The sequence below is a fragment of the Phocoena phocoena genome, chromosome 2 (assembly GCF_963924675.1).
Source record: "Phocoena phocoena chromosome 2, mPhoPho1.1, whole genome shotgun sequence".
Classification (NCBI taxonomy): domain Eukaryota; kingdom Metazoa; phylum Chordata; class Mammalia; order Artiodactyla; family Phocoenidae; genus Phocoena; species Phocoena phocoena.
This window is the reverse complement of record NC_089220.1, coordinates 84,424,201-84,568,379: the sequence shown is the minus strand read 5'-3', so window position 1 is coordinate 84,568,379 and position 144,179 is coordinate 84,424,201. Positions and strand designations below refer to the sequence as shown.

General features: G+C 40.4%; 4 protein-coding genes, 1 non-coding gene and 1 pseudogene across 11 annotated transcripts in view; 4 read left to right on the top strand and 2 right to left on the bottom strand.

Annotated features, from left to right (window-relative positions):
• NUSAP1 (nucleolar and spindle associated protein 1) overlaps positions 1-25,240 on the bottom strand; it is a 32,188-nt gene extending 6,948 nt beyond the window's left edge. Inside the window, exons 1-8 of one of the 5 annotated variants that reach the window (XM_065871602.1) lie at positions 25,073-25,240; positions 18,085-18,153; positions 14,023-14,166; positions 12,858-13,011; positions 8,055-8,156; positions 6,860-6,969; positions 3,195-3,376; positions 1,023-1,180 (exon numbers count right to left, since the gene is read on the bottom strand). In XM_065871602.1, the coding sequence (XP_065727674.1) occupies positions 1,023-1,180; positions 3,195-3,376; positions 6,860-6,969; positions 8,055-8,156; positions 12,858-13,011; positions 14,023-14,166; positions 18,085-18,153; positions 25,073-25,165 (1,012 nt within the window). In that variant the 5' untranslated portion in view covers positions 25,166-25,240. Of the gene's footprint in view, positions 1-1,022; positions 1,181-3,194; positions 3,377-6,859; positions 6,970-8,054; positions 8,157-12,857; positions 13,015-14,022; positions 14,167-18,084; positions 18,154-25,072 lie in introns of those variants that run through there. The other 4 variants (XM_065871603.1, XM_065871604.1, XM_065871605.1 and 1 more) reach the window with 4 other exon arrangements.
• Positions 25,241-25,546: 306 nt separating this feature from the next.
• Positions 25,547-38,463, top strand: OIP5 (Opa interacting protein 5). Of its 2 annotated transcripts, XM_065872736.1 has the most exons (5): positions 25,547-25,865; positions 26,096-26,162; positions 30,622-30,744; positions 34,210-34,291; positions 38,368-38,463. In XM_065872736.1, the coding sequence occupies exons 1-5, from the start codon at positions 25,547-25,549 to the stop codon at positions 38,461-38,463; spliced, it is 687 nt and encodes a 228-aa protein (XP_065728808.1). The 2 variants fall into 2 exon arrangements, with proteins under 2 accessions (XP_065728808.1, XP_065728809.1); XM_065872737.1 differs by lacking the exon at positions 30,622-30,744.
• Positions 38,464-53,122: 14,659 nt separating this feature from the next.
• On the top strand, positions 53,123-53,230 carry LOC136119480 (U6 spliceosomal RNA). The gene has a single exon (XR_010655482.1). It is a non-coding gene; the product is annotated as a U6 spliceosomal RNA (small nuclear RNA).
• Positions 53,231-64,251: 11,021 nt separating this feature from the next.
• LOC136118442 (poly(rC)-binding protein 2 pseudogene) lies at positions 64,252-65,438 on the top strand (annotated as a pseudogene).
• Positions 65,439-71,204: 5,766 nt separating this feature from the next.
• Positions 71,205-109,240, bottom strand: CHP1 (calcineurin like EF-hand protein 1). Its single transcript, XM_065872258.1, has 7 exons — positions 108,884-109,240; positions 101,004-101,076; positions 90,306-90,386; positions 86,626-86,753; positions 77,538-77,599; positions 73,312-73,434; positions 71,205-73,167 (listed from the first exon to the last, which is right to left on the bottom strand). The coding sequence occupies exons 1-7, from the start codon at positions 108,948-108,950 to the stop codon at positions 73,114-73,116; spliced, it is 588 nt and encodes a 195-aa protein (XP_065728330.1). The 5' UTR covers positions 108,951-109,240; the 3' UTR covers positions 71,205-73,113.
• Positions 109,241-112,671: 3,431 nt separating this feature from the next.
• EXD1 (exonuclease 3'-5' domain containing 1) lies at positions 112,672-141,828 on the top strand. Of its 2 annotated transcripts, XM_065872636.1 has the most exons (11): positions 112,672-112,804; positions 116,136-116,204; positions 119,125-119,182; positions 119,453-119,580; positions 123,247-123,305; positions 126,080-126,166; positions 132,873-132,977; positions 133,060-133,140; positions 135,303-135,446; positions 136,136-136,327; positions 141,169-141,828. In XM_065872636.1, the coding sequence occupies exons 1-11, from the start codon at positions 112,672-112,674 to the stop codon at positions 141,826-141,828; spliced, it is 1,716 nt and encodes a 571-aa protein (XP_065728708.1). The 2 variants fall into 2 exon arrangements, with proteins under 2 accessions (XP_065728708.1, XP_065728709.1); XM_065872637.1 differs by lacking the exon at positions 116,136-116,204.
• Positions 141,829-144,179: the final 2,351 nt, after the last annotated feature.

Genomic DNA, 144,179 nt, shown 5'->3' with positions numbered 1-144,179 from the left:
GTATTAGGCAGGTGGCTGCTGCTCAGTGACCCCTGCTCCATGTAAAATGACACAGTCACATCTTAGGCAAGTCCACTCTTCATTTTTTAGCCCTGCTCTCTGCCCAAGCCCCTTTCTTCCCCTATTACAGGATGATTTAGAATGCTTTGTGGAATGTTTCCTTGCTGATATAGAAACGATTAAGCGTGGGTAGGAATGAGAGAGGTCATCTAGAGGAAGAATCATAAATTTTCTGATCCCACCTCTGTACTCTCTCTTGAAATTTAGTTGTCAGTCCCACTATTCAATCTTTAATTTAGGTGTCAAAGGCATGAAAAAATCCTGAGTCTCCACGCTGATTATTACCAACAATAATACTCTCTTCTTGTTTAAACTCTTGCTGGATTGCTCTAGTCTCAGGGAATCTGGCAGTCCTTCCTGTGTAATCAAGGCTCTTGCCTGACATTCAGTAGGACTCTTGAGAGAATTTTGATATACTCAGTTCTAATACAGGCCTTAACCTGTTGGTGATACTCTTTTAAACCTTCACACTGCTATTGCAGTGTTCTTTTGAAAACCACTTGGTCTTTGTAGGTGATGATTAAGTAGACAGTGTGTAGAAGATTATCTATATGGCTTATTCTGGCTTATACAATCTACTAGTAGTCAATAGTGTGGCATTTATTCCATGAACTCTGGGTCCTGTTAGTTTCAGAGTCTGGCAGAACCATTCAGAGGCTGTAATGAATACTGTAATCCCCCTCCTAATCGCTGAGGAGGGGCTGAATGTTCTTCATTCAGGACAGGATGGAGTCTTCTGGCAGATATGTCAGTTTTTTTTGTCTGTGTCTCTGGCACTTCCCTTGCCAGTATAAATGAAAACTATGCTAGACAAATTTTTGCTTTTGATTCTATAGATAATGGAGACACTTTAAAGAAACAGACAATCATATTAGGAAGCTACATGGTTTAAAGATAAACCAGAACTTTGGGGGGTGGGAGGGAGGTTGTTTTGTTTTGTTCTGTTTTTTTTTTTTTTTTACCAGCAGCAGATTCAGCCCTTGTGGTCTTTAACTTGTGTGTCTCGAGCACAGCCTGGCCTTTTGGGGTACTCCCAGATGTGGTCACATGTGGAGACTTTCTGGCTGGAGTCTTGGTCAGTGAACGCTTATGCTCATTATCTTTAGTAGCAGCTGAAAACCTAAATAGGACAGTGGAGTATAAGACATGAGTACTTGGGTCAAGCTTCTAAACAAAACCACCTACCCATCACCAAGCACTGAAAGGGCCTCAATAAATACTTGTTATACAAATGAACCTCTTTCACAGAATAGACATGTCCTTAAACAATGATGCTAGAGCAAATCATTTATCAACTTCCGTTATTTGTAAAATATGGTTTTATATTCTCTGCTCTCCCTGCCTTGGCCAATGACAGTATAAGGCAGAGCTCAAAGGAGATGCCTATGGGCCTCAAGTTATAGGTTAGGAGGTATTTTAAAAAGTTCCCCTTCTTTCTCCTCCTCCTAGTGAGGGCAAGTCCAAGGGAACAGGAGATTGCTATGCCAAATGAGTGATGGGAGCATTTCTTCCATCTTCCTAGAAGAATGTCATTCATTTGAGTGGTACGTAAGTCCTTCTCTACTCAGAGCAAATTGTCATAAATGTTTTTTATTGATCCTCTGATGCAGAGTTTTTCTACATTTTAACATCTCTGAAATTAGAATGTGTTTTACAATTGGTAACACATCAAAGTAGTCAGCAGTGCTTTTTCTTAGTGGTTCATAAAATAATGGTGAGTCTTCAGTGGATGGTATCTTAGATTCAATGAAAATCCAGTAATGACAGACATAAATACACATAGGGTTGGTGGTGGTGGGTTAACAGAAGGGAACTTCTGGACTTATAACTAAAGATTTGATGGTGATCCTGAATCAACATCTAAAATTATTACCCAAGACTCTACAATAGAGTTAAGAAAATTAGATGTGGTAGGAAAAGTGCTACTAATTCCAGGCTGTTCTGTACCCTGCATGAAGCAAGGACTAGCCCCTAACCATGGTGTTCTTAACTATTAATAAATACAGTCAGAACTGCCAAGTATAGGTACCTCATGTTCCAGGCTAACTCAATAAGAATTCCAAATTCAAGGGCATTTTTCAGTTTTTAAAAACTATGTCAGATAATTGCACGTGTTGGGAAAGTGTTACCATGCACCAGTTCTGTTAGATGCCGCAAATGCCCTTAAAAAAGGAGAGAAACAAAGTTCGGTATTAAGAGAAAGGAGCCTGAAGATCTTCATCTGTGGGGACAGTCACAGTTGAGGGCTCACCTGATGTCAGGAAAGGCACAAGCAAAGAAAACAGGGATCAATGAGCATGAGATGGCTATGCTACTGCAGTACCCAGTGGGTTACAATGTTCATAGTTTAGGATGAGTCAATTCTTTAGCTCACTACATTGGGAGATTAGGAATTTAGCTTCAACTTTAGACTTACGTCAACAGAAAAATTTCTATTTACACATCTTTGCAGACATACATTAAATTAATAAGGTAAAATATCCATATAGATCTTATTTTCTATCTTTACTTATGAATCAAACGTGCGCTTAGGGGGACTTCTCTGGTGGCGCAGTGGTTAAGAATCCGCCTGCCAATGCAGGGGACACGGGTTCGAGCCCTGGGCCGGGAAGATCCCACATGCCACAGAGCAACTAAGCCCGTGCGCCACAGCTACTAAGGCTGTGCAATGGGGCCCATGAGCCACAACTGTTGAGCCTGTGTGCCACAACTACTGAAGCCCATGCACCTAAAGTCCGTGCTCCGGAACAATAGAAGCCACTGCAACGAGAAGCCCGCGCACCACAAGAAGAGTAGCCCCCGCTCGCCACAACTAGAGAAAGCCCGGGGGCAGCAATGAAGACCCAATGCAGCCAAAAAATAAATAAATTAAAAAACCAAAACAAAACGAATAAAAAGGTAATGTTTTTAAAAAAAACGCGCGAGCTTAGGGAAGGTGGACAAAACAAGAAAAACACAAATTTAAGGGAAAAAAGTAACATAAATAAAAACTGTTTGCTGATCTTTCTCTCTATTCCGATCCTTTCTCCTTTTTCATCAACACTAAAACATCTGTTGTAGTCCGCCTGAAATGTATTAGAAGCAGTAAAACTTTGAGCCCTCGCCCTTGGTTCCATTTTGGAGCTCTTCTTTACCTGACGTTCATCTTAGTTGCTGAGAGCGCGGAGCGCTTGGCCAGCCCCTTCACACACAAGGTGCTACGGCCTGCGTGGGGCCGGCCTTGTGAGCCCCGTTGGCTGGCGGGGGTACGAGCCACAGAGAGTCTTTCTCGGGGAGGAACTGGAGTTGCCACCACTCCCTTAGTGCCGGGCTGCTTCTGAAGAAAGGGAAACGCACCACATTAAAGCTGGCCTCTGAGACAGTATTGTCTGGGCAAAGTGCAGGAGAGTGCCCCCATTTATCCCGTTTCATCGCCACTTTTAACCCTGTCATTCTTCCTTCCCCACTACCTCACCCTACCCTACCTGCCTGGCAGGCTGAGCAGTTCCCTGCACCTGTGTTGCTATGGTGACTCTGATTTAAGAGAAACTTCTGGTTGTGCTGAGTAACGTGTTACAGAAAGCCTTTCCCAGCTACCATGTCCCCAGGTATTTTCTAACTAGAGAAAGCAGGTGGCTAAACAGTCCCCCATGGCCAGAAAGGGAGGATAAATTGGTTTTCTTGGAAAGATGGTTCCTTTGAGAGCATGATATGCAGTTTATTAAATACAAACTCAAAGAGAAACCTACTATGTAAAAAGCTTATGGAATCTACAAATAATTCCTCCCCTACCCACCCCTGGCTCTCCAATAGCTTTTTTAAGTTCTTTTTAAAAAACCTAAAGAAAAGAAAGAAGGGAGGAAGGGAAATGCTCTCTTTGAAATGGCAGGGAAGGGTTCCACTTATGTTATCTTTTTCTAGATACTGTCAAAGCACAAAGAATGACTGAATGTTTTACTATCATTAGTCTAAACTCTGCTGCAAGCAGAAGAAATCTAACTTCACTGACAGCAGAGATAGGACTATTAAAATTGACAATGTAAAGCCAAAAGACATAAAAATTCTGATTATATCCTATGAAATAATACAAGAAACTAGAGAATTATGTTAACTTCTCATTTCAACATACGAGCAGAAGAGATTCTCATGTTGTGAGACAAATTTAAAACCAAAGTATTTGGTAGATACATATCTTTACTATAAGCTGAAAACTCAGGTTAGATGTATTAAGTATGCTGTTATATTTAACCACCCCTTTTATGCCTTCTTCTGACTTTCCCCTAAAATTCCCACTTTCCAGTATACCTGGTGATAGAATCACCAACTCTATACCTTTGCTTGAGCAACTTATGTTTAAATGATTCTACTCGCACTGAATACCAATCTTTCTGACTTTTCAGGTAGAATATTATGCCACAGACTCTAGTAGCACTAATTTATTTTGTTTGCAGTGTATCTAACCAATTCCTTCCTTTCTTTTAGCAAAAAAAAAATCCTGGTTTAACAAAGCAAAGAGCTCAATCATACCATACATAAAAATTAAAATGTGGGTTAAGGAGTAAACATAGGGAAAAATAATAAAAGCAGTAAAAATAAATATAAGAGCATATTTTTATGATCTTGGGACAGGGAGAGCAAGACAAAACCCTCAGTTTTAGAAGGAAAAGCTGGATAGTTGGATAAAACAATACAACCTTCCACAAGGTAAGACACCGTTAAGACAAACTGTGGGAAAGTATTTAGAACATATAATACATAATATATGTACATAATTATATGTATTATTATATATATGTCATTAATATAGATAAGTGGCTCATAAATCAGCAAAAATTAAGAAAAAGCAAATTCACAGCAAAATCATCAATGAACACATAAATATTTGTAACATAAACATGTAACATGTAATGATCAGAGAACTGCAAATTCAATTGGGATTTTGTCATATACTGTCAAAGATCAAAAAATTTGATCATTCCTACTGTTAGCAAAGTAAACAGGCAACTCAGGGCACAAGGTTTCAGATCATTGCAGAGGGGAGCCATTTGGCAACTAACTCAATCAGGTTTCCATCCTCTAATCATGAAAGGAGAGATTGGTCACAGCCAGGATGATTCTCTCTAGATCTCTGCTCATTTCTTATTGTCCATCACTCTCCAAATGACCAATCCCCAAACAAGTCAACCGTCAAGAAATCCATATTAGCTATGGTGAAGTCACTGTAATTGTTTTTTATTCTCTAGTCTCCAAACAGATCATACCAAATAACCCATTTGATTAGCCAATTCCTTCAACAGTGGCGCTGGGGTGGGATTTTAGAACTCATTCAGATGGGGCTATCAACTAAAAACCAACATAAGCTACTCATTTATTCAACACATCTTCAAGGCTACACTCAAGTTTATGGTTGAAGCAGTTGTTCTACCCTTAACTTTTACCTGGAAATTAATTCATCCATATTAAGTAGTACAGAAAGCTTGACTTTCAATCAAGTACTTAAGTAGGCTCAGCTTCATGGTAAGGAGAACGAGTGGCCCTCCTTACAGGCATATTTGCAGCTAGCTCATGCCTATGCAGAAAAAGAAGCTAACTGTCTACTTTCTGTAAAGCATCAGCAGGACACCCTCCCCCGCTCCGCCAGGATGGGCCTCTTGTCCCAATACTCAGCTGTCAATGTTGTGATACTTAGCCCTTGCTAATAGTTAAGAGTCTTCTTATGGACATACTGAATATCTCTTCCCTGGATTATCCACCCATGTTGTTAGATCACTATGAAGGAATGGAGATATTTAATGCCAAGACTGTGTGCTAGAAGGTTGTTAACAGTGTCTTCAACTGTGGTAACAGTGGTTTTATAAATGTTCAAATGACCATTTATTATCCAAGAGTAAGCTTCTAAGAACCGTATGGTTTTTTGTTAATTATGGTTTTTTGGTTAATTATTTAGAACTTATTACCCAGTGCATTTCCCCATTGGCACTGATATCAGAAAACTCAAAACTCAACTGAGTGACTGATATATTAGTCACTGTACCTGTTAACAGTGCTCATTTTCTGCCCCTTTTAAACCAGATTTATACTGTTTTGTGTTGTGTGTAATACCACAAACTGCCTCAAATTCTTTGAGAAATAGGCAGGTTATTATGTATTATTAAATTCAAAAATGTTTCCCATCCATCTTTGTGGTACCCCTTTAACACCAGATACCATGTAAGACAGGAACATCAACTTCCTAGGATGTTATTTACTCACTACTCTGCTGCTAACTCAGCCTCGGGGTTGACTTCACCTTCTCTTACTCAAAGCTGCTTGAGTCCAGCAGGACCTGGCCTGAAGGCCCCCACCCAGGGAGCTCAGTTATGATAGGAAGCCTTTAAATTAGCAACTGCTAGTCACTCCTTTTCCCTTTAGGTCAGAGACAGGGAGAGATGGCTTCAGCCATATATCAGTCCTTCCCCAACAAAAGTGATAGGCACAGTGTCTGAATGTGGAAAACAGAACAACTTATTGGTACTTTGGAGTTCTTCCTTTTTTTTACTGTTTACTTTAAAAAATTTTTTTACAAATTTTTTTTAAATGTTTTATTTTTTTAACTTTATTTTTTACAGAATTCTTTTTCATAGTGAAGATTCACTGCTTTATCTGGAGGGTTTTGAAAATTCTCAAAAACAAATTTAAAATAATAAAAATACATCAGACTCAAACAAATCCATTCCACTAGTAGAATAATAGCTAATTGTATTAACCATTGTATATACACAGTATCAACATTAAAAACAAACAGCTTAGTGGCATTAAGAACATAATTTTATCAGCATACCTTCAGTTCATTAAATGAATTGTGTTCTTCAAAATGTTTCTTTTTTCTCTCAACATATTGATCAATGGACTCCATTTCCTTAAAACGAGCCTCATGAAGCTTCTTAAAATCTAGAATATTTCCCCAAATATGACAATTAACAAGACAAAGTCCATTTATTCACCTTCCCTATGTTTTTCTGTTAACACTTGTTCTTGTCTTGGCATCCCTGACATTCAACTTCAGCATCATCTTTGCTAAAATTTTAATTTCAAAACATTTAGGTTTTAGAAAGTCAGGGGCAAAGCATATTCACCTTATAAACTATCGAACACTGACCATCTCTCCATTGTCCATTTCACTGCTAACATCTTCGTTTAGTCCAGAGGATAAGAAAAGATTAACAGATTTGTCCTCTCCCCTCACCAATTAATTAATGGCCTTTACTTAATCATAAATTTGACATTTAATAATGCTAAGAAAGCTCTATGCAAAGGATTGGCAAACTTTCTGTAAACGGGCAGACAGTAAATATTTTAGGCTTGGCGGTCACATACACTGTGGTCTCTGTCTCATATTCTTTCTTATATACAACACTTTACAAATGTAGAAACCATTCTTAGCTCAAGGGCTATAAGACAGGCCAAGATGGGCAATAGTTTGCTGACTCCTGCTCTGTACTATTCTAACTAATTATATTCTTATTAAGTATAATTGTTAGAATTTGTCAAATATGCTAACCAGCATTTTAAGTACTCTAAATATATAGCACAAGCAACATTCTATGTGCCAGGCAACAGAGAAAGAGAATTACATGTCCAGAAATGGAGTCCCTTAGACTTATTACTAAAAATAATTTTTTACAAGATAGACATTGTGCCAAGTACTTGATACACATTAATTCTCAGATATTTCTTGAATACTTGCTACAGGTTAGCTGCCCTGCTAGGTAATCAGAAGTGGAAAACAGTCTTAATTAATCCATATATTAACCTGATGAAATAGGTAGTTTAACTATTCCCACTTTAAACTGAGGACGTGGGTTTACTGGGGATAAATAAGTTTCCCAAGGTCTCACAGGCAGAAAATGAGGGAACGAGGGCGCAAACCCCAACGCCAGTGTCTGGGCCTTCGGCTGTCACAGTGCACTGCCTCTCCAGCGTCAGCCTGAAGGGGGCCAACCACCATTTTATATTTCTTTGTGTGCAAAACTTACTTGGAGTAGTGCTTGCAGTTCTTTTATTTTTTCCACGTTTGGAAAACCCATCTGTGTAGAGAGACTTCTTTCTTTCTGAAGGTATCTTTGGACCTTCATTACCTGAATCCAAGGATACAGAACTAATGAAAGATTTCCAAAAATTATTCCCATTAAGAAATGTAAGTTAACGTGGAGCATATTCATGTGATAGGCCTCTGCCAAGCTATGGGAGAGACGGCACAAGGAGCACAAAGCATTAGTTACAGCATCACCACAATTTTAGCTCATATTTCAAGTAGACAGAAATTTTATGCTTCTTGTATAGATGTTTTTAAATTTCTGTATGTTTATAAAACTCTTTTCCAGAACTTTTGCTTGAACATGTCTAATTGTTTTAACAAGGATGATAAAAGTCACACAATCCCACCAGCCTAAGAAACACTATTATCATTTTGGCTATTATTATGTTTATTATATTTTTTCAGGTCCTTTGCTTCTATACTTGTTTTGCTTTTGTTCTTTAAATCCAGTTAAAGCCATCATGTATATAAGGGTTGCTATTTCCCCCTACTTATCTCCCACATTCTAGTATCTTTTTCAGCTTAAGGCAATCTACTAAAAACTGTGCAAGTGGGTTTTCAAGAAATGCTACTTATAAAGTCACTCATCCTTAAGGTTTCCCAATGCATCCATAAAACAAGGCAAAAGAATGACTGGATAGAGCAGAGGGGTTATAGGGCTTTTGCTTGGACCTTGGCCATGAAATAGGATATTTAAGGAGTCACAGTCATTCCTCACAAGATACTTATTACAAATGGAAATATAATAACTATTACAAAGGAGCAACCTAGCAGACACCACCATAACCAGGTGATGCAAGTTGACAAGACTAGTCATAGAACAAACCAACATCTGAGCCCTCTGGGGTGCTGAATGAGGAGGACACAGCCCTAGTTTGCGGGATTCCTGCCAATAGTGCATGATCTGAATCTAACCATCAGCAACATTAGACAAACCAAGTCAGAGGACCCAAGAAACTGTATTTAAAAAAGGTCAATGCGGTAGAAGACAAAGGAAGGCTGAGGAACTGTTCCAGATTAAAGTAGCTTAAAGAGACATGGCAGGACTTCCCTGGTGGTGCAGTGGTTAAGAATCTGCCTGCCAATGCAGGAGACACGGGTTCGAGCCCTGGTCTGGGAAGATCCCAAATGCTGCGGAGCAACTAAGCCCATGTGCCACAACTACTGAGCCTGTGCTCTAGAGCCTGTGAGCCACAACTACTGAGCCTGTGTGCCACAACTACTGAAGCCCATGCGCCTAGAGCCTGTGCTCCTCAACGAGAAGCCACCACAATGAGAAGCCTGCGCACGGCAACAAAGAGTAGCCCGTGCTCGCCGCAACTAGAGAAAGCCCGTGTGCAGCAACAAAGACCCCACGCAGTCAAAAATTTAAAAATGTATAAATAAATAAATTTATTCAAAAAAAAGAGAGACATGGCAATGAAATGCAAAGGATGAGTTGAGATTTGCCTTTGTTTTAAGGGACATTGCTGGGATGAAATCTAGATAAGGTCTGTCTACAGGTTAGTTAGCAGGTCTCACACTTTCTAGCCTCAGGATCCCTTTGTACTCTCAAAAGTTACTGAGGACCCCAAAGAATTTTTGTTCATGTACGTTATATCAATATGTGCCATATTAGATATTAAAACTAAGACATTAAAAAATAATTGATTCACTAAAAATATACCCACTATACGTTAACATAAATAATTTATGAAAACGGCTAAAATTTCTAAATCAAAAAAGTGAGTAGAGTGTTTGTTGTTTTTCTTTTACAATTTCTTTAACATCTGACAATAAAAGGCAGCTGGATTCTCCTTTCTTCTGTATACATATGTTGTGATATACTGTTTTGATTGAAGTAATATATGAAAATGAATTTTGTCATATACAGCTATATGGTTGAAAGTGAAGAGTATTTTAATAGCCTTTTCAGATAATTGTGGATATTCTTCTTTGATACTATACCAAACCTTGACAAGTGGTTGTTTCTGAGGTTAGTTGTAATGCAGAATATGAAGAAGCCCTATCAGTGAACTTTCTGCTCTCTGTACATTTGTGAGAAAAAGTCCTGATGTTTTAAGAAACACAAATATTTAGGGGTAAAGGGGAACATATCTGAAACACTCTCAAACACCTCAGGAAAAAAATGTATATAACACATATACATACGTAGATATGTATATAAATATAAATAGGAGGATAAAGCAAATATGTCAAAATATTAACATTTGAGAAATCTAGGTGAACGATATATAGGAACTCTTGGTACTATTCTTACAACTTTAAGTCTGGAATTATGTCAAAGTTTAAAAAATTCCTCTCACCAGAAACTGATTTTTCTCCTTCAAACTGCCTGTGTGCTTCATTGGGCAAACCTGACTTAAAGGGTCCACCCTCATTTTTCCCATGCCTTCAAAACTGGGTCCTAGAAGTAAGTCTTCTTGACAACAAGATTGGTGAAATAATAGATATTTTAAATTTCACCCCCACTTCTGACTCTGTCATATTTCTTTACATTCCCCTCGTCTCAGGATTTCAAAATGTGTTTATAAGGCATATGCATCAAAATTACCTGGGGTACTTATTAAATCTGCACAATTCCAGGCTCACCTCAGACCTACAAATCAGAACATCTACCTTCTTTAACTTTCTAGATTTAGTAAGACATTCAAAATTCTGGGGTAACTGGGAGGGCTCAGCATTAGAAATTCTGCATTAAACTGCTTGGTGGACATGAGTGGATCATCTTCTCTCCCAATCCCCTCAGGCAAGCCTCAGGTCCCAGATAGATGTGCTGGGGGAAATGAACACTGAGACACTGTTGCAACTGGCAGGCTTCCCGAGGGATGAAATCAGAAAGCACCAAGTCCTGTTAGCCATAGGGGAACTGAAGTTTTCTGGCCTTATTGAAACAAATTTTTAGTCGAGCAAGTTTAGGGAAGAGGTTTTTAGGAGGTTAGAGACTAAGTAAAATATACATTTATCATAATAAAATGGCCACCCCCCTGGGAAGGTAGATTCTGCAGATCCTTTTTTTTTTTTTTTTTTGCAGTACGCAGGCCTCTCACTGTTGTGGCCTCTCCTGTTGCGGAGCACAGGCTCCAGGGCCATAGTACACCGGCCTAGCCGCTCTGCGGCATGTGGGATCTTCCCAGACTGGGGCACGAACCCACGTCCCCTGCATCGGCAGGCGGACTCTCAACCACTGCGCCACCAGGGAAGCCTACAGATCCTTTTTAACTGTCCTACTTGAAGGGGCTAACAGGTCTTTGTACCTGTCTCTGGAGCAGGCCAGAAGGAGCTAATTGGCAGAATGAGCCAGGCTCTCTCCTCATCCTGCCTTAAGATCAACTGCCTTAAACTTTCCAGATACCACTCATATTCTGCTTTCTACACGGTTATTAAAGGTGACCTGATGGCCTACTGTATTTGGTTCTAACTTTTGCTTTCATTGCTGAACACTTAGAAGTTCTACATAATGGTGTTACGGGCTGAACTGTTTCCCCAAAAGAGATATGATGAATGAAGTCTTAACCTCTAATAATTGTGATCTGACCTTATTTGGAAAGGGTCTTTGTAGACATAATCAACTTAAACCAAGGTCATTAGGATGGACCTAATCCAATATAACTGGTGTCCTTTTAAGAAAAGGATGTAAAGAAAAAGACACACAGGAACTTCCCTGGTGGTCCAGTGGTTAAGAATCCGCCTTCCAATGCAGGGGACTTGGGTTTGATCCCTGATCAGGCAACTAAGATCCCATATGCCATGGGGCAACTAAGCCTGTGTGCTGCAACTACTGAGCCCATGAGCTCTAGAGCACGCATACCACAACTAGAGAGCCCGTGTGCCACAACTAGAGAGCCCACGTGCCACAACTAGAGAGCCCATGTGCTACAACTAGAGAGAAGCCCACACACTGCAACAAAGATCCCACGTGCCACAACTAAGACTGGACACAGCCAAATAAATAAATAAATAGGAACTTCCCTGGTGGTGAAGTGGTTAAGAACCTGCCTGCCAATGCAGGGGACACGGGTTCGAGCCCTGGTCTGGGAAGATTCCACATGCTGCGGAGCAACTAAGCCTGTGCGCCACAACTACTGAGCCTCCGCTCTAGAACCCACGAGCCACAACTACTGAGCCCACAAGCCAGAACAACTGAGGCCCATGGGCCTAGAGCCATGCTCCACAGCAAGAGAAGCCACTGTAACGAGAAGCACACACACCCCCAGGAAGAGTAGCCCCTGCTCGCCGCAACAAAGACCCAATGCAGCCATAAATAAATAAATGAATGAATGAATATTAAAAAAAAAGAAAGAAAGAAAGAAAGAAAAAGACACACAGAGAGACTGCCACATGATGAGGAGGCAGAGATTCAGCTGCAAGCCCAGGTCTACAGCCACCACCGAAGGTATGAAGTGGCCAGGAAAGATTCTCCCCAGAATCTTGGAGGAAGATGGCCCTACTGACACCCTGATGTTAGACTCCAGCCTCCAGAACTGTGAGAGAATAAATTTGTGTGTTTTTTTTTTGGCCGTACCGTGCAGCTTTCAGGATTTTAGTTCCCTGACCAGGGACCGAACTCGTGTCCCAGCAGTGAAAGCGCCAAATCCTAACCACTGGACTGCCAGGGAATTCCCAAATTTCTGTTGTTTTAAGTTGCCCAGTTTATGGCACTTTGCTATGGCAGTCCTAGGAAATTAATGCACATGGTTACCCTAGCAATTTTGGATTTTTAAAAAGTTACTTGGCATACCATTTATTCCACTTTTTCCTGAGGGCACTGCATTCTCATCTTGACTCTTGTTTGGTAGAGAAGGAGCTTCTACAACAGTTCTGAGAGCCTGGTTTTCATGCTTTTCTTGATTCTGGAATTCAGGAGGATCACATACTTTTATCTCTGAATGATCCTGCTACAGATTTTAAAAGAAAATAAATGATTTCAATAACAAATAAGAAGGAATCACATTTGAAAATTGCTAAGAGTAGATCTGAAAAGTTCTCATCACAAGAAAAAAACTAACTACATGAGGTGTTAACTAGACTTATTGTATATATATTGTGAAATGATCGCCACAAATATTGAATCATTACATTGTAAACCTGAAACTGATAGGATGTTACATGTGAATTATATCTCAATTTAAAAACGTATCATTAAAAACATTGCTTATATTCAGACATAAAGAAAGAAAAAAGTAATCACTGCCTTCTAAAGATAGGTACCAAATTGAGGAGGAAAATGAATTAAAGAAAGAAATGTAGAAGACCAAGATTTTTGAGTGGCAGATTTGGTTCTCTGCCTCACCAAATGTCATGAGAACATGCATCTGGGAATAGTAGAGACTAGGGACCACTGGAAGGCATACAAGGCAGAGGTTGCTCTCCTAGGGAGAAGAAACTAACTAGACAAGCTAGTGACTAAGGGACTACACAAAGCTAGAAAATAAAAATTAGGACCATCTTGTAAAAGTTACATTTGAATGAAAGGATAATAAAATCAGAGTCCTCTCAGAGCAAGTGGGAGAAGCCCCCAGAATCACATGACCACACTGTTCAAAGACTAAGCTCAGCTGATCATCAGGCCCGGGACAAGATAAGAAGGAGGAAAAAAAAAAAAAATCATATTTGATGTTGGTATCTCTTTCCTTCTTACTTACTATACCTCACTTAAGAAAACACTCAATGAATGTTCATATTATTCAGCAAACATTTAATTTGTGCTTAATACTTACTAAGTGCTTCCCGAGTGCCAATGCCCGGGGTGTGATGAGGCCAGACGCAGGTTTGCGCTTTCATGGAGCTCACAGCAGTGTTTGCCACCACCCGATATCATAAGGGAATTAAGAGAAGGCTCCCTAATAATATACCAGTTTGGGCACAGGTGGTAGCTTATTTTTAGTTTGCACATTTCTATTCACCTGGGAGTCAGGGCTCCTGTAGACAGTCCTGCGCCTTCTCCTTGTTTTGGTGACATGGCCCACTGGCTCCCTCTCAGCTTGCTCCTGGCTGCTGAGCTGTACCTCAATCTCATCACAAGAAGATGCAGAAGTTTGAATTTCATCCTGAAAAAGAGAGACATTAATCTGCCATGTCCAATGTATAGAGTTACAATGCTCAGGAAGAATCAGAATTTAAACTGAATAAAAAATATGTATTACATATGCAAGAGATAATTTTAAAACCCTCCAGCACTAAATTATAGGCAAGAACAAGAATGATAGAGTATTCAGAAAGAAACACTTAACAACCCAAGCTAAAAAACTAGGCTTGCAAAGCATTCAAAGGTATCTTAGTGTGTGTAAATAAGCCAATTATTTTTTTGGGGGGGGGGGGCACACCACATGGTTTGTGGGATCTTAGTTCCCTGAACAGGTATTGAACCCAGGCCCATGGCAGAGAAAGTGCCAGGGAATTCCCACAAATTATTAAAAGTATGTTAATTTACTGAATATACACTATATGCTAGGCAGTATGCTATAACTAATAACAATTACAGCTAATATCATAACTGCACTGGGCTAAGTATTCTCATGGATTATCTCATTTATTCCTCAAAGCCTATGAGACAAGTATTAACATTATCTGCAGTTCACAGGTAGGGAAACTGAGGCTCAGAGAGCCCAAAGTAACTTGTTAAAGGTCAACATAAGGGAGTAAGGGAAGAAGGGCATGTGCATTATCATAAACTAGAAGTAAAGAGCTTTGTCATCAAAACAGCATGGCACAGGTACCAGAATGTCCTGAACAGAACTGCTTCCAGAAGAAATCATCGTATGACAATGGCTGCCCCTCACATTAGTGGGGGATGGTTGGATTCATTATTCAACACATGATGCAGGGAAAACATTGACTATGTTTTTGGTGAGGGGGTGGGCAATGAAACATGATCATTTTCTCACACCAAAATGAAATCTGGATGGATTAAAGATTTAAATGTAAAATATGAAACTATAAAAGCTCTAGGGAAAAATAGGTGAATTATATCCTCATCGAGTGTGAGGAAGGCATTAAGCATGTTATCCTACCTAGAGACGATAAAGGAGAGGCTTGATTTGTTTTTGGTGTTTTTGTAGCTTTTTAAACATAAATTCTAATTTTTTGAAATAAACTAATACATACATATAGTTAGAATAATAAAATACTAAAGAGAGTATAATGAAAAGTAAGTCATTCTCTGCCCTACCCTTCGTATTTCTGGGGTTTGATGTTAAGTGGTTACTTACATATCACTAATGATTTGCTGATGGGATATTCATTTGTATTTTCAATAACTATTTTCAGTGCCTCATGTACTAAGATTTACTTCATTTGTACCACTCTCATCTCCCCATCTTCTTCCTAATAGACTTATACCACTTACTCACTCTATTACCTTTGCAGCTTTTAACATTCTTAAACCTTTATTTCTTGTTCCATGACTGCAGACACATATCCTGTAAACTGCAGATATTAGCATCCTTATACTTTCCTTCACCTCCTGTCCTTATCTCAACTTCTGTCATCTATTCTTTAAGTTGTTAACATTTATAGCTTGTTATGTAACCTTAATTGAATCGTCTGTGTAGCTTGATTCCAGGAGTTGATAATTCAATAGGTTATTGTAAGACATTTTTCAAGGCTTTCATTTGTTTTCTGTATCATGTTTCCTTTAGGGTCATCTTCTTCCTTACAGAGAAACCTTCCAGCATTTTAGACGGTAGTAGACAACTGGTACTCTGCACGTGGAAGTAGGGAATAAGAGGGCTTTGCATCCTGACTTGTCAGTCCATTTCAGTATGGTGACTGGACCCTACCCTCTGAGAGTTAATTTAGTTACCTGGGATTTGGTGAGGCCTAAATATCAGTGTTTTTAAAAAGCTCCACAAATGATTCTCCCACACATCCTGGGTTGAGAACCACAATATAAAATAAATGTTTTGGTTGTAAAAGAATAAGGAGGCTTAAAAAATGGAAGGTTTTTAGACGGAGGTGAAATATTACAGAAGAATAATAGTTCTAAGTGATCTAAGATCCAAGGTATACCCAAAGAAGGGGATGGCTAATGAAGAGTGGAAAAGAAAGTCACAGGACTTAAGGAACAGGGAGGCAAGGGTAGTAAGGGACATCCAGGTGGACCTTTGAATTCACCCAAAGTAAGGTCAGGACAGGAGATGATGAGCCAGGCAATGAGACAGTGAACACTGGAAAGCAACAAGGAAGTCAACAGATGAGAGATGAGAATTGGTGAGCCTGAACTCAAAGGAGCAGGGATATTTACGTGAGAGTAGAAAGACACTATCTGAATCCTACTTTCCAACTCCCTGGATAGTCATGAAGAAGAAGAGAGGAAAAAGAAACTGTTCTCACTACAGAAGTGTAACCCTCAGGTTACACATATTGCTGGAGTACAGACACACTTTAAAAGTACTTATTGCCCTCTTACCCCCATTAACACAGTACAGAAGAGGTTCTATAACTGGTTTAGAAATCTATTAACATGACTCCCAGAGATGTCTTGTTTTAACCCCACACACCTTAACCAGGGTATGTTAGTTTGGGAGGCCAGCAGTGATCAGGTAGCATATGTTCATTCCTGAACGCACCATGATGTAACTGTAAAGACTTGTATAAGCCCAAGACTGAAGTGGCACAGCTGGTTCGGCAAGTCCCCAGCACACAGTCAGACTAACCTACATACAGAGCTGCTCCAACTCATATAGTTAAGGCTAATCTATAGAGGGAGAACAAGGCATCCAGAAGGTCATGCTCCTTAGATGTGACCCACACCTGTGCACTTCCCGAGGTGACGATTTGGAGGTCTGGAAGTTTACCCATCTGTCTGTCCTTGATAATATTACTGATCTCTTTGCCATGTATTTGGACTGTGCTGACTCCTGCAGCTTTAGATAAACTGTCTATGTCAGTTCCTTCCACCAACCTAAGCTCACTATTGACAGATTCACCACTTAGGAATTCTATAGCTGACCAAATTTTGATTATCATCCTGCTCTTGTGAAAGTTTTTCAAAATGGAATGGCTCTTGAGATGCTGAATTTGAAACATGATAGATCATTTTAAATTTAGCCCATCAATTACCACCCAAAGTAAAATCCTGATTTCAGATGGCACTACGATATGTATCCTTAACCATGAAAAACTTTTAAATTAAAATATCTATATTGATTTAGTTGATATAGAAACTTAAAGGAATCCAAAATCAATTTTGTTGTCTATTTTATATTAATTAAACCTGGAATCAAAAAGAATTTTGAGCATTTAAAGTTTTTAAATGTTTATAACCTGGAATACAGAGAATTACGGAGTCTATAAAGACAGAGAGAAGGAATTCAGATGCTCAGTTCATGTTTACATTTACCTTCATTTCAAGATATATAATGGATGCCCTCCAAAGCCCAGTTCCTTCAGGCCTTTCAACATTTTCCTGTATTTCAAGTTAAGAATGAAGCATTCATTGATCATTTAGGTGTTGAGACTTGTCAGAACTCTTTGGGGTGGGTCTGAAGCAGCCATGACAACTGCTCCCTCCCATCAGCAGTGGTTTAGTTTCCCACAAGTCACTTCCACAGTCCCTACTTCATGTGATTCTCACAACTCTCAATTCAGCAGAAAATATGTTATTTCCATTTCAAAGACCAGGAAACTAAGAATAAATGATTTGAGTTTTCCAAGGTCACACATACAAAAAAGACAGAGCTGCTACTTAACTGGGTTTTTCTGACCTCAAATCCAGTTCCCTCCCTATTCACACCATTTGGCATACATGTGGCAACTAGTAATTAATCTTTGCCTTTGTATGAGAACATCTTATTCAATAGATTACAGAGGCAGCTTTGTCATTTATAAGAATTATGAAAGGATTTACAATTACCAATGACAATCTCTTTGGTAACAAACAGCATGTCTTAAGTCATAACCAACTGTGTTTATCATTTATTAACTGATTGTTTTGCTATTTAATAGGTGATGAAAATGTTACTTACCTGATTCTCATTTTCTTTTCTAGCTTCATTTTTAAGGTGGGCTTTTAAGGCTCTTAACAACTTGTCTGCCTGCAGAAAAGTTTAAAGACCTTATCAGTAGAGCCAAAAATCAAATAAGCACAAAAGATTCACTAAACATTTTCTCCTGTTCTTGTACTCATCAAATGTCATCCGGGCAGGCTAGGAGTAGGGTAACCAAGATAGAAGGGGTCCCTGTCCGCACAGATTTCACGGCAGAAGCCAGAGAGGAAAGTGGCAATTATAGCACAGTGGGGTAAATGCCCATATGAGGAAGCTCAGGTGTCATGTGAGAACACAGGTGGGCTGGGCCACCAAAGCCTGGACCGCTAGGGTAGACTTCAGTAGGTAAGTGGACATGCCAGTCCTAAGACAAAGATGTGAGGTCACTAGCTGCTGAGGCTGAAGGACAAATAGGAGAGAGTGGGACATAGGGAAAAGGGTAAAGAAATAGCATGGGAAGGTAAATGTGTGGAGTTTGAAGAACTAAAGTTTAGTGTGGGCTGAAGCAGGGAGCTGTTGGAGGGGATGGTGAGAGAGAATTGGGAAAGTGGGCCTGATCCTGCTAGGCCTACTAAGCCTCTAAAGAGTATGAACTTTACCCTCGGGGCAAAGGCAGTCTGCAGAGTTTGCAGCAGGGCAGTGGGTGACCAGTTTTGCATTACTCAGGATGATTACTCTGGCTGTATAATGTGCAGAATGCATTTGGTGAGGGCAAGATGGAAGACAGGGCAAGGGCCAGGAGGCTGTTGTAGGAAGCCAGAGACGACTTCGGCCTGAGCTGGAACGGGACTGAGGCCACATGGATGAATTAAAAACTTTCCTAGGAAGTAGAATCAGTGTGAATGTGAGGGTTGAGGAACAGGGAAATTTATCATGCCTACGTTTCTGGCTTGGGCAGCTGGTGAAGCACGTGTGGAGGCGTGAGGGGGTCCTAAGATGGGGAAGGCCAAAGGCGCTGCCTTAGGAGGATGGCTACAGGTCCCCGGGGGAAGGGAACTCCTAGCTCCTCCTTCCACCACAGGAGAACTGCCCTTTCCGTTCTTTCCTGAAAGAATACTAATCTGATGGGTTATGTTTTCCTGTGCTTTCAAAGCTCAAGCACATGGCTGGGTTCTCATTCCCTCCTCTTCCACCAGCCATACAGTTGAGAGCCAGAGAGTTTCTTCTCAAGGGGGGCCCAGCCACCAGGCTCGTCTCTTCTCTGCTCCTACCATTTACCATCAGCCACATGTTCAGATGAGAATGGCAGAGATCCCGATTTGGTTTGGGCTTCAGGGCACAGGAGATGCTGTGCTCAGGCTGTGAGTTTTACCAGAACACTGTGCATCAAGATATCAGGCACCACACCGGCTAGTAGTAATAAAGGAGAGACCTATTTTCTACTTGCTGTTGTTTCTGGAACCTCTCTTCGGGTCTTCTCTGGGAAGTGAGTGATTGGCAGGGCAGAATTTAGGCATTCTTGGTTCTTCTTTTTTTCTCCCTCAATCACTTTACAGAGGTATGACTGACATACAAACAGCTGTCGATATTTAATACATATAAATTGATATGCTGGGAGATCAATATACACTTGTGAACCCATCATCACTGCCTTAAATGTATCACCTCCAAGTTTCCTACTGCCCCCTTTGGATTTTTTTTTGGTAGTAAGAGCCTTTAACATAAGATCTAACCTCTTAGCAAATTTTAAAGTATTGTTAATCATAGGCTCTATGTTGTACAGATTTCTAGAACATCTTAAAATGCCATGAAAACCTCAAATATGCAACAGTGATGAAATGAAGGGCCTGTGGCAGAGCCAGGTGAGGGCATACAGCAGGAGGAATGATGGGGGGTGATGTTTGGGGGAGCTGAGCTGGAGGTGCCGATGTTAGCATCAGCACATTTTCATGCACTACCTCAACAACCTATTCCAGGCACTGGAGAGACAGTGGTGAGCAAAACAGACAAGGTCTCTGCCCGCCAGGAACCTCTAAAGGTAGGCTACTGGGGAAACACCCTATTAACCAAGTAAGCAAAAATAAATGGTATGACATTAGGTGCTAGGAAGCAAAAACAAAACTGGAGGCTCAGGGTAGAGGCAGGGGAGGACAACCTGCGTTAGGATGGTCAGGAAAGGCCTCTCAGAGTTGGTGACTTTTGAGCTGAGATGTGAATGAGGCAGTAGGTGAAGATGCAGGGGAAGAGCATTCCCAGCAGAGGGAACACAAAGCCCAGAGATGGGCTGGTGAATTTGAAGGACAGAGAGAAGCCAGTGTGGGGAGCACAGTGAACACTGGGGTGAGTGGAGGGCAGGGAGACCAAAGAGGTGACCTGGGTCAAGAAGAGGGTTACCAGCCACAGCACGCAGTGTAGATTTCTTCCTTCTAACTAAAATTTTATTATAAAAATGTCGAGTCTATAAAAAGGCAAAATAGTCTAGTAAACACTGATACTCCTCATGTAGATTCAGCAACCCTTAATATCGTCTCATATTTGCTCTCTTTCTCATTCATAGGTATTTCTTGCCAGGCTGGTTGAAAATAAGTTCCAGACATCATGATACTTTACCACTAAATACCTCAGCCATATCTCCTAAAAATAAGGGGATATTTTCCTATATAACCTCTAATGCATTACCTAGGAAAAGTAATAATTTTCTAATATCCTTTGATACATAGCCTAAAATCAAATTTCCTCAATTGTCTCCAGTTTTAGCTTAAAAAAATTTTTCCCTCCAAATCAGGATCAACCCAAGATTCTCACATTACATTTGGAGAAGTTTGGATTTTATTTTAGGTGTGAGGAAAATTTGACGAGAACTGAGCAGAAAAATGACATATTCTAAGTTTCAACTATCACCCAACTACCAAGAGAATACTATTTTTTTTTTTTTTTTTTTTTTGAGGTATGCGGGCCTCTCACTGCGGTGGCCTCTCCCGTTGCGGAGCACAGGCTCCGGACGCGCAGGCCCAGCGGCCATGGCCCACGGGCCCAGCCGCTCCGCGGCATGCGGGATCCTCCCGGACCGGGGCACGAACCCGTGTCCCCTGCATTGGCAGGCAGACTCTCAACCACTGCGCCACCAGGGAAGCCCGAGAATACTATTTTAAGGCAAGAGTAGAGGCAGGGAGACCAGCAGACAGCCTGAAGCAGTGGTCAAGAAAGGAGGGTGTCATGGCCCAGGTTTACAGCACTGGAGATGGCACAAAGGCCAGATTGCAGGTGTATTGATACTTGGGAGGAAGAGCTCACCAGGATGGATGGGTGTGGGCAGTGAAGGGGGGAATCAATCATTTACCGACACGGGGAATAGATCTTCATTGTTTTGACCTGATCATGCTGTTTACGATGCACTTAAATGCACAAGTCAGCAGATGAGAGGTCTTACTGAAGGTTTGGATTTGGGGGTCATTAGTTCCAGGTGAATCTAAAGTTCTGAAAATGAATAAGATCACCAAGGGAGAAGCACAATTAGAGAAAAGAAGGCCCAAGAGAGAACCCTGGGATACGCCACATTTAGAGATTTAGCAGAGGAGGAACTAGCAAAGGAGACTGGAAAGAAGTGCTAGCAAGGCAGGAGAAAACCAAATATCAAAGAAGTCTAGAAAAGGGAGTGGTCTGAGCAGAAGGGAGGGTTCAATCACGCCAAATGCTGCTGATGGCAGGTGAAGATAGAGATGGACCACAAGCTTTGCAAGGTGCAGGGCATGGTGGCCTCAAAAACATCAATTTCAGTAGAAAAGAACAGAGAAATTGGGCAGTAGATAAAAGACGTGGGTCAGGAGAGGGGTTTTGTTTCTTTTTTAAAAGATGGATGACATTAAGATTTGATTGGGCGCATTATGGAAATGAGCCAGCAGAGTGAGGGAAACTAATGCAGCGGAGAGGAATAACTGCAGGAGTGTAGCCTCAGAGCGGGGAATGGGATCTCCAGCACAAACAGCAAGGCTGCCCTTAGGCACAGCCTTTTACCATAACATATAACAGGTGGAAGGCAAAGGATACGGGGACAGGTGGGTCTGGTAATGGAAAGATGAGGTAATTCTCAGTTTAATTGCATCTATGTTTCTATGACCTATGAGGCAAAGTCATCAAGTGATGGAAGGGCGCCAATCTAAGGTGAGAAGGTATGAAATAACTGTCCTCAATAATGGGAAAATTAATGACTACCAAGGAAGTGTAGGAGAATCAAATAAATCATAAATTAAATTTATGGTCACATTTAAATTAAGTTCAGTCAACAAAGTTAGGGGATTTTCTCCAGCCAGGGTCAGCTGGTTAGTACAGGCAAGGATTAAGCACATAGCCTGTTTAATCAGGTGTGGAGTTTTGCCAGGTGAGGGAAGGGAGCTGCAAGAAGGTAGAAATAGTGGTAGTTTTATAATTGAAGCTTGCAAGAGTGAGAAAAGGACCCTGGTCGTACAATAAATCTTAGTAACTGACTCCTTCATTTTGCCTTACCATTAAGAGTAGTGTCTCACTATTATATATAGAATGGATAAACAACAAGGTCCTACTGTATAGCACAGGGAACTATGTTCAGTATCCTATGATAAACTATAATGAAAAAGAATATGAAAAAGAATATATATATATGTATAACTGAGTCACTTTGCTATACAGCAGAAATTGACACAACATTGTAAATCAACTATACTTCAATAAAATATTTTTTTAAAAAGAGTAGTGTCTCAAAAGAAAGTTAATATTTTCTCTTCTAAATTTATTTTGAATTTTGTCATACTGGTGAAATTTACTTAAATCTTATTCTGTTCAGTTTTTTAAAAAATCAAATTTTGATAATTTCTTAGAGCAATTTATTCAATTTTTTTGCTATGCACTTAGAATTTTAAAAAGGCAATTGATTTAACGAGCTCTTAAGCTGTACCAACTGTAACTTAAAACATTTTAATTATGGAAGATTTCAAATGTGTACAATGAACTCCCATGTATCTATCACCCAGTTTCAACAGTTATCAACATTGTGCTGTTCTTACTTCATCTAGTTCCCCCTCTTTTTCCTGGAGTATTTTATAGCAGATCCCAGGCATCATAACATTCTACCTGTAAATATTTGGCTAAGAGGTAAGGACTTTAAAAAAAAAAAAGAAGCATAACCACAATACCACCATCATATGCAACAAAATTAACAATACCTTAATATAATTTAATACCTAGTCCAAGTTTAATTTTCTCCCATCATCTCAAAGGTGTCTTTTTGTAGTTGGTTATTAGAATGCCTCGTATAGTCAAATTTGTCTGGGAAAGAGCACCTCTAACAGATATCTGTTGACACCTACTATGCACCAGATGCTGTATGCCAGGCAAGCAATGAGGTCTGCAGTGACACAAAATACTGTACTATACCACTTATATGAAAACAGGTGATTAAATGGCTACCCCAATCAGGTTCCTCAAGAGACAATGATAGGTGGGACTTTCAGAAGAAGATAGAAGTTGCAACAGTTCTTCAGAGATCTAAAAGGTTGTGGGGCCTTCATGTTAGACGGAGTGCCGAACTCAAGTAGGAAACCTCCATAGTAACTCTTCACAAAGGAGTTACCCTCTGGTGCATTGTTCCAGTGCTCCCAAGAAGCAGTTGTAAATAGTAGCTCTGAATAAGTATCCAACGCCTCCCAAATAAAATGTACTGCACTTAGTGCTGTAAAGACTTCCAAGGTGGATGGATGAGATCCCTGTTCAAGGAACTTAACTTTTAGTAGAGAACGTATCTACACAAATAACCACAGTGCCAGGTGGAAGCCTGCAAGTGCTCAGAAAAACTACTTGAAATTATACTGCCTTAAAGGCGCAGAGGGTTCCTAGGATCACTCGGGTGGTGGACCTGTGACCAAGGGAATGAAGAGGAGGGAACGAGGTGCCAGGTCAGTGATGACATTTCAGTTGGACTATGATGAGTAATTGGAAATTATTCATGCAGATAAAGAAGAGGGAGAGAGAAGGGGATTTGAGGCCAAACGATTAAAATTAGCAAAGGCAGAAAGATGGACAAAGGTGCCAAGTGTTAAGGCACCAGGATAGTCTGGATGCTGCACTGGATAAAAGATTCCAGCCAGATTGCAAAAAAAAATTTAAGAGATTTAAACCAAGGAATTAAGATTTTGTTTATGAAGTATTGAGGAGCCATTAAATACTATAGCTCAGAAATATCTCCAAAGATAGCCCTTTATCATTCAGCCCCAACAGGTGCATGGGCCCTGATTATTTTGTTTAAACCACTTAAAAACATCTGTGAGGACTGATTTAGGTATTCACTCCGTGTAAATACCACAGCTTGCAGAACAAAACTCCAGGGTACACGTTAATATGATGTGGGAAAATAAAATATAGAGAACCCCAATCCTGAATTGAACCCTTACATTTTCCCCCAAACGTTCTGAAGTCTCAAAGACCTCACCGGTTTTGAATAGAACACTACCACAATAGTGATCAATAGAGGAACGATCCGACTAAATCAGGGCTGAGTTGTAAAAACTTATCCACGGGGGAGGTCCCCTAAAAGTCATCCTTTCTTCCAGGTCCCCCATTTAAGTAGATTTGGGGCGCTGTTACAATTTGCAGAAGTGTTAGCTGTTTGGAGTTTTCCAAAAGCCAAGGCAATTATTTCTGCGACTGCCTAACAATTAAGCGGCATTTAGATGCAGCATTCCTTTAGCTCTCTGGGCCTGCGTTTCCTAACTGATGCCCTGGTATAAGTATAACTGAGTACTTCCAATAAAACGAAACCAAACAAACCCTTTTGGAGTCGGTGTCTTTGTGAGTCCCCAGGAAAGTCAGCCTCAACATAAGGTGAAAACTATGGCTCCCTGTCGGTTTTGCAGAGTTAGTGGGACCCTTCTGTGAACCAAATCTACCGCCCCACGGCCGGGACAGCAGCCTCAGCCTTTGGAATTCCCGCTCGGTCCCCTCCCACCGCGTCTCGTAGAGGCCGCTCGTCCTACCCCACCCGCCACTTGCCTCGTACCCTCAGGTTAGCCCGGAGGCCCAGACTCTTGGCCAAGTTCTGCAGGTCACTGTACTTGAAGGAGTCCAGCTCCTCCAGGGAGGGGACGGTCATGGCGAACTGCAATCCAGGCGACCACGCAGAGGGTCGGTCCTCCACTCCCAAAAACGCCGTTCAAAACTCTGGCGCCGCTCTAAGCGTTGACCAAACCGAATGTTACAGAGTTTAAATTTAGAAAGCTGCACTTCCATTGGTTAAAAATGCCTCAAAGGCGGGGTCTCCTGGTGTTGACCAATAGAAAGGCTGACTTCCCCTCCACCAGACGCACGTTCTTCACCATCCCCCCTCACCAACACGAAGGCGCCAAACGGCGTGTCCAGGCAACGAGTGCGCGGCAGCGCCCCACCCGGCTCACGTTGTCCAATGAGGACCCAGGAACCAAGTTTGGGGCGGGGCATGGTGCGTCTTTGAAACTGAGGCGCCAGCTGCAGGAAGATGGCGGCTAGGCCGCGGAGGCATCGCTCGCGCTTCGCAAAGCAGCCGCGGGGTGACTTTTGTGATGGCGCTAAGAAGACGATTGATGAACCTTCTCTTACGACGTCCATGGAGTGGGACACGCAGGTGGTGAAAGGGTCTTCGCCACTCGGCCTCGCCGGGCTGGGGCCGGAGGAGCCGTCCGGCCCGCGGCTGCCATGGTGGCTCCAGCCCGAGAGATGCGCTGTGTTCCAGTGTGCGCAGTGCCACGCCGTGCTCGCTGACTCTGTGCACCTCGCCTGGGACCTGTCGCGGTCCCTTGCAGCCGTGGTCTTCTCCAGTGAGTGGGCACGGCGTCTGGGAAGCGTTGCCGCTTTCTTACTGGGTGGCTGGGAGCCGGCTGGGAGGAAAGCGGGATGAAAATTTGGAAGGAAATTAACTCCATTGCCAGGGGTCGGGGGCGAATCACTTTTCATGATTTTTGTGGCCATGATGAGTCTTTCTGGAGGGGAGAGTTTTTCCCTTCAATGCCTCACAGGTAGTCTTTCTGACCCGTGTTTGTCTTCCTAGGAGTCACAAATAATGTAGTTTTGGAGACTCCCTTCCTAGTTGGCATTGACGGTTCGCTCAAAGGCAGGTACGTACTAAGAATTGCAGATAGATCTCTAGTCATTCCCTGACTTAATGAGACTGAGGAGCGTGGAACCGACTTGTACGAGGAGAAAACAGTTTATTCCTATCTTGCACTAGAATAAAAGTCTGTTCCATCCATACAGTGTATTGGAAGGATGCTCCCTTTACCTGACTGAGTCTTGTACGAACTTGATGTATTAATGAAATGGAAAAGATATTTGCATGAGGGTTTTAAGGTCTTTCTGAGGGCCACATCTCCCTAGTGGGTTGTGCAAGTGAAGTGAGTTTAAGAAAGTTATGTCTAGTAGGGGAAAAAGAAGAAAATTACCTTTAAGTGTATAGTGAGAATCACTTACCATAAACTACAATCCTTTGACATAACTAGGAATTACAAGTTTTCATTTAACCTGGAATTTGTAATAAGTTATGGCAGGACTAATTCTGCTGTAACCCGGGGAAAAACACAGGTGGAAAGTTCCTTGAATATTGCCTGGTAAACTTTGCATCTTGACTGTAGTGTGATTTACAAGTAACAACAAAGTACTCAGTTGAATTCAGTAGTACAAAGCTACTCAATTTTCAGTGTTGGTTTTAACAGCAAGACAATTCATTCTGACCACAGTTTGGTTCAATTTTAATGTTAAACAGAGTTCGTATAGGAATTCTTAGTTGCTGTACTCAGTAATCAGGAAGAGTTCTGCAGCTCCTCTTTCCTAACTGAAAGACACTCCCTATCCTTGCAGGAGTGTCCTCTTCCCACCCAAAGGAAACAGAGAGGGAAGGAGTGATGGCCTGCTTGGAACTGGTTCATTTGGGGCCAGAGGCAGAAACTCTCTGAATATCTTCTTAGAGGGAAGCACATCTAGATAGAACTGTGCTGTCCAGTACTGTAGCCACTAGCCACATGGTGGCTATTGAGCACTTAAAAGGTGGCCATTCTGAATTGAAGTATGCTGTGAGTGCAAAATACACACCAGATTTTGAAAACTTGGCCCAAAACATTGAATAGTTTAAAAGTACTGATTTTTTTTTTTTTTTTTTTTTTTGGTTTTTGGCCATGCCGCACAGCTGTGGGAATCTTAGTTCCCAGACCAGGGATCAAACCCAGGCCCAGGGCAGTGAAAGTGCTGAGTCTTAACCACTGGACCCTCAGGGAATTCCCTTGATGACGATGTTTTTGAATGTTGGGTAGCATAAAATATATTAAAACTAATTTTACCTGTTTCTTTTACTTTTTTTTTGAAGCTAAACTAATAGAAGATGTAAAATTACTTATGTGGCTTGCATTCTTAATAGACAGTACAGATCTAGATGGTTTATAAAACACTGAACAGAAAGTTCCATGTGTTTGGAATAAGGAGAGCCGTGGGACTCAGCAGGAAGAGATTTATTGTCAGGAATTGGCTCACTAGATTATGGAGGATGAGAAGTCCCAAGAGACAAGGTTGATAAGCTGGAGACACAGGAGAGCCAGAGGTTTAGTTCTAGTCCAAGTCCACAGGCCTGAGATCCATGAGCCAAAGGTGTAACTTCCAGTACAAAAGCCAACAGGCTTCAGACCCAGGAAGAGCTGAACGTTTCAGTTCAAGTTCAAAGGCAGGGAAAAAAGATCAGTGTTGCAACTCAAGGCAGTCAGGCAAGAGGAGTTCCCCTTTTTCATGAGAGGGCCAGCCTTTTTGTTCTGTTCAGGTCTTCAACTGATTAGATGAGGGTCACCCACGATAAGGAGGGCAAACTGCTTTACTCAGTCTACTGATTCAAATATTACTCTCATTCAAAAACATCCCCATAAACACATTCAGAATAACATTTGACCAAATAACTGGGCACCCTTTGGCTCAGTCAAGCTGACACACAAATTTAATCATTACGTGTTAACCTGGCATCCACATGCATCTCCTAAACCCATACTTAATCTCCAAATAAAGACAATAACAAGGTTGTAATTCTTCCTAACATGTTACAGCTATCTTGCATACAACTAAAAACGCACTAAACCCTCCTCCAGAAAAGGAGATAAAGTCCTTAAGTGATACTTACTTTTCTCCTTGTAATTCTTCCTAACATGTTACAGCTATCTTGCATACAACTAAAAACGCACTAAACCCTCCTCCAGAAAAGGAGATAAAGTCCTTAAGTGATACTTACTTTTCTCCTTGATATCTCATGGCTTAAATACTATGATGTAAAATTAATACTTAAATACTATAATAAAAAGTCAGTACATCTTATGTTACATAAGGGAAAAGAAAGGGAAGAAAACATAAACACACATATACATGTAAACCTATTCATAACAAAATAAGGAGATATTCATGACAATTACATTCCTGTAACTGGTTACATGGTCATAGCTGGTATTTATAACTACCCTCTTCCACTACCCATTCTGTATTCCTTTTGCCTTCATCAGGCACTCAGATGATCATAGTTCTTTACCTGGTGTGATGCAAACTTTCATTCCTGGGCCATTAGCAGACTAATATTCAATGAAATATTTGTTATATGTTACATGCTAAGCATAATTTTGGGATCTCTTTACATTTTGCTCTGTGCCATTTTTTTTTTAAAGACACTTTTAAAATTATTTATTTATTGTCTGCATTGGGTCTTGGTTGCTGCGTGTGGGCTTTCTCTAGTAGCGATGAGCAGGGGCTACTCTTTGTTGCAGTGCACGGGCTTCTCATTGTGGTGGTTTCTCTTTGTTGCAGAGCACAGGCTCTAGGCATGCGGGCTTCAGTAGTTGTGGCATGCGCGCTCAGTAGTTGTAGCTTGCAGGCTCTAGAGTGCAGGCTCAGTAGTTGTGGCGCATGGGCTTAGTTGCTCCGCGGCATGTGGGATCTTCCCGGACCAGGGAACAAACCTGTGTCCCCTACATTGGCAGGCAGGTTCTTAACCACTGCGCCACCAGGGAAGTCCCAGCTCTGTGCCATTTATTAGTTTCTACAGACATTTGTCTATAGGTACTGTGGTTGTCTGATATAATTAATTCCTACTTAGGAATTAATAAAAATGCAACTTTATTTCATGGCTTGCTTCTTGGTAATGTAGTCACAAAAATACAATACTGAATGTGTGGTGTGGGACTTCATTTACCAGTAAATTTATATTTTGTTGCTTGGTCTTTAGTGTCCATTGACATGAATCTATTTTTAGCCATGCAATTATTATACTTTATTAGTACTCATTTACTGCATATAGTATGTTTATACAGATAATTTTTTTCCCTTACTAAACCACTCTAAATTGCTTTCAGTACATGAATGATGAGACAGTTAATTTTTTCTTAAATATTTTTTATAATATTTGGATTTGTCTTATATACCAGCAAATAAGGTAAGTGACTTACCTACATGGTGTAACTAGAACTAAAATCCATGTTTCCTGATTCCTCATCCAGAAATCTTTCAAAGGATAAAGGAAAATAAAATAGCTTGCTAGGACAATATGATTTATTTTCTTTCTTTTGCATTTTATCTGGGTAATTTTTTAATTTTTTGTTATATCTGCAAATACAAAACAAAACCTGATTTGAATTCTATTAATAAATTGCTTAATAAGCCCTAATCGATTTGATTGTTTTACTTTAACTGGAAATTGGCTTAATGGTAGCTAATTTATATGGTCATGTGTAGTTTTATATGTTTAAATGTTTTTTTGTTTAAATAAATTTATTTATTTATGGCTGCATTGGGTCTTCATTGCTGCCCGCGGGCTTTCTCTAGTTGTGGCGAGCGGGGGCTACCCTTCACTGCTAGGCACAGGCTTTTCAGTGAGGTTGCTTCTCTTTGTTGCAGAGCACAGGCTCTAGGCGCGCGGGCTTCAGTAGTCGCAGCACGCAAGCTCAGTAGTTGTGGCTTACGGGCTTAGTTGCTCCGCGGTATGTGGGATCTTCCCGGACCAGGGTTCGAACCTGTGTCCCCTGCATTGGCAGGTGGATTCTTAACCACTGTGCCACCAGGGAGGTCCCTGTTTAAATGTTAATCTGATTTGTTAGCTCTTTTTCTGCTTTCACATATAAATTACTTCAGTGAAATGACAGTTATATGATTGCTTTTGTGGCCAGAATCCACAAGGGTATCTATAATCTCTGAGTTAACCTTTCTTTTTTTTTTTTTTTTTTTTTTTTTGTGGTACGCGGGCCTCTTACTGTTGTGGCCTCTCCCGTTGCGGAGCACAGGCTCCGGACGCGCAGGCTCAGCGGCCATGGCTCACGGGCCCAGCCGCTCCACGGCATGTGGGATCTTCCCGTACCGGGGCACGAACCCGTGTCCCCTGCATTGGCAGGCGGACTCTCAACCACTGCGCCACCAGGGAAGCCCTTGAGTTAACTTTTCTTGAGGAAAAGAAAGGGAATGAGTCCATAACATGAGTTATTTTGTATTTGTTTTTGTTTTTGTTCTCTGATTTGTATTTGTTCTCTGATTTTCTTTCTTAACCCAAATCCTGTTTTTTCCTCCCAGCACGTACAACCTTTTATTCTGTAGTTCCTGTGAGATTCCCATTGGTTTCCATCTGTATTCTACTCATGCTGCCCTTGCTGCCTTGAGAAGTCACTTCTGCCTTTCCACTGACAAAATGGTGTGGTAAGTAGACTTAGATATTCTTTATCAAATAAATTTTAAAACATCTTCCAGAAAAGGCAGAATGTTTGTACCAGAGAAGATGCTAAAGCCAGGTACTGTTTCTTACAAAAAAGATGGCAATGGGACCAAAACATAGTCTTATAACATTATGATCATTTTGGATGTCTCATAATCATACCATGTGTTAATAATCATACCATGGAATAACTGAGAGGATATTCTTTCATTCCAAGAACTTTTGGAAGGTAAGTTTTTGCAAAATAATGCTGTAGTAGACACTTTTGGGGTTTGTGCCTAGCCCCTGTCTCCCTCCCATAGTGTGGGACTTTGTGGCCATATTTGTTATCCTGTGTGATACCACCCCCAGGTGATGGGATCAGGAATAGACCTGACCTAAGCTAAGCCAATCAGGCTTTTTACCCTAAGAATTTGAAATAAAGACCCAGAGACATTGGTCATCTGTAGATGGAACTGGTGCTGAAGTTGGGAAGTGAAAGCTCTAGGTTTAGGGTAGATATTTTCTATGTCATGCATGTAAATGCAGAGAAATTTTGTCTACAGAAAAAGAAGAATGAAGCAGATACACAAAGAAAAGTAAAAAGTAATGACCATGTGGCCTCATAAAGTCAGAAAAAGTTCCCTATTGTTTGTTCCTTCTCATGAATTACTTTGGATATTTCTTATCTTTCTAAATATAAATTCTACTTTTTACTTAAGCTTTTCTGTTATTGCAACAAACTGAAACATCCATCAAAGTCTCTTCTTGGTTATTAGAAACAAAAACAGCCATTGATGACCTAGTTTGTGTCAGGTATTGTACTATGCTTACCTCACTGAGTTTTTTTTTTTTTTTTCCCTTACTGAGTTCTTAATGTAAGAAAACTGGGGCTTGGAGATGTGGAGGAGCTGAGAATTGAGTCCATGTCTTAACTCCAAAGCTTAATTTCCATTCATAAAACAGAAAGTTTCATTCTCCTCATTTAATGCACTTAGATGGGTGTTTCTAGCTGAGCTATGGACAATAAGAGCAATAAAACTTATAAATAGGGGGGACTTACCTGGTGGTCCAGTGGTTAAGAATCCACCTTCCAGTGCAGGGGACGCAGGTTCGATTCCTGGTCAGGGAGCTAAGATCCCACATGCCACGGGGCAAGTAAGCCTGCGTGCCGCAACTACTGAGACCATGCACTCTGGAGTCCAAGTGCCACAACTAGAGAGAAGCCTGCGTGCTGCAACAAAGAGCTCACGTGTCGCAACTAAGACCCAACGCAGCCACATAAATATTTTTTTTAAAAAAAACTTATAAATAGGGGACTTCCCTGATGGTCCAGTGGTTAAGACTCTGTAAAAACAACCTTAAAAATAAAGCCCATCCTTTGCCATGAGGTTGTTCAGTGCGCATTAGGTACACTTTGTTCTTCGATGCCAATTTTCTTTTTTTTTTTTAACATTTATTTATTTATTTGGCTAAACTTGGTCTTAGTTGCAGCACACGTGTGGATGGTTGTGGCATGCAGGATCTTTAGTTGCGGCGTGCGGGATTTAGTTCCCTGACCAGGGATTGAACCACGGGCCCCCTGCATTGGGAGTGTGGAGTCTTAACCGGGGACCACCAGGGAAGTCCCTCGATGCTGATTTTCAACAGGATATGTGTACTTGAGATGGATTGATATTTTACTTTCAATTTCTAGTTCATTCTTAAATAATTTCTATTTAGAATTAAGTTTAAAGACACAGGGAAAAGTATCTCTAAATGTGTGCTATTCGTAACCTCGAATCTTTTTTAGAAACAGTTTTAAGTAATTATTCCAGCCAACCTGTAATTGAGTTTTTGCTTAGGGAAATAAGCTTTTAGTAACAAAAATTTTTAATATAAATTTGAAAAGCATTATGAGATTTTTAAGTAATTTCTTAATCAAAATGAGGAGCTGGACTCAAAGGTCAGTATATTCTTTCTGATTAAGTAGAAATTAGGGAACTTCCCTGGTGGCGCAGTGGTTAAGAATCCACCTGCCAATGTAGGCGATATAGGTTTGAGCGCTGGTCCGAGAAGATCCCACATGCCGCAGAGCAACTAAGCCGGTGCACCTAGAGCCTGTGCTCCGCAACAAGAGAAGCTACTGTAATGAGAAGCCCATGCACCACAATGAAGAGTAGTCCCCACTTGCCACAACTAGAGAAAGCCCCGCACGCAGCAACGAAGACCCAAGTCAGTCAATAAATAAAATTAAATTTTTTTAAAAAAAAGGGAAAGTATAGGTAGCATGAGTCTGGGAATATGATAAATCTATGTCTGTGTGTATCAGAATGAATTTGGTTGCTAGTTACAGAAAACCAAAGAGTGGCTTTAACAAGTACAGGGTGGGGCAGTTGGCCACTCCAGGATTGTTCTAGTCGCTCAGCCATGACAGGGCTCTGGGTCAGCATCTCTGGTCCTCTTGGCCTTTTCCTCTTGGATGCTGCAAGTATAAGCATTACATCCATAAATAGTAGCATCCAAAACTGGAAGAAAAAGGATATGGTTAAGTGTGGGAACACAGGGAATGGTCTCTTTTTATCAGCAAAAATTTCCTTATCATTGGCAGAACTATGTCACGTGGTTGCCTTAAGCTGGGAAAGCAAATATGTGACAGTAGGGAGTAAGATTGCCACAGTTGGCCCAGAACAGTTATGATTCATCTTTTAGGACTGGACACACTGCTGCCCTAAACAAAATCTGGGTTCTGTTAGCAACAAAAACTTGAGGAATGGCTCTGGGGTAGGCAACCAACAGTATTTGTCACAATCGTGGTTACTTTTCTTCTGTGCTACACCATCTACTGGTAGAGTTATGAGGCTTATACTTAACACAGTTATTCATATGACCCTGGTTTTTTGTCTTTAGTTTGTCCTAGGATAATTTTAAATCATGTATTCTGGGCTGGCAAGGGGTGAGATGAGGCACAGGGTCTCTCTGATGACTTATTATTTTTTTAATATGTAAAAAATTATATATTTTTTTGCATTATTTCTGGCCGCGTTGGGTCTTCGTTGCTGCACGCGGGCTTTCTCTAGTTGCGGCCAGCGGGGTCTTCTTATTGCAATGGCTTCTCTCTGTTGTGGAGCATGGGCTCCAGTAGTTGTGGCACATGGGCTCAGTAGTTGTGGCTCGCAGGCTCTAGAGTGCAGGCTCAGTAGTTGTGGTGCACGGGCTTAGTTGCTCTGAGGCATGTGGGATCTTCTCAGACCAGGGATCGAACCCGTCTCCCTTGCATTGGCAGGCGGATTCTTAACCACTGTGCCACCAGGGAAGTCCCTCTGATGACTTATTAATTGAGAATATTTTTCCTACAAAATACATTATGAATCTTGAAATGGAAATAAGCAATAAGGCAATCTTTGCTTGACAGATATTGCAAGTTTGGTTCCTTGATAATTATAACTGTGGTATGGTACTAATATTTTCTCTCTATATTTTCTATTTAGCTACCTCTTAAAAACAAAAGCCATAGTAAACGCATCTGAGATGGATATTCACAACATATCTCTACCAGAAAAAGTTGCAGAGGTAAAATTTCATGATGGTTGTGTGTTTCCTTTAATATAGGCAATTCCTAATTATCTGTACCCGTGAATTTAGGGGCAGTGAAATGGTGAATACACCAGTAATTCTTTATACCTGGTTTGGCATTCCTTATTGAATTTGTAACACAAAGCAAAATAGTAAAGCCATATTGTCAAGTCTGGTTCAGGAGGAGGTGGAGAGCTACTGAGCTCCACATTCCTATTCCTCCTCTCTGCTGGGTATGGACACCATCATCCTTCATAGGTCTCTCCTCTTTGCAAGCACCTCATGCTTAGATAGCTTGGAGGAGAAAGAGTGCTGAAACCATCACTAAGAATTCTTACTTAAATGGGCTTTACTAGCATTTCATGGTTTCCAGTTGAAGAAAGAAACTTTGTTTCAGTAGCTTGCTGGCTTATTCTTAGTGGAAATTTGGCTATAACTTTACTACCGTGGGAAGAACAACCTTAGAATTTACTGTTGGTTTTGTTTTTAGCACTGTTAATAGTTTATTCCTCGGTAATTACACATTTAGTAACCAGGGCATTTACTTTTCAAAGTTTAAGTAACTTTTAGGACAGGGGAACAGTGATTTTTTTTTTTCTTTTTTTGCATAATTAAGTAAGCTCATGAAACCATGTTCTAAGCCAGGAATTGGCAAACTTTTTCTGTAAAGGACCAGATGACAAATGTCTTAAGCTAGACCATTCAGTCTCTACTATTCATCTCTGCTCTTGTAGTGCAAAAGCAGCCATAGACGGTATATAAACACATGGATATAGCTTTGTAGCAATAAAACATTATTAAAACAAATGGGCAGCAGGCTATCCTGCAGTCCATAGTTCGCCTACCCTTGTTCTGAGCAACTAAGTTGATGAGCAGGGTCAGTAAATACTGTGGTTAGAAATAATTTGTATGGGAGATAACTTCTAGAATGGTGGCCCGAGGAGCTGCATGGACCCCTCCCCAACAAAACAGCCATAACCAAAGAAAATTATAAAGAAAACAGCCATCTTAAGTCTGTGAAAATTTTCCTCAAGGCTTAAAGCAAATGAAGATATTTATTGAAGAAAATCTACTAAACCTTGGTAGGAGCAGTGAAAACCTGTGGCATTTGAGCCACAACCTACTCCCTCCCTCCCTTGCCCCTCCAGCTCAGAGGGAGGGAGGCTCCATCTGGGCGAATGCAGCCAAGAGCACAGGGGTCCTTTTCCCCTAGCTCTCAGTTTAGGGCTGTGGTATCTTCCCAGGAGGGGCAGGCTACCAGCATTTCTCATCAGAAGCCTTATTCTAGGCAAGAACAGCCATTTGTAGTGTGCAAGTTCTACCACTGGCACAACAGGCTAAGAGTACTAGGAACCCAGTCACTTTTGTCCCAGATTGCTTGTAGGGCAGAGGCTTCATGCTGACAGATGCAAGCAGAGAAGACCAGAAGCTACTGCCTCTGCCCAGCACCCTGCTGGTAAAGCAGGGGTGTTACTCTGAGAGACACTACCTCACCCCAGCTTGGGAGCCCATATTAAGAGGTAGATTGTAAAAAAAAGAGCTCTGAAGCTTTCCTAAGGGAACTAACTTTATTTGGAACAGGGTGTGGGGATATTCAAGTCTAAGGATTCTACCCAAAACAATGGAGATTTTGGTGGTGAGCAATTAAGAGGAAGCTAATAGTCCATATAAACAGTAAGCTAAACCATGGACAAGTTAGAAATTTATAAGAGAAAATCAGGGAAACAGACAGCTAAAATAAGAGCCCTCCTGGGGTTGGAACAAAAGAAGACTGGCCTTAAAGTCTACCCCTGTATAAATGGGTCTGATTTTAATTGGATTAGACTGTGGAGCAATTTATGTCCCAGGGCACTGTCAAAACAGAGCAGTCAGCCAGAAATTAGTGAAGGCTAATAGCTGGGTGTGATTATCAACAAAGGCATCCAGTTTACACAGAGCTCAGGGAAAAAGAGTCAAAGAAGGCCCTGCTAAATCCACTGTCATCCCAGGGTGACTGCACATTTCCAAGGCTGTGTCCTCCGAAGAGTGACATCAGAAGCTGCACACTGTGAAGGAAATAGACATCAGTGAAATAGTCAAGCCAACTACTAAACAGATAAGCAAAAAATAACCACTACAAGCCAGGACATGGGGTGGAGGTAGGGGGATGTTTAATATCCCAAGTTGCTTTAATATGTTATCTAAAATGTCTGGTTTTCAATAAAAATTAGGAGATATACAAAGAAAAGTATGACCCATACACAGGATAAAATACAGGCATCAGAAACTGTTTGAAAAGGCCCAGATGTTGGGACTTAGCAGACACAGCCTTCAAAGCAGCAATTAAAAGTATTTGCAAAAGGGGCTTCCCTATTGGTGCAGTGGTTAAGAATCTGCCTGCCAATGCAGGGGACACGAGTTTGAACCCTGGTCCAGGAAGATCCCACATGCTGCGGAGCAACTAAGCCCGTGTGCCACAACTATTGAGCCTGTGCTCTAGAGCCCGTGAGCCACGACTGCTGAAGCCCATGTGCCTAGAGCCCATGCTCTGCAACGAGAAACCACCGGAGTGAGAAGCCTGCGCACTGCAACAAAGAGTAGCCCCCGCTCACCGCAACTAGTGAAAGCCCGCATGCACAGCAACGAAGACCCAACGCAGCCAAAGATTAAAAAATAGTAATAAATTTTTTTAAAAGGGCTTAAAAAACAAACAACACCTAAATGGAAATCCTGGAGTTGAAATACAATCAACAAGAGAACATATGCACAGCAAGGGGGGAAAGTGGCGGCGGCGGGTGATGATGGTGGTGTGATGAATTGGGAGATTGGGATTGAAGTGTATACACTGATGTGTATAAAATTGATGACTAATAAGACCTGCTGTATAAAAAAATAAGTAAAATAAAAAAAAACCAAAAGTACAATCAACAACTGAAATGAAAAATTCACCAGAGAGGCTTAACAGCAGATCTGAATTGGGCAAAGAATCAGCGAACTTGCAGATAGACTGATGAGATTTGCAATCTGAAGAAGAAAGAAAAAAAAAAGAATGAAGAAAAATTAACTGAGTCTAAGAGACCTGTTGGACACCATCAAGCACACCTAAATATGCTTTGGTAATGGGAGTACAAAAGGGAAAGATAAAGTAGAAAAAATGTTCAAGGAAATAATGGTTGAAAACTTCCCAAATCTGATGAAAGACAATCTACATGTCTATAAGCTCAACAAGCACAGGTAGGATAAATGCAGAGAGAACTGTACCCCAACACACGGTAAAAATGTTGAACGCTAAAGACTGAAGAAAAATCTTTAAGAAAAATGATTCACTGTGTCCAAGAGCACCCAAATAAGATTAATGGGCTCTAGAGTGACCTGTTCAAGCAAAATTTCCTGATGAATTTTGTGTATTCTTGTATCTTGGATCATAAAAAGTAGATTTTGTGCTATGCAAATTATGGCAGAAATATCTTTTCTTTTTTTTTACTTCAACAGAAGACTTATCCATGATAACTTTGTGAGTCTGAGTACAGGTTGTATTCTGAGTAACACTAAGTTTGGTTCTAGGTTTGGCTATTCTAAGCTGAAAAAACTATTGAAAATTAGCTACCACAAACATCTGTTCTAAATCTGACAACCAGAGCTACTCTTGAAGGTGATTAGCAGAATATTAAAGACAGACATTTGTTACTGTGAACAAAGAATTAGAAAAAAAAAAAATTCTTGCTACTGGAAAATAAAGGGAAAAGCCTGATTAATGCTTCTGTTTTAAACTTTCTTATCCCCCTTTATTCTTGTCTTCCTCCCCAGGTTTTGGAGTTATCACCAAACTGGTGATAAGGGCTAGGAAGGATGGAGACTAGAAGCAGTGATGCTCAGCAGTGGCTGGTCTTTTTCCACATGAAACTTTTTATCTGTCACCTTATTGTTCTCTAGGTTTGTTGTATAAAGTTCTTTCAGAAATAGAACAGATGTCCTTTTGAAATGTGTTGCAGTATTGCCAGCTCCCAATCACTAACTTAAGTCTGAAGTGGCTTCTAGAACCAGCAGATTAAGAGTTTAAGATTCCCTGATAATCTATATATTTCTCTTCCCAGATGAAAGAGAAGATAATGTTAACGCATACTCGCTTAAATTCACTCATCAAGATTCTGAAGGAGGGGACTCCTGACCAGTCCAAGCCAACAAACTGATCCAGAATCAAAGCTTGAGTATCATGTTCAGGCCTTATTGCTGTGTTCAACAACAGGTGCTGTTTGATCACTTCTCAAGAAAGTTCAGTTTCAAGGATGAATGGGAAATGTGGTTTATTGTTTACCTCTAGACTGATTTTCCAGGTGATTTGTGAAGCTGTTTCTGGAAGATGAGAAACTAAGGAGACTTCTGTCCAGGTTTCATAGTTATCTGTCTTAACAATTTATTTTAGCTTCTTATCAATTTCATAATATTTATTTCGGAAAACATTTTGACTGCAAATTTAGGGATTAAGAGGCAATGTCCCATGAGTGCTCTGATCTAAAGATGCATGTTTGGCCTGAAAATAGCGTTGTACTTATGTTGACTATTATTTCTACATGGAGCAACTGTCATAAATACTGAGAAATCATTTTTTTCTTATGTGAAATACGGGTACATACATTTTCTGTAGGTTATGTTCAGTAAGTTAACTGCATAATATATATCTTTCCCTTTTCTGTTGTAAACTGAGCTTAACAGGATGATAATGAAAGGAATGATAAAAACATCAAACATTTACCAAAATGCTTTCTTTTATTTTGCTTTATGTAGCACTGTGGCTCAGTAGCTCATCATATTATTCATTTAATAAATATTTATAAAGTATTATGCTAGCTGCTGGGGATGAAAGATAAGCAAAAACAGCTACTCTGTATTCTGTTTATAATCTAGTCAAGAGATGGGACACTCAAATAACCACATGAAGACATTTAAAATTACAACTGTAGTAAGGGTTCTGAAGAAAAGGGACATAGAGATATAAGCACATATAGCAAGTAACTGACCTGGTTTGGGGGTCAGGTAAGGCCTCTCTGTGGGAGTAATGTTTCAGCAGTGGTCTGAAAGATGAGTAGGCATTTAATAAGCTGACGAAGAGAACAGTCTATACAAAGGCCCTTAAAAAGACCTGTAGGAGTTACAACGGTGTCCAGAAACCTGCGGATGCAAGGTCTTATCGGCCTTCTGAAGGATGTTTGTTTTTATCCCAACAACCTTGAAGAATTTTAAAGGAGGCCTAAGACAGGATCAAATTTTCGTTTTCAGAACCTCATTAGGGTTGTCCTATGGAGAATGGGTGGGAGGGCGGCAAGCAGACCACTAAGGAGGGGCTGGCACTAGAACAATCAAGGGACGATAGCCTAGTGGTGGTGCACAGAGAAGTTAATGTGGTTCTGGTGTGGCTAGCAGATGTTTTTTTTGCTGCGCTGCGCAGCATGTGGGATCTTAGTTCCCTGACCGGGGATCGAACCCACACCCCCTGTATTGGAAGCGCAGTCTTAACCACTGGACCACCAGGGGAGTCCCAGTGGCTAGCAGATTTAATAGCAGATTCTTTCCATTTTAGACTGCATATAGGATATTTTCCTTTAAAACTATTTGAAAGAGAAAATTCTGGCTCGCTTTATGCTTTTGAGTTGCAAAATTTGGTTAAGTAAGGGCGAAGCCTCTGGCAACAACCAGTACCAGAAAAGCTCTTTCTACTCCTAAAGAATGAGACCTAATACTAATACTACATTGAATCATCCTGGGATTCTTATTGTGTATGGGTATGTCTGCCTCAACGTATTTCCTTTCTTTAAAAAGCTGTTCTTACGTAGCTATTTTCCTTAACCTCTGGATTTGCTGTTTTGGTAGACTTTCAATAGAAAATTAAATGCTTGAACTTGACATCAAATTAAGCTGGCTAGTTTTAAATATTTTTTTTTCTCTCAAATACAAATTACATGTTTACGCTAGAAAAAAATTCAGATATAGATGTGTGACAAAGGAAAGGGTAAAAGTATACTTCCCCTTACATTTCTGAGAGGCACAATGTAGCATGCTGGGAGCCAAATGATTTAGATTCAGATTGTGGCTTGGTTACTTATTAGCCATGAACTTGAAGAATTAAACTCTTCTTGTAAGATAGGGATTAAAAACTAACTAGGGCTCTAGTGAGGATTAAATGAGTTAATGAATACATCTAATGTAAATAAGAGTAATGCTTAATATTAAGTGCTTAATAAATGCTAAGCTATTATAACCTTCATGCGTGTGGACACATAGACATAAAAGGCAATTATATTTTTCACATTATTCTGCAACCTGCTTCTCAAATAATACATGTCACAGACAGCTTTCTATACCAGGCCTCACAAAATACTTAACACCTGCATATGATTCAATAATCAATACATCAGACTTTAACCATTGTTTTATTGGATCCTTGTCATGTCTTTGCGTATCTGTCCTGGTATTTCTGTAGGAGTGATTCCTAACGTGGAACAGAATCAAAGGGCATGTGCATTTACAATTTTGATATTATGCCTTCCATAAATGTTGTACCAATTGTACTAATACTCTCACTAATGGCTGACTTTTTTAAACAAGGCCTTAGTGGTATAAAAGCTCCTCTGGAAGTCTATAACATCAATAATGACTGGCTGATATTAACAGATTCTAAGGCTAGTTATCATTTAGCACTGTATGTATATTGAATAAAAGTGTTTTCAAAATTCCATGTATTTATGAGAACAAAAAAATTGCATATATAAAGTCCCCAAGTTGTACACTTTTGAGCTCCTTAATTAATGGCAGAAACCATCTCAATTTTTATAACTCCAGCATCTAGCACAGTACCTGGGAGTGGAGTACATCAGTGTGTGTTAAATGAATAGTCTCATAAATCAAAGGAAGGAACTATTACATTAGTTGTCACATCACAAAAACCACATAACTTTTGTTCATTTGACAATAGCCAATCCCAAGGAAGTTTGTAACAGCTTTCTTAAAACTGAAAAAACTCCTTTCCTTTCCCCTGAATCTAGGAGGATCTCTTCTTAATTAGCGTTGAAACGTCTTTAGTTAACTTTTTAAAATTAAATATAAAAGCTTCTTAATTACCGGCAGTAATTGTATCATTATTTCCTTACCAGAAACTAAACATTTGCTCCTAGACCTAGCATAAGGTTGGCCCTAAAGGTAAAACAGGGGATGGCATAAGGGCATAGTTTAAATAAGGTGCCTCTTTATTCATATGGTTGCCTGTTTTTCCCTTGAACTACAACAGAAACTGCCACAACCTGGCATCAAGAAACCCAGGTCCTTTGTCTTCTTTATTTGACATCTGGCGCCTACCTAAGCACAGGTCTGTGGATAGGCTCCTTCTTCCATCTCCATAATTTACTGCATTATTAGAATTACCCATTCCAAATAACAACACAGTGAAATTTCTGAGCATTCTCAGCCCATGCTGCTTTATTGCCAAAATATATATGTACACAGGCGCAGAGTTTCCAACTTTTACAGCAGTTCCTTTTTACAGCAAAGAATATTTCTTCTAATATCCCAAAGATGCATAGATTAGAAAGCAAGCTGCCTTTTGTAAAACTTCAAACATTCAATGAATTCTTTTAACATTATCTTATATACCAATGAGGCAATGAAGCAGATCTGAACAAGTAAAAACAAAAGCTACTGAAGTAAAACTCTATGCAAAGGTTATTGTAACATGAATCTTTTAAATTACCAGCGACAGGTGGTTTTAAGGTAAGCGCCAAGACTATTACTGTTGTTTACAGACTGATGATAATGTATTGCCAGAATATTTATCCCTGGGAGAAAATTATACTTTAATCTATGGCATGGCATACCATCATCAGGGGAGACAAAATCTTTTGAAAATTCTAACCTTAAGATATCTACTCTTGACTTTAAAAGTTTACGAGTATGGGGCTTCCCTGGTGGCGCAGTGGTTGAGAGTCCGCCTGCCGATGCAGTGGACATGGGTTCGTGCCCCGGTCCGGGAAGATTCCCACATGCTGCGGAGCGGCTGGGCCCGTGAGCCATGGCTGCTGAGCCTGCGCGTCCAGAGCCTGTGCTCCGCAGCGGGAGAGGCCACAACAGTGAGAGGTCCGCGTACCAGGAAAAAAAAAAAAAAAGTTTACGAGTATGGGTTCCTGGAGAAATCTGTGATGTCTGGGCTTCTAACATTAACATTTTAATATGGCCTAGTGGAAATAATAGGAACAGAGATTAGAGAAACTCTGTCCTTAAATCTTTACTGGTTTCATTGTTTGGCAGACATTTTATTGATAAGTACCAAACTGAAACTTTACATATGGGATATGACATTTCACTTCCTGAACTGGGTAAAAGGACTATAAGTTATTCATTAGGAACTACTGGAAAGTTACCATTCCACTTAAACATTCCTAAAGGTATTCAAAGTGAAATCCCACAGTGAAGATTAAAATGAGGTTGAAATAATTTTGGAAAAATTATTTTTCAATCATAGAACGTGAAACCTGGAAGGGGCCTAGTGAAAATCATCCAGTCTAATCTTGAATTCTCTTCTACTTAGGTCTCTTTCAATAATGAATCACATTTGTACAATGCTTGTCATGATCACATGTACTTACGTGAGTTATTTCAAAGTCAGGAATCATCTCAAAAAATTTTAAGCTATTACAATGAACTGATCTATTTTCTTCATCAAGTAAAATTAACAGCAAGGTTTTTTTTTTTTTACAAAACAGGAAAACTTGCTCCTGTCTACCTGGCATCAAAAGCTTTAGGCAACAAATTATGAAGTCTAACCAAAACATCAAGGATAAAACTCTGGCTATAAAAAAATTTCTTTAAAAACTTAAATACAGTAACAACAGAAAAACCAAACCACAGATGTATCTATATTTTAAGGACTATTTCCATAAAATGGAATGGGCTCCTTTGCTGGAAGGATCTTTTATGGTTGGGTAATACCAGTACCATCCAAAGAGTCACCTAGTTACCTGAAAATCCTGGAACATCTGAAATATGTCCATGTTGCCTCTATTCACTTCCAAGATTCTAGTCTTAAGAGATCCAAACTTAAGCCACATAAATTGTATCAGACAAACCCCATCCCTAGTTACTCTACATCTTCCACACTGGTATTCCATACTCTTTCTGAAACTCTGCACCTTTCTATTATAGCCATAGCAGCTTCTTTATTTATTTGAACATGCTTAGTTTGTGCCTTTTGTTTTTAAACATGCTTGGGGACTAATGGAACCAGGCAAGAGGTTAGAGGGTGAGCACTGTTATGCTCTATTCCTGACAGTTTGAATGTCTTATGGTTGCCCCTGTTTATCTTCTAGCTTCCATTTTCAATGGAAGTAAGATAATCTTAGAAAATGAAAATAATCCAAACAATAAATTCAAGCTAGTGGTTTAAGTCTCTATTGCTTCATTATTAATAAATGCATATATCTAATTACTAGTAGCCACATAACATTGGACATTTTCAACCATGCATTAGAATATTATACTCTAAAATAAGAGTTATGGGCCTGCCACTATTGCTTGCACTTCCATCCAGACCCACTTTTAATAAACATGCAGAGTAAACCCCTTGACTCAGAGGAAGTAGAGGAAATTACATGCAAAGTTTCAACTGAAAATGTGGGTTAATAAAGTGATTGCTTAGAAATGTAGGCAGGTGCTCCACATCTATCACAATGCTGCTTCAGAACAGAGGTACAAAAGTCACACAAAAAGGTTAAAATTAGGACCACTATTCAGTTATAAAAGGATTAATTGCAACTTCTGGTCCTTTTGGGTAGAGAATGATGTACAAAATTTGGGAAAATAGAGTACTGAGAGATGTCCTCTGGAGCAGTGAGTTTTCTTGGCCATTTACTGACAGTGATGGCATAGAAGAGCATAGGTGGTATAGAGATGATGAAGATGCTCTTAGGCAGAATAGTTTGATTCACATTAATAAGCATTACCTGCACAGCTCCCTGGGGAAAAGGAGTTCATGAACAGCAGAGCTAATACAATGTAAACTCAAAAATCAATGCCCTGAAGTTTAGCATAGCCCTCTGCTTTTGAAAACTATTGGCCAAGGAATCCTTCCAAACATGGTATAATTAACAGCCAAGCAATGTCCTGAATAAACTAGAAGCAATTTGCTTGCACCAGCAGCACCATGAGAATGTAAACTCCTGGAGGCCAAGGGTCTCTTCATATTTTGCATATCACAGGTACACAAAGAGTAAACATGAGACCAAAACAACATTGAAAAGTATCAACCATACTTTGAGACTACAAAAACTTGTAGCACATTTGAGCATTTAAAACTATGAATGTTGCTATTAAGGGTAATCTTTAATTGTTCTAAGTAACTAAACTGTTACTGACATCACTGTAATATGCAGTGGTGTCCTCATGATCGTGCAGATGTTTGAATATTGCTTGGTTATTCCAATGTCTCTAACACAAAACTGAAGACATAGGACATTTAAAGAGGAGCTATAATCAATTTAATATAGCCTTCTCTCTATCCTTTGGAGTTGCCATTTAAGAATCTAATATTCAAGAGGCACTATTTTCTTAGATCCACTCATCTTTCAGTTTTTTCCCCTGGGAAAACAAGGGAACACAGACACAATTTTTTCAGGGATCTTCAAGGTGCTAAATGGCCAAGATGAACATGAGGTAAAAGGGAGTAAGAAGTCACCCTCATTCCGTTATTACATCCTGATGTGAGATCTGTATGATTCAGATCAAGAAACTAGTTTGCTGGGTTCTTGTTAAAATAAGCAGTCACAGGCCACAGGCCTTGGCACATCTACATTAGACAGTGTACTGTCTCTGGCCATTCCCTTCAGTCCTTTTGCTTTATACCTTTAAATCCTAACGTCCCTACACTAACAGGCATGAGGAAAAGCCAGCTATCCAAGTTCTTAGTCTGTTTTTTTAAACTCTAAATATATACACACAGCAAACTTTTCTCTCTCTTTAAAAAATGTACCCAGGAAACTTATTGGAGAAAGATGAGGTGACAAAGCAAAAAGTATGCCATTTTATAAATGCCTGTTGTTAAAAGAAACATCATAAGCAAAATCCCCACACGATGAGCTTCAGTGGGGTTACTCAGTAGGAGTACGTTTCCAGGTTAAGCATCAGAAAAGCTTAAATGGCTCTAACCCTCTGCTCTAGCAAACAAGTAGGGTCTTTAACCTTTAACTTGCACAAACGTTGCTATTTCTCACATAATGATATATTCATATACATTCATAGTTTTATTTTTTTTAAGTACCTTTTACATACTCTTTACCTACAGCATCTTTTTCCTTTCATGGAATTCTGTTATCACAGAGCCTCAAACTCAAGTAGTATTCTACTGTACAACCCTGCTAATGCAACTTAGTATACATGCAAAACTGTTATTGCTACTGAAATTCTACCTCTTGAAAATTATTTTATGGCTTTTTTTTTTGCAATAGGAAATATTCTTTCCTATATACTGTGCTATTTTGCATTCATTACCTTTTCAGAGGTATTTTTTTAAATGTTTAAACGCTTTTCAGAAGTGGATTCTCCCAGGCACTCAACTAATTGAACCAGGAGTACAACTACTTTAAGTACACTATAAGAATCTAAACCTGGGTCCCTCGAGATTTGCTGCCCAAGAGTCAATTTCTTTAAGCCTGCTTCTGCACACAAGACACACCACATTAAAAAAGTTTTGCATTTCCTATCATACTAACTATAGAATCTGTGGCAATAAATCCTGGACTCTCCTAATACTGAGATTTAAAAATCACCCCAGAAAACTGCCATTTCCAAGTTCTCAAGAAAGCTTTTAGAGGTAGGAATTTCTTTTCTACAGAAAGCTATGCTTTCAGAACAAAACAACTTTTCTTTCTACAAGGAAAAGAGAAAAGAGTGAAAGCTGTCTGAGGCAATTTACTATAACCAAGCAGGGAGTTAGTTAATATTAATACATGGCAACCTAGGTAGCCTCCATTTAGCTACCTTGCCAATTCTCATGAAAAGGTCTGGAATCTCATCAATACACAATTCAGCAAATTTGGAAACAGGAAAAGCCCAAGAGAAATTAATCTAGGACACTCAACTACTGACCAGTGTTCTTCTGTTAACATGTAGCATACTGCAGATAGGAAACATAAATGGTCTTCAGATTAGAAAAGCACTCACTTGAGCAATTAACATAGCATCTCAGTAAGACATGCAAAATGTAAAATAATCTGATGCAAAAAGAGTGGGAAACAATAAACCTACAAGACATACAATGTGAAAACAGTGTAAGAACAGTCTCACCTCAAAGAGAGCAAAGCAGAATCATGAAATGGGGCCTCATTTTGATATAAGGTTTCATAACACACAAAGGCAACTTGGTTTCCTACCTCATGGAAAGCTTAAAAATCCTCAAAGACAGTATCTCACCTTGTGACCCCATATTTCTATTCATAAATGAGTCGTTTTGGCCTTAATCTCTTTTCCCCAGGGAGAATATCACGGATTCAGATATTTATGAGAAAAGAAAAGGTCTAGATTTTCCACTCTTTTTACACTATTAGTTATTATCAATAATTCATCCTGAAGTTTAAATTATTACTAGGCTCATGCACTAACCCCTAACATGGCACTACAATATGCTACCAAGCACTAATGCTTACAAAACTATACACATCTCAAAATGGAAGACATTGGTGATTTTGTTGTTCTTAAACAACTTGTAACATCTGTCCACAAGTATTAAAATATACATATATATATTTCTATTGCACATATCCCATTTTTGTTCAACTTTTTAAAAGAAAAACTGCCAGCTAACATGGATGAGCAAAGGAAAGGAAGTAGGCACAGCTACAGATTGAGGCATAGTCCTGCCTAAAATTATAGCTTTTGCCATCATGAAGTGGACCAAAATAGACCAGGAAAAACAATGTAGATGTATTAAGTAAACACTGGGCAAATACAACTGGAATATACCCATTTTGTTAAATGCCATCTGGTGAAAATCATGGAAGATGCAGATGCAGAAACAACCTGAAAGCATTAAACAGTGGTTCTCTTAGCTTTGAAATGAAAATATGTAAAGCAACTGGAGAAGATGAGTCTGATACACACACAATTATTCAAACAAGTGGGCCAGAGATGGTCTCACTGGTGCTGACAGTAGAGGGTCTCTATCCCCTGCCAAACAATCCTACCCAAAAAGTTGCCCAAAAAAACATGGGGAGGATGGGTAACAGACAACTGAAGATACAAATTCTCCATATGATATTCCCAGCATACCAACGGGACTCATGTATATAGGTTCCATTCTGTCTTTATCAATTCCAAAATACTGATAGAAAACATCAGGAAGTGGCTGAGAAGTCAGAGAAAAATTTAAGTTACCTTTATCCAAGTTACTTCTACTATGCTTTACCACTCAGTAATTGCCCCCAATTAAAGGAAATTATATTTTATCTATATTATGTAATTATTTTACTAAAACGCTTCCATATGCCAATTCAAATTGGTTGACCAATTTAATCATTAAGAGTGCTCAATATTTCCAATTTTTGGCTATTTTTATCACTCTCAAATTCTGGTAAATCTGCCCCAAGATTTCAGCAGCACAACATGCATGGCCCTGGGCAAACATTCCCTGTATCACAGAGATGATCTAAGATGATTTGTTCTCAATTTCATCTAACCAGCTGTAAATTCTTTCTCTACTTACAAAAACTTATAAAGGTTTCATTCTTATGTAAACACCTGGCAATTCATACAATGGTCCTCTGTTGATTTGGAAGCAAGGACGGCTTTACCCTGTAGTCTGTTCATCAGATAGTTATAAGTTTTAACAGAAAGAAAGGAAATTCATTATTTCTTACTAGAACTATTTTTCTTGTTTGAGTTTTTTCAGACCCTGGATTTCTTCTAAATCTAAACTGACCCAACCACAGTCTGGGAACATTTCTTCTGAGGCCCATTCTCTCATGAGAAAGTTCAGTTCCAACTGGGGAAAGTTACCTCAGTCCCAGCCTTTTCAGCCAAACATACACCTATTGCCTAGAAAAATAAATCAAATACCCAAGAACCCATCTTGGATCAAAGGGAAAAAGTTACTTATCCTTTTACAAAAAACAAAGCTATAGAATGTGAAACGCCATAAAGTCAGATGGAGCTGCATGAAGCATTTTCACTTCTTTTTCTTAGGAGAAAGGAGTAATATGGAAACTTTCCTCGTTTTTTTCTCCACTCCTGTATGTCCAAAGGTGAAGGCAGGTCATACTGTAGGGTCCATCCCAAGATCTTCTGAACAGAAAAACCACTTTTGCCACTTTTCTTCCAGCCTTAGCAGCATGTAAAACCAAGTCTCAAGTGCTATATAAATAAGACTGCACGAAAAAGAATGAACTACTTTTAATACAGTAGCTTCTCATCCTAGGGTGGTGAAGAGGGTTCCATCCCTGGACTCAAAACTGTTTAGTTCCCTTTTACCAACTTTTCACTAAACCCAAGCATGCATTCATAGGGTTAGCATCTGCACAATGTGGTTATTCCTTAGAAGAATGAAAAAACATTTAAAACTACCATATATCCAAAGACTTTTGAGAAAGAAGTCCACCACAGCTTCCTTCTCCAGGAGAAACATCCCTCTTATCATCCAAAAATGTGGACTTACACATGTAAAAATGTGTATTTATAGAGTTGTGATAATGTACTCACATATGCAACTAACCTTGTGATATCTTGTCTTTATGCTTCTTTATCACATCAAAGGTTTTACTGCAAAATTGGACCTTTGTTCTTATCCAGTAAATCTATGCCAAAAGATGAGCCAGGTATTAGAAATATATGTAATTTTTTAAGCATCTCTTTCACTTCAAATTAGAACACATACTTGGAATTTACTGCTGCAAGTCTCAACTGTGCTTATCACAACAGTGGCTAAAACTGGAAGACGTTAAAAAAAAACACCCTGATGTCACGCATGCTTGCTATTTCGTCTTCTTGTCTGGAACAAAAGGTAAAGAATTCACAAATATCACCATCTAAGCACCTGTTTCAAATGATATCAGCCTTCAGCTTGTAAAATTATTTGTGATTAAGCAAATTGCAGCAGAAGATGCATGTCAGTTGCTTCTTTCTTCCTAGAGAAGTTAGCAGGATGACTGCATCCCAGGGGCTTCTCTTCTTTGAATCTGAGAGGTGGAACAAAAAGAAGAGCAGCCTTTTCCAGTCCAAATCATGGAGGTAAAGTTTAGAGAAGAGATATCCACATTTCAAGAATAGGGAAGGTGGCCTGATAAAAGCAGGACAACCCCACTCCAGGAGACAACATAGAAATACCTGGAAATACAAAATAAATTGAAAACAGGAAGATTAAGATAGGTACTTCTATATGAGCTTACTTTTTAAAAATAGTATTTTAAAACACACAGAAAAAAAATTTTTTGGATTACATATTGTTTAAAAGAAAATGTCCAACCACACCACCAAATTCAGTATTATCACTGGAAAAGGAGAAGCAGGGGAGCTTCCCTGGTCGCGCAGTGGTTAAGAATCTACCTGCCAATGCAAGGGCCATGGGTTCAAGCCCTGGTCCGGGAAGACCCGACATGCCGCAGAGCAACTAAGCCCGTGCGCCACAACTACTGAGCCTGAGCTCTAGCGCCCACAAGCCACAACTACTAAACCTGTGCACCTAGAGCCCGTGCTCCACAACAAGAGAAGCCACCACAATGAGAAGCCCATGCACTGCAAAGAAGAGTAGCCCCCACTCACTACAACTACAGAAAGCCCGTGCGCAGCAACGAAGACCCAACACAGCCAAACATAAAAAATAAAATTAAAAAAAAAAAAAAAAGAAAAAGGAAAGAAAAGAAAGAAAGAAAAGCAGAAGCAGGGACTTCCCCAGCGGTCCTGTGGTTAAGACTCCACCTTTCAATGCAGGGGACAAGGGTTCAATCCCTGGTCGGGGAACTAAGATCCCACATGCGTAAGGGTGCGGCCAAAAAAATAAATATATAAAAAATAAGAACTAACAAATAAAAAGAAAGAAAGAAAAGCAGAAGCAGTAGCCAAGAAACTTATGTAAGTATGATACAAAAAGCTAGAATTATATAAAAACTTGCATTATATAAAATGAGACACACACGTTAATTTCCTCTTATGCAAATGGAATAATATAGTCCATGAAATGATTCTATATAAAACATTTGTGTTGGGACTTCCCTGGTGGCACAGTGGTTAAGAATCTGCCTGCCAATGCAGAGGATATGGGTTGAAGCCCTGGTCCAGGAAGATCCCACATGGCGTGGGGCAACTAAGCCCGCGAGCCACAACTACTGAGCCTACATGCCATAACTACTGAAGCCCATGCCCCTAGAGCCTGTGCTCCACAACAAAAGAAGCCACCACAATGAGAAGCCCACGCACTGCAACAAAGAGCAGCCCCTGCTCACCACAACTAGAGAAAGCCCACATGCAGCAACAAAGACCCAACACAGTCAAAAATAAATAAATATTTAAAAATTAAAAAAAAAAATCTGTGCTTAAAAGCAGTATTGTAGGACTTCCCTGGTGGTGCAGTGGTTAAGAATCCACCTGCCAAAACAGGGGACACAGGTTCGAGCCCTCGTCCGGGAAGATCCCATGTGCTGCAGAGCAACTAAGCCCGTGCACCACAACTACTGAGCCTGTGCTCTAGAGCCCATGTGCCACAGCTACTGAAGCCCGCATGCTTAGAGCCCATGCTCCACAACAAGAGAAGCCACTGCAGTGAGAAGCCCGTGCACCACAACAAAGAGTAGTCCCTGCTCGCCACAGCTAGAGAAAGCCAGTGTGCAGCAACAAAGACCCAACACAGCCATAAATAAATAAACAAATAAATAAATAATTTTATAAAATAAATAAATAAAACCAGTATTGTACTCCAAAGTTGATGCTTAAATACTTAATACTCAAAACCATATGTGTCATCTTACTCGGAATTATCTTCAACTACCTAAGACCAAGAGTGAACAATAAAAATTTTGAAAAAAAAAAAAAAAAATTTTGTAAACTATAAACACAGGTAAAACAATACGTACTGTAGCATGATCGCCAAATGCAAGCATGTAAAAACATTAGCAGTTCACTGCTGTTAAACATCACACTTGTTAAACTGCAAATATCTGCAAAAGTAAATCAGACAAAAAAAGGACAAATATTGTCTAAGTCCTCTTACATGAGCTAACTAGACTAGGCAAATTCACAGAGAAAGAAAGTGGAATACAGGTAACTAGGAACAGGGGGGGTGGGGGGCTGGTGGCAGGGAAGTGGAGAGTTACTGCTTAATGGGTATCGAGTTTGTTTGGGATGATGAATAAGTTCTGGAAATAGACAGTGGTAATGGTTACAGAACTATGTGAATATACTTAATGCCACTGAATTATACATTTAAATATAGTTAAAATGATAAATTTTATGTATGTATGATAATAAAGAAATAAATCACAGGTGCATATCAAAAGCTTAAATGAATTACTTAAGCTTACAAAAATGGCCAATGGTGACTGGCTAGTCTTCCTAGCCCTCCATTTTTAGTATGTCACAGAGATTCAAAAATACCTCTCAACTCCAAACTGACCTTGAATAACCTCTTCTGGTTGAAGACGAGACAGTTCTGATTCAAAACCTACAAAAGGAAAATGTAAATTAATTCAGAAGGTAAAGAACTACAGAATTTGCATTTGTTATAAAAGCAGCAGAGGAAGTGAGAGAAAAAACTGAGAATATCCACATACAGGCCTTTAGAACCCTACGGAGAACAGAGCTGTTTCATTATATAAGCTTACTCAGGCTAGTTCAAAGCTTGCACCAGCCACTAGACTGTTCTGTAGCTCAATTCTAATGGCCAGATAATTGGCAGTAATGTTGAGGGGGAAAGAAGATACAAGCTAGTTCTTTCCACAAGTAAATATGCTGAAAGAATTCTATATAAACCAAATAAGTACCAAAGAAGTCTTTTAAAAATGCACCTTTTGGGCTTCCCTGGTGGCCCAGAGGTTGAGAGTCCGCATGCCGATGCAGGGAACATGGGTTCGTGCCCTGATCCGGGAAGATCCCACATGCCGCGGAGCGGCTAGGCCCATGAGCCATGGCCACTGAGCCTGCGCATCCGGAGCCTGTGCTCTGCAACGGAAGAGGCCACAACGGTGAGAGGCCCACATACCGGAAAAAAAAAAAAAACACCTTTTTGGGACTTCCCTGGAGGTCCAGTGGTTAAGACTCCATGCTTCCAGTGCAGGAGGCACGGGTTCGATCCCTGAACAGGGAGCTAAGATCCCGCATGCCATGCGGCTTGGCCCAAAAAAAGAAAGAGAAAGATAAAAAGCACCTTTTCCTTAATGTCATTTGCTGCAACATGGATGGATGTAGAAATTCTCATATTAAGTGAAGTAAGCCAGAGACAGAAAGACAAATACCATATCATTTATATGTGAAACGTAAAAAAAAAATGATACAAATGAACTTATTTACAAAACAGAAACAGACTCACAGACATAAAAAACAAACTTATGGTTACCAAAGGGGATGGCAGCTAAATCAGGAGTCTGGGATTAACATATACACACTACTATGTATAAAACAGGCAAACAAGGACCTACCATATAGCACAGGGAACTATACTCAATACCCTGGAATAACCTATAATGGAAAAGAATCTGAAAAAGAACACATATGTATGTGTGTATGTATATATATACACACATATATGTAAAAAACGGAATCACTGCTGTACACTTGAAACACAACATTGTAAATTAACTATACTTCAATTTTTAAAATGCACCTTTTCTTGTGCTTGCTTCAGCAGCACATATGCTAAAACTGGGAATGATACAGAGAAGATTTGCATGGTTCCTGTACAAGGATGACACACAAATTCGTGAAGCGTTCAATATTTTAAATTTATTCATTTATTCATTCATTTACGGCTGCGTTGGGTATTCATTGCTGTGCACAGGCTTTCTCTAGTTGCAGCGAGCGGGGGCTACTCTTCGTTGTGGTGCGCAGGCTTCTCATTGCAGTGGCCTCTCTTGTTGTGGAGCACTGCCTCTAGGCGCGTGGGTTTCAGTAGTTGTGGCTCGCGGGCTCTAGAGCGCAGGCTCAGTAGTTGTGGTGCACAGGCTTAGCTGCTTCGCGGCATGTGGGATCTTCCCGAACCAGGGCTCGACCATGTCTCCTGCATTGGCAGGCGGATTCTCAACCACTACGCCACCAGGGAAGTCCCCAAAACGCACATTTTCTTAATAAGGAAAATGTCTAGACTCTTTTAAAGACAAATTCCTTTAGCAATATCAACTAATAAAAATGCATACATTCATCATATATAAACCTTATCCCCAAATCTACATCTTAATATTAGGCAATAATGACAGAACATCGTAAGCTTATATTCTCTTCCTAATACCCAGTTTTACATCTCAAACATGACTATTCAACTCTAAACTCTGCGTGTTTGAATCCCAAACTGTAGGTCCCATTTGAAAACTGAATGAATAGTACCTTAGTATAGAAGCCAAAGTTTTGACCATTACCCAAAATTCTCCATAAGATCCCCACTGTATCTCTTTTGATGCCAATTCTATCTCCCCCTTCATCATGGGCTCCAACCATACTGGACTCTTTGCTCTTCCTGGAATGTCAGACACACTACCTTATAGCCTGTGTACTGGCTGTTCTCTTTGTGAGAAGACTCCTTCCCCAAGTACCGACAGAGCTAATCGCCTCACCTTGAAGTTTTTATTCAAATGTCATTTTCTCAAAGAGACCTACTCTGAGCCCTGATTTAAGATTACACTGTTCCCCCCATCCTATCCACAGATGTATCCCCACCATTCCTTTACGTTGTTCTACTTTTCCTTTTTTTTCTTTTTCTTTTTGCGGTACGTGGGCCTCTCACTGTTGTGGCCTCTCCCGTTGCGGAGCACAGGCTCCGGACGCGCAGGCTCAGCGGCCATGGCTCAAGGGCCCAGCCGCTTCCGCGGCATGTGGAATCTTCCCGGACCGGGGCACGAACTCGTGTCCCCTGCATCGGCAGGTGGACTCTCAACCACTGCGCCACCAGGGAAGCCCTACTTTTCCTTTTAATCCATGCATGAAACACTATATAAGGCACTTATGTAAGGTACAATACTTATGTTTCTCATGTGTCCTGTCTAAAATGTAACCTCCACCAGGAAGGAACCTGTTTTGTTCACTGGTGAATCCCAGGCACCTAGAATAGCATGTGACCCATAATAAGCACTTAATAAAAATTTGTTGAACAACTGAATAGCAGGGCTCTTAAATATACTTAGCCAACATGAGCTAAAATTTAAATAGACAGGTTCTAGAGTTAGGTGAAGAAAGTACAACTATACACTCTGATCTACAAAACTTACAAATACATTCCTGTAAAGCTGGTGCCTTACTACGCATTTCTGGGTCTCTGAACTCACTTGTTTAGTGCTGTTGATTATACAAAAAATGTAACTTTATATTAGAAAATCTGACTTGAGAGGATGAAAAGGGAAAATAGGAATTTTCAATGAAGCTCTTGGGCTAGCCAGATCTGAGTCAAATGACTTTGTAGTAGTCAGCTTCTAAGATGGTCCTCCCTTACTGCTGCCTCCTGGTATTCACACCCTTTAATAATCCCTTTTAAAAATGTACCAGGGTTCACCTATGTGACTACTGTATAATAAAAAATTTGACTGGCCTTTGTCCCTAGAGGGAGACTACAAATTGTTGGAATTTACAGTAAATGAACCAGTGGAAATTAAATAACACACTCCTAAACAACCAATGGGTCAAAGAAGAAATCACAAGGGAAATTTGAAAATATCTTGAGACAAATGAAAACAAAAACACAGCATACCAAAACTTACAAGATGCAGCAAAAGCAGTGCTAAGAGTAATATACAGCTGTAAATGCTTAAATTAAAAATGAACAAGGATATCAAATCAACAGCCTAACTTTATACCTTAAGGAACTAGAAAAAGAATAAATAAACCCAAAGCAGCCAGAAGGAAGGAAAAAATAAATATGAAACCAAAGATTGGTTCTGACAGGGTCATGGGAACCCTTGAATCTGCAGCCAGTTGGTCAGAAGTGCAGGTGGCCTGGGGATCCTCCAAAGTGCTGCTGGCATCTAAAGTGAGGGCAGTCTTCTTGGGGGATCATGCCCTTTTGACTTGTGGGGTCTGCATTAATTCCAGATGGTGTCAGAATTGTATTGCAGTATACTAGTTGGTGTCTAAACAATGACCAACAGAATGAGGAGGAAGTGACAGTGAGTGACTTTTGAGGCAAGGTCATTGATGGGATTGTGGCTTCTGCCTTGCTCTCCTGAATTGCTTGTTCTGGGAAAAGCCAGCTGCTGTATCATGACACTCAAGCAGCCCTGGAAGAGGCTGACAGTGGTAGGAATGAGGCTTTCCACAACCAGCATGAATTTGCTAGCCATGTGAATGAGCCACCATGGAATTAGATGACTGCCACCCCAGCTAGTATCTTGACTGTAACCCTGTATGAGACTCCAAACCAGAAACTCTAGTTAAACTCCTGACCCACACAAACTGTGCGAGATAATAAATGTTTACTGTTGTTTTAATCCACTACATTTTGGGTAATTTGTTACACATCAATAAATAGCTCAAGGGCTTCCCTGGTGGCACAGTGGTTGGGAATCCGCCCGCCAATGCAGGGGACACAGGTTCGAGCCCTGGTCTGGGAAGATCCCATATGCTGCGGAGCAACTAAGCCTGTGTGCCATGACTACTGAGCCTGCACTTTAGAGCCCGTGAGCCACAGCTACTGAAGCCCACGCGCCTAGAGCCCATGCTCCACAAAAGAAACCACTGCAATGAGAAGCCTGTGCACCACAACAAAGAGTAGCCCCCGCTCGCCACAACTAGAGAAGGCCCACGTGCAGCAACAAAGACCCAACTCAGCCAAAAATAAAAAATAAATTTTTAAAAAAATTATTAAAAAACAAGAACAACAAACAAACAAATGCTGGGATTTCCCTGGCAGTTCAGTCGTTAAGACTCTGTGCTCCCAATGCAGGGGGCATGGGTTCGACCCTTGATCAGGAAACTAAGATCCCCCATGCCACACGGCCAAAAAAAGAAAAAGAAAAACAAATGCTGGGTTTGTTGGACAGTTTCTGCCCCCAGATGTGGGCTAGACTATACTAATATAGATGTGCTTAAGTGGATTTATTTCCTCCCCATAAATGAAAGCACACTATACAATGTCGTGGGATTCAATATCCTAGGATAAACCAAAATGGAAAAGAATATAAAAAGAATATAGCTATATGTATAACTGAGTCACTTCACTGTACAGCAGAAATTAACACAACATTGTAAATCAACTATACTTCAATTTAAATAAATAAATTTACCCAGTTGAATTTGTGTTATTTAACAGTCTGCCTGGACTTAATTAAGGTTACAATCCAAGCAACAAAGCCTTGGCTCTAAAAGTATATGATAAAGACTCTACCAGCTAAAGGGTATTTATTCCTTTTTCCCTCTTCTTATTCCTTTTCTTAATATTGAAATACATATAGTTGGAGTTTTTCACTCATCTTTCTTCAATTTTTTTTATTGTAAAATACACACAACTTACAATTTATCATCTTAACCCCTTTTAAGTGTTCAGTTCAGTGGTAAGAAGTACATTCACATTATCGTGCAACCATCACCACCATCCATCTCCAGAACTCTTTTCATATTACAAATCTGAAACTGTACCAATTAAATAATAAATCTCCATTTCCCCTCGCTGCAGCCCCTGGCAACCACCATTCTACTGTCTGTCTCTATGATTTTAACTACTCTAAGTCCCTTATACAAGTGGTATACAAGATTTTAATCGTTAAAGCAGTTCAACATTGAATGTTTTTCATATAATACAATCAAGGTATATGACTAAGTAGATATTATGGTTTGAACTGTGTCCTGCCCAAATTCCTATGTTGTCATATGAATACCTCAAAATATGACTTTATTTAGAAACAGAGTCACTGCAGATGTAATTAATTAAGATGAGGTCATACCGGAGCCAAGTGGGCCCCTAATCTGACTGGTGTCCTTATAAAAGGGAGAATTTAGGACATAGACACACACAGGGAGGATGCCTTGTGAAGACTGGAGTTATGCTGCCACAAGCCGAAGAACTACCCAAAGCTAGAAGAAAAGCGTGGAACAAATCCTTCCCTAGTGCCTTCAGGGAGAGATTATACCAATAATTTATAGTCACTTTTGACGTTCATCCTCTGTTGAAGCTAATGATCTCTTGCTCTACTTCTATCTAGCTACTGCCAATCTGTGTAAACAGTATTTGAAAGCATTAGCCACTATTACTCACTTGCCAAATCCTGAGTTCAGAATTTTGTTTTCTTTTTGAGATGAATATAAAAGCACCTACAAGTCAAGGAAAATGTTCTTCCTGTGATAAGGAAAAATAAAAAGAACATTACAGTAAGGATACAGCCCTCACTTTTGCTGTATGCATTTATGTGCAAAATTATTCAAATGAACCAAACTAGTCTTAAAAACATCACTATCAAAAACTATTCAGAAGGAACAATCAAAAAGAATTTACTCTCTACCTGCACTGGCATTAATTTTATAAAGATGTCAAAACTCCTGGAGCAGTGGTTCTCGAGTTTTTAAACACTGTCCCCTTTGAGAATGTGATGATGCTATGGACACTTTTCCAGCAAAAGACCTTTGCTTTAGTATAAATGATCACTCCCGTTTGTGAGGTAGGAAGGAAGAATGTTCTGTTCCTTTCCTCTGCCCAGTATCTTCTTCTAGATGAAATGAAAAAACTACTCTGGACAAAAGCAACAGAAACATCTTATTTAGAAGTATTTCTTTACCTGGTATTTTCAGCTCTGTTAAATCCAGGGCCAGCAAAAAGCATATCAGACACATTCATTTGTATTCGGACATGTCATTCAAACTGGGCCTAACTAATGTGCCAGTTTTAAACAGGCTTCAACAACTCAGAAACCTTTCCCACAATTTAACTGAAAGGCCGAATGAGGAGTCATAACAACCCAAATTACAAAAAAAGGTATCCCATGAAATTAAACAAGAACCGAACACAAATGCCTGACAGTAGTATACTTTATAACCCCACCCCATTACACAAATTACTTTATAATAATAATTCCCCAAAGTCTTTCTCATTCTCTCTATAAATATATACATAAATAAAAATTGTACACTGACTCCTTTAGTTCTGGAAAACTACGGTTAATTCTACCTAGAGTCAGCTGAGATTAATGCGCCATTAGGCAACTATCAGGTCATACAAGGACAAAGCTGCTTTCGCAGATCTTCAAAAAGTTAGAGAGGTGGGAGTGGGAACGAATGCATATAATAAAGGTAAGCAAGAGAACGTACACGATACACAGACTCAAATTAAATCCCAGTAAGTGGGGGAAACCTGTTACACCAAATTTCAAGGTCAAAGGGTCAGGGTCACAAAATACTCAGAGCCGCAACAGGCCTCGATTGAGACCCGAGCCTCAGGCAAAACAGTGGACACGAAGTTCGTGAGGCGAGGAGCATAAATAAATCAATAAAACTAAGATATTCTTCAAAGATAAACCGATGGCCGACGCAGAGAATGCCACATATGCACAAGCGTGGGTGCAATCATCGGGCAACAAGCCGAAAGCACAAAGGCAGCCAAAGGCAGCCAAAGGCAAGGCACTGAGAAGGTCAGTGGCAGGTCGGGTCTGAGTTATGGTGCAACACACCCCCAAAAGTCCGGGCTCCCGCCCGGGGGCCGCTCGCAAGGAAACCCGCGCCTGGCTAAGGCCCGTGCCACCTGCGGGCAGGCTCCGCGCACTCCGTTCTTCGGACGGCTTGGGCCGCGCCACCTCCTGCTAGTTCCCGTCTTGGCCTTCTCGGCTTACCTCGCACGGGCCAGCAGAAGCACTCGAGCGCCCGGGGTCCGGCCCTCCCCCTGGCCCAAAGGCCAGGGGACCTCGACGCACCTCACTGCGCCATCTTTGCTCCTCCTCAAGTCCGCCAACCCTGCGGCGGCCGTTTCCACAGCCCCCGCCTCTTCCGCTAACGCTAGTACGGACTGGATAACGACTTGCGCAGGCGCGCTCTTCTTCCGTTGTAGGTTGGTTGGAATGTACGTCAATCAATAGCGCCAGCATCTCTTTTCCGGTCCGTTTTTGCGTCTGATTGGATCTCAGGGTTGAGGTAATAGGGAAAAATGTTCTTGTAATTCATTTCTTAGGGGTGTAAAATTAATTCCGCGTAGAAGCAGTGTCGCTTCGTAGTTAGGTAGTCCGGCTAGGCAGCATGGCAGTTTTAAGCCATCGTTAGATTAAGCTATAGATTAAACTAATAATTTCATACTCAGGGCCTAGGAGCTTTTAATACTGGGCATAATACGACACCTAGGCAACCAATTTAATAGCTCAAGTTTGCCTCCTGACTTTGACCCATTTCCACTTCTAAAGAGCCCAAATGCCAGACTGCTGCTTATAGTTCTGGTCAATGCGCGATAGCAGATTCGTCACTTTTCTTTGAGGGCCATTCTGCAGAATGTCAAACTGTTATAACAGACAGTCTTGTTGCTTACTACACCCAACTGTAGGAGTACTGAGATTCTTTCTTCAGTGATTCTTCCAGGAAAGGCAGGGAGTGTAATTGGGAGCTCCTCTAACGGCGCGCGACAAGCGATGGGCAGTATAGGTCCTCAAACACCATCAAGGCTGTCATCTGAGCTGCTTCCTAGAAGTACAGATTCCCTACGGCTGCAGCTCTCCGAGATCCACTTCCCTAAGTCTTCAGATGAGGCCAAGGAATCTTATTTTTACAGAAGCTTATGATAAAGGACATCTAAACGTACAGCTAATATCACATTTAATGGTGAGACAATACTTTGCCTTTAAGATCAGAAACAAGGTAAGGACGCAGTCTCCCACCACCTCTACTCTACATGGTACTGGAGGGTGTAGCCAGTGTGAAAAGGCAAATAAACAAAAGGCATCCAGATTGGAAGAAATAAAACTGCTTTCCTTGGCAGATGACATGATCCTTTGTAGAAAGTCATAAGGAAAACACAGACACAGCAAAAACAAAAACAAAACAAACTACTAGAACTTACATGTCTAGCAAGGTTGTAGGATACAAGATTAGTATACAAAAAATCAACTTTATACTCTATACTAATAACAAAAGTGAAATTAAGAAAACAACTGCGTTGGGGGACTTCCCTGGTGGTGCAGTGGATGGGACTCCACGCTCCCAATGCAGGGGGCCTGGGTTCGATCCCTGATCAGGGAACTAGATCCCACATGCACGCTGCAACTAAAAGTTTGAATACCGCGACTAAGGAGCCCTCCTGCCGCAACTAAGACCCAGCGCAACCAAATAAATAAATATTAAAAAAAAAAACTGCATTCACAATAGCGTCAAAAACGATAAATTCTTAGGAAAAATTTAATAGGTCCTTTGTAGATATTTAAGTCCTTTGCAGATATTCTTATGTGTATTCCTAAAAACAAAAACAAATACAAAGGGACTTCCCTGGTGGTGCAGCAGTTAAGAATCTGCCTGCCAAAAAAATTAAATAAATAAAAAATAAAAAAAGAATCCGCCTGCCAATGCAGGGGACACGGGTTCGATGCCTTATCTGGGAAGATCCCACATGCCGCAGAGCAGCTAAGCCCGTGCACCACAACTACTGAGCCTGTGCTCTAGAGCCCGCGAGCCACAACTACTGAGCCCGCGTGCCACAACTACTGAAGCCTGCAAGCCTAGAGCCCGAGCTCTGCAACAAGAGAAGCCACCACAATAAGCCTGTGTGCGGCAACGAAGAGTAGCCCCCGCTTGCCACAACTGGAGAAAGCCCGTGCACAACAACAAAGACCTCAACGCAGCCAAAAATAAATAAATAAATTTATTTATTTATTTAACAAAAAACAAATACAAAACATTTTTTGTAAAAATACTGTTATAGCTACTTAGAGAACCTAGTAATCATATTATGAATTAACATGCAGGAATTCTAGATCATCTAGATAAACCTGTATTGTAATTTAGGAATTCTGCAAGATTGCTGACAGAAGTGTTCATTCAAGATTTTGCTTAAGCAATTCTAGCAACTAAGGGCTAGGGAATGCACTAGTTTGAGGAACATCCTATTCCTCATTTGAACAGTTATAATTATTAGGAAATTCTTCCTTAAAATAAGCTGGAATCTATCAACCTATCACTTCCACTCGTTAATAAAACTGATATAATGCTTAGCATGTGTCAGGCACTCATTTAATCCTCACAGCAACCTATGATGGTAGTGTTATCATTATCACCATAATCCCCATTTTACAGTTAAGGAAGAAGACACAGAAGAATTACCCAAGTTCGTGTGCCTGGTTAAGTGGTAATGCCAGGATCTGAACCCACCCATGGACTTTCCAAAGTCCATGCTTTCAAACTCTACATTAAACCACCTAATTCTGTCCTCCGGAAAAAAAACAAAATAGAGCCTTTCAAGGACAGGTCCTTAGTTGTATGAATGATATAGATACTAAATATTTTAATATAACTACTTTCTTTTCTCTAGATTAAAGCCTTAGTTCCTATACTTGCACAAGGTAGTAAGTTGCCCTGAACCCTTCACCATTTTGCTTCTTGGGGATACATCATTTTGACAATGTCCTTAAAAGATGATGGTCTTCAGATTTTTGATATCTTAAAATACACAGGTGTCTCTTGCTTGCCATCTCTTTTTTTTAGTTTAAATACAGGAATTTACATCTATCTTTGTTAAAAATAAAGGTTGTTGGAGAGTGAAATGATTAAAAGCATGGACTGTGCAGAGTTCCTGGGCTTGAATCCAGGTTCTACCACTAACTAGGTGTGACTTTGATCTCGGGAGAAAAAATCATATAGCCCCTCTGGGGCTTAATACCCTCACCTGTAAAATTGTGATAATAACTGTACCTGCCTCCTAAGGTTGCTGTGAGGATTAGAATTAATATTTGTCAAGCACACAAAACAGTGCCTTGCATATAGTAAATGCCACATAAATGTTAGCTATTATTGGACTTCCCTGGTGGCGCAGTGGTTAAGAGTCTGCCTGCCAATGCAAGGGACATGGGTTCATAGCCCTGGCCTGGGAAGATCCCACATGCCTCAGAGCAGCTAAGCCCGTGCACCACAACTACTGAGCCTGAGCTCTAGAGCCTGCAAGCCACAACTACTGAGCCCATGTGCCACAACTGCGGAAGCCTGCGCACCTAGAGCCTGTGCTCCACAGCAAGAGAAGCCACAACAATGAGAAGCCCGCGCACCACAACGAAGAGTAGCCCCCGCTCACCACAACTAAAGAAAGCCTGTTCACAACAATGAAGACCCAACACAGCCAAAAATAAATAAAATTATTATTTTTTTAATATTAGCTATTATTGATTGAACGCAAACTATTAAGATAATTTAGCCTCTATTCTCCCATGGAGGGACTACTATTAACTATTTTTATGGCATTATGTTACTTTAAAAAATTAATAAACACTACTTTTATGCTTTGTCTTTGGATGTTGAAAAGGACTGAATACTGACAGTAAATCCCTTCACATGTCATGGAAGGTTTTCCTTAAGTCTGACACTGATCTTTTATTTTTTTAATTTTTATTTATTTTTATTTTTTATTTTTTGGCCACACTGCACAGCTGGCAGGATCTTAGTTCCCCTGACCAGTGATTGAACTCACACCCTCAGCAGTGAAAGTGTAGAGTCCTAACCGCTGGACTGCCAGGGGATTCCCCCTGATTTTTTTTTTTTTTTCCCACTGATCTTTTATTTAAAGTTATATTGAGGGACTTCCCTGGTGGTCCAGAGGTTAAGAATCTGCCTTCCCATGCAGGGGACTCAGGTTCAATCCCTGGTGGGGGACCTAAGATCCCACGTGCTGTGGGGCAACTAAGCCCTTGGGCCACACACAGCTAGAGAGCCTGCGTTCTGCAGCTACAGAGCCCACGTGCTCTGGAGCTGGCTGCCACAACTAGAGAGAAGCCAGCGCGCCGCAACAAAAAAAGATCCCGCATGCCACAGCTAAAACCTGACCCAGCCAAAGATTTAAATAAATAAATAAATAAATAGTTATACTGAGGTATAATTCAAATGTCATACAATTCATCCATTTGATATGTACCATTCAATGGTTTTTAGTATAGTCACAAAATTATATATCCATCAACACGATTTTAGAACATTTCATTAATACAAAAAAAGAAACCTCACACCCTTTAGCTATCAGTCCCTAATCTCCCATTCCTCCAGGCCCTGGAATCATACAGTATTTGTCCTTTTGTGATGGGCTTCTTTTACTTAGCATAATATCCTTAGGGTTCATTCATGTTGTAGCATGGGTCAAAATTTCCTTCCATTTTAAGGCTGAATGATATATCACTGTATGTATATACCACATTTTGGTTTTCCATTCATGTGTCAGCGGACGTTTAGGTTGCTTCCACCTTTGGCTATTGTGAACAGTGCTGCTATGAACATAGGTATACAAATACCTCTTTAAGACCCTACTCTCCCAGACCAGCGGAGGCAGCAGCCAGAGCATGCCTCTCCCGCCTGCCCACCCTCCGCTGCCCTCCACTCGCCCCGGGGTCTCTTTCGCTCTTCCTCCCCCTCCTCCTCTCCCTCCCCCTCCCCCCTCCTCCTCCCCTCCTCCTCCTTCTCCCCTCTCCCCCCCACTCCCCACCCCCCGCTCCCGCACCCACCCCCCGCTCCGGAGGGGCCCCCTTGCCTTCCCGCCAGCCCCTATTGTTCCGCCCCAGCCTCCCGCCCTTCCCCATCCCGCCGGCTCCTTTTTTCCCCTCAGTCGTCTCGCGCCTGCAGTTTTTGGCTTTCACCCCCACCAGTGACCAAAGACTTGACCACTCAGAGTCCAGCTCCTCAGAACACTGCTCGACATGGACACCGGTGTGAATGAAAGTGGATTAAATGTCACTCTCACCATCTGGCTACTTATGCATGGAAAGGAAGTTGGCAGTATCATCGGGTAAGAAAGGAGAATCAGTTAGGAAGATGCGCGAGGAGAGTGGTGCACGTATCAACATCTCAGGAGGGAATTGTCCTGAGAGGATTATCACTTTGGCTGGACCCACTAATGCCATCTTCAAAGCCTTTGTTATGATCATTGACAAACTGGAAGAGGACATCAGCAGCTCTATGACCAGTAGCACAGCTGCCAGTAGAGCCCCAGTCACCCTGAGGCTGGTGGCCCCTGCTGGTCAATGTAGCTCTCATTGGGAAAGGTGGTTGCAAGATCAAGGAAATAGGAGACAGTACAGGGGCTCAGATCCAAGTGGCAGGGGATATGCTCCCCAGCTCGACTGAACAGGCCATCACTCTTGCTGGCATTCCGCAATCCATCACTGAGGGTGTGAAACAGATCAGCGTGGTCATGTTGGAGACTCTCTCCCAGTCCCCCCCACCAAAGGGTGTGACTATCCCATACTGTCCCAAGCCTCCAGTTCTCCAGTCATCTTTGCAGGTGGTCAGGACAGCTACAGCACAGACAGGGACAGTGTGAGCTCCCCACACCACCCCATCCATGTGCCTCAACGCTGACCTAGAGGGACTGCCTCTAGAGGCCTATACCATTCAAGGACAGTATGCCATTCCACAGCCAGATTTGACCAAGCTGCTCCAGTTGGCAATGCAACAGTCTCATTTTCCCATGACACATGGCAACACCGGATTCAGTGGTTTGGATGCATCTGCTCACACTACTTTTCATGAACTCACAGTTCCCAACGATTTGATTGGCTGCATAATCGGGCATCAAGGCGCCAAAATCAATGAGATCCGTCAGATATCTGGGGTGCAGATCAAAATTGCGAACCCAGTGGAAGGATCTACTGATAAGCAGGTTACCATCACTGGATCTGCTGCCAGCATTAGCCTGGCTCAATGTCTAAGAAATGTCAGACTTTCCTCAGAGACAAGGTGGCATGAGGAGCATCTAGAACAATGCAGATTCATCCATAATCCCTTTCTACTGTTCATCACTACCCATGATCCATCTGAGTACAGTCAGCGATTCCAGGTTTTAAATAGTTTGTAAATTTTCAGTTTCTACACACTTTATCATCCACTTGTGATTTTTTTTTTTTTTTTTTTTTTTTTTTTTTTTTTTCGCGGTACGCGGGCCTCTCACTGTTGTGGCCTCTCCCGTTGCAGAGCACAGGCTCCGGACGCGCAGGCTCAGCGGCCATGGCTCACGGGCCCAGCCGCTCCGCGGCATGTGGGATCTTCCCAGACCAGGGCACGAACCCGTGTCTCCTGCATCGGCAGGCGGACTCTCAACCACTGCGCCACCAGGGAAGCCCCCACTTGTGATTTTTTAATTAAAGCATTTAAATTCCTTTCTCTGTTCAGCTGCTAATGCTGAGATCCATATTTAGTTTTATAAGCTTCTCCTTGTTTTTTGTGTTTTTTTGGCTCATGAACTTTTTGTCTGTTTGTCACGGAAATGTGAATGGAATATTAATACATTTCAGTTTAGTTCTGTAATGTCAGGAATTTTTCAAAAAAGTTAGAAGATGGACTGGAGCTTTTTCTTTGTGAATAGAAACCGGACACTACAGTGGTTAAAAAAAAAAAAAGGACCCTGCTTTCAATTCTTTTGGGTGTATACCCAAAAGTGGGATTTCTGGATCATATGGTAATTCTATTTTTAATATTTTGAGGAACAGCCGTACTGTTTTCCACAGTGGCTCTACCATCTTACATTCCCAGCAACAGTGCCCAAGGGTCACATAATTGGGTTGTCTTTTTATTGTTGAGATGTAATTTATATAATGTGAGTACAAGTCCCTTAACAGGATATGATTTGCAAGTATTTTCTCCCACTCTATAGATTATCTTTTCACTTTCTTGAACAACAAAAGTTAAAATATTTTTTTCATGCCACATGGCATGTGGGATCTTTGTTCTCTGACCACGGATTGAACCCATGCCCCCTGCAGTGGAAGTGCAGAGTCTTAACCACTGGACTGCCAGGGAAGTCCCAAAAGTTTTAAATTTTGATGATGTCCAGTTTACCTAATTTTTATTTTGTTGATTGTGCTTTTGGTATCATATTTAAGAAACCACTGCCTAACCCAAGGTCATGAAGATTTATGCCTATGTTTTCTTCTATAAGTTTTGTAACTTTAGCTCTTACATAGTCTTTCATACATTTTTTAAAGTCATTTGATTTTTTTGTTGTTGTTTGCATATGGTGTGAGGTAGGGGTCCAACTTCATTCGTTTGCATAAGGATATCCAATTGCCCCAGTTGTATCGAAAGACTACTGTTTCCCCCACCAGTTTGCTTTGGCATCCTTGTCAAAGATCAGCTGACCACAAATGTGAGGATTTATTTCTAGACTCATGATTCTAGTCCATTGCTCTATGGACTAGAGCATGAGGCAGTCTATCCTCATGCCTTGATTACTGTAGCTTTGGAGTAAGTAAATTTTGAAATTGGGAAGTGTGATTCCAATTCTGTCCCTCTTTTTCAAGACTGCTGATACTGATCTTTTAGATTTTTGGTGTATGGTTATTCAGCTACCATCCTCAAATACATCAACTGTAATCCAACACAATTTTCTCCATCTTTTTTTTTTTTTTTTCTCCATCTTAACCTTATGAATACTATGAGAGACCCAGTCATATGTTTTGCTGAAAACAACACTCTAGGGGACTTCCCTGGTGGCGCAGTGGTTAAGAATCTGCCTGCCAAGGCAGGGGACACGGGTTCGAGCCCTGGTCCAGGAAGATCCCACATGCCGCGGAGCAACTAAGCCCATGTGCCACAACTACTGAGCTGGTGCTCTAGAGCTCGTGAGCCACAACTACTGAGCCTGTGTGCCACAACTACTGAAACCCGTGTGCCTAGAGCCTGTGCTCTGCAACAAGAGAAGCCACTGCAATGAGAAGCCTGCGCACCGCAAGGAAGAGTAGCCCCCGCTCGCCGCAACTAGAGAAAGCCCGTGCACACCAACAAAGACCGAACGCAGCCAAAAATAACTAAATGAATAAATAAATTTTAAAAAAGCAACACTCAACACTCTGCCTATTTCACTGATCTGACACACAACTTTAATAAAACTTTGAAATAAGTGAGAGGAATTTTGCCTACTTAATTCTTTGCCAAAAACATCAGCATCCTGGTGATCATCAAATCCTTTTCCATGTCTTCACAACCATGTAGTGACTTATTCTAAAATTCTGCTGGGGAATAATGTCAGACAAATGAATGGATCATTTCTGAAATTTGCCCTTTTCTCCTTTTGCAAACTTTGCTAGTATCTGCCTCTTTCTGTTCTCTAACAATCTCGCAATATCTATGATGTCTCTGTGACTACGAAGCTACCAGCATTGCCCCTAATTTCATGGGCACAGAGAAGGAGCTCACAGAATGCAGAGTCATGTTTTACAAACACGGATTTTATGCTATCTCAGGTTTGTGATTCGGCTCCACATCTGCCAGGAGGACGTAGGAGGCAGCACAAAATCATTTAAAGTACAGCATGTGCATTCTGCTAAAGTTGAAAGTTTTTATACAGAGATTGAGTCTGTTCTGAGAAGATGTTTCATCAGATAAATGAGGGTCTCCATGGCAGCCTTCTCCCCACAGAGATATCCTGCAGAGGATAATTTAATAATAGCTAGAAATCTGCTGTACCCAAGTTGACAGAGAAAAGATAACACCTACTCCCAAGAAATATAGTGTCATAGGGAATAATGCTTTTTCTCTCCACAGCCCATAAGATTGTTTGCAGATATGTCTCTAAGCCATGCCACCACTTGAAGTCACCATCAACCATTGCTTTTTACAAAATGATAAGAAAAAAGATGTAGAAAAGGAAAAGGAAAAACCAGGCAGGAATTACTGAGATCGACCAGGACAAATAGTATTGAGTTACACAGATCTAGGTGCAGCCTGAATTACATGTAATAACATTTAATTTTTTAGTATTATCAGGGATGTTTCACCTAAGTAAACTTCTATTTTATTGAAGCTTAAACTTATAAGCACCAGCACATTTTAGACCTTTTCTTGATGACTTGAGGTCTTTTCTATAAACACATGTTGTTGAAATGCCTTCAGGTTTAATGAACTGCTTAGGATTATCTGGTCTACACTAGAATGTCTACTGAGTTACTTGGTTTTTCATATTGTCTCCTCCTTTGTCAGCTGCCCTTCTTGGTTATCAGCATACCAGTTTCTAGTAGTGCCTGTTAATTTAACTACTTCCAATTTGTTATGGGCTGGATGACCATATCACAAGGTTTATTAGAATTTATCAGATTTATTTCTAAAGAATATCTCTGTGTGTGTGTGTGTGTGTGTGTGTGTGTGTGTGTGTGTGTGTGTTTTAGGGAATACGAGATTTTCTTATGAATAAAACACAAACTCTGGTTAATGGTGCTTGATATCTACTGTGGTAGCCCGGAGACCTTCTTTGATCAATTCTTATTTCTCCAGCCACATTCAGGTACGAGATATAACAATTCACCTACCTGCTTCAGTTCTTGAATAGACGGCAAAGGGTGGTGGGAAGTGTCAGGACCATGCCTCCAAACAAACAGCCTTGCTAGTTCTGATGAGAGATCAGAATCTAGTGCTTAGAGACTTAAGAGCTTAGAGAAGAAAACTGAGTCTTGGCAACTCAAGACCATGTCCTTGATCAGCTTATACATTAGGTAAAGATGTCAGGCCAGTTACTTACTTCAAAAGCACTGAGTCCTAACCACTGGACCGCCAGGGAATTCCCTACTTACTCCATCTTAAAAGACACGAGACTCTTCATTGCTATCTGCTCCCTCTCAGACCTGTGAGGAAACAGCCTGCAGTACCTCACAAACTTACCAGGTAAATCTCTCATCACTGCTAGGCATAGAGGAAAAGAAAATGAAAATCTCGAAACTGGAGTTTCTATTAAGCTAGATGTTATACGGTCTGTACTGGCAAATCAGCCATCTTCAGTTTTTTTTTTTTTTTTTTTTTGCTGGTACGCAGGCCTCTCACTGTTGTGGCCTCTCCCGTTGCTAGAGCACAGCCTCCGGATGCCCAGGCTCAGTGGCCATGGCTCACAGGCCCAGCCGCTCCGCAGCATGTGGGATCTTTCCGGACTGGGGCATGAACCCGTGTCCCCTGCATTGGCAAGCAGACTCTCAACCACTGCGCCACTAGGGAAGCCCAGCCATCTTCAGTTTGAATCACTAGTTGACTCAAATCTCAGCAAAAGGAATGTGAATTTAGGGAATTTCAGTCCAGTAATGATGACTTCCTTCCAAGCAATTCTGCTTTCAGTGTTTGGGGAACAGCATAAACACCTGGCTTGTAGCTTAAGAAATGCAGTTTGTAAAGACAGTCCTCCATGAGGCGTCTCTACAGTACATACCTGCTCTAAATCCCAATCAAGACAATCTATTCTAATAGTGTTTTAAATACAAAATTTGACAGGATTCTATAATCAATTTGAAAAAATAGGTGACCATGAAAAACATTCTAAAAAGAATACTGAAGGTAAAAGAGAGTAATTTGATTGCTTCCGGCATTCTCTTGAAGCCTATCAAAAGCTGTAAGTAAATGCCTAAAGTTTGCTCTAGTAATCCCACTCCCACAAAATTTTTTAAAAGAAAAAAGAAAGTTATATGCAAAAAGGCATACATTGTACCATTATTTTATAACATAAAATTGGAAACAATGAGCAAATAAAGTAATGGGACTTCCCTGGTGGTCCAATGGTTAAGACTCTGTGCTTCCACCACAGGGGGATGTGGGTTTGATCTCTGGTCAGGGAAGATCCCACATGCCACGTAAGGTAATGGTTAAGTAAATATTACATCAAGTTGGTAAAATATTATGTAACTGTTGATACAAACAAGGAAGAACAGTTAACATGGGGAAATATTACAATATGTTAACTTCTAAAAGCTGTTATCATCTCATGTTATGTTTCATTTACTTTAGAAATATGTAATGCATGGGTAGACCAGAAGGGAGCAAGGGAAATAAAATTAGTTAAGGGGATTGTCTTCAAACTGCAGGTAATGTTGTAATGTTCTTAAAATTTTCTTTTTACAGTATCAATGAATGTTTTATTTTAGTCACAGACTGGTATACCTATGGCCATGGTCAGTAACATTAAGCTTCCTCCAAAACTGACGGCATGGTCACTCCATCTATTTGTCACTTTCTCCAAATCCTAAAATTACACTCAAAATGAAGCAAAGCTGAAACAGTGCAAGTCATTTTGAATTGCCTTTTGAGGCAGAGGGACCGGAAAAGAAGAGGGTATTGTGTTAGAATTTATAGGATGACTCTAGCTATTACTCTTTTGAGTCTTGTGGCGTGACACTAAACCTTAAAATAAGAAGAGGTACTCATACCCTACATAGCAGACTGAAACGTGAAGATGTGAAAAGCCATGTAACAATAGCTGGGTACAATATGTCATTGAGACTGTACGTACGAGGGGGTAGACAACTTATTAACAAGCAATAATCAGATACCCTATTTTAGACCTCTTCTACATTTAAGGAGTCAGAGAGTCAAGAACAGAAATGGAATCCTACCTGGAGCAAGTGGGCAGTGGCTAAGGCTGTCAAAGTGTTAGTGTTGGCCCCTAAATGAACGCTCCCACCTGTTATGTCCAGGCAGCAGCAGATACAAAAGCCGATAGAATCTCATGTCATGTTCCAATTACGTTCAAATAAAGGCATTTGATAGCACAGACATAAACCCAAGTGAGACGCACTGTGATTTCAAACTTGAAGAAGGGGACTGAGTTATGTAAAATTCTTGTAAAACAAAGGGACAAAAATCACCCAAGTTATTTTGTTTTAACCACAAGTATTTATTGATGGATCAAAGAATACTATTTTAATGAAACAATAAGGCACAATTGTGGATTAAAACAGATTGCTATACAGCCAAAAGGAGCAAAAAGCCGTAATCTTAGGAACTTTAAATATGCAGGTCAAGGAGCCTCTGAAGTACCTCTCTAACAGACCAGTGTCAGACAATTCTTCCCTTTTATACAATTCCTATATTACATCACTTGATCACAAAGTAAGACTGATACTTCACCAAGAATTCCTCAGTCATTTATACTTGAGTCATCCAGCCTGGCCACTCTTTCTTCTCCACTCTTCCTAATCCCTTTGCAGTGTTTTTTTGTTTGTTTTTTTAAAGTAATTTCCTTCCTAAAGTATTGTGTATACATCTTGGATAGCCTTCCAAAGCAAGGAAACAGCAAGCAAGCAATGAGTCAGAGAAAGTCAGCCAAGGACAGATATGGATGAAGAGACTCATAAAGACAGATGTTAGGATAATAACAGCCTGATTCAATGAGGTCTATACTAAGCTGACTTAGGCAGAGAAGTTGCTCTGGTTCATGCAAAGGCCTATTATGCCACCTCAGGTCGTGCCACCAGTGCCAGAGCCCTTGTTCCTAAGGGATTAGCAGTGGTCTAAGAGAGGAGCTAGGATGTCATTGTAACCAGGCAGCTAATGATACGATACATTCAATGCTTTGGACCTGTATTAGGAGCTGACTATGGCTTCCAGCAGTAACATGTGCCAGGTGTAAAATTCATAGAGAATTTTGTGTAAAACCTCAAGACACTGAGGACAATCTTTAAATCTTGTGGACTGGGATAAGTTAGGCACTTATCTTTCTACTTGGAAATGTGAAGAGAAAAACATTCCAGGGCACACAGCACTGAGGCATAAACCATGCTGCAGAGGTGGGAACACTTTTAGGGTGCCCAGTCTCCTTGTTCAAGCAGCCATGAGAAACACCCCTGACAAGCATATTGTCAGAGTGGCTATTCTGGTGGTGACAGCATCCTCAAACTAAGCAAGCCTGCAGGCATATGGCTAATTTGTGGAGAGTCAACACTGTACTAACAGGAGCAGCCACGTAGGTATGTATGTTGAGAATCGGAGGCCAGAGGTAGAGCGACCTGGGCAAGCCACCCAGAAGACTTGTCTCTATAACCCTTATCTTTCAAGAACATCTCCAACCAACAGCCCTTTGGTGACAGAGGAGAGGGGACTAAGAGATGGTCAAGACATTCTTCTGAGAGAAGTATTGACCGAAAAGCTCCTGAAGAGGCAACATCCCAAAGACCCATTTAAGAGTAAAAGTAGATTAAAAACCGCCAGACCACTGAACTATACTGCCAAGTCAGAAATACATTTAACAGGCATAGCTTGGGGTGCCAAGTAGAACAGAGGGGACTGAAGCTTAATAAAAAGCAGGGACACTGAAAGATTAAGTGAATGGTAGATTGGGTGAAAGAGAAGTAGGAAGCAAAGGACGTATAAAAAAGGATGAAGGAGCATGCCAGACCCAAGCTGGGGGGAAGGCAGCATGGCTACGGTCCACATCTAGTCAAAGAGCTTTGCTGGCTGGTTCTTGGCATGAATCCCTCTCACTTCTCAGACTGGATGGACACGTGGCACTCAGCAGCAGAACAGGGGGAGATGATATTTAGAAATGGAGATATCCAGCGAATGATACTGAACAGAATTAGACGGGGTGTACCATTCTGTAATGCCCTGTTTATACACCAAAGGCAGGTTTGTGTTGATGGAACATATTTGGGGTTGTCATGCAACAGCAGTAGTACTTTGGGAGAAGGGGAATGATGGGATGGAGGTGGGGCTGGTGTACAGGAGGACTTTCAAGTTCCAGTTCTTAAATACTAGAAAGCAAGGAACAGTTTGGTCTCAGTCCTTTAGTGAAGAAATCGGATGCTCATTTTCTGTTCTACGTCCACCTTCTCCAAAACCTGTTAAAAAAAACAAAACCCAACGACAGTTATGAAGGTCACAACAGGAGATACTGTCTCAAGCTCTTCTGTGAATAATGTTTTTCTCCCTCCCTCCTGTGTAGTAGGATTTAACTTCTTCAAACCAAGAGGTAAGTGACTGACCTTAACAAATTCTGTGAAAGATATGGCGCTGTCCCCATCCTGATCAGCCTCCTGGATGGTCCTGTCTGCGATGCTGCCCAGCTGCTCATCTGAGATATTCACTCCAACCATCATGCGTAGCACCTGCAGGACCAACAGCCAGGAATTACTGGAGACTTGGGGGTGAGCAGGACTCTTTTACTAAAATTAAAGATAAAAGCCACCCCCACCCTCTTTTCCTTTGATGTCCTCAAATATAAGAGCCAAAAAGCTGAAACCCTTATTTTCTCACCTAGGCCATTCTAGACAATGATGTGAGCAGATAGGAAGGCAAAGCCTCACTTCAGGGAGAGTCCTTTGCATTTTGGTCCTCCCCATTCTTCCTGCCCGGAACGTAGATATGATGCTTAGTGGTACAGCAGCCATCCTGGGACTGTGAGGTGAAAGTCAAATGTGCTATGGATGCCAGAGCAAGAAAAAGCCTGGCTCCTGGACATCATTTAGGTACTGTACCAACGTGGACAATCTATCCCCAGGCTTCTTGTTGCATGAGGCAAACTAGTCCCTTATAGGTTTAAGTCAGTTTGGTAGGGCTTTCTGGAATCTCACCCGAATGCAGTCCTCTTTGAGACAGTGCATTAGCCCAGATATTCCTAAAGTATGGTCAAGAAACATAAAGATCCTTGAAGAGTTAAATACTAAATCCCCCCTTTTAGAAAAATGACAAGCACATTTAAAGGGTTGCAAGAACTGTGGAAAAAAAGAGAATTAAACACTGTTTCTCCAAATTTGTTCTCAGATGTAACAAAGAGATCGCCTGCTCCCCACTTATTCTGCTAACATCTTTAGGGTGTGAATATACATTGAAAACTGCTACCTTAAGCAAAACAAGCAACTCTAATGACATGGCTCTTAGACAATATGAAATGGGAGACAGGGTGCTTTTATGATGCCTTGCGTTGCCCTAGTTAACCACCTCTGTCTTCAACAGGTTAAGAGCTGAGCTTTACCCCAGGAAAGCAAGGCCTTCTAGCCCAGCTGTTCACAGGACTCCCTTTCCCCTATTCCTTTACATCCTTCCCCAATCTCCTGAAATAGATTTTTAAAAGTATATTATAGGATTTTCTGAAAAGAAAAAAAGAGCTGAAATACTGATCTGTATCAAGACTGTTCCCCCCACCCCCGACCCACAAATCAATTCTTGAAAATCGGAAGTTGTACATTTGGGGAGAAATGTACACAAATTGAAGGATAAATAAAAAGTGGCAATGCTAACAAAAATATTAAACAGCCAAGCCATTTGCCATCTTCCCTGTGTGTGGCCAACTAGACAAATCCATCCTGAAACAGCAGCTTCTTCAGGTCCCAGTCTAATTATTCTCTGAAGTGTTTTATTTTTAGGATTATAGAACTAATTGTGCATGTGTGCTGTGTGTATACAGTGGGGTGGGGACAGGAGTGGTGGTGTCTTAAAAATCACTCATCCAGTCTGTCAATGAGGACATAAAGGTCCAAAAGTGCCTGGACACAGGTCCCAACAGCCACTGGCCCGAGCCGCCTGCCCGGGCCTCCACACCTGGCCAATGCTCTTTCCACCTCTCCATGGTGTCACTTTTGGTTCCAGTCAGAAGTTTATTAGCAAATGGAACTTTTATTATTACTATTTTTTTAATGCGTGGTGAGGTTTTTTTGTATATACCCTTTATCAGTTTAAGAAAGCTCCCGTCTCTATTTTTCTAAGACTTTAAAAAAAAATCATGAATTGGTGGGGGTGATAAATTGGGAGATTGGGATTGACATATACACACTACTATCTATAAAACAGATAACTAATAAGGACCTACTGTACAGCACAGGGAACTCTAGTCAATACTCCGTAATGACCTATACGGGAAAAGAGTCTAAAAAAGAGTGGGCCTATGTGTATGTATAACTGATTCACTTTGCTGTACAGCAGAAACTAACAAAACATTGTAAATCAACTGTACTCAATAAAAATTTAAAAAGTCAGGATGCAAGGGACACGGGTTCATGCCCCAGTCTGGGAAGATCCCACATGCCGCAGAGCGGCTGGGCCCAGGAGCCATTGCCACTGAGCCTGCGTGTCTGGAGCCTGTGCTCTGCAACGGGAGAGGCCACAACAGTGAGAGGCCCGCGTACCGCAAAAAAAAAAAAAAAAAAAAAAAAAAAAAAAAGTCAATATTGCTACCTTAAAAAAAAATCATGAATGGAAGATGAATTCTATTAAAATTCTATGGAAAAGACCATTCAACTTTTCTTTTTTAATCTGCTAACGTGGAGAAGTACTATTGATTGGTTTTCTAATTTGAATTCTTTGAATTCCTGGTATAAAGCCACTTGGCTATAATAGAGTATCCTTTTTATATATTGCTGGATTTGACGTATTAATATTTTGTTCTGTATTTTTACATCTATGTGAGTGAAGGAGACTGCACTGTAATTTTCTTACAGTCTTTACAAGGTTTCCATGTCCAAGTTATGCTGGCCTCATAAAATGAGTATTGCAACTATCTTTATTGAAGTATAACTGATATACAGTAAAATGTACACATTTAAAATGTACAATCTGATAAGTTCTGACATATGTTCACACTTGTAAAACCATCACCCCGATCAAGATAATAAACATATCCATCACCCTCAAAAGTTCAACCAGAATTTTTTTTTTTTTTTTTTTTGCGGTACACGGGCCTCTCACTGCCGTGGTCTCTCCCGCCGCGGAGCACAGGCTCTGGACGCGCAGGCTCAGGGGCCACGGCTCACGGACCCCGCTGCTCCGCGGCATGTGGGATCTTCCCGGACCAGGGCACGAACCCGTGTCCCCTGCATCAGCAGGCGGACTCTCAACCACTGCGCCAACAGGGAAGCCCCCAGATGTAGCAATTTTAAATAAAGTAAATTCTTCTCACTGAAGAAACATGTCCCCGGGGCTTCCCTGGTGGCGCAATGCTTAAGAATCTGCCTGACAATGCAGGGGACACAGGTTCCAGCCCTGGTCCGGGAAGATCCCACATGCTGTGGAGCAGCTGAGCCCGTGTGCCACAACTACTGAAGCCCGCGCACCAAGAGCCCATGCTCCGCAACAAGAGAAGCCACCGCAGTGAGAAGCCCATGCACCGCAACGAAGAGTAGCCCCCGCTCACCACAACTGGAGAAAGCCCACGCACAGCAACAAAGACCCAACACAGCCAAAAATAAATAAATAAATTTATTTAAAAAAAAAAAAAAAAGAAAAGAAAGATGTCCCCAATTCAAAAGCAAAGGACACTATCATTGACCTGCAGACTGTTTTGGTTTTTACTCAGACACAGAAATGTAGGAGTACCCTGGGTTGGTCCTTAACCTCAACTTAGAAGACTTCTCAAGGCAATGAGTTCAGACTTACTTCAGGGTGAGTAGAAACCACTTTACTTTTTAGTTTTATCTTGAAATAGAGAAATCTTCCCATGGAAATTCCTGAATGTGTTAGCCCCCTAGGGTCCTCAAGATTCATAAATATTTTTTTAAATACCTTTAATTAATTAACTTATTTATTTATTTATTGCCACACTGCGCAGCATGCGGGATCTTAGTTCCTTGATGAGGGAGCAAACCTGTGTCCCTGCAGTGGATGCGTGGATTCTTAACTACTGGACCGCCAGAAGTCCCTCAAGATTCATAAATATTAAAAAAAGAAAAGAAAAAAAGGAGAATTTTCTCCCTACCTAAACTTGTATTTAGGGAAGGGGGAGCAGGGAGAAAGAGAACGGCAATGCTAATAGGATGAAATGCCAGTCACTGCTATTAGAATAGGGAATTATCTAGGGGGAGCAACAAAGGCGAGTGAGTAGTGGCTCAGCTACACTGTCCCAGAAGCAGTTCTTTGACTCTTACATCAGGCCTAAGGACATACAAAACAGCAGCATTTACCTTCGTGTCATCAGAATTACCAATAAGCTGACAATAAATGAACTATCTGATCTAAATCATCTCACATATTTTAGTGCCAGTCTGCACTTAAATGACATTTAGTTAGCTTTTAAATAGTGGAGACATCTGTGAGAACTCAAGGAGCCATTTCAAGTTTCCCCAGGTCATCTGCTCTGCTTTATATCTAGGACAGGACTCTGCATACAGCAGGTGTTAAATAAATGCTTACTCAAGGAAAGAACAATTCCTGCCCACAAGAATAAGCCGGCAGGGCCCAAACACAAGTTATTTGTGTGCATGGGAACTCTCCCACATACCTGTAACAGCTCATCACGGGAGATCTTGTCATCTTTATCCAAGTCATACAGTCGAAAAGCAACTGGTAGGAAAAAACAAGAATTTAGTGGAAATTCAAGTGTTTTGCCCCTTCTCAAGGAACTAAATATATAAAGGACACCTGACAGAAAACTGACAATGAATTAATAGTTTTTCCAAGAGCAACTGCAATTACTTGTAGAGCTTTTAAAGACATTGTAACATTTAAGAAACTGGGATGCATCTCATAATTGATGGCATCCTAGCTTGGATGAAGTATGGCCCCTTTATTGCACAAATCAATAACGTAATAAGTCGAATGTCCTTTTTCTTAACTTAGAATGTTTTAAAAAAAAATCCAAAGCCCGTAAGTGGCTCTGTCAGTTAGGCCATCTCACACAGCCCAAGTCTACCGTGCACCGCACTCAGGGGGAGCCAACAATAGGAGCCACAGAGGCAACCAAACAGCTGACTACACAAAGTATTACTCTGGAAAAATGACCACTTCGGCAAATTCATGTCAAACTTCAAATAATCCTCAACTACTTGGGAATCCTGAAGGTAAAGAACTTCAGTGTCAAATAGAAATGCCAAGAATTTGATGGTGTCCTGGCCTTCTCATGCTTCTCCCTCTTTAACAATAGGTAAGTCTTGTTAGAAACTAGGATATCTGAGAGAGAGAATTCAGAAGAGCAAAAATCATTCAGACAGTGCCATTTTCCTGAAGCACCACCAAGTGAAAAGTATGGTAACACTGGATGATTTTTTGGCACTGTGACAAATCACACTGAGGAAGTGACTACCTTACACTTATAGCTGAATATACTGTGGTTTTGAGGCTTTGAATCATTTCAAGTATGCCAGTAAGATTTTTGGTTTTCAGTAGGTACTGCCAATATTAAAAGGCCCAAATCCAGCTTTAGAGTTATTAAGATATACAGATTTAGATCTCATCCTTGGAACCCACAGCCTAGTAGAGGAAAGCAACACACACTATGCACTTTAATACAGTCCAAGTGTTATATCATACATATGAAATGCCAGGGAACAAAGCATATAGCAGATGTGCCTTTCTGGTTCAAGCAACATTTGAACAAGGTCTTGAAAGACAAACAGAAATCTGATGAAGGGTGGCATTCCAGGCAGAACTAATACTAGGTACAAGGGCAAGAGAACATGGATGAGTATCTAAAAGTTTAAACATCACTCCTTGCCTCCACCAAAAGAAAAAAAAAGGTGGGGGGGGGGGGCGTGCTGAGTTCACTAAAAGTCTAAGTAAAACTTTTAGAAAAATCTAATTTACTTTTTGTAAGGCACAATATTAAAATTCTGGAAGGGGGAGTAACTAGGAGAGACTTTCTCTGATGTTTGTCTGTTTTCTTTAATTTGGTTAGTTGAGTTACTAACTTTATCAAATTTGAGACTTTATATGCTTAGGAGGTTTGGATTCCAAGGGGAAGGAGACAAGGATCATAAGTGTTCCTAAAGGAATGTGTGTTTAATATATTCCCAATTTGAGAAAGAATAGGTATATGTATAACTGAATCACTTTGATGTACACCTGTACACTAACACAACATTGTAAGTCAGCTACAGTCCAATATAAAATAAAAACAGATGAATGGAAAAAAATATATATATATTCCCCAAACTAAACACACACACACACACACACACACACACACACACACACACTCTCTCTCTCTCTCTCTTTCTCTCTCTCTTCTGCATATGCTGTCATCTTTCTAAAATACCATAAAATGTGTTATTTACTAAAGATTTTGCAATGGAAATCTGTTTGCTATATAACCCATAAATATCTGTTTCTGAACTTCTTAATTGGGGGGTAACTGTAATAAACACTTACATCCTTTTCTGCCAAAGTATTTACAGAAAGCTGAAAAGCTAAATTTTGAAACCTAACTGCAATGGACTGAATGTTTGTATCTCCCCCAGAATTCCTATGTTGGAACCATAACTTAACCACAATGTGCTATTAGGAGGTAGAATCTTTGGGAAGTAATTAGGGTTAGATTAGGTCATGAGGGTGAGGCCCTCATGATAGGATTAATGCCCTTATAAAAAGAGGAGACAGGGGCTTCCCTGGTGGCGCAGTGGTTGAGAGTCCGCCTGCCAATGCAGGGGACACGGGTTCGTGCCCCGGTCCGGGAAGATCCCACATGCCGTGGAGCGGCTGGGCCCGTGAGCCATGGCCGCTGAGCCTGCGCGTCCGGAACCTGTGCTCCGTGGCGGGAGAGGCCACAGCAGTGAGAGGCCTGTGTACCGCAAAAAAAAAAAAAGAGGAGACAGGAGATCTCTTTATCCTTCTCTCTTTCTGTTTCCACCTCCCTCCCAACGTGAGAATACAGCAAGAAGAAGACTGTGAACCAGAAGGGGGGCCCTCACCAAGAACCCGACCATGTTGGCACCCTGATCTCAGAGTCCAGTCTCCAGAACTGTGAGAAATGTCTGCTTAAGTCACCCAGTCTATGGTATCTTGTTATAGCAGCCTGAGCAGACTAAGACACCAGCAGAGCCATCACACGATAGGGTCTTTTAGAAAAAACTACAGCAACAGTAGTTATTTCTTAACTGACTTGGATTCCTGTCACTCAGCTCTGGTCCTGAACCAGTAGAACCAGCATTTTCCCCGAGATAATGAATGGTCAAATGCCAAATGACTGAGCCATTCTGTTAGCTTCTCTCTCTTTCCTCTCCTCCTCTCCCTTTCCCCCCATTCTTAATCCAGGAGACTTGGACTCTCCTGTCTCCAGAGCTGTCATCTCTCATCTCCAGTCCCAGGGCTTTAAATGCCATCTAATGTTGATGACTCCCAAATGTGCATCTCCAGCTTGGACCCCTCCTCTGAGCTCCTGCTGTTGACGGCAGAGCAATACAGTACAGTGGTTAAGACTCTAACTCTGCCGAGTCCTGTCTGACCGCTTACTAGCTATGTCTACGTGAGCAAGTTACTTAATCTCTCTGTGCCTCAGTTGCCCAAGAGGTGCAAAATGAGAGTAACAGAGTCCACCTCATAGGGTTGTGAGGACTGAATGAGTTAGTACACAAAAGGCACTTTAAACAGTGCCTGGCACACAGGAAGAGCTCAATCAGTGTGATCTACCTGCCGTCACCTCTCTGCCCTCCTCTCCTACTACTCACTTCTTTCTTGATAATGCTGCTTTGTTCTCTGAACACCAAGCACTCATTTCTACCCAAGGACCTTTACACCAGTCGTCCCCTCTGCCTAGAGCACTCTTCTGCTATTCTTGGCATGATTGGCTCATTCTTAGGGTTTCAACTCCTCAGAGAGGTTTCCCTGACCACTCATTCTAAAGCAGTGACACCCTCCCCCATCACTCTCTCATCTTACCTTATTCATTTCCTTCACAGAACTTGCCACGATCATAAATCCTGTTTATTCGTTTGTCTTTTTCCATATAGTCTATCTCCCTTATTACATTGTAAGATCTCTGAAAGCAAAGACCTTATCTGATTTATGCACCATTGTATCCTGGGCCTAAAATAGTGCCTGGCATACAGGAGTTGCTCAAACATTTGCTTAATGAAAGACCAAATGAATGATCTCAGTCAAACCTTTACATTTTAATCACGGTTACTTCCTTAAAAAAAACCCAAAACACTATAGTGAAATAAACATAAAATTTAAGTGTACAGTTGAGTACTTTCACACTGTTGTGTAACCATCACCACCATCCATCTCCAGAACTTCTTCATCTTCCCCAGCTGAAATTCTGACCCATTAATAACTCCTCATTTCCCCCTGCCTCTAGGCCCTGGCAACTTTCTATGACGTTGACTACTCTAGGAACCTCATTAGAGGAGGAATCAAATAATATTCACCCTTTTGTGTCTGGCTTATTGTTATTTAGCATAAGTAAATTTTTCTATGTTGTAGCATGTGACAGAATTTCCTTTTTTAAGGCCGAATAATATTTCATTGTATGTATATACCACATTTTGTGTATCCTTTCATGTTGACAGACACTTGGGCTGCTCCCACCTTTTGGCTGTTGTGAATAATGCTGCTCAGTTTCTTCTTGGCTACTCTCCCAAACTCCACATCACCAATATTCCTCATCGTCCAGATAAAATATCTTCATGCAGACTCATTTCCCACATTACTCATTATGTGTTATAAAAAACGTAAACTATTTAAGAGGACAATCAGAACATCAAAAAGGAAGCTTACCACGCCCTGGAGCATTCTAAGATGGGTTGTACCTTCCATATCAGACTTTATAACCTCACTGACCTGAAGAGGAGAACAATAAGGAAACCATTCCTGGGAGACAAACAGAGCAGTAGTACTATGTGTGCTTGGGCCTGTGCCTATGTAGGTACAGTTCAGCCTTGCTGATTGTCCTTGACATTCTTTCACTGTGGCATAAAAAAGAAATAGGACAAAGCATGCTCTCAGAGTTCCTGAAGAGACTTCTCTGAGGAAGATGGACTATAAACAAATTTGCCTTAGTGGCAAATGTGTTGCTAGGTGTACGATGTTCAGTTGCTCTCAGTCTACAACAAGAAGTGCCGTCTTACTGCTTCCACAGCTCTGTGGGAAATTCAGAGAAAACCAAAATACAGACAGAGAAGAAGACATCCAGGACTCCTCTGTAGCTCTGGTTTCACTGGTCTACTTACATGAATGTGATCCTAACATATAGGATGCAACAGAATTCGAATTCATGTCCAGCTTCCTATACAAGTTGATCTGAAAGCCAAGACTAAAGTAATGGTAAAAACCATGCATAACTTGCACAGCACTTACCATTCTATCTCACCCTAAAGTCTGCCATTTCGGTGGCATTCAGGCCTTCTTTCTTCCTAAAAGAAGCTCATCCATGGCTTCAGGGGGCATTCTGTCTCTCTGCCTCTGTCTTTCTTTCCCCACTGTCAGATATGAATAGGGAAGCGCATAGCCCAGCTGCCACTGAAAGCCACCATGTGACCATGAGGAGCCACGCCTTTGGATGAAACAGACGCGAAGGATGGCAGAGCAGAGCAATAGGAAAAACCTGAGTCCTTGACAACACAATCAACCCTGACGCTTGCCCCACCTCACTCGTTAAGTGAGATAATACATCTCCTTACTGTTGAAGTCAGCTGAGTCAGCTGAAGACATCCTCACTGATACTCTAAGTAACTACCAAATCCCCTAATGTTACCTGGAATATTTTCTTTAGGGTCAATGTGAATTAATGAATTTGCTCATCCATTCATTCATTGATGAACACTTGGGTTACTTTCTTGTTTTAGCTATTGTGAATAATGCCACCATGAACGTGGGTGTACAAATATCTCCTCAAGACTTCGCCTATACACTTCACCCCAGCCTCTCCTGATGGTAGCATCTTGCATAACTATAATACACCATCAAAACCAGGAAACTGACGGAGGTACAATCCACAGAGTTTATTCGGATTTCACCATGTGTGTATGCGCATGTGTGTGTAGTTCTATGCAATTTTATCACCTATGTAGTTTCATGTAACCACCACCACATTCAAGATACAGAGCTGCTCCATAGCCACAGGGCTCCAATGTCACATCCTGTTACTTAGTGTATAATAAAGAAACACCTTTATTACTGTATCACAAAGTTGTTTTGACATTTTGTTCATTGTATTTCAATATAATTGGTTTCCTTTATAATCCTATGTATTTCATTTTATGCATTCACAAACATTCCGAGATGGGATCGACAGGATTCACCAGACTGCCAAGGGAATTCGTGACTTGAAAAAAGTAGAGCCCAGGCTGTAGAGGGAATTCAGGTAACAGGTCTGTGTTATACCTGATAACCTTTAAAGCCTCCTCTAATCCTGGATTAGAAAAGCAAGCATAGGGCTTCCCTGCTGGCGCAGTGGTTGAGAGTCCGCCTGCCGATGCAGGGGACATGGGTTCGTGCCCCGGTCCGGGAAGATCCCACATGCCGCGGAGCGGCTGGGCCCGTGAGCCACGGCCGCTGAGCCTGCGCGTCTGGAGCCTGTGCTCCGCGACGGGAGAGGCCACAACAGTGAGAGGCCCGCGTACCGCAAAAAAAAAAAAACAAAAAAAAAAAAAAAGAAGAAAAGCAAGCATAGTTTCGTAGAGCACAGAATGTTGTCTTTTTTTATAAATTTATTTATTTATTTATTTATTTTTGGCTGCCTTGGGTCTTCGTTGCTGCGCACAGGCTTTCTCTAGTTGTGGCGAGCAGGGGCTACTCTTCGTTGCAGTGTGCGGGCTCTAGGCGCACAGGATCAGTAGTTCTGGTGCACAGGCTTAGTTGCTCTGCGGCATGTGGGATCTTCCCAGACCAGGGCTCAAACCCGTGTCCTCTGCATTAGCAGGCGGATTCTTAACCACTGTGCCACCAGGGAAGTCCCTAGCACACAATGTTTTTTAACTGTCTTCTTAACTGACTCACTGGATTCACAGATGCTCCCCCTCCCCTCTGCAAATCGTTCTAGCCGATATGGCAGCACACTGCATAGTTGTAGCCAATGGGCGACTCTGGAGGGTCTACTCCACCTGCTGAGTTGGATGCTTACCGAGAGTCAGGTGTGTCAACTGTCCTAGAACTGTGCTATTTGTACTTTTCATAAAACTACATAATTTTATAAGAAATGAAATGTGTGAAAATAAAGTTATTTTTAAATGAATATTAGATTGACTGCTTTTGAAAGGCTCACTATTAAGGCACTGAAGAAAAAAAACCCCACCAAACTGTTGCTAAAGTATGTGTGGCAGGACAACTGCAAAAGATCAAGGAAAAAATGTTAACAGCAGGAAGATTCTATTCTCAGAATGCTTTATAAGTACCTTTAAGTTCTCTTTCCACTGAAAAGAAACTGCAACTAGAAACCTTAGACTATACATTATAGATGTGTTCTACACAAAAATGTCACACACCTCCCATCAACAGAACTTTACCAAAACAAAACAAAACAACTCTTGGTCCTACATCTAAAGACTGGCCAGTGAATGTGTTTTTAAATAATATAAGGTAAATTAAAATGTTAAACCATGTATCCTTTTCTATGATTCTATGCTTTAGCTGACTTTTTCAATTACTGATCAACTCCTGATCTGACAACATTTTAAATGAGAAAATTTCTACTACATTAATGCCAGCATCAGGCAAACATGTAATAAATATATACTAAAGCTCATAAAACATTAAGACACAAGGCTTTGTCTCAAACAGTATTTAGTCTTGAAAGAAGAAAGTGAAATTCACTAATAAAGTATCCAATAAATTTGAGAACAATTCATTAGAATTCTATTTTCTTTTTTTTTTTTTTTTTTTTTTTTTGCGGTACGTGGGCCTCTCACTGTTGTGGCCTCTCCCACTGCGGAGCACAGGCTCCGGACGCGCAGGCTCAGCGGCCATGGCTCACGGGCCCAGCTGCTCCGCAGCATGTGGGATCTTCCCGGACCGGGGCACGAACCCTTGTCCCCTGCATTGGCAGGCGGACTCTCAACCACTGTGCCACCAGGGAAGCCCTCTATTTTCTTTTATATTTAGTTTTCTTTGTACTTAAATTTTCCACTCTTCATTAAGGTATATGATATTGTGGTAAAGAAAAGCAGTGTTTTATTATTTTGGTTCAAAAATCTTCCCTGTCTTATAGAACAAAACTTATTTTAGTACTTCTCAAACTCTTTACCTGAAATACAGAGGAGTGAACTCACACTCCTATAAGCAAGGGAGATCTGTGGATATGGCCCAAGCGCTACAAATTAAAAGTTTAAGTTTCATGCACTATCTTTCAAATGTATGTAAATTTGGCATTATATTCTATAGTTTATCTATATTTGTTTCAATATTAAAAAGCCTTTTAATTTTTCTTTAAGTCGTTCAGTAAAAACTTGATGGGCATAAATTAATTAATTAAAAAACAAAAACAAAACCAAGAAAACTTGATGGGCCCCATTTATTCTGTGGCTTCATAGACGTCACTGTGCACCCAAGCAAGAGAAGCTAGGGCTCAATCAATTCAATACAATTTCTTTTCTTTTCTTTTCTTTTTTTTGGCTGCGCCATGTGGAATACGGAATCTTAGTTCCCTGACCAGGGATCAAACCCATGCCCCCTGCAGTGGAAACGCAGAGTCTTAACCACTGGACCACCAGGGAAGTCCCCAGTTCAATACAATTTCAGTTTCAACTTGTGTTGAATGAAAAGAGAAATTTAAATTTAATTTCTTGGAGAAGTATTGTAAGGGATTAGGCAATATCATACATGAACCAACAAAGGGCAGAGGGAAATTAACAAATATCCAAGGAAAGGTGGCAAGAGGCATGGAGACAAAAATTAAGTCTTGCACTAACCTAGCTGTCCACCCCTACTTAAGTCATATCCCAGTATCTATCAAATTCTAAGGTGGGATGGGTCTTTCTCACTGTTGTCACTCTAGCACTTATCACAGTACCTGGCACACAGGATATATTAGCAGCTAACTCTTATTGCCTTCAAACCTTCCTGTTTGAAACCCCTTAATATCTCATTTTACAGAAAAGGAAACTGAGGCCCAAAGATTTTAAGTAACTTGCCCAAAGACACAGGGCCAAAAAGTGGCAGAGCTGGGATTCAAATCCAGCCAGTTGGGACTTCCCTGGTGGCACAGTGGTTAAGAATCCACCTGCCAATGCAGGGGACACGGATTCGATCCCTGGTCTGGGAAGATCTCACACGCTGTGGAGCAACTAAGCCCGTGCGCCACAGCTACTAAGCCTGCGCTCTAGAGCCCGTGTGCCACAACTACTGCAGCCTGCGCACCTAGAGCCCATGCTCCACAACAAGAGAAGCCACTGCAATGAGAAGCCCGTGCACCGCAACAAAGAGTAGACCCTGCTCGCCGCAACTAGAGAAAGCCGGTGCATGGCAATGAAGACCCAACGCAGCCAAAAATAAATAGATAAATTAATTAATTAAATCAAATCGAGCCAGTTTAGCTCCAGGGTCTGAGCTCTTAACCACTATGTTAGAATAAATGCTTGTTCAGTGAATGAGTGAGTAAATAAATGATTTGTGAGAAATGAAAAGCAAATATTTTAAGCCAGAAGACTTTATCTCCTTACAGTGCAGTTTGTTGCTTCGGCTGTTGAGTGGTTCTGGTCCATTCACATCTTTGCTCTTTTCATTATCCTCAATGGGTCGGAAATGAGCCAAGGTCCTCATGAATCCGCGGAAGTTTACCTGGTCCTCTCTGATCAGGAAAGATAACAAAAAGAACATCTTCTCAGTCAAGGCAAGGTGATTATTTCTTATGAATTCAATACATTAACAGGTTTAGCTAGAGTGGTCTGAAAGTCCATTTAATGAGGTCTCTTTCCATACACATGGTACTTTAGGGCTCATAAAATATCTTCAGTTAAGTCTTGCCACAAGCTTGTGACGTTTCATTCTAACTTTACAAATTATTAACCAGACTTAGAGAGGTAACAGGACTTACCAGAGTCAGTTACCTATTTTAAGTAGCAGCAGGGCTGTGCTATCAGACAAGCCAGAACTTGAACTCACTGGTTTCAGACTCTGCAGCAAACAGCAAGTTAAGTCATTTCAACCCAGTGTCTCCCTAACCACCTCTCATGTCTCCCCTGCAGTCACACGTACCTAGTGATATTTTAACGTTAAGGCATATTATGTAAAAGCTGCTTTTGAAATAAAGTTTATTTAGTTATAGAAGCAATAAATACATTTTTGGAAATTTGATAAAAAGAAAAGAGAAAAATACCACTTCTAGTTCTACCAATCAATCACAATCACTGTTAATATATCTCCCAGTAATTTTTCTATGTTTTTTGGATAATTGTGAACATACTGCATAATTTTGTAGCTTGCTTTTTTTAAACTTTTAGGCATGTCTACAATCAGTAGAAACACTTTGAAACATTTAAACCATCTGCATAATAATTGTGTGGCTGTATCATGATTTTATTATTCCCTCATAATTGGATAGATATTTTCCTCATAATGTTTTGAAAGACCTTTGTGTATAAAGCTTTTTGGGTACTTAAGATTAGAGAAAATCTTTTTTATCACACCACAGGCTAATCAGTAACCCTATAAGAAATAATTCTAAAACTTGAATGAATAAAGAATGTTTTTAATATTAAAAGAGAATGTCCCATGTGACATAGCTATTTATCTAAGGCAGTCATGGAAAGAACAGGTTGCCTGGTTCCTGTGGCTACCTAAAAATACATCTGAGTCTTTGCTCCCATTGAATAGATGTGGTATGTCGGGTCTCCTAAGTGCCAGCAAACACAGAGATCAGAGACCTTGTAAAGGTAGAGTTCAAAGGCTAGCTTGTGAGCCGCTTGTACTCAAAGGAATGACCTTTCACTCTTTAAGGTAGCTATACTGCTAATGGAGCGTTATCTCTAAAAAATGTAAGGGCTGAGGAATCAAGGAATATGTAATAAGATCTGAGTCACATGCTAAAACAAACAGATAAATGAGTACATATATCACTGGCATGTCTCTGAGTAAAAGGGAACTAAATACCAATGTCCTACTTTCAAATCTCATTCTTTAAAAACAAATTGAACCTAAATATGACCAGAGCAAAACAAAAAACCCAGAAGCCAAATATCTTTATCTGATTAGAGCAAGAAGCAGAGGTGCAGCGTGCTAAGAGCCGAGCAGTGTAGTCCAGCGCCATCCTCAGCCTCCTCATATATACCTCAAGTACATCAGCACACATTGTGTCCTTAGCAAGAAAGAGATCAGTGAAAAGGATGACAGACAACACTGTAGTCACAACAAAGGTGGTCTGGCCTTTATAAAACAGCTTTCCACAAGCTGCTTCTTCAAATAATCAGTGGTGACTAGGGAACACTTAAAAAAAAAGCTGGCAAAATGACTCTACGGGGTTTACTTTTCATTGCAAAAGGTTTGGATACAAAAGAGCAGTGAAAGTTATCTCCGGACAGTTCTCTGCACGGGCTAAAAAAAGGAAGTGAAAAAAAGCAAGAATTCAGCACTAAAACCACACCTGAAACAAACAGGGCATTTCAGGGAGAGAAAAAAAAAAATCAGAAAATGAGGAAATGTAAGTGATTACTCATGGTCACCATGAATCTGAAAAGGGCAGGTCTCAGTCTGATTGAGTCCTATCTTCACATGAACTGGCTGCTAGTCTTCCCCTTTGACTGTCACTCAAATTTACTGAGTGACCGTCTTCTCAACTTGCAAATTCCTTTGCTCTCAATTCAGAGTTCTAAAATTTCCTCTCCACATGTTTTATCTGATGGTGCACTCACTGACACTTAGTCTTATTACTAAGAACTGGCAAACATATAACATTTTAAAGTCCTCTGGGTCAAATAAACAAGTCACAAGGAACCAGGAAGACATTGTTAAAGAGATTACTTAAAACAAGATTATATGATAAGCTTTATTCAGGAAATGGTACCTAATTGAATCAGTAAATATTGACTCAGCACTTTGAAGGCAGTGTATTAGGTTAGTGAAGCATATCAAAAGCCTAGTTTTACATTACACAAACCTAAATCTGTTGGAGAAAGTGTGTGTGTGGTAGGGGAACTATATCCATAGTTGATGTCATAAAAGAAACGTAAAGTAATGTTCTGGATTAAAGGAGGCTAAAGAGATATGACAACTGAGCCAGACTGGGATCCTATACTGGAGGAAGGGGACATGCTAAAAAGATTGTTGGATAAACTGATAAAATTGGACTATCAGTAATATATTAGAATACAATAGGTAATGAGGGAAATAGATGAAGGTGGTCAAAGGGTACAAACCTCTAGTTATAAGATGAATACATTCTGGGGATGAAATGTACAGCAAAGTGACTATAGTTAACAACACTGAATTGTATCTTTGAAAGTTGCTAAGAGAGGTAAAAGTTCTCATCACAAGAAAAAAGTAACTAAAAAAGAAAAAGAAAAAAAAAGAAAAAAGTAACTATGTGAGGTGATGAATGTGTTAATTAATATTATTGTGCCTATCATTTTTCAATATATACATATATAAAATCACTATGTTGTATACCTTAAACTTATACAATGTTATATGTCAGTCACATCTCAATAAAGCTGGAAAAAAAGAATACATAATATTTTATATTAATATTATTACAGCACTTGATAGGTGTGGTAAGTATAAATTACACACTAGATTTCAAAGACTTAATATGAAAAAGAATATACAATATAATAATACTTTTAAAATACTGATAACATATTGAATACTATTTTGAATATATCGGGCTAAATAAAATATATATTGCCAAAGTTAATTTAACTTGTTCATCCAAAATTAATTTAACGTGTTTATTTTTACTTTTTAAATGTGCCTACTAGAAAATTTGTAGTAATTATGTATGTGGCCTGAATGATGTTTTTATTAGCTAGGACTGAGACAGAGAGCATCACAAATGAGACAAAATGTTAACAATACAACAGATGCTTCTGGGTAAAAGATGTACAGGTGTTCCTCATACTGTTTGCAAATTTTGCAACTTTTCTGTAAATTTGAAATTATTTCCAAATAAAAGTTTTAAAAATGTTTAGTTTTACATCAAAGATAAACAGAGATTAAAGACAACTTTGAAGATGGGCTAATAGACCTATCTGAAGTTTAAAACAAGGATGAGGGTAGAGCTATTTTAGATATGATTGAGTTAGAGAGGCCTAATGTAATCGGGAGGATCATGGTCTGAGATGACCCAACCGATAGCAACATTCCAGATTAGCCTCAGAAAGGAAGCCCAATAAATGCAGGGACTCACCCTTCTGGAAAGAAGGCATTGATGATCCGGTCCCCCAATGGGTTGATGGCAAGTTCTGGAATCCGCTGGAAGTCTTCCCGGCTGCCAAGAGAATCACCTTGGGTTAGAGACCATTGGCCCTTAGCATGAACTCCTTCAGTCATGCTAGAGTACAACCTAGCAAGGATATTACCTCCTGGAATTTACTTCTGTGGCAAATTATACCAAATAACTGCAAAGAATAGCACTTTAATAGCTGCCAAGTGTTTCTTGCACCAACTCTGGAGTGGAAGAAGCCAGGTTTGACTATGCCACATTCTAGTGAATTCAGCACACAGGTTATGTCAGTAAACCAACTGACAAGCAAATACTAAGCTGTCCCTGTAAATGATTCCTTGAACATTACTATTTTGTACTTAGTAAGTTTGGAGAATGAAGAGCAACTGCAAAGTATCAAACACTGCAGAGTTGAATATGGGAGGAAAAATTCAGAGGGGCCTCCGTACCCTTGATAAGAAGATATAGAGCACTTATGAAATGCAAGGAATTCTTAGGTGATATTTACATCTAAGTAGAGAATAAAACATGACAGGGACTTCCCTGGTGATCCAGTGGTTAAGATTCCACGCTCCCAATGCAGGGGGCCTGGGTTCAATCCCTGGTCAGGGAACTAGATCCCGTATGCCGCAACTAAAAGATCCCACATGCCGCAACTAAACATCCCATGTGCCACAACTAAGGTCTGGTGCAGCTTAAAAAAAAAGCATAAAATGTGACAACTAACTGACTGGCCTTTTCTCCATTGCCTTCTACAGACTAGAAGTATTTAACCACAGAATATGGCAAGAGCAGTCGTCCTCTCAGAACTTGAAGTCTGTTGAAGTGAATATTGTTAGTTATCATTCACTGTATATACATTATGTGCCATTCTAACTCTGTTTATATACTTCATCTCATTTCTTTATGTCACCACTTTATCTATACCCTTTTAGAGCTGAGGAAATTGATTTTTTTTTTTTTTGGGCCGTGCCATGTGGCATGCGAGATCTTAGTTCCCTGACCAGGGATTGAACCCATACCCCCTGCAATGGGAGCACAGTGTCTTAACCACTGGACTCCCAGGGAAGACCCAGAGCAGAGGAAATTGAGAGTCAGTGAGATAAAGTAACTCGTCCAGTGCTACAGAGGTAAAAAGTGGCAGAACTGCAATTTAAATCTAAGTCTGTAAGTCAAAGCACATGTTCTTTTTCCTAAAAAACCACACTTCTTTCCCATAGTACATAAACTTTTTGAAAGGTGCTCTCCCAAAAAACGTTCAGTAACTATTTTTTAAAAAATTCTTAAAAAAAAAAAAAAATTCTTTGGTTGATATTCTGTGCCAAAAGTATAAAGCTACCTACAACAAAGACAATATATGTACAAAATATCAATGTCATAAAGGACAGAGAAAGGCAGAGCATTGTTCTAGATCAAAGAGGACTTAAGAGACATACAACTGAACTCAATGCATGATCCTAGATTAGGGAAAAAAACTGTTATGAAGGACAATACTGAGCCAACAGGTAAAAATGGTATATGGGCCATATAGAATATGGAATATTATATAATAGTACTATATCACAATGCTAAATTTCTTGATTTTGAAATGAGAATGTCCTTGTTATAAGGAATACACACTGAAGTATGTGGCAAAATGTTAACAAGTGGCAAATGTGGGTATCGAGTATATGAAGTTCTTTGCGTTATTCTTGCAACTTTTCTGTAAGTTTGAAATTATTTCCAGATAAAAAGGGGGAAAAAGGAATACAAACTCAAAAGGTGATTCCTGCCTTCAAGACGTTTACCAACAGAAGAGATAAAACTTATTCCTTCACCCTCTTTGCACTAGAAGCTAATGAAATGTTCGTATTTTACCCAGGAGCCTTCAACTCTCTGGTCCTCTCGTGGTTTAACATTTACAGGGTGCTTAATTAATTCAACAAGCTCATCTCCACTACATCTGGTCATTTTCTACAGACGTAGAAAATGACCCAGGGGACTAAGCACAAAGTTCTGGTACAATAACTCCAGATTCTAATCTTCTTTCATCATTTAGGGTAATAATTTTTATAGCAGTTAATGAATTAGAAGAAGCCATTCATAAGATAACTAGGTTGCTTAAAATGATGAAAGAAAGAAAATTACTGAGGTCCTGATTATTTAATTCAACAAACATGTACTAAGCTCTTATTATATAATGTGTTTTATAATACAAAGTCTACATTATCAACACAATGTAGTTCCTCTTTGACAGAGGTTAAGAAACAATAATTACTCCCTTTTAAATGAAGATTAAGGCTGATTTGAATTGCAAGGCCACATACCTCAGTTTAATGTCTAATGAGCTTAAGTAATTTTAGCTGCAAAAAGATACAGTTTAAATACCAGGCCTAGTATCAGGTGCTGAGTCCACAACCTAGCCTAACCCCTTGGGTCTCAATGAAGAATCTAGTAGTGGACTTCCAATGTCAACAAGGACCTAAACCTTGTCTTACGACACTTTTAAACTTTACTCTTAGAATTTAGATTGTATATAAAATGGGGTCTATAAGATCAAGGGGAATACAGTTGAAAATATAAATATAAAAATGAAAGGGTATAAAAAATAGTTTATAAACTGTCAAACAATATATAGTTTATTATTGCTGGTTGTTCTATAGTGGAATGGAGATCATCTGGACAGTATCTCTAAAACTCAGCTACTCAAATTTGTCTGCCAACACAAATCTAATGGAGAAAAAGAAATACTCCAAGCAGCTCACATACCACAAGTGTTATAATTCATTCAAAACGCAAATTTTTGTGTGCTCATTAAAAAACATACCAATATTATATTCTATCTCATAGCATACCTAGGAAAATCTTCCTTGAGGATTAAGACATTATTACTGGTAGTAGGCAAATCCAAGAGCAGAACCATGTATAATGGCATTTTTTATGGCCAAAAAATTCACAATGAAGAATTGTTTTCCAGATATGTACAAGCACAGAGATGCTCTGGGAAACCAGTTTTAGAGACCTCAGTAACCAGAAATGCCAACCCTCTACACTGATCTTCACTGTGCAAGTTCTTTCTCTTATACAGAGATGTAGCCTCACAGTTAACTTCTTATATTTTAAGGACCCAAGGTAGATGCCAAGTTCTTTCTCTTATACAGAGATGTAGTCTCACAGTTAACTTCTTATATTTTAAGGACCCAGGGTAGATGCTTAGATAACATACATAATGAGGACATTAAAGTCTGCTAGTTGGACATACCTGTGGGAACACACGTTCAATTAAGAAAACAGTTTTCTGGGGACTTCCCTGGTGGCGCAGTGGATAAGACTCCACGCTCCCAATGCAGGGGGCCCAGGTTCGATCCCTGGTCAGGGAACTAGATCCTACATGCATGCTGCAACTAAGAGTTTGCATGCCACAACTAAGGAGGCCACCTGCTGCAACTAAGGAGGCCTGGAGCTGCAACTGGGACCTGGCGCAACCAAATAAATAAAATAATTAATTTAAAAAAGAGTTTTCCACATTTTAGTATAATAGAGATAAATCATTTACTATTTGTTTTTATTATGTAATTATTTATATTTATTAACATTGATATGATAATAATTTCTGTTATCTAAAACATTTAATATTTTAAATTAAATTGATAAAAATGATTTTTTTTGTCTTGGTAATACAATTTTTTTTCAGGTTTGCCAGGTGAGGGAAGTAGCAGTTACAAAAATTAATTAAAGGAACTCTTAAGAATGGGTCAGCTGCCCACTGTTGCCAGGACCCATCCCAAGAATATAAAACCATTTGTCCCCAGGATAAAAATGGAGAACTGCTATGGAAAGAAACTGAAAGATCCACCTGGGCAGGGTTTCGGCCAAGTGTTGGAGGCTGGCTCCCCAGGAACACAGTCCTTTTATTTGGGGAAGAGAGTTGCAAATTTGTCCCCTTGCTCCCTGACCGTATGCCCTAAAGTGAGGTCTAGCAACTTACTGGCCCTGCTCAGAGTATAGAGGGCTTGAAGTCAGTCCTTCCATCCAGGCAAAGACCTGTGGAGAAAGCAACCACAAACAAGCCCATGCCAGTTTTCTACAGTAATCCATCCACACATTTTCATAAATATGAATGGACAACCAACACTTACCGGCATTTTGGGAAAATCAATAACATAAAAAAGTAGGATCAAGATGAATAGAGATAATCATAATTCAGGGAACAAAAAGGAGTTCTGAAAGATTCTAGTAAGTAACGCAATAGATATTTGATAAGTTATTGCATCTGTAAAACAAAAATAAGCTACTATGATAGAGCAGAGGTCAGAGAACGAGACAGTTTCTTGGAAATTAAAAATATGACTGTGGATAAGTTCATCAAAAGGTCTACAAAATAAATTCAAGGATATCTGTCAGAAAGCAATGGAAAAAAATCAGAAAATATGAGAGAAAACTGAGTCACGGTGGTCCAATAGCCAACCAACAGAAATGCCATGAAAATCAATAAAGAAATAAGAGGGGGAGGAAGTAAAGAAATAACAGAAGAAAACTTTCCAGCTAAAGGACATATTTTTAACTTTTTTTTTGGCCATGCTGCATAGCATGTAGGATCTTAGTTTCCCAACCAGGGATTGAACCCTCGCCCCCTGCATTGGAAGCGTGGAGTCTTAACCACTGGACTGCCAGGGACATCCCTAAAGGATGTATTTTTAGATTGAGAAGGTTCACCTGATACTGAGCAATGAATAATGAAAAATAAACTACAAAAAGTACAACTTTGTGAAATTTCAGAACATCAGGAGGAGATACTTGAAGGTTTCAGAGAGGAAAAAAAAAAGATTATCTACTAAAAGAATGAGAATTAGACTGGCATCATGGTTCTGTGAAACTCCATTCTGGAATGACTGATACCATTGTGTACAAAGTAAGTGCTTATCCAGGATATTGAAATCATCTGCCCTCTTGGATGAAGTCAAAGAAGAAAATGAGTCTCAAAAGCACTTAGTTTTTAAGCAGATAAATGGCTACCATTCAGGAAACAATCTCTTAGAATTTATAGGTAATCTTATTTATTTATTTGTTTGTTTGTTTGTTTATTTATTTATTTTTGGCTGCACCTTGCGGTGTTTGGGATCTTAGTTCCCCAACCAGGGAGTGAACCTGGGCCCCCGGCAGTGAAAGCGCTGAGTCCTAACCACTGGACCGCCAGGGAATTCCCTAGAGGTAATCTTTTTTAAAGTGATATATAACAACACAGCCAACTAGTAATTTCAGTAATAACTTTCTTGCAGAGTTTAACTGGTCTGTACTGTCCCCTGTAGTCAATTTAACCTGCATGGATTTACCATCCAGGAATAGTTTTCATCATGGTATTATTTGAGAAAAAGTATCTGACAAAAATCCAATATTAAAATTGCTCAAAAAAATTGCTCAATGCACAGGATATTTTTAAAGTAAACTTTTAATGAAGTATAACATACATACAGGGAAGAGCAGAAATCACAAGCATTCGGTATGATGAATTTTCACCAAGTGAAGATTATAACCGGCACCCAAATCAAAAAATTGATTACTATCAGTACCCAGATACCTCCTTCATGTTCTCTTTGTCTCTATCTGCTCCCCTCCTCAAAGGGTAGTCATTATCCTGACATCTAACACAGATTAGATCAGCACCAAGGATATTTAAACAAAAGAAACCTTCTTTGTATCCAGATAATGACCAGGCTCTCACCCTGATCTGACCGACAAAGGACCATTTCAGGGCACGTTATAGGACCCAGCTGGCTTTTCAAAGACCAATTTCAATGGCAGTGGTAGAAATATTTCACCCAAAATAATGGCACCTGAAGAAAGTAAGATTTGTGAGGTTATAGTATATATTTATATTCTATGAAATACCAATCTAGATTACCAATCATTTTAACTCAACACCTATTGGTAGGCCAAGGAACTAGTGTTCTATAAAACATACTTTGGGGGTGAATCTCTGAAAGCATTTTGCAGAAGCTCCATTTCTAACCAAAGCCTTCTATAGTTTCTGTTTCATGATCCCACTGAGACTGACACTTTAAAAAAAGGAGTACAGGGGTTTCCCTGGTGGTGCAGTGGTTAAGAATCCGCCTGCCAATGCAGGGGACATGGGTTCAAGTCCTGGTCCAGGAAGATCCCACATGCCGCGGAGGAACGAAGCCCGTGCGCCACGACTACTGAAGCCCGCGCACCTAGAGCCCATGCTCCGCAACAAAAGAAGCCACCACAATGAGAAGCCTGCGTACCACAACGAAGAGTAGCCCCTGCTCGCTGCAACTAGAGGAAAGCCTGCGCACAGCAACAAAGACCCAACACAGGCAAAATAAATAAATTAATTAATTAAATAAATTTTTAAAAAAGGAGTACAGAATGCCTTGGACAGTACACTATAGTCTCTCACTCTGCAGAATTTGGCTTCAAGCCGCAGACATAGAGCATCTTGGGAGAGGAAAGTGAAGAAAATGTGGAAGGAAAAATATTTCTCCTACTAACTTCTTTAGGAAAGTGGCGCATGTTAAAGGTAACAAAAAGACTGGAGGTAACATATTCGGCTGAGCACCCTAATGGGTTCTAGAAAGGTCAAGACAGGCCTTGAGCTGAGTTTGGTGGTAAAGGCTGGAGAGAGATAAATCACTCTATTACTATAAAAGAATTCTGAGTTTACCAGGTTATGTCTATGGCTGGACGGAGTAGAAAAGATGGGGTTGGGGCAGAGGGGACGACAATCTATAACAAGATGGCCAGAGGCTGAGATGGCCATTGTCGGAGGCACAGCCACTGTGAAATCCCTGATATTGGGAGGGTCCAACAAAATGATTTATTGATATATACACAGTTGACCCTTGAACAACATGGATTTGAACTGTGTGGGTCCATCCACACGTGGATTTTTTTCAATAGTTAATATTTCAGTACTACAGGATCCATCATTGGTTGAATCTGCAGATGTGGAACCACGTACGCTGAGGGCAGACTATAAGTTATTCTCGGATTTGACTGTGCAGAGGGCCACCACCTCTAACCCTTGCATTGTTCAAGGGTCAACTGTAACATGCTAGTTGTTTACTATGTAGTACAATGGGGTAATTTCTTCTTGCACTCAAGGTGGCTTGGGGCTTTTCCCGTATTTTAATCCAAACCATGATGGAGATCAAAGAACAGATTTCAGACCAACTGCTTTGTAATGCTGAATACAAAAGAATCAGCTAGACTCAGGTAACCATGAAATCAAAAATTACCCTATCATTTCCTACCACCTCTTCCCCTACCAAGAATTTGTAGAAACCAGAACAGAAAGCAGTGCCTAGTGCATCATAGGTATTCAATAAATACCTATCAAATGAGTGAGTTAGTTCACTGGCTTTCCATAGAGTGTGAAATTATGTTTTAGGGGCAGAGCAAATCTTGCCTAGATTTTAAGGAGCAGGTAAGACTAACTGACACATGGAAAGTTTTCACCTCTTCTGAGGAGAAACATCTCCTTTTACAAAAGATTTTCCATTGTTTTCCAGCAAACAATGAAAGTGATTAAAGCACACATTTACAAATCACCCACTTTCTAGAAAGAAGAAAAGGACTCAAAACTAATGTGAAGGGTTTCCCTGGTGACCCAGTGGTTGAGAGTCGCCTGCTGATGCAGGGGACACGGGTTCGTGCCCCGGTCCCGGAGGATCCCACATGCCGCAAAGCGGCTGGGCCTGTGAGCCATGGCTGCTGGGCCTGCGTGTCCGGAGGCTGTGCTCCGCAGCGGGAGAGGCCGCAGCAGTGAGATGCCCGCGTACCGCAGGGAAAAAAAAAAAACAAAAAACACTAATGTGAATTCTATATCTTCACTTAGTGGTTAAATCTGAATTTATGAGGAAGACGTAATCCCAAATTCAAGTAAATTATTCAAGTATTTGGGCTGAAGGAAAAATAGAAATTTCTAGTCGTTAATTTTTCTAATACAAATTTATATAGTCTCCTCAACAAATGGTGCTGGAACAGCTAGATATCCACAGGCCAAAAAATAAAGTCTGACTCTTACATTTCTATCTATTGTTACACACACACACATTTTGTTTTGTTTTGTTTTGTTTTGTTTTGGCTGCACTGCGTGGCATGTAGGATCTTAGTTCCCTGACCAGGGATCGCACCCGCGCCCCCTGCAGTGGGTTAAGTGCATAGTCTTAACCACTGGACCACCAGGGAAGTCCCTTCTTTCTTTTTCATTTTGTATAAATATACCAAAAAATACATATATATTGGGTGTGTGTGTATACATATACATACAAAAGACTCAAAATGACAAACATCCAGTTAAAAAATAGGCAAAGGACTTGAATAGGCATTTCTCCAGAGAAGACATACAAATGGTCAACCAGCACATAGAAAAGATGCTCAACATCATTAGCCACTAGGGAACTGCAAATCAAAACCACAGTGATCTACCATTCACATCCACTAGAATAGCTAAAATCAAAAGAGAGATAATAAGTGCTGATGAGGATGTGGAGAAATCTGAACCCTCATTACATTGCTGGTGGGAATGTAAAACAGTACAGAGCTGTGCAAAAGAGTTTGGTGGGTCTTCAATAAATTAAGCATAAAATTACCATGTGACCCACAATTCTACTCCTAGGTATATGCCCAAGAGAATTAAAACATAAGTCCACACAAAAATGTTCATAGTAGCCAAAAGGTGTTAACAACTCAAATCTCTACCATCTGATGAATGGATGAACAAAATGCGGTCTATGCATACAATGGAATATTATTCAGCCATAAAAAGGAAAGAAGTACTGATACACACTATAACATGGAAGAATCTTGAACATGTTAGGGGACTTCCCTGGTGGCACAGTGGTTAAGAATCTGCCTGCCAATGCAGGGGACACGGGTTCAAGCCCTGGTCCGGGAAGATCCCACATGCCGTGGAGCAACAAAGCCCATGTGCCACAACTACTGAGCCTGTGCTCTAGAGCTCGTGAACCACAACTACTGAAGACCACGCGCCTACAGCCCCTTCTCCACAACAAGAGAAGCCACCGCAATGAGAAGCCCACGCACTGCAACGAAGAGTAGCCCCCGCTCACCGCAACTAGAGAAAGCCTGCCCACAGCAACCAAGACCCAAGGCAGCCAAAAATAAAATAAATAAATTAAATAAATTAAAAAAAAAAACCACATCATGTTATATGAAAGAGTCAGTCACAAAAGGCCACATACTGCATGATTCCATTTATATGAAATGTCCATAAAGAGAGGAATGGGAAGTGACTGCTCAATGGGTATGAGGTTTCCATCTGAGCTGATGAAACTGTTCTGCAACTAGACTGTGGTAATATATAAACGTATTATACAGTGTTGTGAATGTACTTAATGCCACTAAAATGTATACTTTGAAATGTGAAATATTATGTTATGTGTATTCTGCCTCAATTAAAAAAAGACAAAGAGGGGACTTCTCTGGCGGTCCAGTGGTTAAGACTCTGTGCTTCCACTACAGGGGGCTCAGGTTCGATCACTGGCCGGGGAACTAAGATCCTGCATGCTGAGCAGTGCGGTAAAAAAAAGAAAAAGAAAAAGTACTTAGTGTGGTCTTTGCACATGATAGGTATTCCGTAGTCATTGACTAATGACTGGGCAGCATGGTTTTGGTCAATTCCAGCTTTCAGTGAAGCCAGATTTTGCCCTAAACAAACATGGCCCTATGGATTTATCAGCCATTTTCTAGTTCTTCTGCCTGAGGATTATGCACAAAGGCTCAGCAACTATACTCCTCCCCCTGTTATGCTACACCCCACACCTATGCTACAAGGCTTCTAAAGAAGTCCTCCATTGTTTCTTGACAGCCGCCAGAAAGGCAAACAGCTTCATTCTATATCAGTCAATCAAAGCTGAGGAACAACAGTAACAAAATGCTGCTACTGAGTTAGGTTGGGAGGTGGTGGTAAGGAGGTATTTCATTTGACTATAAGCCAATTACAAATATGAAATGATACAGCATTACATTACTCTGAAATCATATACTTACTCAAGACCAGTTTCTCAGCTGTGGCACTACTGACATTTAGGGGGGATTGTCCTGTGCATTTTAGGATGTTCAGCAGCATTCCTGGCCTCTACCCACTAGATATCAGTAGCATTCCCCAGCTGTGACAGTCAAAAATGTCTCCAGATATTTGGCCACCCAAGGGAAAATAGCCGTCAGTTGAGAACCACTGCTCTAGACGAAAATACTGAACATCTTATCTAACATTAATACATACAAACTGATGTACCCTAGGAATATGGGTTGGGTTGGGAAATGAGAGGGGGAAAGGACAAAACAACCTACACCATCTTGGATTGCTATGGGTCCGCCTCCTGAAAGCTAACATGTTTGGAAAAGAGCTGTGGGAAAACTCAAGCAGAGACAGCCGAAATTCCCAAAGGTACATTCATAGGACCAGAGCAATGGCCACCCAAACTAAGGGGAGCTGGAGTAAAGTAGCAAGCACCTAGTGATAAATGTAAATTCATTGTTCTGCTTAGTATGTAAGTCCCCTGTGGATCAATGATACTCAAAGATGAGTGAAGAAATGGTCCCTGTTCTCTGCATTCCAGATGCCTATTGTGTCTGCTCTCTGGATAAAGGCAGCTATTCAGACATTGTCAGAAAATAAAGAACGGAACTGCCTACCTGAGAGTCCCATTCTCTCCTTTGTCCAGGCTGGTGAACCGGCTGTAGAGGCGGGTGATCTGACTGTGGGAAACTAAAGAACACAAAATTAGTCCCAGTTGGAGAAGTTGCCCTCCACTCGAATTAAACCTGAATGTGGCCCTTCAGAAGCCAGCTACTCTTCTGGTCCCAGGCCAACATTAAATGCTTCCAAGTCAGTAAAGTGGGCCGAAATCTCACCTCCAACTCACCTCTAGAGTGTCAAAGCAGGAAGAATGAAAGGAGTTAGAAAATAAACTAAATCAAGAGTAAACAAAATTGACTCTCAGGAATGAAGTCTAGGCTTAATTAAGACTGTGTTAAATGTCAGGTAGTTAAGATTTAACAAAACATGGCCAAATTTAGTTTAAAAGGAAATTGTGAAACTTTCACCTTTCAGTACCCTGACTTAGAGGTTATGAAAATGCATGCTTTGATTAAAAACGCATCTCTATTAATCAGTTTCATGTTTCAGGCTGGCACAGCTGGGTAGGTAACTTGTGTTGAATTAAAGATCGGGGCTGGGGCTCCCTGGTGGCACAGTGGTTGAGAGTCCGCCTGCCGATGCAGGGGACACAGGTTCGTGCCCCAGTCCGGGAGGATCCCACATGCTGAGGAGCGGCTGGGCCCGTGAGCCATAGCCACTGAGCCTGTGCGTCCGGAGCCTGTGCTCCGCAACAGGAGAGGCCACAACAGTGAGAGGCCCACGTACCGCAAAAAAAAAAAAAAAAAAAAAAAAAAGATTGGGGCTTGTGAAACAGATTGTATTTAAAAAATCTGATTTACTCCTACGCCAAGCATCAGTGGCTTTATCTTTTCCCTCAGGACTGATCTTTGGGTAAAAGATCACCACCGCCTTGGGTCAGCCTCTTCTCTGTGATGGCATGACCTCCACTGAGTTCCCAGTAAAGGAATGGGCTCCGAGAAAGGAAACTAGGTAATTTGTAAAATGGTCATGTTATCATCAGATGACATCTACAAGGAAGCTGTTTTGCTCCTCATTTTGGACGAACTCAGGCACAAGCTGACAGTTATGAGGTAATAACTACAGGTAGACAATGAAACTTTGGAAATGCAAAAAGGAATTTCTGGGAAATAGTTTAGTCTCGTGGCAGATTGGAGGTAGGAGGAAAAAAAGAAGTTATCAAAGGAGAAAAGACAACAGCCAAAAAGGGTGTGGCAAGTGTGGACTTTGTCCTAGGCTGTACCTTCATGGGTAAAGGGGTGGCTGAGGGAGTCCTGGTAGTTGTCTTCCTCCCCCGGCTCAAGAAACAAAAATCCACCTGCAGTTTTAGGAAACATGGGATAAAATAAACAGGGCCACGGGCAGGAGAAGCAGGAAGTGAGTGGCCCAGAGCTAGGAGGAGAAGACACACTGGGCAAAGCTGTGAATTCTTCAGCGTCAGGTTTCAGCGCAGGCTGGGCTCCGTTCTGTACGACTGGCTCTCTAAGGAGAGCAGAGGGCAGAGGAGGAGGCAGAACCATTCCCAGCCAGGGCAGAGCCAGCAGGGGTCCAGACACTGAAGCAGTTGTGGACCTTTCTGCTAGTCAGGCAGGTGTCAGTAGCTTGGTGTACACTCTTGTGAGAGTCAGGTTGACAGGTTCTGATTCCAATCACGGCACCACAGCTTACCAGTGAGGGGTGAGTGAGGGGGGTTGTGGAGTGAACTAACAGAATCCAGGAGAGGAAAGCGCTTGGCAAAGGTCTGGCACTTGGTAAGCACTCCAGGTTAGCTATTATCATCATTATCCTTACATTGTGAGCCTGCAGGTACAGTTTTACTGCTGTACTAATTAATCTCCAGCTTTCTCCTGATTCTGCCAGTCACAACCATTTTCTTCAGGAACCTGACTAGGCTTTGGCCTCGGGCCTCAAAGGCTGCTCTAGAACTAAAGTTCCCTTTAGTTTTCACAAAATAAGTCAGTTAAAGAATGACTAACTTTCCCAAAGGATTTTTTCAAAAAACAAAATTCGTTCACCATCTCAACATCACTGCTTTCATTTCTTCATATATCATCTAACATGTCACTGTGTACTTTACATAAACATAATAGCTTATTTTTCATTTATTAATTCATAATTTTTCTATATTGGAGTCCTTTTTAATAACTGCATAATATTTAGTCCATTGAGTATTATATATTTCAGGTTACTTTTCTTTAACAAGGAACACATTCAAATTGCAGTTCTTTTTATACTAGTTTTTTTTTTTTTATTTGAGAAAACAATCTATCCACATGGTAAAAATGGTACAGAAGTGATCATAGGGCTTCCCTGGTGGCGCAGTGGTTGAGAGTCTGCCTGCCGATGCAGGGGACACGGGTTTGTGCCCCGGTCCGGGAAGATTCACATGCCATGGAGCGGCTGGGCCCGTGAGCCATGGCCGCTGAGCCTGCGCGTCTGGAGCCTGTGCTCCTCAACAGGAGAGGCCACAACAGGGAAAGCCCCGTGTACCGCATTAAAAAAAAAAAAAAAAGTGATCATAACGAAAAGTCACCCTAACAACCGCATTCCTCAGTCTCCATTGCCAGAGTCAAACACTATTACCAGTTTACTGTGAATCCTTCTAGAAATTCCGTATGTATGTATATATGAGTATGTACAGCAAGTTATAAAATTTTTAAGTTGGAAGAAATGTTGTCACCTTGTCCAACTTCTTCAACTAACAAGTGAGCCATCAGACATCTTTCTAATCTAGAACACCATCCAAAAGAAAGGGACACTGAAACCTTATAGTACGATTTTTAAAATTCCCTTAGTGAGTAATGGTATGACATTACATCCCATATTTCAGAAAAATAGATCAGTTTATGGCTGAGTTCCTAATTTACCAATATGTTTAAAATAACTGTGTAAATAAGTATCCAAACAACCATAAAACTGCTATCTTCCAGGACAAACTGGGCTATGTGGAAATCAGGGGAGAAATGTACAACCAAATGCCAACATTTAACACAACTCGGTATGGTTACATCTCAACCTACCTCCTAAATATCGGAACTAATGTTATAATGGTATTGTTACAAAGAGCTCCGTTAGAACAGACGAAGAAGGAGGAGAAAGAGAAGAAGGAGAAGAAGCAGCAACAGCAGCAGCAGCAAGTAAGCAGGCTTTAATTCAGGTGCTAAACTCACTATGACCAAGAATATAAAGCAAACTCCAAGGTGTATACCTCAGAGTAAGTTCAAGGAGCAAAAAGGTATTGGAACTGCCACAGAGTAAGGCAGGACAAGTTTCCAGGAAACTATTCTCATCAGAAGGCGCTAGGTTAGCAGGACAAGTGCCCGAAACCTGCATCATTCTCGGTAACCCAAAGGAAGTCTCAGGAGTTGACAATTACTTTCAGAAAAGGCTGTGAATGTGGGCATATCTTGAACAAAACTATATTTTTCTCCACTGATGGGCAAATAATTAGTTTCTATTGTTGAAAGGTTACTTAAAAGACACTGCTAATCTTCCTGACTAAAAGCCATTCTGACTATCATTACTGTGCTCAGAGAAAGGCATTTCACAGAAATGCCAAGCACTAAGGAGGAAAAGCAAAGTGAAGAGTAAAAATGAAAAGGGAATAAGAAAAAAAGTCATTTTGCCCTTGCCTTTATCCTAAATCTTAACGCAGAAGAACAGATTAATAACCTAGGTAAAGCATATACGTGCAACCGAAGGTAACTCTCAAAAGATTGAGAGGTTGAAGCCTGTACCCCTAACCATTCCTCCTGAACACTCCACACCCCAATATTTCGCATTTCCTCTGGCAAGAGGACTTCAAGAGCTGGCCTACTCTCTCAGGAAACCTATAGATTAAGAGACTTAAAAGAGATTAAAAACAAAAACAAAAACTTTCTTATAACTGGGGATGTCTAAATATGGACTGAATGATAGATAATATTTATAGAATTATTGTCAACTTTCTTAGGTGTGATAATAGTATTCTAGTTATGTAGGGAAAAAAATCCCTGTTCTCAGGAGATACATGCAGAATGCTTAAGGGGTGAAGGGTTCTAATATCTGCAACTTTAAAATTGTTCACCAAAAATATATATATAGGGCTTCCCCACTGGCGCAGTGTTTAAGAACCCGCCTGCCAATGCAGGGGACACGGGTTTGATCCCTGGTCTGGGAAGATCCCACATGCTGCGGAGCAACTAAGCCCGTGCGCCACAACTACTCAGCCTGCACTCTAGAGCCCACGAGCCACATCTACTGAGCCTACATGCCACAACTACTGGAGCCCACGCACCTAGAGCCCGTGCTCCGCAACAAGAGAAGCCATCGCAATGAGGAGCCCGTGCACCGCAACGAAGAGTAGCCCCCGCTTGCTGCAACTAGAGAAAGCATGCCCACAGCAAAGAAGACCAACGCAGCCAAAAATAAAAAAATAGGAGCTGGAAGACAGCAGCAGGGTCTTCTGTAGTGACAGAACCTTCAGGCACTATGGCAAGGCAGATGAGGGCCATGAAGGGGTTCTGCATTTTGAGGCAGGAGCAGCCTGAAGTTGAACTTCCACTTACATTCTAGCCCAGGAAATTATTCTCAAGCAATTGCCTTTGCCTGTCTTGTGCTCTTTGTTGCAACTACAGAGAAACCCACACTAGTTCTATCATCACTACACCCTTTCAAACAAACAAAACCTCACTGGCCTGTAAAACGTACTTCCCAAACCTGTTCAATATCTTTGCCATGTCACATGACACACACCAGAAGGTAGAGGCTAAAAATAAATCAATCGGCATTTATTACTACTCAGTTGGCATGAGTTGTTTCTCACAGATTATGTGGCTATTTTTTTTTTAAAGGTTTTATGTAATTCCCAGCCAGGTTATTGCCACACAGTTAAGTGAACTAAAGGTGGAGCATACAGAAACTCCCAAGACACTTATGACCTTTCCCTTAATGACAACTTTTATTGAAATGATTTTAATTTATGGAAATGTTGACAAGTGAAAGAAGGTGATAGAACTAAGACAATATAGCAAATGTTTTACGCCAACACAAAGTGTTTTTAGACAGTGTTTTTCAAACTGTTAGAAAAAACAGGATTTCTACTCCTTTAAAAGTTTTCTTTCCTTAGAATTGGGAAAACATGATTCCAGTATTCCCTGAAAATAGGAAAAGTGTAAAATGCCGTCACCTCTCCAGTTATATAGCTCTAGACAAAGTTTTTATAACTAGCATATGCTAATGGTATTTTCCCAATAAGATGATTGTTATCTGTGGTTCAAAAGGTAATAGCTAACACCCGGTGCTCATTACATACCCAGACACTATTCTAAGTAGTTTACATTTTTCTCATTTTATTCTCACTAGGAATCCTATAAAGTAGGTACTATTATTATTCCCATTTACAGATGACAAAGTTGAGGCTTACAAGGAATTCTTACTTAGAATTACTTTTCCAAACACTTAGAGATTAAATTTCAAATACCGGATAACCTAGTCATACATGAATTCTAATCAATTTAGACTTATGAATGCAAAGCTTTCATACTGAATATAAAGTCAGTTTTACTCAATCACGCTACATTTTCTTACTGGCAAAGTGAGTAAAGAAATGTCTTATACTTGTTCTTAACTTGAAGTGTTTCTGATTGATAGTTCCCCAAACTCTTAACAGAACAAGAAGCAGAGGAAAACAGGACTAATTCCACCTCTCTACCCGACCCTCAGGTATCCGCTGTTTTTATTCTTCTAAACCTTTTGCATCATGCTAAGACTAATGCTTTAAAAATCAACTCTGCTTATCGGCACTAACTGGATAAATTGATGGCTCAACTCCCAGAGCAGAAGAATGACAGGTAGCATACTGGGGGAGAAAGCACCTGGAAGCCACCCAAAATGACCTAGGTTAATTTATCCAAATCTAATCAATTCATGCACGAATCAAGGCCCAATTCCTGTCCTCCTCAAAGCCAGCTCACAAGGACTCTTCCCTGAGTTCTGAAAGAGATGCCACACAATTTCAGGTACCCTATGTCCTGATGCTAATCCTAACTCCTGTGGGCTTATCTCTATGACAGGTTTGTGAGCATCTTTTGTCACCATCTGCTTTGAGTACCCAGTATCGTACTGAATACAGACATTGCAAAAATTCAATAAGTACTTGTTTCATTAGGCTTTCTGGTTCAATACATACATTTGTACTGGTTGTGGCTGAGACTCTCCCTCAGGCTTGATTCACTTTTCGGCAACTAGGAAAATAGTTCTACAGGAGCACTCAGTTCTCACAAGGTCACACAGTAAAATATAATCCAGAGTCCTAAGGCAATTGAGGCCACTTTCATTTGGTCAAATGTAATAAAACCAGAATGAGATTATTGCTCCCTTCCTCTTGAGGTAAAAATAGCTTTTTCCCCACCCTCACTCTGGTTTACACTCCCTCATTATGTGACTTTTAATTTTAAGCATGAATGCTTTAACTCTGGTGTCACCTTAGACCTACAGTAGTTCTTATGTTCTCAAAAGTGTGGCCAGAGGTCATAACCACAAAATGTAATAAAATGCTTGCTGAATCCAAACTGCCTACATTTCTACTCTTGGAGTCAGGGTAAGTCATAAAATGACCATAAGGTCAAGTGGCCAAATAAGTACTGCACATTATAAACAGCTAACTACTTTCTGTCATTCATTCAAAATCATCAAAAGGACTACATTGGTAGGCGGTGAGGTCCTTAAAGTCTTTATGGAGAGGCTTAATGACGGTAAGTTAGGAGATGCTGAAAGCAGTAAACCAATCTGACAAGGGATGAGGCTAGATAACACCCCTTCCAACTTGAAGATTCTAGAAAGTTGAACTTGTCAGAAAGCATGGGACAGCATTTAATTTATCTCAGGCCACCACTGCCTGAATAATTCTGAGGTTCCCCCAGCACTCAATATTATCTGCGAATGGACCACTGAGTTATTTACTGGTCATCTCATTATCAAAGACAGGTATCATGAAGACTCAGAGCCCAGATGTTTACATAACTCATGTAAAATACAAGAGTCATAATGAATTACTGAGAAGAGAAAATAATGTATGCATTATCAAGGACTACACAAATGTATGATGGTGTTTTACCAGGCTTCTGAATTCCCAAAACTCTGTTGCCCCTTTCCAGTTAATGAGGAAGAGACTGGACTGTAAAAATTCAGTTCCTAGTACAAATTCACACTGAGGTTTTTGGAGCATATCCAATTTACACGGCGACTGCATGAAGTATCCCAGCATAGTAGAAATCAATAGATCTGAAATTAGGACAGCAAGCATCCTCACTGTAAATAAAAAACTGGTAGTCACATTATCCGTGCTTTCTCTCCACAAGCTCAGAATGAAAGAAGTCTCATATTCAGACCCCTGATTCTTTAAGGTGTCCCGTCCTGTCTTCCAAAGCCTTACTGTACGATCTCACTTTCTGGATTTATTTTTCCGGTTGTGGCAAGAATTTGTTTGATTTCCCACAGTTGTCAGTGGTTTTAAATCCTTGCCCAGAAACGTCACGGGAACGGACAGAATGTTTTCTACAGAATGCATCCACAGTTCCTGAATTTGAGGTTGGTGCGAGGAAAGATAAAGGAAAAGAGTTCGGGGGGCTTTCAAGAGCAGGGGGAAGAGAAAAGAGCGGGATCAGTGATCTACTGGTGATCAGGACTCCCGCCTTTGGTGGGAAGGACAGCCCCACAAGAGGCACTGCCCTGCTCCAGGTAGCTGTAGCTTAAGAACAGGTCCTCCATCATCCCCGAAGCTCCAGCGCTGGAGGCTGCCCAGGACCCCCCCCCCAACCTCCCGGGACCTCATCTCCAGACCTCAGCGACAGTCGCCCTTGGTCCTGAGGCCAACCGGAGGCGCTCGGCCGCGTTCCCACCCCCTACCCGAACTCACAGCCAGTTTCCTTCTTGATCTCCTCGAGCTCTTCGTCCCGCAGTAACGTGGAGGCCCGGGACCCCATCACCGAGCCGGGAGCTCCTCCGGGAACAGCGGCGCCAGAAGCGACAGCGGCGGCGGTAGGGAGGGAAGAATGGGAGGAAGAGCCAGGGGTCAAGAAGGGAGAGGGCAGTGGTTCTACTGTGGACGGGGAAGGGAACCCAGGGGTGGCGCGCGGGGGCGGGCGGCCCGGAGGCCCAGCCAATTGGGAATGAGGCTGAGCTCAGCGCCGGAGCCGACGTCGACGTTCCTAGCTCCAGCCCCCGAATGAATCAGCCCAGCGCAGGGCCGGGTCTAGCTAAAGACGGGCCACGCCCCCGGAAACATGATGCCACCGGCCTTAAAGGGGCAATTCTGACCCTAGCGCCCGCAATTAAAAGGGCAACGCCATTGACCCACTGTTTTACAACACAATAACGTGTGGCCGGCGGTGTAGCCAACCTGTTTTTCACAGAACTCTTACACTAGAAATCCCACCCTACGGTTGGCATGGATTGCGGAGAGAAACAATAAAAACAGACAAAACGTCTTTTGGGTGAACGCTAGGGTGTGTCTCCCGGGAACTGCATGCTGGGAGTTCCACCTCCTGATTCTTCCTGGGGGCCCTCTCTCCTCTCGGCCGCAAGGGGCGCTCGGGAGCCAGCCTCGGGACCGCGCGCCGATTGGCTCCTCGGGAAACAGCCGGGACCTCTGGTTCAGGCCGGCTGGCGTCCGACCTGTAGAGTGGGTTCCCGGCGCTGCGTACTTTAGTTTTCGGGACTGTCCTTTGATAACCGCCACCGCGGGCTTGGAACTCCCCGAGAGTTTTTCCTTAACAAAAGTCCCTCTTTTTTCACTTCAAGACTGAAGCTCGAGGAACTCACCATTTGGCTGAAATAGAGACAAGATTTCCCAAACTTTCGTCGGAGGAAAAAGAAAAACCTAACGGCGGAGGAGAGAATTTCTAGCGTATGGCCCTCCGTTTATTTGAAGTTTCTTATTTTGCCTTAAAAACGTGGAAATTTGCATTTTGTTCCTGTGGCATATTTTTGTTTGTTTTCTTGAAAACATTTAAAGCCACCCGTTAAATTAGTACACCCTTTAAGGTGAACCAGTTCTTTTCCTGTGGCTTCAGTGCCTTTACACCCCTTACCCACCCCTCGAGTGTTACTTTGTACAGAACTGGTTTGAGTTATGGAAGAACCAAATTCTGACCGCTATCGCTTAGTACTTAAGCACTAGAACCCTGTATTAGCGAGCTGGTCAAGTCAATTTAGGTTACTGGTTTTAAGCTTTACCTAAGGCTTTGACGGCTTAGCAAGGATACTGAGGTTCTAGTCTTACTGAATTGTTTTCACGATAGACTTACTTTTGTCTGACCTAATGATGTCTGCCTGAATAAGCAGAGTGTGACATGTTGGATATGCCCATCTAGGCCACAGGATCTTCTTTTTATTCTGAGAGCGTAAGTATGGTAGAAAAACCTGTGATGTCACCGAGGTGAATGTCCATTTTCTGAGTCTGTCTTGAAGCCCATCTCTAGGTTCTGACCTTACTCGCTCCTTCCTAATCTTGAATCTTTTTTTTTTTAATTCTGCGGTACGCGGGCTTCTCACTGCTGTGGCCTCTCCCGTTGCGGAGCACAGGGTCCGGACGCGCAGGCTCAGCAGCCATGGCTCACGGGCCCAGCCGCTCCTGCGGCATGTGGGATCTTCCCGGACCGGGGCACGAACCTGTGTCCCCTGCAATCGGCAGGCGGACTCTCAACCACTGCGCCACCAGGGAAGCCTCTAATCTTGAATCTTAACCTTTTGCAACCATCCTCAGTCGGCGCTTTGCTTTGTGTTAATGTTTTTCTGATTTACTTTAACATTTCTTAAATTTCTTTATTATCCACGCATTTCACAAGCTTATTTCTTATGTATCTTTTAAAAATATAAATTAATTTTTACCTCTATTAAGGGCTGTTTTTTCCAGTTTCATGTTTTCTTTTATTTCTGTAAAAATTCCCCTTTTACCAGTTGGATTGACTTGAACAAAGAAGAATGATTTTTCCAGGCACTCTGGTGACTTGTTTTCTGTTCTTTCTGGATGCTTAACACTTTGTCTTGCACTAGACTGCACACATCCTCCACTAAGGACCTGGTTTTAGTTCGGGTTCCATTACCTTCTAGCTGTGTAACTTTGGGCAGGTGTCTTAAATCTTTAAGCCTCAGTTTCTACATCTGTAAATTAGGTAGTTGTTGTAGGCAACAAATAATAGTTGTGAAGGCACTTGCTAGACCTTAAAATATTAAAGTGTAAGTTATTTATCTGGTTAAAAATGCTATGTAACGTCTCACCTCTTCCTAGTCAAATTGGGCCTTAGTTATTTAGTCAGTGTTTTATAGTTAAACTAAATTGCAAAATTCACTGGTTGACTATTCCAAGTGGGGCAAAGGCAAGCCACTTTTAAATTTAACCACTGTGGAGGAGCACTTAGCTGAGGTTCTAAATACAAAGACATCCGAATAACAGGATTGTTCTAAAAGATACTTTTTAAGAAAAGGATTCATCTTTTTTTTTATCTTTTAATTTACAGTATTACACTAAGGATTATAAGAGTGTCTACTATGAATGATAGCTATTTCTGCAAGATAAAGTTTTTTCTTTGTACATTTCTGCATTGTTATCCTTTTTATAAGCATGCATCATTTTTACAAAAACAGTTGAATTTTACAAAACCAGTGTGTGGCATGTGTCAGTTAATCTGTCAGGCTGCACATGACTGGTGACATTACAGCAGCCCAGTCCCTGAGCTGTGGCCAGGGTGGGGTGGAATGGCCCTCGCAGTGACATGGCAGCTGGATTGGTAATGCGTAAATTGTGATAGTTCTAAGTCACTTATTCTTTGGTTGGTTACAGTGTGAAACTCTGGAAATGTGATTAACCTAGAGGAGGCTTCATCTAGAAGAGGTTAGATCCCAGACGTTTCTGGGTAAACAATTTATTGCAATGTGTTGGCAGGTGTTTGCCAATATCATTTTTTTTCATTTGTTCTTTTAGTTTTTTTGGTTGCTGTTAAAATGATGTATGCATGTGCTATTAAAAAGCCTCTAAATGTTCTTCTTATTCCATTTAGCTAAGGAAGGAAAAGTGATATTAGGCCATTTTATAGACAAAGATGTCAAACCCACCTTGCCTGAAGTCTTTTTTTTTTTTTAAGAAGATGTTGGGGGTAGGAGTTTATTAATTAATTTATTTTTGCTGTGTTGGGTCTTCGTTTCTGTGTGAGGGCTTTCTCTGGTTGTGGCAAGCGGGGTCCACTCTTCATCGCGGTGCGCGGGCCTCTCACTGTTGTGGCCTCTCTTGTTGCAGAGCACAGGCTCCAGACGCGCAGGCTCAGTAGTTGTGGCTCACGGGCCCAGTTGCTCCGCGGCATGTGGGATCCTCCCAGACCAGGGCTCGAACCCGTGTCCCCTGCATTGGCAGGCAGATTCTCAACCACTGCACCACCAGGGAAGCCCTTGCCTGCAGTCGTAACTTTTCAGTTTCCCATGTATAAATTAGAGTTGGTGCTTGCAATGATATTTTTCTCATTATCATTCTAAAAAGATAACCAGAATTGAATTTCTCTAATATTTTAATTTTTCTTATCCCAGGGATGGGGAAAGGAAAAATAACCCCATTTTCCCCAAAATATTTAAAAAATCATAGATCTATTTTATTTTCAAGGGTTTGGATACTTAAAGAAGATTATTTGAAGACTCCTTCTGGAATCAAATAGCATGGATCCCACCAGTGACTACCATTTCCTCAATCAGATTTTGTGGAGAAGAGTGAAACTCACATTGGTTTGTGGCGTCTTTGAGGGAGTGCTCCAGCATGTGGACCCTAACAAGATTGTTGTCCTGAAGAAAGGTCTCATTTTATTTCTCATAATCTCCTGCCTTTTAGGAGACTAATAACTCAGTTTGGGTGATGGTTCTGCACTCGCTTAGCAACTGGGAGAGTGGCATTATTCCTATTTTAGGGAAAGGGTGGGAGGAGGATTAGAATGCTGTTTTCCCTAACGGAGCAGCATGGCTGCATATGCTGGCTTGTCCCCACTTCTATACTTTTATTGACATGATAGTGGAAATTTTCAATATAGAGAGTTTTTTTTAACTGGGTACTTCTTTTAATTTCTCTCCATATGCACCTTGAAATTAAAAATAACCACTGTATTAGAATTGCTTTTGGCTTCAGCAGACAAATTCACAAAGACTGTAAGGGGTTAATTTTTCTCATGCAAAAAGAAGCCCAGAGGTAGACTACTGAGGAATAGTACAGTGGCTGAAAGATGCCAGGAGGGATCAGGTGTCTTGTGCTCCTGCTCTGCCACCTCAGCGACCATGTGTTATCCTCCTGGTCACAAGGTAGCTTTTACACCTCCCAGTTTCAATCCCAATTCATTTTTAAAGGATAAAATTCAGGAACAGCCAGATGGAAGAGATTTATAGGGCAAGGTATGTGGGAAGGGGCTCAGAGTTTCTACCCTCTCTAGGCATGCCACCCTCTTAGCCTCCTCCATGTGCTCACCTTGAAGCCCCAATATATAGTTTTTATTCAGCTAGAATATTTACTTGTTAAGAGTAGTTGATTTCCTGGCACAATAAATTTCAAGTTCACAGTTGAAACGTGTAAATGACATTTGAGAGATTAGTGTTATTGTTAAGCCATATTATGAGTTAAAATAGACTTTTGTAGGCTAGGATGGGAGTATACCAGGCTTTTGCAATATTAATTCATTTGGTAATCATTTACTGAGTTTTATATCCCAGGCACTGTGCTGGGTACCAGGGATATGGATAAGAATAACATGGTCTCTGTCCTCAAAAAACTTTGTCTAGTAAGGAGACAGGTAAACAAGTAGAAAGGTGTAATGCAGTGTGATACCCTGTGTGATAGAGGGACGCACAAGATGCTGTGGAAACACAGAATTTCAGCTAATTTAGATCTGAGAATGGTAGGGTTAGGACAGTGGGGAAGGCTTCCCAAAGGAGGAATTGATGGTGGAACTGTTACACCTGCTACTAATTTATGTACCATTTGGACAAAGCAGGGAGTGACATCACTATGACAGCAGCATGAAGGAAGGTTTGAAGTAGCAATAAACTAGAGACAAGGAGAATAGACAGGGAACTATTCAGACAATCAAGGGACCCAATAAAGAGGAAATGATGGGAGTCAGAGCTAAGGTTTGGCAAGGAATGGAGTAGAGAAGACAGATTCTAGAAATGCTTAGGAGTGAGGATAAGTAACCTAGTAATCAATTAGATCAGGGGTCCCCAATCCCCAGACCACAGACCGGTACTGGTCCATAGCCTGTTAGGAACCGGGCTGCACAGCAGGAGGTGAATGGCAGGCGAGCGAGCAAAGCTTCATCTGTACTTACAGCCGCTCCCCATCACTTGCACTGCCTGAGCTCCACCTCCTGTCAGCATTATGGTGAGTTGTGTAATTATTTCATTATATATTACAATGTAATAATAATAGAAATAAAGTGTACAATAAATGTAATGTGCTTGAATCATCCCGAAACCATCCCCCCACCCCAGTCCATGGAAAAATTGTCTTCCACGAAACCGGTCCCTGGTGCCAAAAAGGTTGGGGACTGCTGAATTAGATAGTCAAAGAGCCTCCTACATTTATAACTCAGATTATGTGTATAATACTGTTATTAATTGATAGAAATGGGAAGAGGAACAGGTTTGTTGGTTAGTGGGAGAAGATAATGATCAATTTGAAAAATAATGCAGTAAGCCTGCTATTAGTTGAAAATGAGAGTGGAGCTCAGAGAAATAATCCATACTAGAGAAATAATATATGTCAGGACAACTAGGAAGTTGATGTGATCATTCAAGGAGAAGGAAGAAGCATGAAGAATATCACCCTAGGGATTATCAATGTGTAAGGGGCAAGCGGTGGTGGTAGAGACAGCTAAGGAGACTGGAAGGAGGAAATCAGGGAGACAGTGGAACACTGGTTACAAGATGTTTATTAAAATCATTGAGGCCTGGTTTTGAATCCTGACTCTGTCTTTTACTAGTAGTGTGACCTTGAGCAGGTTATTCAACCTTTCTGAGCCTCAAATTCCTCCATAATGGAGATAGTTGAAATACCTATCTCATTATGTTACTGGATAGTCAAACACAGGCAAGTAATTAGCAAGATGCCTGGTTTGGAGTGGGTGCTCAGTGTGGTGGCTTTAGATAATTAGTAGGAAAAGAAATAAACACTAAGAGTGTCCTGTAGGGCTTCCTTGGTGGGCAGTAGTTGAGAGTCCGCCTGCCGATGCAGGGGACACAGGTTCGTGCCCCCATCCATGAAGATCCCACGTGCCGCAGAGCGGCTGGGCCTGTGAGCCATGGCTGCTGAGCCTGCGCGTCCGGAGCCTGTGCTCCGCAATGCGAGAGGCCACAACAGTGAGAGGCCCGCGTACCGCGCAAAAAAAAAAAAAAAAAAAAAGTGTCCTGTAAGCCAAAGAAGAAAGGAGAGAACAGTATTGTCAGTGGATGCATGGGAACCAAGTATAAGATTGTAAACTTTTTTGGGGATTTGACAAATAGGCAGTTGGTGATCTTTGACCTATGTAAGAATATGTTCAGTGGACTAGTGAAGGTAAAACTCATTTGTTTTGGATTGCTGAGAAATGTGGAAATATACAGCTGCTGTGAGCACTGCCATCTAGAAAAAAATGACACTGTATTGTAAACATGACAAATAAACTTCTCCCAACTCCCTTACCTACTCATAGAAGAGCCTGTAATTGGGCCAGGAGTTGGATTGTTGTCTCTGACAATTAATAGCTCAAGCATGTAGAGTGACATGAAACAGGGTGTGGACTCTAGAAGTAGTCAGATGACTTGTTTTTTTCTGGAGCTAGGTGGAGTAAAAATCAGTAGAAATATAATAAGTAGATAATCCTTAGCCCCAAAGGCCTTAGAATATTTTTGGAAGAAGTTTAAATTCAGTGTACTACTACTGCCCTTTTAGTGTATCTTGGACCATTCTGGTGTTCACTCTGTTCTTTATACTACTTGTTTCAAGGTTATAGCTTTGTAATTTATTATTGACTTTTTATTCCTTGGGGAAGATAATTTAGGGATTTTTATAAAACTCAGATTTGGGCACTTTTGTGAGACATATTTTCTTATAGTTTTAGGGAATATTACTTTTTATCAACCAAATTAATTGTTTTCTATAACAGTGAAGAATGTGGAGACTGATCGAAGTGTCCCAGGAGTGAAGATGTTTTTTGGACACGAGATTGTGAATGGTGAGAACTTCATGTTCCCTAAATGCTGGTATCGGGATTTGCAGTAGCAATAAACTCATTGCTCTGCCTCATTTCAGTGTTTGGGGGTTGGAGGGAAAACTAAGATGTTATCTTGCATTTATGAACTCTTAAAGCTGGTATTTGGGAATTGTCCCTTATCTTACTGTTTTGGGAGGTACTATGAGCAGAACAGTCGTAGACAATTTTAATCATGTTGGTTTTACAATGTGAGGACACCTGGTACTCAGTACTAGAGACTCAGCTCGCAGGCAGAGTTAGGAATCTGAACAGAAAGGAACTGTCGGACTTCCCTGGTGGCGCAGTGGTTAAGAATCCGCCTGCCAATGCAGGGGACACGGGTTTGATCCCTGGTCCGGGAAGATCCCACGTGCCATGGAGCAACTAAGCCCGTGCACCACAACTACTGAGCCTGTGCTCTAGAGCCTGCGAGCCACAACTACTGAGCCCAGCCCTTGTGCCACAACAACTGAAGCCTGCAGTCCTAGAGCCCATGCACCTCAAGAAGAGAAGCCACCCCAGCGAGAAGCCTATGCACCTCAATGAAGAGTATCTCCCGCTCGCCACAACTAGGAAAAGCCCATGCACGGCAACGAAGACCCAATGCAGCAAAAAAATAATAAATTAATTAAATAAATTTTTAAAAAAAAGAAAGAAAGGAACTGTCTTGCTCAGCAAGCGAATTTAACACCAGACACTCACAGTACTTTCACAGTCCCTTATTTGAAACCTTGGGGCCAAATGTTTCAGATCTCAGGCTAGTTCTGGATTTTTCAAAAAGCTAACAAAGGGTATATACTGGTCATATTACATAACACCTCAAGTGGGTCTGGTCAGCACTCCGTAATAAAACACATTTCTACAGAGAAACGGATGGATAATCATACTAAGTGGAATAAAATAGGACTGTAAATAGTATGTCAGTTCAGGTTTTGCTGCCAAAAGAGTTACAAAGAATTTTTGGTTTTCAGACCTTCGGGGATTTTGGAATTGTGGGAAGTAGCCCTGTTCTTTATTTCTGCCAGCTAAAACAATTTAGCAAGAATAGATACAATTGTTTGCCTAAAGGAATAGCTATAGAAGCTCATCTGGTCAGTGTGCTTCAGACAAGCCAAATGGGGTAAGAGAAAAGGGTTAGGAACAAGAGCTATTCTTTCTTTCAAGAACTCGAAAGCAAAAAGCCTTCCAAGGAGGAGTGAATATCAGTGTGGGGTGGAGGTGGGTGGCGGAACGGGTGAGCTGGGACCTCATAGAACTGTGCATTTCTTACTGTTGGGGCAGATATGAGGAAAGGAAAGGACTCCTGCCAATCAAGACCTACTTTAAAGCAGAAAAGTCCAGCCAGCTTTTTTTTTTTTTTTTTTTTTTTTTAGTATTTCTTTCTTTCTTTCTATGGCTACATCAGGTCTTAATTGTGGCATGCAGGATATTTTAGTTGTGGCATGCGTGATCTTTAGTTGCGGCATGCGTGATCTTTAGTTGCGGCATGTGGGATCTTTAGTTGAGGCCTGTGGGATCTAGTTCCCTGACCAGGGATCGAACCCAGGCCCCTCTGCTCTGGGAACGTGGAGTCTTAGCCACGGGACCACCAGGGAAGTCCCCAGCCAGCTTATATAACTGTTGTTTCTTACTGAGTACGCTACTGTAAACACTCTTTGTCCCTTGAGCACCTTTTAAAAATGGCAGTGATGGTGGTGGAAGTAGAACGATTGTTAATTGTGTGTTAACTGTTAGACTTTGCAGTAGAACAGAGCTCTGGACTGGAACAAAGCTAGGCTGTGGATGAGTTTGTAAAGAAAAATGAAGGAATTACTACTACTATTTCCTAACTCAGGAGAAGGCTGACCACTGACCAGCTTTGTGATCTGTACACATGGATTCATTTCTTCCTAAATTCATTCTCAGGACTTGGCCTTTGTTTATAATTTCTAGGCTCAAAGGATGACCTTCTTCTTCTTTCTTTGCCCTGTGGCTCAATCAGCCATAGAGGGTTCTCCCTGAAAAGCACCTTGAATAAGAATTATCAAGATAAAGGATAATAATTGATTAATCCGAGTTTTTAGTGAATTTACTTTCTCTGACCCGGACTCAACACTTCTAGACAGTGTAGGAGAAAGAGACATTTGAAACATAGTTGCCCCTGAGAAACTTTTTCCATGAAAAGTACCTAAGGGTACTTAATTGAATCTTAGATGCCATTAATGACAATGTGCATTATTTCTTTTCCCACCCTAAGAAAGAAAAAGAAGCTGCCAATTAAACTATCATGTGCATTTACCGTAAATCATATCCAATTTCAGAGTTGTTTAAAATGTGCATCTTAGAATCAATGATATACAATATTTCCCTATATTCCGTGAACTGTTAGGTTAAAAATAAATGGTTTCAGAGTCTCTGTGGAATGTTTCTCTCATATTTATTTTGTGATTTCCAGTCTAGCTTTTATTACCTTTCACATCACTGAACTGTTAATGCACCAGCCTGAGAAAGTGGAAGGGACAGTGTGAATGATTTGAGAGAAAACCCCCTAACAGTACATAGTGTGAAGGAAAATGCATTAGGATGGGAATAAATAGGAAAGAAAAGATATCTCTAGAACCATTCTGCATGACCACAAAGGTGTCCTGGAACAAAAAGGGTAAAGTGGATATGTAGAGAGGTTCCTAATCCTGCTAAATGACCAAGGAAGCCATGTAGGGATGTAAGATTAGGGGTCGTCAGTACTTTGGATAGTCTTTTCTGCTCTATTTATTGCTGGCCGATGAAGGCTCTATGGACTAACATTTCATTCCCAATTACTGTCTATGTTACATAATCAAACTGTGGGTGTGGAGGGGACAGAGGGATAGTTAACTGCTTTCATATTGGAAGTCCTGTTGGAAGCCGTTTGGTTATTTTACAGTGGAACTACTGGATGAAGAAGAACAAGGTGCAGTAAGAGAAAAGGCATCTTCCGTTAGGTATGATGGAATGATTTTCTTAATTATGATGTTACCCAGATGTACACATTAGGGTAGAAAGCCTTAACTGTAATTCACTAGCTGTGTAATTCCTAACATGAGAAGAAATAGGTGGATGTTTCCTTCCATCTTTAGATGGTATCTTCAAATCAGTGTAAACAGTGGATGAATGGGTTCTCTATGAAAGATCCAGAGTCCTTACCACTGATGTGTGTATGGCATTAACAACAAAGAATAAGCTCACCTAAGTGTTGTTTTTTATAAGCATAGTCTAAATACAGAAAGAAACAGGATGGATACAATAAAAGATGAAGACATAAATGTATATAAGCCTGCTTCTCCTGCCTCTGAGGCACCAACCACTTCTCTGCTAAATGACCTCAAGTACAGCCCATCAGGTGAGTACCAGGGCTCTGAATTTTCTAGGCTCTCTTGTGGTTCAGAACTCTTCAGAGTTGGTATAACCCCGAGTCAAGGTTCTATGTGGAATTCTCAGCTAAGCTGTTGTTTCTAGGGTCCGAATTAAGATAAAATACCATGATTCATTTGTTTATTTAATATTTGAGTGCACACTATATGCCAGACATTGGGGATACCAAAGTTTGGTATCTCTACCTTCATCGAGTTATGGTGCAGGAAACACACTAAATAAGATAAATTAGTATACTATATAGTGTGCTGGTGCCACATGTTAAGTAGAAAAGAACAGAAGAAAAAGAAGAAATATGTGGAGAGGGTAGTTTTACAATTTTTGAGTGTCCAGGACAGGTCTCACTGAAATAGTGACATTTGAAGTAAAGGCTTGAAGGAAGTGAGGGACCAAGATGTATGAATATCTGGGGGGAATGGTTTTTAGGCATAAAAAATTAGCAGATGCAAAGGCCTGAGAGAGGAACATGCCATGATCTTGAAGGGACAGCAAGGAGATGAGTGTAGCTGGAGCAAGGAGAGCAGTAGGGGATGAAGTGGGGTGAGTGGATCATGGAAGGCTTTGTAGATCATTGAAAGGACTTGGCTTTTACTCTGCAGTGAGAAGAGAAGCCATTGGAGGTTGGCTGGTTGTTTTTTTCATTTCCCTAATGACTAAGGATGTTGAGGATTTTTTAATGTGCTTATTTGGCATCTGAATATCTTTGGTGAATGTCTATCCATATCTTTTGTTCATTTTCTTATTGGATTGCTCTCTTATTATTCAATGTTGGGAGTTCTTTATATATTCTGGATACAAGTCTTTTCTCAAATATATGCTTTGCAAATATTTTCTCCAAGTCTGTGGTTTGTCTTTTCATTCTCTTAAAGCATCTCTTGAAGAGCAGACATTTTAAATTTTGATGGAGTACCATTTATCCATTTTCTTTCTTTTATGGATTGTGCTTTTGATGTCATATCTAAGTAATCTCTCCTAGCTCAAAGTCACAAAGATTTTCTCCTTTGTTTTCTTCTAGACATTTTAGGTTTTACATTTAGGTCTATGATCCATTTTTAAAAAATGTTTATATATACTTTTTTTAAACATCTTTATTGGAGTATAATTGCTTTAAAATGGTGTGTTAGTTTCTGCTTTATAACAAAGTGAATCAGCTATACATATACATATATGCCCGTATCTCCTCCCTCTTGCGTCTCCTTCCCTCCCATCTTCCCTATCCCACCCCTCTAGGTGGTCACAAAGCACTGAGCTGATTTCCCTGTGCTATGCGGCTGCTTCGCACTAGCTATCTGTTTTACATTTGGTAGTGTATATATGTCCATGCCACTCTCTCACTTCGTCCCAGCTTACCCTTACCCCTCCCTGTGTCCTCAAGTCCATTCGTTACATCTGCGTCTTTATTCCTGTATGATCCATTTTTAACTTTTGTATATGATGTGATATGGACAAGGTTTTTTTTTTCCCATACGGACATCCAATTATTCCAGCACCGTTTATTGAAAAGTCTGTATTTTCTCCCTTCAGTTACCTTTGCACCTTTGTCAAAAATCAGTTTTCTGTATGTATATAGGTTTATTTATTTATGGACACACTATTCTGTTACATTGATCTAATTTTTCTATCTTTACACCAATACTAGACTGTTTTGTTTATTGTTGATTTATGATAGATCTTGAAAGCAGGTAGTATTAGTTCTCCAACTTTGTTCTTTTTCAAAGTTGTTTCAGCTGTTCTTTGTTCTTTGCATTTCCCTATGAATTTTAGAATCAGCTTGTTAATTTCTACCAAAAAAGAAAAAACTCTGCTGGAATCTTTTTTGGAATTACAATGAATTGATAGATCAGTTTGGGGAATATTGACATCTTAACAGTATTGAGTATTCCATTCCATTAACCCAGTATACCTCTACATTTATTTAGATCTTTAATTTCTCAGCAGTGTTTTGTAGTTCTCATTGTATGTCTTACACATCTTTTGCCATACTTATCCCTAAGTATTTCTATTTTTATACTATTATAGAAGGTTTTTGGTTTCTTTTTTTGTTTTTGTGGGTTTTTTTGTGGTACGTGGGCCTCTCGCTGTTGTGGCCTCTCCCATTGCGGAGCATAGGCTCCAGTCGCGCAGGCCCAGCGGCCATGGCTCACGGGCCCAGCCGCTCCGCGGCATGTGGGATCTTCCAGGACCGGGTCACGAACCCATGTCCCCTGCATCGGCAGGCGGACTCTCAACCACTACGCCACCAGAGAAGCCCTAGAAGGTATTTTTTAAAACTTCTATTTTCCATTGGAGAGTTTTGAGCAGAGGAGTAACATGATCTGACTTCTGTTTTTACAAAATCACTCTGGATACTGTATAGATGCTGAGAGGAGGGCCAACGTAAGAGCATGAATACCAGTTAGGAGGCTACTGAAATAATTTTGTTTAGTGGGTATGGTGGTTTGGACCCTCGTGGTGGCAATATGGTTGGTAGGAGTGGTGGAATTCTGCATGTATATTGAGGTGGAGCCAACACAATGTACTGACAGATTAGATGTGGTTGTGAGAGAAAAAGAGGAAACAAGGATGACTTCAGGGGTTTGGGCTTGAGCAGCCTGAAGTATGGGAGGGATTCTGGGTGGGAAAGGTTTTGGGGAGATGGTTAGGAGTTTAGTTTTGGTCAGCCTAAGTTTGAGTGTAAGCTGAGAGATGAAGGCAGAGGTCTGAGGTGGAGACCTAAATTCAAGGCCTAGCCTATAAGTGATATCTAAAGCCTTGAGACTAGATGAGAGCACCAAGAGAGTGAGTATGGGTAGAAAAAAGGAAGTGGCTTATGGACTATGTCCTGAGCCACTCCAGAGTTTTAAAGTTTGGGAGATGAAGAAGAACTATATGTTATGCTATACCTCTAATCTTTTAAATTACATAATTAGAAAAATAATTAATTTTCAGGATCCAGAGAATTCCAAATGTGTGGACATTGGTCCATCTCCAGGACTAATTTATTTTAAACTATTATTTTTTATTATGAATGTGCTTTTAGAAAATGCATGTCTTAAATACTGTATGATATCACTTATATGTGGAATCTAAAAAATACAACAAACTAGTGACTATAACAAAAAAGAAGCGGACTCACAGATACAGAGAACAGACTAGTGGTTCCCAGTGTGGGGGGGATATAGGGGTGGGGCAGTGGGAGTCACAAACTATTGGATATAAGATAGGCTACAAGGATGTATTGTACAATACCGGGGAATATGGCCAATATTTTCTAATAACTGTAAATGGAGAGTAACCTTCAAAAATTGTATTAAAAATTTTTTTAAAAGTACATGTCTTGAAGTATTCAAGACATAAACTTATGATGAAGGAAACATTACTGGATTATCAAAGGAAATGAGTAAATATTTTATAAGATATCATCAGTGGGGCTTTTGTTTATTCTCAACGGACAAATAGGATGCTAATAGTGTTCACTACGGGATGGGCTGATGCAGGTGATAATGAAATAGTTCTCAGTATTCTAGGCTTAGTCTCAGTAGTTCTAGACATTTGAGTTACAATAGAGTAGGACTTTAGGATTATGGCTAAAATTAGTGGGAGGGCTATTCTATTGCCAAGGAAGATAAATATATATAATAATATTCTCCTGTAGAGGAAGAGGAGGTGACATACACAGTCATTGATCAGTTCCAGCAGAAATTTGGTGCTGCAGTAAGTATTGCCCTCAATCATTCTCTGTATTGTCTGCAAATGGGTATCATGTCTATGTCTCATAAATTTCTCTCTTATTATAAGATCATTAGTGTTTTTCCTAATGAGTTAACAAAACATCTGAGAGCCGGCTATTTGCCAGGCATTGTTCTGAGGTCTGGGTTATAATAATAAGACAAAGTTCTAGCCCTGAAGGAGCTTATTTTAATGCAAGAAAATAAACACATAATTGTATATCAATTAGTGGTAAGTGCTATGAAAAAAAAGTGTAGTATGGTGAGTGGAATGACAGGGAGTTCCTATTTTATTTAGGGTAGACAGAGAAAACCTCTGTGAAGAGGTGACATTGGAACAGAGATCTAAAAGAAGTAAGGGAGCTAACCATGTGGATATCTAGTAAAAAAAGAAGGCATAATTACAAGTGCAGAGGCCCTGAGGCTGAAGCACACTTGACTTGTGTGGAGGAAGCAGGGAGGTCATTGTGGCAGGACCACAGTGAAAAAGAATGTTAGGGAATGGAAGGGGGCAGGAGGCAGGTCAGGTAGACATAAGGATTTTGAGTTTGACTTGAGTAAGATGGAGAGCCATTGGCAGTTTTAGAGGAGAGTCAAAAATTTTTTTACTTATATTTTTAAAAGACCAGTCTAGATGCTCTATTTAGGCAATTTCTCTATAATATTTTTTTAATTTGAGATATGGCAGTAACTAATTATTCAGCTAGGCTATGGTTCACAGTTAGACTTTAGGGAAGTTGTTAAGTTTTTTGTTTAGGAGCAAGCTTATGCTCGTGTATGCACAGATGTATTTTTTAAGAGAGGGTTAGCTTTCAGCAGATTCTTTTGTTTTTTAAACAGCTTTATTGAGATATAATTCACATGCCATAAAATTTACCAATTTAAAATGTACACATCACTGGATTTTTGCATATTCACAGAATTGTACATCCATCACCACAGTGAATTTTAGAACATTTTTAATACTCCAAAAGGAAACCCCATATTCCTTAGCTAACACCTCTAATCCCTTCTGAGTACCCCCAGCCCCTGGCAACCGCTAATCTATTTTCTGCCTCTATGAATGTGCCTGTTTAGGACATTTCATATAAATGGGATCATACAATGTGTGGTCATTTGTGATTGGCTTGGCTTCTCTTGCGTAGCATAATATTTTCAAGGTTTATCTATGTTATAGCGTGTATCAGTATTTCACTTATTTTTGTTGCCAAATAATATTCCTTTGTATGGATATACCACATTTCATTTATCCTTTCACCATTTGATGGACATTTGGGTTGTTTCTACTTTTTGGCTATTATGAATAGTGCTGCTGTGAACATACATACACAAGTTTTTGTGTGGACACGTTTCCATTTCTCTTGGATAGATACTTACAAGTGGAATTGCTGGCTCATGTAATAACTCTGTGTTTAACTTTTTGAGGATTGGCCATACTGTTTTGCAAAGCGCTGCACCACTTTACTTTTCCACCAGCAGGGCGTGAGGGTTCCAGTTTCTCCACATTCTTACCGACACTATTATCTGTCATTTTAATTATAGCCATCCTAGTGGTGTGAAGTAGTATCTCATTGTGTTTTTGATTTGCATTTCCCTGAAGGCTAATAGTGTTAAGCATATTTTCATGTGTTTATTGGCTATTTTTTTTCTTTTTTAAAAAAATTTTTGTTGGAGTATAGTTGATTTACAATGTTGTGTTAGTTTCAGGTGTACAGCAAAGTGAATCAGTTATACCTATACATATATCCACTCTTTTTTAGACTCTTTTCCCATATAGGCTTATTGGCTATTTGTATATCTTAGAGAAATATCTATTCATTTGCCATTTTAATTGAGTTACAAGAATTCTTTATATATCAACAGATGCTTTAAAGGGTCCATGACAACAACAACAAATAATAGGATAAGAACTTTTGCTCCGGAAATTTAAAGAGTTAGTTGGAAATTCTTATCAATAGGGAAATACAGCTTTTGTTCCCAGTTTTGCAGCCTTCTTGTTGATTGAGAATGGAACTGAAGTTCAGTCCCCTTCTTTTATCATTGATGAAAGATACTCAGAATATAGAACACTTTATGCTCTGTAAAGGAAGATATTGTGCTAGTGTAAGTTACTTTGCCTTTCTATTCTTGAGTAATTTATCTACCTGTAAAATGGGGAGAATCTTGTGCCATGCAGATATTTTCATGGATTATGCAGTAAAGATTTTAGAATTGTATAATGTTTTGAAATATGATACGAATATAGATAATAAGAGGACCAGAATGTGTTTCCAGGATACCCCTATTTCAGTTTTGAATAATTTAATGAATCCAAGACTTTAAAGGACCTGTTAAGTCTGTGTTTTTCTCATTCTGAACAGTAGATACTGTGAGACTCAGCCACTGTGTGAGTTCCCTTTAGGTACAGTAAATTGCTGTTCTTTGCATGAGGAATCTTGCCATAAAGACTAGAAACCTTTTGCTCTAACACCAGTGGCAACAAAAGGTATCTGAGTTTTCAACTCTTATTAGCATTTGCAATATGAATGATTTATTTTCCAGTTGTGGAATAACTTTGTGAACCCTGAAAAGAGGATCAGAAGCATTCAGTGTGATTTGTGTGTGTGTGTGTGTGAAGCAGACATGTGTTTTGGATTTTGTAAGTTTTAAAAAATATGATCCACTTTGTTTATTTCTAGCCATTTTACTTGTGCCATTCATGATGTCATAATTGCAACATTTATTTCCTGGAGATTTTTATTTTCTTCCTTTTCTTACCAGATGCTCCACATCAAGAAGCAAAGTGTCCTGAGTGTGGCAGCAGAAGGAGCTAATGTGTGTCGTCATGGGAGACTATGTTGGCTTCAGGTAAAAGATTTCTTAAAACTTTTTATTTTGAAATAATTGTAGATTCACTGGTAAATTTATTTTAATTGTCTTTTTTATATCACCCTACTGTCACTGTCCTATAGCTTGTTTGGAATTCCTTTTCATTTTCTTGTACTCAGTTTATTATTTTCAAAGAAAAGAGCTTTAGGGACTTCCCTGGTGGTCCAGTGGTTAAGACTCCTTGCTTCTGGGACTTCCCTTGTGGCTCAGTGGTTAAGAATCTGCCTTCCAATGCAGGGGACACGGGTTCGAGCCCTGGTCAGGGAAGATCCCACATGCCGTGGAGCGGCTGGGCCCGTGAGCCATGGCCGCTGAGCCTGCACGTCCAGAGCCTGTGCTCCGCAACGGGAGAGGCCACAACAGCGAGAGGCCCACATACCACAAAAAAAAATAAAATAAAATAAAATAAAATTAGAAATAAAACAACATATGGTCCAGCAATCCCACTTCTGGGTATATATCCAAAGGAAATGAAAACAGGATCTCAAAGAGATAACTGTATTCCCATGTTCATATTGCAGCATTATTTACAATAACCAATACATGGAAACAACCAAGTGTCCATAGATGGATGAATAGATAAAGTAAATGTGATATATATGTACAATGGAATATTATTCTGCCATAAAAAGAAGGAAATTCTGCCATTTGTGATGACATGGATGAACCTGGAGGGATTCAGCTAAGTAAAATAAGTTAGACAGAGAAAGACAAATACCGTATGCTCTCACTTATATGCAGAATCAAAAAAACCAAACTCATAGAAACAGAGAGTAGAGTAGTGGTTCCAGGAGTGGGGGAATGGGGGAAATGGATGAAGGTAGTCAAAAGGTACAACTTCCAGTTATAAGATAAATAGGTTATGGGAATGTAATGCACAGCACGGTAATTATAGATAACAATACTATATTGTATACTTAAAAGCTGCTAAGAGAGTAGATCTTAAAAGTTCTCACCACACACAGATAACCATGTGAGGTAATAGATATGTTAACTACCCTCATCATAGTAATCCTTTTGCAGTATATACTTACATCAAATTATCATGTTATATACCTTAAACTTACACAATGTTATATGCTAATTTTATCTCAATAAAGCTGAGTAGGGAGGAAGAAACCAGACCAAAACCTCTCTCTACCAAAACAAAAGGGTAGACTTCCTGGTAATGCAGGCCTGGGCACCTCTAGGTTATTTCCTAATTTGTCCCCTTTTGTTGTCTAGATACCAGAGGGGACATCCAGTTGGTTACAAATATCATCTTTGTGACTGGAAGCAAATCAATGGGCACGTTTTCTCCCACCAGGTCCTTGGACTTGTATGTTTAATTTTTTAAATCAAAGTATCACATGCCCTATGTATTAAAAGCAAAAAAAAAAAATGCTAAAAGGCTTATGAGGACAGAAAAATCCTCACTCCATTTCTCTCTTCAGAGGTGGTGCTTTTGTTTTTTTTAAGAATCCAGTAACAAGGTTGTTAAAGTACATGTGTACAGCACTTTACAGTTGACAAAGTACTTTGACAAACATTATTTCATTTACATTTTTCATTTCATTCTCCTTATAGGAGACCAGTAATGCAAATGTTAGTCCATGTGACGCTGTTCCATAAGACCTTAAGCTATCTTTACTTTTTTCATTGTTTTTTCTTTTTGCTGCTCTGAATGGGTGAGTTCCACTGCCTTGTCTTTGAGTTGACTGATCCTTTCTTCTGCTTTATCTAGTCTGCTAGTGAACCCATCTAGTGTATTTTTCAGTTCAATTATTATATTCTTTAGATCTGTGACTTCTATTTGGTACTTTCTTACATTTCCATCTCTTTGTTGAAGTGCTCACTGTGTTCATCCATTCTTCTCCCCAGTTTGGTGAGCATCTTTATAGACCATTATTTGAGCTCTTTATCAGGTAAATTATTTATCTCCATTTCATTAAGTTTTTTTTCCTGAGGTTGACTCTGTGTTGGTTTCTGTATAGTAGATGAAACAGCCACTCCTCCCAGCGTTGAAGGAGTGGCCTCATGTAGGAGATGAACCTTGTCATTCAGCCCTGCCTCAGCTCCTGGTGGTCTTTCAAACCTCTTGGCCTTGTCCAAGCAGCCTATTATATTTTTAATAGCTCCCAGTAGTTGAGGATGTGCCAAGACCTGTCAGTGTCCTAAAGGGGAGAATCTCAGCACATAGACTCAGGGTGACTGGAAGTGAGACCCTCAGGCATCAGTTTTTTAACTATGCAAATATGTACATTCCTGTGGGACCACAAGCATAAACCTTGCTGGCCACCAGAGCCAGGCAATCTGGAGGTGTCCCCTGAGCGGCAGTTGCAGAAATCAGGGCTCCAGATGAGTGTCAAAGCTCTTTTCTGGGGCTTCCCTGGTGGCGCAGTGGTTGAGAGTCCGCCTGCCGATGCAGGGGACACGGGTTCGTGCCCCGGTACGGGAAGATCCCACGTGCCGCGGAGTGGCTGGGCCCGTGAGCCATGGCCGCTGAGCCTGCGCGTCCGGAGCCTGTGCTCCGCAATGGGCGAGGCCACAGCGGTGAGAGGCCTGTGTACCGCAAAAAAAAAAAAAAAAAAAAAAAAAAAAAGCTCTTTTCTGGGTGATATAGGTGAGCTGGAGCAAGGGAGAGCGTCAAGATGGAGTCCACAGCTTATGTTCCTTGAGAGCAACTCCATAGGCTACTAATGTGTACCAATCCTGAAGCCTGCCTCTCAGGCTGAAGCTCCAGGATGAGCGAAGAGCCCTCCTTCACAAAAAGACTGGAGAGTGTGCCCCAGTCCACTGTCTGTGCAGTGCCCTAGGGGTGGTAGCCTGCTAAGAACTGTCCCTCTGATTGCCACAGTCCCACGAGACCCAGGAATACAAGCCACCCTGGCCACCAGAGCCATGCCATCAAGGGGTGTCCTCTGGTAGCATCCTCAAAACCCAGGGAACCAGAAAAGTACAGAGGCAACTACTTTTAACATGTTAAAATGTGTCTATTTTCGTTTTTTGATAATCTGCTTATTGCTCTCTCCTTATTCATCAGTTTTACAAATTATTAACTTTTATTATACTGAAGAAAGATTTTGCTCACTTATAGCACCCACACCTACCTAGAGCCTCCCAATTTAGTTATATCCCAATTTTAAAAGATTTTATTTTTATACAATTTTTAAAGGTTACTTTCCACTTACCGTTATCACAAAATTGTTGGCTGTATTCCCCATGTTGTACAATACATCCTTGAGCCTATATTACACCCAATAGTTTGTACCTCCCACTGCATCACCCCTATATTCCCCCCACCACTGGTAACCACTAGTTTGTTCTCTATATCTGTGAGTTGGCTTCTTTTTTGTTATATTCACTCATTTGTTGTATTTTTTAGATTCCACATATAAGTGATATCCTACGGTATTTTTCTTTCTCTGTCTGACTTATTTCACCTAGCATAATGTCCTCCAAGTCCATCCATGTTGCTGCAAACGGCAAAATTTCATTCTTTTTTATGGATGAGTAGTATTCCATTGTATATATACACCACATCTTCTTTATCCCTTCATCTGCTGATGAACACTTAGGTAGTTTCCATGTCTTGGCTATTGTAAATAATGCCGCTATGAACATTGGGGTGCATGTATGTTTTCAAATTAGTGTTTTTGGGTTTTTTGGGGGGGAAGTTATATCCCAATGTTTGGTTAAGACAGGATTCAGGCTATATGTGATTATGGCTATGTAACCATTGCTCCTTGTTGGTCCAGTAAGATTGTTTCTTTTCTTGCCCAACTTTTTGTTTTTCATAGAATTGATAATTGCCTCATCTTACTAGCTTTGTTTTCCTTTCATTTGTGACAAAGCCTTCCCATATTTTCCCCTCAATGTAGTTTTTCACATGCTTACATCTATCCGGATAATCTGTGCTGCATCTTTGTCTTGAAGCCATCTTCCCTGGAGCCCTCTATCCTCCTGTTCCAATACAGGCTGGTGGTATCAAGCTGGAAGCTACAAGGGAAAAGGTCTGGAGGCTCACAATTGTGTGCAGACTCATTTTTCAGTCCATTACCAAACCTCTGCCCTCTTCTATATCTTTTTTTTTAATTATTTATTTATTTATTTATTTATTTTATTTTAATTATCTTATTTATTTTATTTATTGAGTTTTGGCTGTGTTGGGTCTTCCTTGCTGCGTACGTGCTTTCTCTAGTTGCAGCGAGCGGGGGCTACTCTTTGTTGCGGTGTGTGGGCTTCTCATTGCGGTGGCTTTTCCTGTTGCGGAGCATGGGCTCTAGGCACGCAGCCTTCTGTAGTTGTGGCTCGCGGGCTCTAGAGCGCAGGCTCAGTAGTTGTGGCACACGGGCTTCATTGCTCCGCGGCATGTGGGATCTTCCCGGACCAGGGCTTGAACCCTTGTCCCCTGCATTGGCAGGCGGATTCTTAACCACTGTGCCACCAGGGAAGCCCCCCCTCTTCTATATCTTATATTCCCAACCCTAGAGCCTCCCTTGTTGGATTTATCCAGAGAATATATCTTCTGTCCTCCATGGGAGTGGGAAGGGATAACTTGGAGGCTTACTTCTTCACATATAGACCTCAAGCCTATCCCTCTATTTCCAGCTCCTCACTGTCCTCAGTATCTGTCACCTTTAATTCCTAAACCTTTATTTTCGTTTTGTGTTTCTTTCTTTGTTCTGTTTTTTCTAATCTGCTTTCTTTCTGTCAGTATTTCCCACTGCTTTTCTTTTTTTTTTGGCTGCATTGGGTCTTCATTGCTGTGCACGGGCTTTCTCTAGTTGAGGCGAGCTGGGGCTACTCTTCATTGCAGTGCGCGAGCTTCTCATTTGCGGTGGCTTCTCTTGTTGCAGAGCACAGGCTCTAGGTACGTGGGATTCAGTAGTTGTGGTGCATGGGCTCAGTAGTTGTGGCTCACGGGCTCTAGAGCGCAGGCTCAGTAGTTCTGGCATACAGGCTTAGTTGCTCTGTGGCATGTGGGATCTTCCTGGACCAGGGCTTGAACCCATGTCCCCCACACTGGCAGGTGGATTCTTAACCACTGCGCCACCAGGGAAGTACCTCCCACTGCTTTTCTTTAACTTTAAATTATTTAAATGTTTAACCTTCATCTATGGTCAGATATTTTCAGGTATAATATTATGTCTTAAGGTGGCAAATATTTTTTAAGAGTCTTAAAGGTTTTTTTGTCCTTTGGCCTACTTCTCAGGGCTGTTTCTGGGAATCTATCCTAAATAATTCAAAACATGAAGAAAAATTTCTGTGAGAACCTATTCATTTTGGCATCATTTATAGTGGTGAAAAATCAGAAGCCACTTAGTTAACAGTAGCAGACATTACAGTACATTTGATAGATCTTATGTGGCTGTCAAAATCGATGACAAATGCAGCATAGAAAAATGTTTGAAAGTTTATGAAAAGAAGAAGTGGGATATAGATTTGAATGCATATTATTAGAGTGTTATGCATTTTTTTATATGAACAAATGGAAGGGGGTGTTGTGTGGCATGATGCACTGATTCACTGAAGAGATGGATAACAGCTGTCCATGTGCCTGACTCTGTTCTAGTGGTTGCTTTAGTTATGAGTGGTGAATCTGACATAATCTCTTCTTTCACAGAGTTTACAGTCTAGCAGAGAATTATTTTCCAAACTTCTATAATGTGTCTATTCAATTTTTACAATTAAAGAGGTAGAGGAAAAGCAGGGATTGACTATTTCAGGTGTCAAATTTTGGCAAACAACATGAAAGATCTGAGAATGGGTGCCTGGTAGGCCTGGTAATTGTAGCTGTATCAATAGTTTTCTCCTGAAATGACAAAGATGGCATCTGACTGTCCTGTGGCTGGCTGTCTAGACCTATTTGGATCTGTTCTTGCCTTCATTCTTTGATTCAGTAGATTATCCAGCTGTATGGCCTCTGTGACTTTTATGATCAGAAACAACCTAGAATACTTATAATTGTATAAAATTGATCAAAATGACAGTATTTCACATCCTACCATTTGTGCCAGTGTGTTTGTTGCCTGTTTTAAACTGCTAGAGGACAGGGATCTTCTCTTATGAGTAATTTTATGTAACACCCAACACAATCATGTGTATTATGGAACTCAGAGAAATAGCCTTTGGTGTTATCGAGAGTGAAATATTGTTCATTTCCCTTAAACCTATAATCCCTGCATTTTAGAATGCCACAGGTGAGACATAAAACATTAAAGAAGAAAAAAAGCTAAAGGCTAAACTACTAGCTTGTCCTTTTCTTTCCTTTTGAAAATCACAGTGATAGTGTTTTTGTGGGTTTTTTTTTTCTTACTTAAGGAAATTTAAACCTGTTTTCCCTAAGAATCAATGAGTGCCTATTGTTTACTTTAAAGATGAGGCTGTTAAATATTTTTCACATGCTTTTCTTTGTTGTTGTTGTTTTTTTTTTTTTTTGCAGTACGCAGGCCTCTCACCGTTGTGGCCTCTCCCGTTGTGGAGCACAGGCTCCGGATGCACAGGCTCAGTGGCCATGGCTCATGGGCCCAGCCGCTCCGCGGCATGTGGGATTTTCCCGGACTGGGGCACGAACCCGTGTCCCCTGCATCGGCAGGCAGACTCTCAACCACTGCACCACCAGGAAAGCCCTCACATGCCTTTCTTGATCCTCAGATCCCCTTCCCTAGTTCTTTCTTATGTGTGTCTGGATGGTCTGTTGTAGGTGGCCACAAATAGCCGAGTTTACTTATTTGACATTTTCCTTCTGGGAAGTCGTGTTTTCAGCAATGGACTTCAGATGGTATTAGAAGACAAGAGAATTTTGAAGGTGAGTGTGTAAGCTGATTCATCTGCTAGTAAGAATAACAGCCAGGTTCTAATAACTCTTTCTCTGTCTTCTGATTCCTTAGGTTATCCATGATTGTCGTTGGCTTTCTGATTGCCTCTCTCATCAGTATGGAATTTTGCTGAATAATGTCTTTGACACCCAGGTACAGGCAGGGAAACACTGGAATCAATGCAGTGTATATAGCTCCTGTAGAAAATAGGCCTTGTCTGATGAGTGATTGAAAGTCTTGTTGTGTGTGCCTCATTCCTGCCCACTTCTCATGTAAGATGTTTGTACAATATGTGAGAACATTTGGTGCACTGAAGAAGTACTGGAGAAAAGTTACTTGTAATTATTTAGGGTTTTTTCCCTTCATTTTGCTCCAGAAATGTTCAAATAAGAAGCAAGCTCCATACTCTGTAGCATTCAGAAACTCAAACAATTTTGGGGTCATTTGGAAATCTGACATGGATTCTTACTGTGAGGTGGACAGTCAGTCACGTCTATGCCTTTACCACATATGTATCAGTTAAGGCTGATGGCTAATTGGCATCTAGCTCAGGGATGCAGGTTGTCCTAGATGTTCCCCCAAAGCCTATACTGGCCCCAGATAGCCTGAAGATAAGCGGTTTTTCTCTGATCTAAAGGACCTAGAGAAATGAGAAATTCCCAGATTATACTAGATCTGGGTTTCTGGTTTGGCTGTGAGAGCCATAAACCCACTAGTTTTCATTATGTATTCTTTAAGTTCTTCTAGTCTTCTAGGTTAATGCCATGAAAGGGAGATCTTGAATATATAAACCTAGAGCCTTTGGAGAGGGGTTAAAATAATGAGTTAGCCAATTATTTTTTAACAGAAATTCCTAAAAGTTCAACTTTATGTTATTGTATGTGGTTTAAGTTTGCTCTTTATGTATCTGCTTGTAATGAACTTTGTTCCACTTCTCTTGTTTACATGTTCCTTTGGGTCTTCTTTCAAGAGCATTCACTATATAGAGATTGCTTCTATGCTTACTCCAAAATGTAACACAGTTGCTCATTGTTCCCTTGAGGCCATCAGGCTTCTTGATTAGACCTCATATGTATTGTCTAATGAAGACATTGGCATATCTTTCCATATTTTTCTTTTCAGATTTTCATAGTACAAGAAGCAGGAATTGAGAATTATTTCAATTTGTTTTCCTTTAACACAGTGTATTAGTTTCCTATTGCTGTTGTAACTAATCACCACAAATTTTGTGGCTTAAAACATAAATTTAGGGCTTCCCTGGTGGCGCAGTGGTTGAGAGTCCGCCTGCCGATGCAGGGGACACGGGTTCGTGCTCCGGCCTGGGAGGATCCCACATGCCGCGGAGCAGCTGGGCCCGTGAGCCATGGCCGCTGAGCCTGCGCGTCCGGAGCCTGTGCTCCGCAACAGGAGAGGCCACAACAGTGAGAGGCCCACGTACCGAAACAAACAAACAAACAAAAAAAACACATAAATTTACTCTCTTACAGTTCTGGAGGTCAGACGTCTGAAATCATTTGCACTGGGTGAAAGTCAAGGTGTCAGCAGGGCTGGTTTCTTCTGGAGGCTCTGAGAGGACAGTCTGTTTCCTTGCTTTTCAGCTTTCACCTGTGTTCTTTGGCTTGTGGCTCCTTCTATCTTCACAGTGCACCAATCTCTGCTTTCATCATCACATCACCTTCTCTTCTGGCTGTAGTAAAATCTCCCTCTGCCTCGTCTTATAAGAATACTTGTGATTACATTTAGGGCCCATCTGGATAATTCAAGTTAATCTCCCTATCTCAATATCCTTAACTAATCACAGCAGCAAAGTCCATTTCGCCATTTAAGATAACATTCACAGGTCCAGGAATTAGGATGTGGATATATTTGGGGGCTGTTATTTAGCCTGCCACACACAGACAAATAATGATTCCAATTCTTAATTTTATTAGCTTTCCTTACCAAAACTTTACCAGAGTTGCTAATAAGTAGAAGTAATTCTTTAATTTCATCTTCCTTTCCCCATTCCTTGAAGGCACCAAAGAGTAATAATCATAAGGCAGGCAAATAAAAGAAGTGGAAAAGAAAATAGACAGGGACACATTAAAGTTGGGTGATCCTTTTTCTTTTTCTTTTCTTTTTTTTTTTTCTAATTTTTCAGAATAAGATAACCTAACAACTTTAAATTTTCTCATGGCATTGTCTATCATATGGGTCCTTGGGAAAAATGGTATTTAAAGATGTTTCTCTAAATGTATTTCTGCTATTTCTGTCATGAGATAGCTCTCTGTATATATCCTACAGACTGGTCTGTTTGTCTTTTTTTAATGCCACAGGTAGCAGATGTCCTTCAATTTTCCATGGAAACAGGCGGCTTTCTTCCAAACTGCATTAGTACTTTACAGGAGAGTTTAATCAGACACCTTAAAATAGCCCCTAAATATCTCTCCTTTCTGGAAGAGAGACAAAAACGGATTCGGGTGAGTATTAGCGTATGTCCCATATAACATTAATATTTTCAAGTGTCTTGCGAGTGGGATTATCAGCATATTATATAGAGAAATGACAGCTGCTGTGTAAGCGTATGAACATTGCCAGAATCTTAGTTGTTCCAAATGGGAACAGTTTGTTTGTGGTCTTAAGTGGAAAAAAGCCAGCATCCAGATTTGTTGGTTATCAATTAAAAAGTACTCTGAAATAAATTTTCAATTGGACAAGTGGGGATTTTATTGGGAATTTGGATTAAGGCAGTGGAACAAAAATCATGCCAATTATTTCTCCCAAAGTAAGATAGATTTTCTTCAGCTTCTAATAGCCTTGCATGCAAACTTAGGTCATGACCATATTGGCTGCAATTTTGGCCATATAATCTAATCAGTCCTGCTGCCTCCAGTTTTGAATGAGAAGCTCTGATCTCTCTCTCTCTCTCTTCTTCCCTCCCTCCCTCCCCACATCTTTCCCCCATCACATACACACACTCACTGTATACACACAATAAGTGTGTGTATGTGTGTATATTCTCAGAAGGCTAGCCATAGTGTGAAAGTAGAAGGTAATAATTGAAGAAAATGACAGTAATGGTGATTTAAGTTAAGCAGCACTTAGATAAACCATTATTTTCTTTAAAGATTTGCTTACTATTCAGAGAAAATTGTTTTGGTGTCTCTAGGAAAACCCAGAACTATGGTTCACACGACCTCTTTCACCCTCTTTGCTAAAAATTTTGGCCTTGGAAGCTACCTACCTGCTGCCCCTTCGCTTGGTACTTCTAGATGAAATGATGTCTGATCTAACTACCCTGGTGGACGGGTACCTAAACACCTACCGAGAAGGGTCTGCAGACTGGCTGGGAGGCATGGAGGTAGGTGCCACTCTCTGTGGCTGTGTTTTCAGGACCTCTGTGTCCTCATGGGGGCCACAGTGATACCCACTGTTCACAGCTGCACCAAATTTCTTTCAGCAGACTTGATGATAAATATTCTTGAAGCGGCTATAGCTTGGGCTTAATTCAGCTCCTTAAGCACTTTTTTTCAATATATATATATATTTTATGATCACTGACATTTATTTCATATGATGCAACTGGTGATGTGCATTTCAATAAAACTAAAAGTTGATGTGCTAGAAGTCCTAACTCCTTTCTTAAATATTGTACCAATTTTTCTCACAATATTAAGTTATGTTTCCAGTAAATATATCTTTCAAAGAAAGGGTAAATTTCATTAGTTATTTTTATGAAGCCAGCACAATATAAGAAAACTTATATTGTTGGCAAACTATTGCATTAGGCCAACTCTGGCCCATGGCCTATTTTTGTAAAGCTCACAATCTAAGAATGATTTTTATAGTCTTAAAGGATTGTTAAAAAAAAAAAAAGTATGCTTGTGGCTTACAAAGCCTAAAATGTTTATTATTTGACTCCTTACATAAAAAGTTCACAGGCTACTGCTATAAACAGTTCTCATTTAGGAATACTGATGCAAAATCCTAAATAAAATAATAGCATTTTTGTACAAACTCCACTTAGATATATTATACTTTTCTATTAATGTGTCTCTCGATTCTAGTTACAAGCATGGTTTAATATTATATTAATATTTATTAATATTTAATATTATATTAAATTCTGTATTTTATTGGGGCCAAGAAATCTTATGATTATCTCATAAATGCTGAAAAAGTTATTTTGTAACTTTTTTATATTTTGCTCTCACTGTTTAACAAGAAAAGATCAATGTAAAAATCCTTTCATAGTTTGCTTGATTGGAGAATTTTAATGTTTTTCATTTATCATTGTAAAGCCAAGGACAATTTAACTTTTTAATATTTTGTTCTCACTGTTTATTGCTGAAAAAATTTGATAATATTCTATATACATTATTGATTAAAGTTGGAATAGGTACTTTAACATGATAAAACATATATCTCAGGCAAGAAGACTACCTAATATTTGATTGGGAACATCAATATCAAGAAATATACAGAAATGGTGACTATCACCACTACTTTAATACAGAAATGGTGACTATCGCCACTACTTTAATAGTTTCTGACGCTATTAGCCAGTGAGGTTAGAAAAAAAAAAGATGAACTATAAAAATTGAACAGGAGGAATAGGAATGATGACTTGCCTATGATATACCTGAATACTGAAGAGAATCAATTGAAAAAGATTGCCAAAAACAAAAAGACAGTTTAGTAAAATGGGTACAAATATAACATAAAACTTAATAGCTTTCCTATATCCCTGTACACAACTACAGAATATAATGGGGGAAAAATTCATTTATAATTGTAACAAAAAATAGATTATCTAGAAATAAATCTAACAAGAAATGTGAAATATAGAGATAAAAAAATGTTAAAGTATTACTGAATGGCATAAAAGAGGACTTAAATGAATGGGGACATTAAGTATTTTTGGCAATCAGTTATTCCTAAATTAACTTTAAAAAAAAAATTAGTTTATTTATTATTTATATTTTTGGTTGCATTGGGTCTTTGTTGCTGTGCACGGGCTTTCTCCAATTGCAGCAAGCGGGGGCTACGCTTCGTTGTGATGCGCGGGCTTCTCATTGCGGTGGCTTCTCTTGTTGTGGAGCACAGGCTCTAGGTGCGGGGGCTTCAGTAGTTGTGGCATGTGGGCTCAGTAGTTGTGGCTCACGGGCTTAATTGCTCCACGGCATGTAGGATCTTCCCGGGCCAGGGCTCAAACCCGTGTCCCCTTCATTGGCAGGTGGGTTCTTAACCACTGGGCCACCAGGGAACCCCCCTAAATTAACTTTTAAATTTAACTTTCTTTTAAGAAAAATGCTAAAGCCATAATTACTTTGGCAAACTGTGATTATAGTGTTTATAGAGATAAATAAGCATAAATAAGAATAGTCCTGTCAGATATTAAAACATGTCTACACTAAATATGAGCGGTACATGTATAGGCAGATCGATGGAATAGAGAACCCAGAAATAGATCTCATATATATCAGTAATGGTTGAGATAAAGGTAAAATTTCCAATCAATGAGAAAAAGATAAGTATTTAGTAAATGGCCTCAGGCAATTGACTAACCATTGTGGGGGAGGAGAATCAGAGTTGGATTGTTATCTCTTTCTGCTACACCAAAATAAATCCCATGGATCAAGTATTTATGTAAGAACTAGAATTATAAAAGTATTGAAGGGGCTTCTCTGGTGGTGCAGTGGTTGAGAGTCCGCCTGCCGATGCAGGGGACGTGGGTTTGTGCCCCGGTCCGGGAAGATCCCACATGCCGGGGAGCAGCTAGGCCCATGAGCCATGGCCGCTGAGCCTGCGCGTCCGGAGCCTGTGCTCCGCAACTGGAGAGGCCACAGCAGTGAGAGGCCCGCGTAAAAAAAAAAAAAAAAAGTATTGGAAAAAAAGTATTGGGACTTCCCTGGTGGTCCAGTGGCTAAGACTCTGCACTCCCAAAGCAGAGGGCCTGGGTTCCATCCCTGGTCAGGGAACTAGATCCCACATGTGGCAGTGAAGATCCCATGTGCTGCAACTAAGACCCAGTGCAGCTAAATAAATAAGTAAATAAATATTTTTTAAAAGTATTAAAAGAAAATTATGTCACAGTAGGGAATATGTCCCCTCCCCCAACTTTACTGAGGAATAGTTGACAAAATTAATTGTGTATATTTAAAGTGTACATTGTGATGATTTGATATACATTGTGGAATGATTACCAAGATCAAGATAACTAACATCCATCACCTCATAGCTAACTTTTTTTTATGTAGTGAGAATGCTTAAGATCTACTCTCAGAAACTTTCAAGTATATAAGACTGAACTATTAACTGCAGTAACCATGCTGTGCATTAGATCCTCAGAACTTATTCTTCTTATAACTGAAAGTTTGTACCCTCTGACCTACATCTCCCCATTTTCCTCTCCCTCAACCCCTGGGAACCCCCATTCTATTCTCTGTTTTTATGAAATCAGATTTTTGTTTTTGTTTTTTAAGATTTCATATATAAGTGATACTGTGCAGTATTTGTCTTTGTCTGGCTTATTTCACTTAGCATAATACCCTCCAAGTTCAAACATATTGTTGCAGATGGCAGGACTGCCTTCTTTTTTATGGCTGAATAATATTCTATTGTATAGAATATTGTATTGTATAATGTATATACACCACATCTTTATCCATTTATCTATTGATAGACACAGGTTGTTTACATATTGTGACTATTGTGAATTATGATGCAGTGAACAAGGGAATGTACATATCTCCTTGCGATCCTATTTTCTTTTTTTTTTTTTTTTAAATTTTTTTTATAATTCTGTTTTTTATACACTTAGTGTATTTTATACTTATTTATTTATTTGGCTGCACCGGGTCTTAGTTGTGGCATGCAAACTCTTAGTTGCAGCATGTGGGATCTAGTTCCCTGACTAGGGATCAAACCCAGGTCCCCTGCATTGGGAACGTGGAGTCTTAGCCACTGGACCACCAGGGAAGTCCTACGATCCTATTTTCATATGCTTCAGATATGTACCCAGACGTGGGATTGCTGGACCATATAATAGTTCTATTTTTAATTTTTTGAGGAACATCCACGTTGTTTTCCACTGTTTTACATGGTAATGTAAATTGCATCAATTTACATTCCGATCAACAGCATATGAGTTCCCTTTTCTCCACATTCTCACCAACACTTGTTATCTGTCTTTTTGATAATAGCCATCTTAACAGGTGTCAGTAACACCTCATTGTGGTTTTGATTTGCATTTCCCTGATAACTAGTGACTTCGAGCACCTTTTCATGTACCTGTTAGCCATCTAAATATCTTCTTTGGAAAATTATCTATTCAGGTCCTTTGCTCACTTTTAAATTAGAGTATTTGCATTTTTGCTATTGAGTTGTATGAGGAAATGCTTTTCTATGCAATACAGAAATACTCAGAACTCATAAAAGATGAATAAATATGACTTTAAAATTTTTGTATGGCGAAAATACTGTGAACAAAGTCAAAAGGAAAGCAACCTAGGAAAAATTATTTGCCTCATGTAACAAAGAGGACATTTTCTTAATATATTCTTTATTGTAGCATTTATGTAATGAAAAAATACTGAAGACAACCCAAATATCCATCCACAAGGGTTTGGTTAAACAAACTATTGTATATCCATACAGCCATTAAAATTGTCAATATGGAAAAATCTCCAAGACAGAATTTTTAGTTGGAAAAATCAAGAAGAAGAAGAATATATAATGTTATGTAGCCATTTGTATAAAATAATTTTAGAAAGAGTTATCAAAATAAAAAGTTGGGGGGAAATAAAAATTGAAAAATGTAATCCAATGAATAGATAAATATTTAGTAAGGGATCATATATGCAAAGACTGTCTCTGGAGGCTACAGAAGAAGCTGCTTTTTAGAGGATGCACCTGCTAAGGCAGTTGGGGCGAGGTTGGAATGGACCCTTACTTTTCATTGTATAATCTTTATACGTACACACATGCACAACATACACACAAAATTGGATTAAAAATATTTAAATTACTTGAAAAATAGTACTACTATAGTTGAAGACACTAGAGGGTGCTATAAGAACACATTTGAATAGACCCTTGCTTGCCAAATACTAAGTGTAGTAGAAGTGATTTTAAAGTGATTTTAAGGACCATATTCAGAAGTTTAGTTATAGTAGACTTGTGTTCATTTTCTTTTCTTAGCGTACATGTATGGAGCTCCCAGAGGAACTGCTTCGACTGAAGGACTTCCAGAGACAGCGCAGAGAGAGAGCTGCAAAAGAATATAGAGTAAATGCGCAGGGACTCCTAATAAGGACAGTACTACATCCAAAGAAGTCTATGACAGAGACAGCAGGGAAAAAGGGGAAAGTAAGAGGTTTCTTAGTTTGTAAAAATTCTACGCTAGATAAAGCTCCAAATTTTACATCTCACAAGGATGTAAATTTGCTAAAAGAAGAATCTAAGAGTAAGCAAACCACAGCGGAATCTCAACATCTACCTCCCATAAAGGAAGAAGTCAGTGAAGATTCCAGTAACAAACGAATTTGCCCTGAGTCAGAGGGGTTTAAGGACCAGAGAATAACTCTAAAAGAATACCTCAAGATACCTAAACAAGAGTTTCAGACAAATTTATCTTTGAAAGAGGAGATAGAACAGTTACTGATGGTGGAAAACAAGGAAGATCTAAAATGTACAAAACAAGATGTTTTAGTGTCTCCTTCCTTTCCTCAGGAAACCAGAGTGTCTCCAAGTGACATTTTTCATCCTTTTAGAAAAGCTGTGCTTCCCACACATCCTCCCTGCCCAGCTTTGGAGAAGACTGATTCCTGGATAAATCCAGATTCTCCCAATCTGCCTTAGAGATCTGCAGTTTGTTCTTGAGGCCAATAAAGGTGGCTTATTTCCTCTGCCATCAAGGCCTTCCTCAGTGCTTAAGTTTCTTGTGCTGTAAATTAGTCACAGGCTTTGGGGGAAATTATATCCTCTTGCTTGCTCCTATATTCTTAGAATTTGGTTAGGATGGGAATGAATAAGTTAAATAATGGAAGAAGTAAACGTTCTGATTATGTCACTGTGTAGAAATGTTCCCTGTGGCCAAACTGAATTATTTCTCATAATTTGGGTTTAAAGGATTTGAGGAAGGGAAAAATTTTGGACTTAGTGTCTGGAAGAATCTATACTTTAAATTTTTTGTTGTTTTTTCTGGCTTGAAGGATGTTGGTAAAACTCTTAGCCATAAGTTTAAAAATACTAGTACCTGACAACTTTACCTGTACTTTTTTCCTTTTTAGAATATTAACTTTGTCAATTATACCTCAATAAAGATGAAAAATATTAACTTTATTTTTGAATTTTAAATGTTTGGTCTGTCTTATGTCATAGGCAAACAATAGTTTATGTTATTACAGGAATCAATATCCCAGTTTTAATTTCTTTTCATTCCATTTACTTTTAGAGAGTTTTGTCCATTTCCCTAACAAAGCAGGGCCTTCTTTAGAGTATGGCTATTATGTAAACTTGAAGTTTGATTCCACTATATTTGCCTGGAGTTGGTATGCCTTCTTAGGGTGAAAGGAAGGTAGCCTGTACTGAGCCCTTTTTATGTTGAATACTTGCAAGTTGCTCATTCTTTTGTGAATAATAACCAGTAAACCTGGTTGGTATTAGGTTATCTCTCACTTTTCTTCATTGGGTCAGGGTAGGAATAAATTGGAATGTGTCTGCATTTCTAGGTCTAGAATCCAGTGAGAAATCTGTAACTTTTTTTTTTTTTTTTTTTTTTCCGGCCCTGCACGGCCTGTGGGATCCTAGTTCCTTGACCAGGGATAGAACCTGGGCCACCTCAATGAAAGCACCAAGCCCTAACCATTGGACTGCCAGGGAATTCCCTAGAAATCTGTAATTTGACTGTTATACAGGCCTCTACTACTTAGGGGAGACAGGGACAGTCTATAATTAGGAACATCCTTGTCTGTGCTCATTGATTCTATCATGAGTACCACTGAAAGAACAGCTGTGTCTTCCAAATCCCAGAGCCCAGATCTGGTCTAAGCTTAAGATGAAGGCAGGACTAAGAGCAGTCAGCTCAGCCCTGCAGTTGCTGTCCCTCACTTTGTCCATAGTTTAGAAGGTCATTGGAGGCCAAGGTGGTTTCTGGTTCATTCTGGGTGAATGTGTTTTCCAGGTTGAGCCCAGAAAGTGGTTAATCTAGGTTTACTCTGGGAAGGGCATGAATTTCTGTGAAATTCATAGAATTGATTTAGCTTCTTATGGAACCATACCACACACAATTTTTATACATACATACATGTAAATATACAGGCTACAAAGAAAAATGTGACGTTCTTCATATTAAAAAAAAAGGATTCTTCTTTCATTATGTATTTTGTGACTAATAAAGAACAGGATTCTGTTGGACCTTTGCTGTACTGCTCAATATGGTAGTTATATGTGGCTATTGAAATTTAAAATTAAATTGATTAAAATGAAATAAAATTAAGAATTCAGTTCCTCAGTTGCACTTGCCATATGTCCAATACTCAATAGTTTGATGTACCCAGTGGCTACCATATTGAACATCACAGATATAGAACATTTCCATCATTCCAGAAAGTTCTATTGGACACTGCTATTTGAGAAGTACTTTGACTCTCAGAACTAAATGAGCCTTCCGGGTTTCATCACAATATTTTCTTAGTGAAACGGTCACATAACTGGAACTGCATTTTTCTCCATATTCTCATTCTAGCCTGGAGTGCCTACCTAAATTCCATGTGCTCAGATCCAACCATGAACTTCTGTCCTTTGCTGGATAGAGTGAAAAAAAAATCCCTGGGTTCTTCAAGCCCTGCTGCTAGTGCTCTGTGCCATTACTTAGATTTCTTAACTAAATTTTGCTCAGATTTTGGAAAATCTTTGGTTCTTGACCCAACCAATTGTTGAGTTCTTACTCTGTATTTTTCTAGTTGAGAGTTTATAAACCATACTGCCTGCTTTTCCAAACTCTTGGAGTCTTGCTTCAGTCTACACCGAATTCCTGCATCTGTCCTACTCAGGTCTGACCTTTCTGTACATGATCTGCAGTTAGAGATTCTCACAAGCAATCTGATCCTTTTAATTTGGGAATTAGGAAACAGAGTTAAATGACTTCCCTGAAGAAAAGTGCTGCACTGAGAATAGAACCAGTGTTTCTTACTTCTTGGTCCATTCAG

Excerpts from the sequence above, each read along its gene's own strand:
- OIP5 (XM_065872736.1), top strand. The coding sequence starts at position 25,547 with ATGGCGGCTAGGCCGCGGAGGCATCGCTCGCGCTTCGCAAAGCAGCCG. Across the intron at positions 25,866-26,095 it reads TGCAGCCGTGGTCTTCTCCA|GAGTCACAAATAATGTAGTT; the intron begins GTGAGTGGGCAC and ends TTGTCTTCCTAG. Across the intron at positions 30,745-34,209 it reads TCCACTGACAAAATGGTGTG|CTACCTCTTAAAAACAAAAG; the intron begins GTAAGTAGACTT and ends TTTTCTATTTAG.
- EXD1 (XM_065872636.1), top strand. The coding sequence starts at position 112,672 with ATGGATCCCACCAGTGACTACCATTTCCTCAATCAGATTTTGTGGAGA. Across the intron at positions 119,581-123,246 it reads CCTCAAGTACAGCCCATCAG|AGGAAGAGGAGGTGACATAC; the intron begins GTGAGTACCAGG and ends ATTCTCCTGTAG. Across the intron at positions 135,447-136,135 it reads AGAGACAAAAACGGATTCGG|GAAAACCCAGAACTATGGTT; the intron begins GTGAGTATTAGC and ends TGGTGTCTCTAG.
- CHP1 (XM_065872258.1), bottom strand. The coding sequence starts at position 108,950 with ATGGGGTCCCGGGCCTCCACGTTACTGCGGGACGAAGAGCTCGAGGAG. Across the intron at positions 86,754-90,305 it reads AATGCCTTCTTTCCAGAAGG|AGAGGACCAGGTAAACTTCC; the intron begins GTGAGTCCCTGC and ends TTTCCTGATCAG. Across the intron at positions 73,435-77,537 it reads CCCGTGATGAGCTGTTACAG|GTGCTACGCATGATGGTTGG; the intron begins GTATGTGGGAGA and ends TTGGTCCTGCAG.